A 121,896-nucleotide genomic window follows, 5' to 3' on the forward strand; every position below is an offset into this window, starting at 1 on the left:
TATTTCTGGTTACAATGTTTCATTCATTATAATTTGTACTTACTAATTGTATCTTTGTATAAATAATCTAGCATAATATTAGAACATTGCAGTTTAAGTTGCAGAATGTGGAAGAGAAACCCAAGTCTACATTCACAATTGTATGCTGAACGACGCCCATAATATTGTTAATTGTATATTTAAATATACATAAAAAAAACTAGTGTTGTGTTTCTTGGGCATCCTTTTGACATGCTTATGAGGATACCATTCCGATGGATGAACATACTAGCTGGGACTATGCATGAAAATAGGAGATGCAACATTGAGAATTTTCAAGTGTAACAGTATCCAATCTTTAGAAAGCACTAGTGCTTATCCCAACTATGCTAATATCGCTTGCATTTAGCGACCTTTTATATGTTAAATAACACCCAGAGTGAATTACTAATGTATTCATTGAAACATTACCTAAAACCAAAGGAGTATAAAAGTACACTTTGTCTGGAACATTAAGTGGTTCTTAGGTATACATACAGTGTATAAGCCTACAGCAACCAACCAGATGTTTATGTCATAAAATGGGAAGATGTTAATATCATTAAATATTGGCAGGCCATGTGGAAGCTAAAGATAGACAGGCTTTCCCTAAGCTTCGGTGAAAAATAACTATGGCTCCCAAGGTGTAGGTGCATGCTGGCCTGGAGGGTTGGGAAAGGTTTGTGAAAGGCCACATTTTTGTACACTTTTTAAGTGGCACACTGCACCTATACTACACATTAACTTGGGTGATAGAGAGCACCTACGTGGCCAAATAAAAAAAATAAAAAAATGACTTGTTTCTAATAGCTTCATAAGCTATTTGTTCTTGGTCTAACCTACTATATTACGGTCCATGGTATGTGTAGGTGAACTATATTTATAAACTGGAATTTTTGCTTCGTATTGATCCACCTATGAGGCCATGTTTACATTAGATTCTTGTATTGAAACGGATGTGGTTGTTCAGCTTTTACATGGTTAATACTGAAAACCTATGTTGAAGAGTTATAGGCTTCTATCTATGTATGTATAAATTGTACAATATTTAACTACAATATTTAATTACTATTACTATTTAATTACTTTCACACGTACAACCCCCAGCAAATGGTATGGAATCACACATAGATGTTCATTCAGTTTTATTTACTTCATAGAACATACAAAAATCCCATTTATGACACAAAACTATGTTTATTAGCTTAACATTTTGGCTTCATGTAAGATACCTTAAAGAGTAGCTCCCATCATCTGTTCTTTTTTCTGTCCCTACCTATTGCTAATCTATCCCTAACCCCCTCCCTGCCTTTTAAAAAAAAATTCTACCTTACAAATGGCTAATCTTGTGCTCCTCTGTATACCTCTGTCGGAAGCCAACTTCCCCAGCAGGAGCGACGCCACTGACACCTGCTGGGCGCCAACTTCCCCCCTCACCTCCCCTCCTTGATAAAATGTTTTTTTATTATTTTATAGTTTCCAAAAGACCTCAGATCAGACTTACTCCATAAAAGGCATTTACAGTACTAATGGAGGGAGTATCAGCGTGGCACTGATATAGTGTGCGTTCGCTGTCTCCACTCCACTGTACATGCCGGGGGCGGGGATGGGCTGCGCGCGAATCCAGGCAGCCAATGCACGCAGCCCCGGCATTAACTGCTCTCGCTCCCGCCTGTCTGATTGACAGGCAAGGAGTGAGCGCAGGCTGACTAAGTTAGGACTGATTGCCCGGCCGGCATCGGTCCTAATTCAGTCGTGACATCACGGCAGGCTGCAGCCGGCCACTAGGAGGGAGACCCCCTAGTGGCCGGTTCTCAAAACCGAAAAAAATAAATAAATCTATATTAGAGATATGTTGTAGTACATAAGTACTACAACATATTAAAAAAAAGTTGGTGACAGTGCCCATTTAAACACCAGGAAGAAAATGATTTCCATTAATAGCATATGTTTTTCCGGCTCAAGTAAATGAATATATTATGTATTCACTCAATGCTTTAATGCTGAGGGAAGAATTGTGGAATGACACTGTATTTTACATTTCTAAAACAAATCCAGGCACAACTCTAAAAATTCTAATTATTCTGTAGTTAAAAGGCAAAATGCTTACAGACCCACTGAGCTGTTAAATGTGGCTAACTGAAAGACAACATGGCCCAACAACAGATACCAATAAAAATTTAAGTATTATAAAATGTCTTTGAAATTCAAAACAGAATGTGGCAAAAGATGTTGGTGGTTCCCAGTCAGCTGTGTGTAATATTTGGTGCAAATATTAACTAAATGGGAAAGTTATAAAAGTAAAATATACTGGTAAACCAAGGAAGATGTCAAGACATTGGGAAGAAAACTCAAAACTAGTTGCTTTGAAAATAAAAAATGCACTTCAGAATAAATAAAATAAAAGGGTAGATTCTAAAGTCAATGTTTGTGGCAGAATTATAAGAAAAAATAAGAATAATGCATAGGAAAGTCAATTGAAAACCAGCCCTAACACCTAAATAGAAGATAAAAATGTTAAAGTACGCTAATGTGGAGAATTGGATGAAAGTAATATTTTATGATGGATCACCAATCTACATTAGTCAAGGAGATCATTCTGAACTTTTGTCTGAGGTCATTCTAATGAGACATAGAAAGATAATACCTGAAGGAAACAATCATGTCACCACTCACTTAAAGGGGTACTCCGGTGCTCCAGTGTTCTAAACATTTTGTTCAGAATGCTTGGAGCCAGAGGCCGTGATCGTGACATCACAGTCACGCCCCCCTCATGACGTCACACGACACCCCGTCCATTCTTGTCTATGGGAGGGAGCATGTCAGCACAGGTCAACACGCTCCTACCATAGAGATGAATGGAGGGGTCACGACCACTGCCGCATGAACCCGACGTTTGTTCAGAATGACAGGTGCTGCGGGAGATCGCGAGGCCCCAGCAGCGGAACTCCCGTGATCAGACATCTTATAAAATGTCTAGCAGCGGAATACCCCTTTAATGTATGGGGTGGAATATCAGGTAAAGGACTAGAGAAATGGCAATCATTACATCAGTCAAAGCTATTATGAATACCAGAGAAGGAACAACAAAGCATTGTGATTTTCTTTGTGATCACTGATGTTGAGTAGTCCAACATTTTTCATCAACATTGATCGAATTCATCAGCTTCCTTTTATGTTGTTAAGGTATGTTTATAAAGCCAGTAGGTGTAGCTATTATACATTTTGCTCTTTTGTGTCATATCTGTGATTTGCGTATTTGCTATAGGGTATAAAAAGATGTGTGAACATCCATTGTGTGTGATAATTCCATATTTTTTTCCAGTGGTTGTAGAGTGGTTGTATATTCCAACTAATGCAACATTTTTATGAGTTCCCTGAGATCGTATTTTTAGCCTAATTTTTTTCTTTATTTCATGGAAAAATATAATCAATAGAGGAGTTTCCTAAGAGATTTGAAGGAAGATAATTTTTTTTTAGAAGTATGCCCATAGTGTAGTATATAAAAAATAAACTCTACTAACCTCTTGTGGTGTCTCCAGTATCCTGTACTGGTCTCGGGTGCGGTCTTCTTCTCGCTTCTGGGGGTCAACACATCACTGGCTGCTGCGATGTCTTGCCTCAGTCGCTGACTGGCTGAGTAGTAGTGTGATGTGTGATTGCGCACCGGCCCCGGTCATCTTCCTGGTTCCTGGGCCTAATACATTATACTGCTCAGCCAGCGATTAGCTGAGCTGCATTGAAACGTGTCCACCCTTTAGATAGAAGACTGCACTGGGGCCTGGAGCAGGGCACAAAAGGCACCATGGGAGTGCTGGAGGTAGGTAGAGGTTTATTTTTTATATATACTACACTATGGGCATGCTTAAAAAAAAAAAAAATATATCTTCTTTTTGTGCCTGATCCCGTATAGATAGATATCCTGCTTTGCTAAATATATAAGTTGTGTAACAATGTGTTCTGTGTTTTCCAGTGTCCTCTTGTACAGACAGAAGTTTATCTCCAGATCTTCAAGATCCAATACAGGATGAAAGTAAAGAGACAGATCATTCCACTTCTTCTGATAAGGAGACTGCCAACAATGAGAACGAGGAGCAGAATTCTGGTACCAAAAGAAGAGGACCTAGGACCACCATTAAAGCAAAGCAACTAGAGACCCTCAAGGCAGCATTTGCAGCAACTCCAAAACCGACAAGGCACATTCGAGAACAGTTAGCACAGGAAACAGGACTTAACATGCGGGTGATTCAGGTAAATAACTAGTGAGTCATTTCATATTTCCTTTAGCCTTTAATAGTGTTTATTATTCTCCATAGTTCGTGATCATGACCTATTATTATTATTTCTTTCCTTTTATTTGCTGTTAGGGTTTGGTTGACCACACAGAAACTTCTTATAATTATGAAGCTTGGAAATGTTTTCTACTGTTATAGAAAAGTTTTAGTGAAAACCAAATATAAATCATTGTTGTAGAAGGAAAGAATTTCTTTTTTAACATGATCGGTAATCTTTACCAATTTACTAACTTCATGAACCATTTGGCAATTTCTCAATCTGTGTACTTTGGTTTTACCTAGAATATATTTGCAAGAATAGTTTAATATTCATCATTATTGCATACTGTAGAGATTATACGAAGCTGCCATCTTGTATCATCATGTTACTTTTAGTTCTAACATTCTGTGCTGTTTAATGTCAATTTAATTTATTAATGCATCTTTATAGAAGTTGGAGCTCAAATTAGCTGACACAGAACTGTAAATGCCCCGTGTATATTTAGGTTCAAATGCTAAAAATCTGGTAGCCTGCAGCTACCACTAGAGGGAGCTTAGGAGTGTATTGCATATATTGCTGTATTGTCTGTACTGTTGGGGGGGTTTAAAGTTTTGTATGACAAAATAACCACTATCTAGATATATAAAATCAATCAGTACAGAATTCTGGATAGACATTCACTTTAAACATGCATTAATCCACCCCAATAATGAGGTCCTATGACATCTGGAAGGATGTTGTGATAAGTGTATGTCCATGTCAAGGTCTGTCCAGTTTGGGCTCAAACTCAATATGTAGTACAGAGTACACAGACAGATGACCATGTGGAAGCTCTGATATCCAGTACGTGTGGATCATTACTTAAAGGGGTTTTCTGCCCATAGGCATCTTATCCCCTATCCAAAGGACAGGGGATAAGATATCTGACTGTGGGAGGCCCGCCGCTGCATTTGCATTGTCCGTTTGGAATCATAATGTTGGGAACCACAATTTAGACTATTACTAATGGAATATGACATAGATATTTAACACCCATTTGCACAGATAGGCCACTGAAGACATAGACATTGGGTACTATGAGTGGTCCTAGGGCAAAAATTCAGTTGATGCAAAAGAAGGGTGTTTTACATTATCTTATGTTCTCATTGTACGAATCACTGTAACTCTTCCATTACATCTAACATTATGATGTATTTTATATATAAAGCTATGTCATTATCTAAGCTACAGGGTCGAGCCAGATAGCTAGGCTCTTGTCCTTAAGGGTCCGTGTCAAATGTTCATTTATGAAAATGTCTCTGGACAGGTTAATTGAATTCCATTCATGATAGACGAGCATTACCTTTTCCTTTAGGACATTACAAACATAGGTTTAAGTGCACACTATCAGCAATATATTTTTGTTCCTTTCAGCTGAACCTGAGTTAACCCAAGAACACTCTGGTGATTTACAACCACCTAGAATAGGGTACAATATTAGTCCCTCCTCCAATGATTGGCCATTAACAGTCAGAAGTGATAATGAGTCTTTTGTAGTGCCCATTCATGACTTACCGCTGCTTTATTATTGGCGATATCACACAGAGCCAATATAATATGCTGCTAATATTCCCACTGGTAATGAATTTTCTGCAATATAGATATATATAACACCTGCTTGTGTAAGTCTTAAAAAATATATTGCCTCAAGGAAATGGTGAACCATGGCCGGTCCCTGCTCCAAGAGAAGGGAGAAATGATAATTACACACAATAACTGAAAATGTCAGGAAAACAAAGTCTTTTCATTATTTTCTAACACTTTTGCAGGACATGATATAGTGGAATAAGGTAGATATTAAATATCAAAGAGAATATACAATTTTGTGTTTCCTACTTTATTTCGGTAGATGTTATTTATTCATTAAACCTATCTGATAAACTATAAATGTAAAATATAGTTTAATTTCTTTAGGCAGGCAACCACTGGACCTGACAGATGTTGGAAAATAGAACAAAAACTACTGATTTAAAGCGGTATTCTGGGCAAAAAAAAGTAGTGGGCACTTTGAAAATAAAACAAGGCCTACTCATCTGCCCCGATCCCCCACCGCTGTTATTCCGATGTCTCCCAGTCCCCGTTGCTTCTTCCTATTTCTAATGACATTTTGTGTAGAAAATGCCTGCTCACCATAGTGATTCGCTCCTGCCTAAGCAATATGTTATTGGACGCAGGAAGAAGCATATAGCAGCAATGACCGGGAAATGTGAGAACGGTAACTGTGAAAGATTAGGGTAGGGGAGTAGGCCTTTCATTTACAGTGCCTGCCCTCCACCGCATTATAAAATATTTTTTACTCCATAAAACCCCTTTAATACTTTCAAATGAAAGTTTTGTTTCCATTTCTTCAACTCATGTTTAATTTTTATTTATTTATTCAATAAAAAAATAGAAAAAAAGGAAAAAAACAAGGCAAATTCCATATATGCACATTCATAGGCTCTGTTATATTTATTATGCTAAGAGAATGTAAAAGTGAAAATAGAGCTTTATAAAGTATTGGTCTATGTAAGATGCCTAATAGATTAATTATTTTCACTTATTAAATAGTATTTCATTTGATATACATTTTTTAAATATTTTTTGGGAAAACTGCTGACGAAATATATTTTAGGAACCTTCCAATAGGGTCTTAGATTTGTCTTTATGCTTACTTACATCCTAGAAGTATTTTTAGAGTATAAGGGAATAATCTTGGAAGACTGAATACATCAGATTTCCATCTGGTTGGTTGGGATTCCTAAACTGCATGAAAACTGATGCAAAGCGATATTATGCATGAACCTGTTGTTGTTTAATCATTTTCAATCAGTTGCTAATGGAATATGAAAGGAGATTAAAATACATAAAAATAAATGCTAGTGTGAACACAGCCCAAAGTGCTACCATGGAATAAAATGCCTAATACATTACAGAATCTGCAATTAAAATGCTAAATTAAGAAAACTAAGCAAATAAGGTCCACAACCTAATGTTATCTTGTCTTACTCCTAAAACCAGGTGTATATCTATATAAAAATAGTGGAGCATGATCTTTCTTAGCAACATTTTTTTCTGTGGGGCTTTTTTTTCTGTAGCTTTTTTTTTTTCTAAAGCTCAATACTTTTTTTTTCAAGTCCCTGCCTATTATTTAGTTTAAAAAAAAGATTGGTGGGTTTTAATCCTCATTTCACCGGCAAAAGAGTGAGGTCCTTCCCTTGTGCCTCAGACGGGGGTCCCCATTCATCGCCCTGAAAGAGTTGTAATCCGGATCCTATAAGCCCTTTAGAGGGGCTTGTACAGGATATGATGCTTTTGATAAAGTGGTTTTCATGTTTGATGGTTTTCATGTTCCTTCTCTTGCGGCTTATCCCAGTAAGAATTCCTCCAAAGTTCTCAGTAATCCCTCATCTTAGGGGTGGGACGCCATGACAGAACCAAACTCAAGGGATGAGCTGTAGACCTGCGGTTTTAAAATGCCATCACCATTTTACTACACTAAGACTATCACTTAGGTTGTAATTACCTTATCCTCTTCAACAACATGTAACTACATTTCATACTGTCTTTTCTACAAGTGCTTAAGTAAATTGCATACTAAACAATCATAGTCCCTTTTTTTATACAGATTCCTGGTACAGTAAGTTTATCATCTAGAATATACATAGCTGATCTGAAGAAGGGGGTAGCTCCCCGAAACGCGTAATCCTTGTTTTTACACAGGGGTCAAGTCTTGGGGGAAAAAAAGTGTGAGAACTCACCCATGCTTTCTACTCAAGGGCTGGTCCTGCTAATGGGAACAGTTTTCCTGCTGTCGAAAAAGTGCAGGACTTCAGTTCCCATGCGTTCCTCCAGGACTTGAGCCCTGTTTTTATATTAATTTTACTTTAATAAACCCTCCAGTGTTTTTGCTCAACTCTGCTCCTCTTGCTCGGGTTTATTTTACTCCTCCTCGAAACAGGAGCGCCTCTTCTTGGTCAGTTTTCCTCTACTTGTATTATAGAATATACATAGTGTCATTAGTCACAAAGTAAAATAAAGTGGCTTCCCATTGACATTAGATCATGTTCATGGTTGGCACACAGTCCATTAGTTGAGCTGTACTGATAATTTAATACTCAGACCTTAAGGTATAGAGTGAACTGGGAATGTAAGTAAGACTGGAGATGTAGCTGGCTGTACAAAATGAATTATGCTTTATTTAGATAAAATATGACTGCCTATTATCTGAGCAGGGCCCTTGCTACAGATATAGTACATACACTATATCATAAAATGTGGTAAAATATAGTTGCATAAAATTATTTGGTACATATTGAATAAATTGGCACAAAACTAGGTGGCATTATTTGTGTATGTACCATATCTTAATTTTATGCAACTGCTTAGTCATATTTTATCTAAATAAAGCATAATTCATTTTGTACAACCAGCTACATCTCCAGTCTTACTTACATTCCCAGTTCACCCTATACCTTGAGGTCTAAATCCTAATAATGTTTTTATCCTTAGATTTTTAGCACTACAGGTATAGTGCAACGCAGTACCTCGGTATAAGGCATACCATCAATTATAGTGTGTAGCCACCCAAACTCTCAGCTTTTTTTATTTTGTTTATACTCATTCTTAATATTCTATAGATTTTTAAATGTTTTTATGTTAAATAAATTAAAACATAGTGATTTTTTGTGCGAAATATATACACTATAAAGATAGTAGATTTACTACATTTATTAATCTTTGTTAGCACAGCCCAAACATGGTAAGAAAGGATGCACATATAGGATTTATGTATTCATGTCAGGGTTTCTGTCCCAATGGAGCTTACTATCTAATTTTCATAGCACAGGCAAATAAACACACAGGGGTCAATTTCATAGGAAGCCAATTAACCTGTCACTGTGGTTTTTGGATTGTGGGAGGTAACCAGAGTGTCTAGAGATGACCCATGCAAATGCGAGGTCGTTCATTCAACCTGCATGCAGATGGTGCCTGATTCAGAACAAATAAGAACGTCCCAGTAATGCAAGGCGGCAAAGCTAGGCAGTCTGCCAATGATGCTGTAGATGGGTAGATGAAAAATAGTTACGTTTTAGCAGAGGCCATCGTTACTTCTCTGTAAAGATAATAAACTTTGTTTGAGAGTCTTTTCTGAAAAACAGTTACGAAGTCGCATTTTCCTTATTACGTTCTGTTAGACTTTATTAATATGGCTACATATAAAGGTATCACACACGTTTTCTTTGTTTCATAAATTTCTGAAACTTAACTGAATTATCATGACACAAAAGATATATTCATACATTGTAAGTGTTCTTATTTGGGGGTACAATCAATATCTCCTGTCTCTAAAGGCTCCTGTAGTATAACTGATCACTAAAATAGGTGGTCCTTTTTGCCCAGCCAATGTGTAAACCCCTTTTTTTTTTATTCATTATTAAGTTATTGACACTTTATTTTTTTCATGTTGGTTTGTTCTCTGAAAGAAAATTAAGCAACTTTCTAAATTGTCCTTATTAAGAATTTCTTACCATTTTGCTGCTACTCAGAGAGGGATAAGGTCTATCTGACTCTGCTCTTAGTGTTAGAGATAGCAACTGGGAGGAGAAGTGCTTTACAGACCAGCTTAAAGATTGGACACAGGAGAGAGAAACCTTGTAGGACAACTGACACAGACGAAAATAGGACTCACACAGAAAATTTTATAGCAAAAGTAAGCAACATTTTTAATAAAGACCAATGGAAAAATGGGGGCAGGGGGGGGGGGCTAAACAAAAGTTCTAGTACTTACACTACCCAGACTTTAATTGGCTTAGGCTATTTGAAAATCAGGCACATCTGTCTACTTTAAGTTGTAAACTGCTTTTCAGTTGCCTTACTTTTAAAGCGTACCCGTCAGATCGAACAAAAAAACATTTTTTAAATATATCACTCAGTACCTAATCCTGACCATGTACATCAAATTTTTATGTGTCTAGCACCTTTATTTATTTATTTTATTACACTTTTAATTTAGCTCCCTAGTCTGAATTCCACTCAAACGGAGGGGGTGAGGCCTTACTGTGCAGGTCTCCGCCCCCTCCCTCAGTATGCTGTCTGCTCACATCTCCCTCTAGCATTAGCAAAACTACAACTCCCAGCTTATCCTCACTGATAGTAGCGGGACACAAGCTGACAGTGGGAGGATTTTTCCTCCAGCAGTGAGCCCTGCGCTCACAGCTGTCAATCAAGGAAGAGTGTCCATGACATAGGTGATGATGCATGGACACAGCAGGACTAGTATGTGTCCAAGCAGGCAGGGGGGCAGTTGTTTGGCTTTTTCAGAATTAAATACACAAAATTTTCTAATGAAAGCAATTGCAAAACCTATTGGTTTACAACATATCAAAAGTTTTTGTATCTGACAGTGCCCATTTAAGCCAAAAAAAAGCTATCCATAAAAAGGCACTTTTTGAAGTTTGTAAGCCACACATTTTTTTTAACCATGTCTGTGTTTCTAAGCCCCGCCTCTTTATCAAGCATAAAATCTTATAACATGAGCACCATTATTTATTTATATTTGTTGCAAACTGCAATAAAATTCTGGTGTACACACCTTTTTATTATTTCATCCAGTGTTCTTTGCACCACAGCAAGAATTAAAAAATAGCTTTTCTAGGGTGTCCATGGCCTTTAAACAATGACTGCTTTATGAACATTTTCAGTGCATGTCTGCATAAAATAGGACATCGGAAGACCCATTAAACATTAATTGTATAATTATAATATATAACCTTCACTTATCTCCAGTACAAGCTGCTTTCATTAGCATTTCCCACCACCTATTCAGATCAGATGGGATGTGCCCAAGTACTTTTATTAGATTGGGTAGATTTTCACCCATACAATTCTAGATTTATTTATAATTTTTTTTATGTGATCACTTGTCACATGGCAGAGCTGGTTTGACCACGTACAAGGAATATTTTCTTTTCTTGTTGTAAGGCTATATGATGTATTTAGTGTAGTGGTCACTGCAATGCCATAAGTATAGCTCAGTACTTGCATGCTGCTATAATGTTCACACTGTGGAACTTCCAAGCGGAATTCCAGCTCAGAAATTCTGCATGATTTCAAAGGGATTCTGTTGCACTGTGCATGCGGCAAAATTTCCGCAGTAGATGTTTCTGCTTCAGAGATCACAATTCCGCCGTCCACAGAAAGAATACACATGTCTATTCTTTTTACGGATTCCGATAGGAAATACTTGCCGTCTATGATATGGCACATTTCTGAGCGGTCCTATTGCCTGCTGGTACATTCAAATGTGCGGAATGTCCCCCAGTGTTTATTGGGCAGGCATTCCACACATTTTAAGTCATGTGGATATGGTCTTATAAAGAATTCTTGCCTCCTAACACTATTTTCCCATTTATCAGCAATTTAGTAAAGCACATAATAGACAAATATAAGTCAGTGATGATTATTTATTTAATCTTAATTCAACTGACCATTGCTTACCAAACTGTGGGGTGGAACTCACTGGTGAGGCATCAACCACTTTTTGGTGAGGTGTAGCTGGGAAGGCAGTTTTAAAAGAAGTGATCATATGCTACACATTTCTATAGTTGCACCAATCTCTGGTTTAGCAACATAAATGATTCTTTTTGTAGACAAATTTTAAGATAACATGAGCTAAATTGGCACTACATTCAATGGCAAGGCCCCAGTAGATAGAGCCATGTTACAGAGAAATTAAGATAAAGGTAATGAAACCCAGTCAGGCCAGTGTTGTAATTACCCCCCCCCCCCCCTCCCCCCCCAAAAAAATAGAATATTAATAGCTGGATTTGGAGTGCTTACATAAAGTTCTATATATTGCACTGACGTAAATACTAATTAAAACTTAATTTTTATTAGAATTTGATTAAAAAACTAAAGTGTACAACAAAAATTGGTAATCTTACTATATTACGGCCGCCATCCACTAGCTAATATCCACCTGTAGTGTGGCGTATATTTATAGTTGACTTTAAGGAATGTCACCGTGCAAGGATAGCATTGATAGCTGCCAATCTTGTGTTGGTATATACCTATACACACACCTAATATGGTTGAGGAATAATAGTCCCACAATTTCTCAAGACTCCTCCATCATATTGCACTGTGCCCAAGTATCGCCCCTAGAGGTGCATTGTTCTACAGTAGATGATTGTTTTCTTGGGCATAAGTGCACATCAAGAACATAGAGAAATAATGGCAGTGTACAGTCCAGTTATTTGCATGCAGACGCTATAGATGTCCACTATGTGATGTCTGATTGGGACTATTCACATTTTTTCCACAGAGTCCTACCTTATAGAAGGTACATCAGCATACAAAGTGACTAAGTGCGTGTCCACATAGTGCATATGCATAACAGCCACACTCTCCATGCAAAATATTCAAAGTGCTTATGCCAGTTATTGCACTTAGTCACATGAAATAAGTCTTGATGTGTGCTATGGTGTGTTAAGAAAAACCTGTCCTCCACGGTGCTTGCTTCCAGTCACTGTGGCCGTTCGATGATTGCCATCTTACATAAAGTTCTGTTCTCCTTTATGAGGTGGTTTGTAGTTATAAGTAGAAACCACAATGCAGTGTTGGAACTGTTGTACTATAGTTAGGGACTGGTATTTGTTGGGTACCGCTCCTGTGCATATTGTTTTGATGAGAAAAGTGGTACTGCATGGGATATCTGTTCCCTGATGCAGATGTGAACATAGACTTGGCACTTACCCATAGCGAATAAACATGTGGCAAACCAACACTACCCTGTGAAAAGTGATGGCCTCAAATTAAGGATGGGTATCCTTGGTCATCATACTGAGACATAATCTTCATGGCCAGTAGTTTCTTTATTAAAGATGCCGAACGGATTGGAAAGCGATTCCTTGTGAACAACACATTGATATAGGTGATAAAACACTTTGCCTTAGATGTCCTATTTTTATGTACTTGATGTTATGCTAAACATCTTATAGTGTTCCTTATGTTAGGTCCATAAATTTCGAGGGTTTTGTTATGAGGATATACTGTACACCATCCATTTTCATGCCACTATTGCTCTGCTCTGTTAGTCAGTGACCTTGTATGGACCAGTGGAGTGTGATGTCACCTAGTCCTTAATCATATTGACAAGATGACAAGAAGCTGTATGTTAGGGGTTTTGCAGTACTCGAACACGAAATTCACTGCAGAGGCTAATGCAAAGTTTAAATATAACTATAAGAAAAAACTTAAAATATTCTTTACAAAGACTTGTACATACTCCATTTTATATGTAGCCTTTTATAGTCTTCTTTGTACTTGAATAATTAAATATATAGTTCTATATTTAAAGCAAAAGACTGAAGGGTTAACTGTAGCATAATTGTAATTATTTTCTTAAAATAATGGCTTACCCTGAATCTTATACTCATTTTCTTGGCAATAATGTCTTGGGTTAAACTCGTTGTACAGCAGCTTAAAATAAAAATAACTATTGCTCACATTTTATATCCCTTCTTGCTTCTCCAATAGAAGTCTGTTAGTCTCTGCCAGATTTTGTTTACTTTGCTGCAGCAATGACATCACGTCCATCCACATGACCACTGCAACCTACCATTGACCTCACGGTTATCATGCTGTATATGCAAGCATCGCCATTCTGGTCAGTGATTGGCTATAGCAGTCACTTGGATGTACATGATGTCATCACTGCAGCTATGTAACCAAAGACCAGCAGGGACTACTGGAGTGACAGCATGGGAGATTTAATGGGTAATGGCTAGTTTTTTTAAGTTTTTTTTTTATTTATCAAATGTCCTGCTGTTAGACGAATTGTTTAAACTCTTAAACAACCTCTTTAATGCTACAGAAGATATACCATTTATTCTTACCACTAGTAGCAAGTTAAAGATAAGCTTGCAGAGTCAGATCCTGCTCTGTATGAAGCATTTTTGTATCACCAAATTTAAAAAATATAGCCAGTTGAACAATTCAGAATGTTTTTTTACACAATGAGGCCATGTTCATACAGCGGAATTTCTGTGCATAATGCTGCCGGAAATTCATCCAAAAGTTACTGCCCATTTACTTCAATGGGATCCCTCTTCCACAGTGGCAATTCAGCCACCAAAATTCCGCATTTCGCAAAATTTAAAGACCTGTCTTGTGGGTGGAATCCCATTGAACTAAACTGGGCTCGAATTTTGGCAGAATTCTGTGTTTAGAGAATTTGTGGGGAATTGATGATTTCCGCCATCTCTTGTGATTGGTCAACATTTATGTTTTCAATATAAACACTAATTCACTTTATTAGCCTTCTCCAGAAACTAGGATTATAATAGTCTTATAAATTGAGTATAAGTAAAGCCAGAAAGACATTGCATCATTGCCTAGCAGACTAAAGCTGCTGTTGGTATGATTGTATGTTAGTCTTCAATCTTAGGTGTGGAGGGAAAATACTTATTTGTAGAATTTCCACTGTCCGTAGCTACTAAAGAGTAATACCTTCTTCCTTTTTGGTGACAAGGCATCTTTGAAACTACATAGAAATATAGATAATTGTTTGACAGAAAAAGACGACCACCTGGTTGATCTAAAGATAGGGCTTTATTACAACATTAACACCTTTTCTTGTTGGTTAAATTAATTACTAACTACCATATGGCTAATTTTGTAATTTCCTTTTGTCTTACTTTACTACAGGTTTGGTTTCAAAATAGGAGATCCAAGGAGAGGAGAATGAAACAACTCAGTGCTTTAGGTGCTAGAAGACATGCTTTTTTCAGAAGCCCAAGACGAATGAGGCCATTGGGCGGAAGGCTTGATGAGTCGGACATTCTTGCATCTGGCCCTTACAGCTACTATGGAGGTAACCTACAGACTGAGTGTGATGTACCTTTAGACAGATTCTCAGCTGACTGGGACACCACCTGTGAGATGGAAGGCAGTATTGATCCTTACTGGTGAAAATCAAAGTTGGAAAATGGATATGAAGTTGTGTCAGACCGGACAATATATTATTTTACTCAACAGATCCGCAGTGTTGAAGTTTCTGTAATTAATTTGTTCTTATTTGTTTTTGTTTATTTTTTTTTGTTTTTTTTATAAATAAAGTATATATATAGCAAATATAGTAAATATATAGCATTTTTTTTATTCATGGAAGATGAGTATTTGTTCAAGGACCCTTCGGGAAGTTGGGTTTATACCTCACATTCATCCATTACATAAACAGTTTAGAATGTGTAGCTTTGGTTAACTTCATTTACCAATATATTTAACATACTCCAAAGTACATTCACTCACCCCTCCCTCAGAAAAAAGATAAACATGCATTGTGCCTTATCTAGTGGCATCTAAAAATAAAATATTAGAGGCAAGCTATGTTGACTTGACAAGCAGCAATGTGCTATTTGTCTCTCCTGATGCCAATTGCTCATTGCCTTTTGACCTTAGAATCCCAGATGAAATATTTTAATATAAGAATCTGCAGTCAACAAAGGGGGCATGGATCCTACTGTATTATAAGAATAAGAATAAAAAACGTACCAGAAATATAGGATGCACCAATGTTATGTTTTCTCAGGCAGTGTGATTTTCTTTTCATTAGAATCCCTTATTACATTTAAGTCAAAACTCCATTAATAAGAACTTTCATTAGAATGTTTTTTTTATCAAAATAGCAAACTGATATTATGTTCAGTGTTTTCCATCTCAGAGAAAAATTAGCTACCCCTGACAATGGTGCTAGCACTATGTTCTCCTTATGCGTGACCAAAGGCGTACAAAACTGTTTAATCTGTTTTATGCTTATGGCACCACTGGACTCATACACAATGTGTGTTCCATGCCAAGCTTTACACAGATTAAAGTTATGCAGCCTCTTTAACTCCCCTTTTTTAACCAAAAGGTCAATAAGAAAACTCATATTTTATTTAAGATGTATGACATTCCTTGTGTTGACCCCTATCAGTGCCTATTTAAGGAATAGTAAAGGATTTTAGTTTTCTTTATCCCTAAAATACCTTTGCCCTACCCAGAAACCTCATTTTCAAAGATTATACGATTGCAAAGCCTCCAAGAGAAGGATTTTCGCAAGGTTTCTTCCTGAGGTCTCTTTAATCTCCTTTTCCTCTCAATCCTCTAACCACCATCACCACCTCCGCCTCTTACTGCAGTCATCACCTCTTAAAGGTCTCCTTCCTTCTTCCTCTAAACTTTTCCTTGTGCGGCAAGTAGAAAGTTAAAGAGACATGTCATTGTAGAGGTTACATGCCCCCTCTGGGTTTTCCCCACTATGTGCTCCCTACTTTTCTGCTCTCCCCTCTCTACCTCCCCCTTCTTACTCTCTCCATCTCTCCCTCTCTCTGTAGTGTTGTAGGGGACAATAGCACAGCTGTTTTCTTTGTACCTTATTCAGACAACAGTTGTTCCAATTACCTTCACATTCTTTGAACATATGGAGGGTGATTGGAAGAGAGCAGGGTACCCTGCCTTTCTCTGTTTGTTTTCTCCTTCCTCCGATTCACAATTTACCCACTGCAATTATTATATGTGTGATGTGCCCTTGAGACATAAATAATAATCTGAGAGTAAGAAGATGCTGCCGCAGATTATATCAGTGTTTTCTCTTTTCATGTATTTCCCTTACCATTTCTATGTCTTCTCGCATCCTCCTGGTTTCTCTTACAACATTACATCCACTTGCTTTATGACCAAACACAAAGATTCAACAAAGGCCTTAAGCCATACTGCGTCTGCTCATCTGGCTTGGATTCATACATGATTGGGTCCCTATAATATCAATCAAATCTAGTTAACATATATATCTATATTTATCTCACTCTATATATATCTTCATATTTATTTCAGTTGATTATACGTACAACACAAAGTACTATACACCAGTATATGCACCATTTCTTCCTGACCATATTTGTTCAAAATATTTTTTTCCTTTACAAAAATGAATATAAGTAATGTAATATATCCAACCTGTCTCAGTAGTTTATGCTGTTTACAGCAATATCCTATAGCTCGGCCTTCCCATTCCCTTGCATCCTCTATTACCCCTTCCTTCCCTAGTTCATCCCGTCCATCTTTGTACCACATATATTCATCCTTCAATCCTTTCCACATCTGTGTCTCCCTCTGCCGAATCTTAGATTTTCCTCTCTCTTCTATACATCACCCCCCCCTTTACCATGTCTTTGTGATCTGTTACAAGTTAGATGTGTCTTGTTTCTTTGAGCTGTATGAATGGGGATGTCTGTTTACCAAGAGCTGTGCATTCTGTGCCCTGAATAGATTTGTATGTCAAGAGATTACAGAATGGGTTCTTTCATTCTGAGCAAAGAGCAAAACAAAAGAATCCAAATACATGGCTTTATTCCTTCTCCTTTAGGTGATTTAGTCGCAAATTCAATTAAAAGGATACTAAATCTGACCCGTGGATCTTTTACATAGGATCTTATTTTTGCATTTATATTTAGAACCCCAAAATAAAGAAATTTAGTTAAGGTTTTTTTTTTTCTGATTTATTCATAAATTTATTCAGAACCCCAAAATAAAGAAAAGTAGTAAAGGTTTTTTTTTTCTGATTTATTCATAAATGTATTCAAGTAAAGCATTTTTACCAAGGATCTTTATACATTTTTATAAAATAATTCTGTGTTCCTCAGTCTCTTGCTTTCACATCTATAGTTTATATGATATCATTTTTATTCAATCTTGGTACATTTTTTCATTGTGTAATAAGTAGCCTAAAAAGTAATTATTTCCCCATCTGCTCCCTCCCTGTATCTTTGTATTCTCCTGCTCCTCCCGATGCAGCCCAGCATACCCTGAACACTTAATGCCTTGCCACACTTACAAATGGGCTTCATTCTGCTAGCTGTGTGATTTATTTCTACTAAGTGTTTGGCTTATTATTTACCATTAATTAGGGTATGAGAGCGCTGACCCCAGACAGGCTAGTATTGTGGGAGGTGTTCATCTCATTGCATCAAAGAATGCCGCCGCCGGTGGAAGAAATGATGCTGAACTTTGTCAACATCACATGAAGACACTTGGCCTTTTAAATGATAGATAGTAAACAAAAAAGGTTTTGTATCTGCATCCATAAAAGGGGCTTCTCTGCTATGCAGCACCAGCATAAACCATAGATTTTTATAGGTATACCCCTACCTTTTATTGATTCAAAGTAAAGATTACATATTTATATAGCTCAGTCTTGGGCCTTTTTATATATACACACACATAAGTGAATACATTTGTTTATGGATGAAGCAGACTAAATTGTGTTGGATGATGTAATTCTACCCCCAAGCAGTTTCCTCTCTTTCTCTGAAATTGTTATTTTTTATATTTTAATTGTTATTTTTTTACATTTATATAAAACCGTTTTTTCCACCTAAGTTAAAAGTTGTGAGGGAAAAAAAAATGAATTTCTCACCTTTCCTGTCTTGGTCTTAATTAATGCAAAGCAAGTTCTTTTTTTCACAGTGGCTTCTCTCTCCTTTCATTCTTTTTGTCTCTTCTTCCACTTGTAGTTTTCATATGCTTGTCATCTGCTTTTTAATCCTATGGCGGGTTTTATCTGCAGCACTCTCTCGCATTGACAGAATAAATTATATATTCACAAGAAAACACACAAAAGAGCTTCTTTCTGGTGCTATCTCATGTACCACAGCCACCAAGACGAGCTTACGATTCTTCACGCTAGGCACTGCACTGTACTAACATGCATAAAGGGCCAAATGTAGACCTTCAGGAAACAAAATAGGTTAAAAAGCGATGTGGGCTAGGCCTACACATCACGGACAAGTCTATGTCCTTCTCACCGAATGTTGCCTTTCTTGCTGACAAAGCCATAGTCATTTAGGAATGAGGATTAGGAATAATTGAAAACAGAAAGATATGTTTTGCCATACTGTCCTTATGCATGGTATCTTATTTTTCTCTATTCTCAATCTATTTTCCTGTCTCTTCTTCACAGATTACCAAGGAGATTATTACGGAAGTGGAAACTATGATTTTTTCCCTCACGGTCCTCCATCCTCCCAGACACAATCCCCAGCAGATTCCAGCTACTTACAGAATTCAGGGCCAGGTTCTACCCCTCTTGGTCCTTTAGAACCACCACTAGCTGGCCACCACCCTTCAGAAAACCAAAGATATGCGGACATGATATCTCATCCTGATACACCCAGTCCAGAGCCTGGCATGCCAGGCTCACTCCATCCAATATCTGGGGAAGTCTTCGGCAGTGGTCCAAGTCCGCCATTTTCTATGTCTAGCAATAGTGGCTTTAATGGTCCTATACCCCATCAAAACCCTGACATTAATGAGGCCACAGTGTGGTAATACTCAGAAGCTTGGGGGATAAACTTACTCTCGTCATTGACCACTCATCAAGCATTTGTTTTTTATTTCATCCTTTCAAAGTGATAGGACAAAGACTCAATCCTGAATAGAGTATAAGCTGTCCTGGAGTACCTCCTGCTCTACAACACAACGCCCCATGCTGAGCTCGAAAGGAACACTCCTCTGACAAAAGGGACAAAGTAAAAACCAAAACAAAAAAGTACAGACACAACCAAAAGCCAATTCCCTGACAGTAGACCACCAGCCTGTCTCCTTGTATCTCATCCTGAAATACTGGACCATTATATCGGGATAAGATTCTTCATTGGGACCAAGATGGCACTGAAACCAAATTCACCTCCATGGCTGTTGAATAGACTGCCTCCTCCCTCTTATTGGAAAGCCAGTGAAACTACTAGTTTACCACATGGATTGGGACCAATACTCCTACTATAACTTTCTATTACTAGTGTCTTCTGAGCCACTTCCAAAAGATGCTAAGAAGAGGAAATAATTTAGCATTCGGATCATCAGCAAAAAGCTTCTATTCCAAATAATTTATTTCATTTGTGTTTTGCAGTTCTTTATAGAATTTTCTATTGAAACTATACGGAAGAAAATATTCAATCAGACGCCAAACCTCACCGTCACTAATGGGATAGAAAAAATAAAGTTCACTTTTATTTCTCCTGCATCAGCTGTGATGCTGGGCAGTACTTGCAGCAATAAGTAATGTTAGCAGACCTGTACATGCTAATGTGATGGATTGGATTTAGATATTGCTCCCACCTCAAGTTTTTGCATTGATTAAATTCTTAGCTGGTATTAACCCAGTGTGCTTAAGAAATGGGTGTCACATATATAACCCTTATGTTCTTACAATCGGATGATAAAAAGCAATGAAGAAAGAAAAACCCTTTAAAATAGTTCATGAGGCTTAAATTGATCTGTTTGATGTATATCAACAATGTGGTGTTAGGATGTCCTCTAGTGGCAAGTTTGTAGGATTTGTCTCTCACTGATACTAGGCAAAAAGTCACCTTTATTACTCATGCACCTCCAAGAAATTGTGCGCAAATATGTTTTATTTTTTATTTTTTTTTATATAACCTCCCAACCCTCAACAAAATAATTTATAGGAGACGAGAGGAGGGGGCAGTATGGAAGCCCCTTTTGCTGTACTATAATTTGAGAAGCTTCTAAGCTTCACCTTTACTTATTTTGTATAAAGAAATGAAAAAATAAAGTACGTTTTGTGTTTCATTATTTATTGCACAATGTTCACCAGCCTTTTCCTTTCTGACATCTTTGTATTCAGCTACAGCTGTGTATGTTCATGTTGCACACAATATGCATCCATTCATTTTCTTGTCTTAAATGTTAAATACTGAAATTTTATAGCAGGAAACATTTGCTTGTTGCCAAATAGATCAATTTGTATTGTTAATATATTATAACATTCAAGCATATTATTTAACCTTTTAGTTTCTATTGAAATTACATGGAAAAGTTAGAATTGGTATACAACCATCAAATCGTACCAATGAACCGCCACTACCCTCAAACCTATACTTTCCTGAGGTTTTAAAGGGGTACTCCCCTGGAATACATTTTGTTTTAAAGGGTACCTCTCGTCAAAAAAACTTTTGATATATTATAGATTAATGTATGCAGAATAACTTTGCATGTTATTAAAAAATATGCTTCTTTCTATTTAATTTTCCACTTTGAGGAAATGACCACTAGGGGTCTCCCTACCAGTCCTGGCAGCAAGCATTTCAGACTCATGCTGGAGTCCTAAACTCTACGAGCTGCCAGTCTGCTTTGTTCACAAAGGAGAACACTCAGAGCTGCCAGCCTGCTTTGTTCACAGCCTGTTTGGCTGTGAACAAAGCAGGCTGGCAGCTCTGAGTGTTTAGGACTCCAGCATGAGTCAGAAATGCTTGCTGACAGGACTGATTGGGAAAAATACAATAGAAAGAAGCATATTTTTAATTAACATGCTATTGGAAAGTTATGCAACATTCATTAATCTAAAATATATCAAAAGTTTATTTGATGAGAGGTATCCTTTAAATCAACTTGTGCCAGAAAGTTAAACAGATTTGTAAATTACTTTTGTTTAAAAATCTTAATCCTTCCAGTACTTATCAGCTGCTATATGCTCCACAGGAAGTTCTTTTCTTTTAGAATTTCCTTTCTGTCTGACCACAGTGCTCTCTGCTGACACCTCTGTCCATTTTAGGAATTGTCCTGAGCAAGATAGGTTTGCTATGGGGATTTGCTCCTACTCTGGATAGTTCTTAAAATGGACAGAGGTGTCAGCAGAGAGCACTGTGGTCAGACTGAAAGGAAATTCACAAAGAAAAGAACTTCACCTGGAACGTACAGAAGCTGATAATTTTTGGAAGGATTAAGATTTTTAAATAGAAGTAATTTACAAATCCGTTTAACTTTTTGGCACCAGTTGATTTAAAAAAAAATGTTTTCCAGTGGAGAACCCCTTTAAGCTATATGGACACCTAACTAAACTGATCAGCCATAGTATTAAAGCCAGCCCCCCCTAATGTTGTATGGGTTGCACCCATGCCCCCAAGACCCATCAAGGAATGGGCTCCACAACACCTCTAAGGTGACATGATGGTAGCAGCAGATTCTTTAAAGGGATCCTGTCAATGGATTTATGCTGGCCCATTTGAGAGCAGGATATGATGAAGAAGTGAAGCAGAGATCTGTCATATAGAGATTTATATGAGTAGGATTCAGAGTAGGATTTTTTTTTAATAAAAAGCAGAGTAAATGTTGACAGGACCCCTTGGAGAGACAATAAGAGTACTAAATAGTGATTGACAGCTTTTCCTGTATCCATGTGTATACAGAGTAAACTGTCAATAATACTGTATGGGCTGGGTGGTGCATTCACACCACGTTTTGTACATACGGGTGCCGGATCCGGCGGGGGGAGGGGCAAACCGGGAGCTCCCGTACCCCGGCCGGATCAGCCCGTGACTCCATTTACTTTAATGATCCGACCGGAGTCAAACGGCGACTCCGGTTGGCTCAGTTTTGACTGAGTCACCGTTTGACTCCGGTTTGCACCCGGATCCGGCACCCGTATGTACAAAACGTGGTGTGAATGCACCCTTACTGTCTTGGAGAGGAGCCCTGTTGGCAATTATGAAGCGTTATATATCACAGAGCTTCTCTCCCTCTATCATATCCTCCTGTAAGATGGAGCAACATAAATCCCCTGTCAGGTTTTCTTTAATTCCTGTAAATTGTAAGGTGGGGCTACTATTCATTGGATTTGCTCAACCCCATCAATCAGAGTTTTGGGGCATTTGGAGGCCAAGTCAACACCTAAAAAGATGTTTTTTTTCAGGCTGGCATTTTACTGCTCTGAGCCCATTGCCTTTAAGGAATGTTGTAGACATGCATAGATAAACAATGTTGGGTTAAAGAAACCTCCACATCAATGTCAGGACCCAAGCTTTTCATCGTTAAATACTTACATAGTTTGTAAGGGTGAGAAAAGACATATGTCCATCTAGTTCGGCCTATTACCCTATAATGTTGTTCCAGAGGAGGGCAAAAAAATCTCATAAGGTAGAAGCCAATTTTCCTTATAGTAAAATAAAATCTCCTTCTATGATGGTGCAGAAACTTTTTTTCTCCAGGCGTAGAGGATTTCCCATTGTTATAGATACAGTCCTGGGCATATATATAATGGGAGAGATCTCTGTACTTCCCCTTGATATATTTATAAATAATTATTAGGTTGCCCCAAAGCCATCTTTTTTCTATACTAAATAACCCTCATTTTATTGCCCATCTTTGAACCCTCTCCAGCTCCACTATATCTTTCTTGTACACTGGTGCCCAGTACTGTACACAGTATTCTATGTGTGGTCTGACTAGTGATTTGTACAGCGGTAGAATTATTTCCTTGTCGTGTCATGTTTATTCGCCTGACACTGGTTACAGTTAAATTTACTGTTAGCTAAGACTCCTAAATCCTTTTCCATGTCAGTTGTCCCTAGTGTTTTCCCATTTAGTACATAATCCCAGCCCGGATTTTTCCTCCCCATATGTATACCCTTCTCAGCCCAAGCCTCCAACTTTTTTTTCCAACTTTTCTAGCAAAGTATTACCAAGTATCCTTTTCCTATAGTATATTCCAGGGCCATCTATTTGCCAAGTAAGCAATGCACAGGCCCCCAGCTAGAAAACATGATTACCAGACCATCTTATTTCATTATTCCCAGGCCCAGGTTTCATTCTCACATGTCCATTGAATAGACAGGGATCTAAATAGATACTCTGAGCAGTCTGTGGCTATGCAGACCCAGGGGTAGCAAGCTGCAATGTACTGCATGGTATAAAACCTGTCTTTTACATGCAGCATTATGCTTTTACATTTTGTTCTACAGTATTTCTTCTCTGAGAGAATATTTGTTAGCCATCACAAAAAGGTTAATTGTTTGTCATTTCTTGAATGTTTCTTGGTAGGTACTAACCACTGCATGCAAGAAATACACCACAACAACCGCTGTTTTGTAGACGCTCTGGTCACTTCTTGTTACCTTTATTGCACCTTTTTTGGCCCTTGTTAAAGTCACTCAGATACTTACACTTGCCATTTATTTTTTTTACTAAACCCAACACATTCAATTCAAGAACTGACTGTTCACTTCCTGCCTACTATATCCCATCTTGACGGGGGCCAATGTCACATGGTAGTTAAAGGGGTACTCTGCCCCTAGACATCTTATCCCCTATCCAAAGGATAGGGGATAATATGTCTGATCGTGGGGTCCCACTGATAGGGACCCCCGTGATCTCGGATGCGGCACCCCAGACATCCGGTGTACGGAGCAAACTTTGCTCCCTGCCGGATGACTGTCGATGCGGGGCGCAGGCTTGTGACGTCACGGTCACGCCCAACTCGTGACGTCACGGCTATGCCCCCTCAATGCAAGTCTATGGGAGGGGGCATGACAGCCATCATGCCCCTCCCATAGACTTGCATTGAGGGGGCAGGGCCGTGATTTCACAAGCGGAGCATGGCCGTGATGTCACAAGCTTCCAACGCTGAACCCGATGCTTTAAACGAACGCTGGGTGCTGCACGGAGATCCATTGGATAGGGGATAAGATGTCTAGGGCGGAGTACCCCTTTATGGTATTCACCTCACCACGATACTGGTAAAACCATGTATTTATGGACCTTGCTTCGTGCACTGTTGCTACAAAGTTGGAAGTATAAAATTGTCAAAAATGTCTCTGCATGCAGCATTTGTAGTATTAACATTAATAAGCAGCCTAGCCCACACCCTGAAAAACAGTCCAATACTAATACCTCTCCTTTACCATATATTAAAGTAGACACTATGGGGCAGATTTATTAAAACCTGTGCAAAGGAAAAATTGACCAGTTGCCTATAGCAACCAATCAGCTTGCTTCTTTCATTTATAAAGAGGCCTTTGAAAAATGAAAGAAGTGATCTGATTGGTTGCTATGGGCAACTGGGCAACTTTTCCTCGGCACAGGTTTTGATAAATCTCCCCCTATGTTTTTTTGGTAGGTAATGTATGTGCAATTGTATCCAGTCTAGGGAATCCTCTATTCAGGTTGATATATTTTAGGGTATGTTCACATTTGGCCATTTTCCTTGTCAAAGCTCCATTCCAAGCCTATGTTGCCAGTGTTGTCCCATTTGACAAGCATGCAGGACTCTTACGCTTAATGATGGAACTTTTAATGAAAAAAACGGGTCCACTGAGCACAGTTAGGATCCTTTGCATGACAGATCTGTAACAGTGTGTTGTGCCTACCTACTGAAAGCCATGGCGCAGATGTGAACAAAGCCTAACTTTCACTGATTCACTGTGGCATATAAGAGTACATTTGTATAAGTGAGGCACACGTGGTCAGACTTAAATATATATTGAAGGCCTAACAGTTTGCGAACCTCACAAATCTTTTATGGCAGTATTGAGCAGACATTGTAAAGCACCATTATTAGATTACCTATGTATGGTATTGTTATTTGGTATGTTACTAGCACTGTAAGGTGACATCAGCTTAAGCATTGTGTATCACTTCTTTTTATACACTCTACAGTGTGTTATTTTTAAAGCATATGGTCGTGAGCGCTTATGTCCCCCGCTGCCGGCGGGGCTTGGATTCGCATCACGGGACGCGCCTGCATGTCAATTCCAGTCCATCACTCACCTCCCTCATCTTCCGCCTCTCTGTGTTCTCGCAGCCCCGGCTGATATTTAAGGACAGGGGACAGGTGAAGACACTTGATTAATTGAGCACTGCCCCTTTAAGTGAAAGAGCTCCGGGGCACGCGCACCTCCCCACCCCTTAAATATCAGCTCCTCCCTTGGTTCCCGGCCGGATATTTGGTTACCTTGTGCCATAGTGAAAGTCCTGTGTCCCTGTTCCTTGCTTCCTTACCTCCCCTGCACCTGTGTTACCTGCCCTGACCCACTGCTATCTTTCCACGTCCTGACATTCTCCTTCTGTGTCATGTCACCTCCCAGCTACCTGTGTGGATGAGTCGTGCCAGGGGTAGCGACCTTTGTGCCACCTGTCGCAGCAAGACCATCCCACTTTGCGGCGGGCTCTGGTGAAAACCAACGGTACCTTAGACTCCGCTCCCTGGCACGGCTCACGTCATCATCCACACAGGCCCAGAGGATTCATCACCTGCTTTGTCCTATTACACTAAGGCAAATAGATCTATAAGCATTACATGCTCCCCTTCAACGTTCACTGTCCTATTCCTATACTTAAATAACCTGTTGGAGGTAAAGTTGCTTCTTGCATCCCTTGTACCCAGCCTTCAAGGCACTTCCCCAGCCACCACTCTTTGCTTAGATAACATAAATGATTAAAGGGTACCTTTCATCAAAAAAAAACTTTTGATATATTGTAGATTAATGTATGCAGAATAACTTTACAATTGCATGTTATTAAAAAATATGCTTCTTTCTATTTAATTTTCCACTTTGAAGAAATGACCACTAGGGGTCTCCCTACCAGTCCTGGCAGCAAGCATTTCAGACTCATGCTGGAGTCCTAAACACTACGAGCTGCCAGTCTGCTTTGTTCACAAAGGAGAACACTCAGAGCTGCCAGCCTGCTTTGTTCACAGCCTGTTTGGCTGTGAACAAAGCAGGCTGGCAGCTCTGAGTGTTTAGGACTCCAGCATGAGTCAGAAATGTTTGCTGACAGGACTGATCGGGAAAAATACAATAGAAAGAAGCATATTTTTCATGCTATCAACATGCTATTGGAAAGTTATTCAACATTCATTAATCTAAAATATATCAAAAGTTTATTTGATGAGAGGTACCCTTTAAAGAGTACCTGTCATCAAACCATATTTTCTAAAACGAACTCAGATTATATTTCCTAACTACTCCCAACACTCCTCCTGCCCTAAAAAAAAAATTCTGAGCTTTAAAAAGATCTGTATCATACCTTTTCCCTTGCTCACATTGTGTGAGCTCCCAGCAGGAGAAAGTGGGGGTTCCCCAGCAGCCGCAACGTCACTGAAGAGCTGTGACTCACCATGCCCAAACTAAGAGCCACCTAAGGGCCGTTTTTTCAATCATATTAGAAACATATAAAGATTGAGAATTTTAACAGGAAGTAAATAGCAAATTATCTTATAATAACATAAGTAACAATATATTCAAAGTTTAATTTGGTGACAGGTACTCTTTAAACTTGATGGATGCAAGTTACTATGTAATTATAACTGGTTGGTGTTCTGATGTTCTTGGCTAATAGGGGCCCAAAAACATCTAGGTCTTTAAATGGGCACTGTCAGATATAAAACCTTTTTGATATGTTGTAAAGCATGCAAAATCAATATCAAAATCCCTCCTGGGATACATCATACGTCATGGGCCCACTTCATGATTGACAGGTCTGCAGATCTAAAGCTGCAGTGATCGGCTCCCTCACTGTCTGTGTTTACTTCATAGTCTCCTCATGTGGAGAGAAGGGGGGAGGGGCGGGAGTACACTGCTGCCTGTGAGCAGATGATGAAAGAAGCTGGTGAATGAAGACTGAGTACAGGATTTTTTGTTTAAAAAGTAAGTGTCCCTGCATGTACATATGTGTGTGTGAATATATATGTATGTAAATCTGTGTTGTCTGAATAATGTGCATGTGTATGAATAAATTATGTCAATGTGTGTGTGTGTGTATCTAATACAGGGGGACTACAATCATATGCCTCCAGCTGTTGCAAAACTACAACTCCCAGCATGCCTGCACAGCCATATGATGTGTGGGCATGCTGGGAGTTGTAGTTTTGCAACAGTAGGAGGAACAAAGCCTGCAGCAACACTGATGTAAATCTGAGTTTTACCAATCATATGCCTCCAGCTGTTGCAAAACTACATCTCAAAGGATGTGAGGGCATGCTGGGAGCTGTAGTTTTGCAAAAGCTGTAAGCACACAGTGTGTGTGCATAGCATAAAACCAGAAAGGAAAGGGTTACAGATGTTCACTCCCGAGACCAGTGACTGAGGAGAGTGAGGGAGGGGGAGCAGGGAGAGTGGTTATCACCTGAGGAGAAGAAAGGGACCTGCCCCCTGCTTGTGGTCCACAACATTAAGGTAATTCAGAAATAAAGCCAATTCTGAGAGAAATATAGGTCATAGACACAATGATATGTACATGATCAGGATGAGATACTGAGCAACATATAACAGTTTTTTTTGGGGGTGATCTGACAGGTACACTTTAAGCAGTAAATGTATACAGGATCTAGCACATTATAACAAACCCTCTCCCGCTTATTTGTAGCATTTAAACATCAGGTTTTTTGATGAAAGAAAATGCAATCTTAAACTAGGCTGCTTGCGGTGGTTTTCCTAGATAACACCACAATGTTAGATGTACACATAATTCTATCGTAGTGATCAGTTAGCCAATGACAATCATAATGTAAATTCTTGTCACCAGCTTGCTGTGGAGTATCTGTTATAAGAAGATAGTCAGCTCTGCCAAGTCAAAAACAGCTGCATAATAAGACGTGTGTTAAGTAATGTCAGCCAGGGATCCCCTTGATACAAGCAGCAGCCACTTTATCTGATTTTCCTCCTGCCTCCTCAATGAAGTATCCTGTAATGTGACTTCTTTTTGTCCATTGATTTTCTTCATTTTTTTTAAACGGCAAAGCTTGTCAAAACAGTACTCTCCTGTCACCCGTAACTTCCCCTCGGGAATGTCTATCAACATGTTTTCTCCTTTACTTTTCACACCCACAGTAAAGAAAAGTTCTGATAACTGCCAAGTAGATTTCACTGTGTAGTCAAGTTCAGATTATATTTAGAATTATGGAGAAAAATCCCTTTAACTGATAGTCCAGAAATCTGATCATTCAGCCCTTGTTTCCAGCACAGAACCAGAAGACAGGAGGGTTATGTGGGTTCTGTTTCCATAATCATTCTAGAAACAAGACTGTTTGATAATCCACCTCCTATTGGGTGCCATAAACATTGAAAAATACACAGAATCCATTCTTAGAGAGTAGGGAAGCTGGACATTTCTGCTTTACAATGTCCATTATCCTTAAAGGGGTTCTCCCGTGGAAAACTTTTTTTGTTAAATCAACTGGTGCCAGAAAGTTAAAGATTTGTAAATTTCTTCTATTAAAAAATCTAAATCCTTCCAGTATTTTTTAGGGGCTATATACTACAGAGGGAATTCTTTTATTTTGGATTTCTCTGCTGTCACGACCACAGTGCTCTCTTCTGACCTCTGCTGTCCATTTTTGGAACTGCCCAGAGCAGGAGAAAATCCCCACAGCAAACCTATGCTGCTCTGGATAGTTCCTAAAATGGACAGCAGAGAGCACTGTGGGCGTGACATCAGAGAAATCCAAAAAGAAAAGCATTTTCGTGCTAGCAAGCGTGATGACGTGGGCCTGTTGAAGCGCAATTATCGCGAGAAACGTACCGTAGCCCCGAAATACACCCCTGTTTAGCGTCTAACCGCACTGATGTAATTAGATCTACTGAATAAAGAACACTAAAGCATCAAATGGTGAGTGCCCTGCACTTCTTTTCTCGTTGTGGATGAAATTGTATATATGCCGGTGACTATATTGCAGTGAGCACAACCAGGGAAACTTTATTAAGATCTGCTATAAGGTGAGCATCTGAAGAGCATAGGTGCTTGAGCCGGGCAGTGCCTTGTGCGCTTTTTTGATTGAATTTAATTTACAAATCTGTTTAACTTTCTGGCACCAGTTGATTTAAAAAAAAAAAGTTTTCCATGGGAGTACCCCTTTAGTCTCCTTTGAATGTACTGGGCTGTAAAACAGTATTTGTCTGCCTCCAGATGGTCACTATTGTAGCCTATTTGTCACACTGAAAGTTGTATCATCCCTAAACAAGATGCAACATAAGGTGTAGAAAACCTGAATAACTACATAGCAAAGGCTGTAGCACTATTGCAATGTATATAAGAAACAAAGTTACCCAACGCAAAGTGGAAATGGAAGTGCCCCCTTTCAACTAATAGCTGTTAGCAATACTGTTCCACAACACTATTACTTATTTTAGATCTTTAGAAAGACTTTGTTTTCGGAGAGCACAAGTGCAATTCTGTTTGGATTACAGCAAATCCAGCAACAAGACCAGTGAAATGTGATGGCATGGAAAAGCAAGACCTTCAAAATATTCCCCCCCTACACCTATCTTCTACATTCATGGATTTTTGAAATTTTAAATGTCCCTGTAACTTTTGTGGGTGCAAATTATTTACTCACTATAAGGTAGGAACAGTATGAATGTAGGTTTTCTAATAAAAATATTAGTATTAGTAAGAACCATTAATCAAGGGATATACCCATCTCAGAAGTTTTAAGGGGTACTCCGCCCCTAGACATCTTATTCCCTATCCAAAGGACAGGCGATAAGATGTCTGATCGCGGGGGCCCGCTGCTGGGAACCCCGCGATCTCGGCTGCAGCACCCCAGACATCTGGTGCACGGAGCGAACTTCGCTCCATGCCGGATGACTGGCGATGCGGGGCGAAGGCTTGCGATGTCACGGCCATGCCCCCTCAATGCAAGGCTATGGGAGGAGGCGTGACTGCCGTCACGCCCCCTACCATAGCCTTGCATTGAGGGGGTGTGGCCGCGATGTCACGAGCAGGGCACGGCCATGACATCACGAGGCTCCGACGCTGCATCCAACAATCCAAATGAACGCGGACCCCTGCAATCAGATATCTAATCCACTATCTTTTGGATAGGGAATAAGATGTCTAGGGGCGGATTACCTCTTTAAGCGTAACCACAGGACCTGCATCTATCAAACATTCATGGCATGTCCATTTACATACTGGTATCCATGTATTTATCAAACACACTACACAGATCACAGAAGTTTGATGTAATCGTATTTATCGATCTTCTTTCTTTGAGATGCTCCATAAGTGAAGTGGATACCAAAGATAAAAAACTAAGGAAATAAATAGTTGCCTGGGCTAATACAGAAAATGGCAGTAGAACTTTATTTGTATATACTCGTAAATGGTTATGTCTTGAGAAATTCACCGCCATTGTTTTGTCAATCAGACAGTGTTTTTAGTAATATTTAAGAAATTAACTGTAAATTTGGCTGTGAAAGTAGTGTTAGCACCAAATTACCCACTACATGGACCCAGTAGGTAAGGAGGGCTCTGCCATTCTAAAGCAACTGTCAGCTTCTTACTGTGTGTCAATTTACATCTAAGGGACGGAGCTAATTTAACTTCTACATAGTAACATGTGGCTTGTTCTAAAGGGGGGGGGGGGTCTATGATGAGCTTTTGAGAGCAAAGGCCCTACAGACAGTTCTTTCACAGAATGTAGTCACAAACCAATTGGGGGGTGAAGATCAGAAGCAAGATAAGAAAATATTATTTTACTGAAAGAGTATTAAATGCTTGGAGCAAACCTACTGCAGATGTGGTTGGTAAATCCACAGTCACAGAATTTAAATGTGCACAACAAAAACCTACTTGGGGAAATATATCCCCTCAGGGAGAACCCTGACTAAAGACCCCCAAAATTCTTAGTTAAAACTTAACCTTTATTTTTATACATTAAAGAATAATGATTATGTATAAAAATAAAGGTTAAGTTTCAACTAATAATTTGGGGGTATTTAGTCAGGGTTCTCCCTGGGGGGATACCTTATCTTTAGGTTTTTATTGTCCACATACATAGGGCCAAGGATCCCCTGGGGACCCTGTTGTGGTTTTTTGATTACAGAATATAAATAGGCACTGTCAGATACAAAAACTATTGATATGTTGTAAACCATGTATAACCAATAGGTTTTGCAATTGCTTTTATTTAAAAAATTTCAGTATTTCATTCTGAAAAAGTCAAACAACTGCCCCCCCCCTGCCTGCTTGGGCACATACTAGTCCTGCTGTGTCCATGCATCATCACCTATGTCATGGACACACTTCCTTGATTGACAGCGCAGGGCTCACTGCTGGGGGAAAAATCCTCCCACTGTCAGCTTGTGTCCCACTACTGACAGTGAGGACAAGCTGGGAGTTGTAGTTTTGCTAATGCTAGGGGAGATGTGAGCAGACAGCATACTGAGGGAGGGGGCGGAGACCTGTTCAGTGAGGCCACTCCCCCTGCCTTTGAGAGGAATTCAGACTAGTGAGCTAAATTAAATAAATAAAGGTGCCTGACACATAAAAATTAGATGTACATGGTCAGGATAAGGTACTGAGTATATATTAAAAAATGTTTTTTTGTTGGATCAGACGGGTACGCTTTAAAGTGTAAGTGCAGAGTTGCTCTCCCCCCTGTTCTGCACAGATTGATGTGGAGAGACACAGCTTATGCTGGGCAGTATAGTTCTTAAGGCAACCATATGAAGCCCAGAAAGTGCCATGCACGTGTATTAACGTGTACAGTATCCTGCACATATTTAATATGCAGGATTTGAAGATGCAGATTTTATGCTGCAGTTTAATGTAAACTAAATGACTGAAAATCCTGAAAATCAAATATGTGCAGGAGACTGTAAGTATGAATAGACCCTAAAAGCTTGTGTACTGAACCCACTGGACATCATATGGTTGCCTCTGCAGAACAGCTTGGAGAAAAAAGTTAGACTAACACTTTAAATATGCCTGGGATAAACAGATCTATCCTATGATAAATAAAATAAAAAGGAATAACTATAAGATCAGACTACATGGACCACGTGGCCTTTTTTTTTATTGTTGCTGTCAGTCTTCTATGGGGGAGATTTATCACACCTTGTGCAAAGGAGCTGCGAGGAAGTTACCCAGAGCAACCAATCAGATTGCTTCTTTCATTTTCAAAAGGCCTCCAAAAAATGAAAGTTTGAATCCGGTTGGTTGCTATAGGCAACTGCTTCACTGTTCCTTTGCACAAGCTTTGATACATGTACCCCTTAATGCGATTAGGTTTGTTCTATACTTCTACATAGTAGTTACCAGCAGTGTAACTATAGGGGTTAAAGGAGTTCTCCGCTGGAAAACATTTTCTTTTAAATCAACTGGTGGCAGAAAGTTAAACAAATTTTTTAATTATTTCTATTAAAAAATCTTAATCCTTCCAGTACTTATGAGCTGCTGTACACTACAGAGGAAATTGTTTTCTTTTTACATTTATTTTCTATCTGACTACAAGTGCTCTCTGCTGACACCTCTGTCCACGTCGGGAACTGTCCAGAGCAGGATAGGTTTGCTATGGGGATTTGCTCCTACTCTGGACAGCTCCTGACGTGGAATAAGGTGTCAACAGAGAGCACTGTGGTCAGACAGAAAGGAAATTCAAAAAGAAAAGAACATCCTGTGGAGCATATAGCAGCTGATAAGTACTGGAAGGATTAAGATTTTTACATAGAAGTAATTTACAAATCTGTTTAACTTTCTGACACCAGTTGATTTAAAAAAATGTTTTAAAAAATTCCTGCGGAGTACCCCTTTGAAGTTGCGACTTGCCCCAAAGTCCACATTAAGCCCTTTAGGTTTTTGGCTCTTTTGGTGAAGAAAGGGGGCACACCATACTGTCACTGCTGATAAGTGCTTGTCTAATTGTGAGGTGCCCCCAGTTTTTGGTGAGGCACAGTTAAGGAAACAGTTTTCACAAAATTAACTATAAGCTGCACAATCCTTTCCCAGGGTACAACAATCTCTGGTTAAGCAACATTATTGACTTCTTTTGTACTAGTCTTAGTGTTATACAGAGTTAAAAAGAAAAATTTAAGATAGATAGGGAGGCTCAGGCATCACTTTGGTCTGCTGGGTGAGGCTTCAGTAAAAAAAAAAAGTCTGAGAAGTCCTTGTATAATACACTCAAAAAAATAAAGGGAACACTTAAACAACACAATGTAACAAGTCAATCACACTTCTGTGAAATCACACTGTCCACTCAGGAAGCAACACTGATTGACAATCAATTTCACATGCTGTTGTGCAAATGGAACAGACAACAGATGGAAATTATAAGCAATTAGCAAGACACCCCCAATAAAGGAGTGGTTCTTCAGGTGGTGACCACAGACCACTTCTCAGTTCCTATGCTTCCTGGCTGATGTTTTGGTCACTTTTTAATGCTGGCGGTGCTTTCACTCTAGTGGTAGCATGAGACGGAGTCTAAAACCCACACAAGTGGCTCCTAGGACTGTATCCACCTTTTCCAGCCAACCAGAGCATCTGAAAGCTGAACTAATTTATGCAGGCTAAAGTCAGTAACTGCCGAGCCGAGAAGTTGGTGACGAATCGAATCACTGTAAGTTTGCTAATCTCTAGCTGAAATGATAATAATATGCAGTGCTTATATCATCTATAGGGAATTCATTTCTGATCTGTGTTATTCTGTGTCTTACGCTTCAGCTTTGGGGACACACAGGGTTAAAAATGTACTAAACCAATTGTATTTGTGTTATCAGGTGGAGCGGGCACTGGATGGTTTGTGATTGGTGGCAGTCAGCTGAATGCAGGGACTGTACAAGTTATTTTCTCCCAGTCAACATTACACAAAATGAGTCTCTAAGAAATTGCTTCTTAAATATACACCAGCCAGGAAAATAACATGGAGAGAGAGGAGAGGAGGCAGCAGCAAGGTAGACCCAGAAAATCCACAGAGACAATAGAGGCAGCAAGACACAGGACATTGTGAGCCAGAGGGTCAGCGAATGAAGCCAAAAATGTATTTATAGACGGATAATACACAGAATAAGCTTATGAAATGAAAAATGTATGACAACTAATGTAATGCACCGTTCTAGCATGTACATCACATATGATTATTATTATTATTTATTTGTCTATTTTATTTATTTATTTATTTTTTATAGCGCCCACTTTACATTATAGACAACATTGAACCTTAAGGTCACTGTTTTCCAACCAGTTTGCCACCAGCTGTTGCCAAACTACAACACCCAGCATGCCCGGACAGCCAAAGGCTGTCCGGGCATGCTGGGAGTTGTAGTTTGGCAAGAGCTAGAAGCACACTGGTTGGGAGACACTGTGGTGTCTCAGCACCAATAGCTGTCCTGTGGCTTCGGACTGCTTTGGGCAGCATTGGAGCATCGGTGTTGGGCCCACTAGAAGACTTCTGGTTATATTAAATATGTTTGCACTCTTTTGAGAAATTAATATATTTTTCTAATTATTTTATGGTTGTCACTCAGTTTTATGTTAAATGTGTTACTGTACCCTTAAAGGGGTACTCCGCCCCTAGACATCTTATCCCCTATCCAAAGGATAGGGGATAAGATGTCAGATCGCCGCTCTGCATGTAATGACGGGCAATACAGGGGCCGGAGCATCGTTACGTCACGGCTCCGCCCCTCGTGATGTCATGGTCCGCCCCCGTCAATACAAGTCTATGGGAGGGGGCGTGGCGGTCATCACGCCCCCTGCCATAGACTTGTATTAAGGGGACGGGCCGTGATGTCATGAGGGGCGGAGCCATGACGTCACGCTGCTCCGGACCCTGTATCGCCCGTCATTACGCACAGAGCGAACTCACTCTGTGCAGTAATAATGGCGGGGTGCCGCAGCGGCGATCCCCGGGGTCCCAAGCAGCGGGACCGCGGCGATCTAACATCTTATCTCCTATCCTTTGGATAGGGGATAAGATGCCAGGGGCGGAGTACCCCTTTAAGAGAGAGCAGTGTAAACCCTAATGATAGTACATTGAATAGTGTAAAATAGTGCATATGGACAGGAGTTGTCTTCATAAGACAACCAACAGCACTGTGGTACTGTCCACTAACTAGAACAATGGGGCATCCACTACATTTAGAGTACATCAGCATAAAAGGGGATTCTTTACTGTAAAAGCAGCGGGACTATAGAATATTCTGCTAGAGGAAGTGATCATGGTGAAGCCACTGAAAGAGTTTAAAAGGCCTGGAGATATTAGAAAATTGTCTTCTCACTCTTTTTGCCTTTTATTGGACAAAAAGTGTAGAACAGTGATGGCGAACCTTTTTGAGCCCGAGTGCCCAAACCGTAACGCACGCCAACTTTTTTCCCCTGAAAGTGCCAGCACAGCAATTAAATCAGAATACTGAGGTCTAAGTTTAGAAAATACAACTCATACAGTTACCATAACTAATTAACAGCTGTGTGTTTGTCTGTGGGGTTCTGTGTGTGTGTGTTTGTGTGTGTGTGTGGAGGGTGCTGTGTGTGTGTGTTTGTGTGTGTGTGTGGAGGGTGCTGTGTGTGTGTGTGTCCGGGGGGGGTGCTGTGCGTGTGTGTGGGGGGGGGGGGGGTGCTGTGTGTGGGGGGTGCTGTGTGTGTGGGGTGCTGTGTGTGTGTGTGTGGGGTGCTGTGTGTGTGGGGTGCTGTGTGTGTGGGGTGCTGTGTGTGTGGGGTGCTGTGTGTGTGGGGGGTGCTGTGTGTGTGGGGTGCTGTGTGTGTGTGGTGCTGTGTGTGTGTGGTGCTGTGTGTGTGAGGTGCTGTGTGTGTGAGGTGCTGTGTGTGTGAGGTGCTGTGTGTGTGAGGTGCTGTGTGTGTGGGGTGCTGTGTGTGTGGGGTGCTGTGTGTGTGGGGGGTGCTGTGTGTGGGGGGTGCTGTGTGTGTGGGGTGCTGTGTGTGTGTGGTGCTGTGTGTGTGAGGTGCTGTGTGTGTGTGGTGCTGTGTGTGTGAGGTGCTGTGTGTGTGAGGTGCTGTGTGTGTGAGGTGCTGTGTGTGTGAGGTGCTGTGTGTGTGAGGTGCTGTGTGTGGGGGGGTGCTGTGTGTGTGTGTGTGTGTGTTTGAGGGGTGCTGTGTGTGTGTTTGAGGGGTGCTGTGTGAGAGCTGCTGTGTGTTTGAGAAGTGCTGTGTGTGTTTGAGGGGTGCTGTGTGAGAGCTGCTGTGTGTTTGAGGGGTGCTGTGTGTGTCTAAGGGGTGCTGTGTGTGAGGTGATGTGTGTTTGAGGGGTGCTGTGTGTGGGGTGATGTGTGTTTGAGGGGTGCTGTGTGTGGGGTGATGTGTGTTTGAGGGGTGCTGTGTGTGGGGTGATGTGTGTTTGTGGGCTGCTGTGTGTGTGTCTGTGAGGTGCTGTGCATGTTTGAGGTGCTGTGTGTTTGAGGGGTGCTGTGTGCCTGAGGTGCTTTGTGTGGGGTGATGTATCTGTGGGGTGCTGTGTGCGTGAGCTGCTGTGTGTCTGAGGGGTGCTGTGTGTGTCTGAGGGGTGCTGTGTGTGGGGGTGCTGTGTGTTTGTGGGGTGCGGTGGTTGTGTGTGTTTGAGGGGTGCTTTGTGTGTTTGAGGGGTGCTGTGTTTGTCTGTGGGGTGCTATGTGTGGGGGTGCTGTGTGTTTGTGGGGTGTGGTGTGTGTGTGTGTGTGTTTGAGGGGTGCTGTGTGTGTTTGAGGGGTGCAGTGTTTGTCTGTGGGGTGCTGTGTGTGGGCGTGCTGTGTGTTTGTGGGGTGCGGTGTGTGTGTGTTTGAGGGGTGCTGTGTGTGTTTGAGGGGTGCTGTGTGTGTCTGAGGGGTGCTGTGTGTGGGGGTGCTGTGTGTTTGTGGGGTGCGGTGTTTGTGTGTGTTTGAGGGGTGCTGTGTGTGTTTGAGGGGTGCTGTGTTTGTCTGTGGGGTGCTATGTGTGGGGGTGCTGTGTGTTTGTGGGGTGTGGTGTGTGTGTGTTTGAGGGGTGCTGTGTGTGTTTGAGGGGTGCAGTGTTTGTCTGTGGGGTGCTGTGTGTGGGCGTGCTGTGTGTTTGTGGGGTGCGGTGTGTGTGTTTGAGGGGTGCTATGTGTTTGAGGGGTGCTGTGTTTGTCTGTGGGGTGCTATGTGTGGGGGTGCTGTGTGTTTGTGGGGTGTGGTGTGTGTGTGTGTTTGAGGGGTGCTGTGTGTGTTTGAGGGGTGCAGTGTTTGTCTGTGGGGTGCTGTGTGTGGGCATGCTGTGTGTTTGTGGGGTGCGGTGTGTGTGTGTTTGAGGGGTGCTGTGTGTGTTTGAGGGGTGCTGTGTTTGTCTGTGGGGTGCTGTGTGTGTGAGGTGCTGTGTTTGTGGGGTGCTGTGTGTGTTTGTCCGTGAGGTGCTGTGTTTGAGGGGCGCTGTGTGTGGGGGGTGCTATGGGTGCTGTGTGGGGAGCCTGGGGACTGCACTGTCACATCCATCTGCACATGGACTTTAAAAACTGTAAATGCCCAAGATGAGTCTCCACCTGACAGTACAAGTAAAGCCTGGGCAATAATATACATGTCACACAGCTGAGGCGGGCCCCGCACACACAGGGGGGGGATAGGGGGCACTGCACATAGAAGCACACAGTATCGACACAAGCCAACAAACAGCTCCAGCACAGGATTCACTCTGAGAACTGTTACTGCCCCAGCACTTACTGCTCACAGCTCGGTCAGCCGGTGCCTCATGCCCGTACGTGCCGCTCACCCCCTGAGCCCGGGACTCTGTTTACCGGTGTCAGTCCGGAGGGTGACCGCCTACTTCCCTCTGTCCGGTACCACAGCAACCACCACTGTTGGGAGCAGCGAGAGGGGAGAGGGGGGGGGGGGTGATGTTGGAGCGCTGTGTAGCGCTAGAGAGCTGGTGTGAGGTGGAAAGTTGCGACCCGTGCAGACTTGCGAAGGCAGAGAACGCAGGTCTGCACGGGAGAAAGAAGCCACGCACCCCTCTTTTCCCCCTCCCGGAGGACGCGGATCTGCATGGTAGAAAGAAGGCAGGGCAGGGGAGGGCAGGCAGGACGGCTTCTCATCTCCCCTGCTCAGCCTTCGGAGGACGCATCATCCCCAGTTTGCGTCCATGGCGAACTATGGCCGCGTGCCCACAGAGGGGGCTCGACGTGCCACCTGTGGCACGCGTGCCATAGGCTCGCCATCACTTGTATAGAAGAATAGGCTCTCCCATAGAAACATATGGAAAGGGGGCGATTTGGCCACTGCTTAAACAGATTTGTACTTAATCTTTCCAGCACTTATCAACTGCTGTACTCTCCACAGGAAGTTGTATAGTTCCTTCCAGTTTGACCACAGTGCTCTCTGAACAGTTGCTGACATAGACAGAGGTGTCAGCAGAGTAGAAGCAAATATCTACTGCTCTGGACAGTTCCTGACATGGACAGAGGTGTCAGCAGAGAGCACTGTGGTCAGACTGGAAAGAGCTATACAGCTTCCTCTGTAGTATACAGCAGCTGATAAGTAGTGGAAGGATTAAGATTTTTAAACAGAAGTAATTTACAAATCTGTTTAACTTTCTGGCACCAACTGATTTGAAAACATTTTTTTCTTCCACTGAAGTACCCCTTTAAATCACTGATTAATATGACAATTATAATGTATAGGTGTAATACATATAAAATACAACATTTAGATTGAATTAGTTTCCTTTGTGTCCTATAGCGGCTTTTGACATACACCCTTACACCAGTATGCAGCTTCTGTGTATAAGCTTTTGCCAATCCCTTGCATCATTGTTTTTGAGTTTTAGAAGTTCAAGCTCCGATTAGATCAAGACTTTTGGACCAGACATTTGGTTTCCATTCATTCACCAAGGATTATGATGTAATCTTATTCACAACACCTGACCACAGTGGCCAGGGTGACCTATACAGCATTAAAGAGGTACTCCATTGCCCCTGCCTTCAGAACATTTTGTTCTGAACGCTGGGTGGGGGCTGCGGGGCTCGTGATGATACGACCACGCCCCTCATGACATCACGCCACATCTCCTCAATGCAAGTCTATGGGAGGGGGAATGGCAGCCACTATGCCCCTCCTATAGACTTACATTGAGGAGGGTGAGAGTGTTCAGACCCCAACTGATAACAAGAAAGAGCAAAAACCATGACATATGGAAAATTTCCGATAACGAACTCCAGAGAAAAAACAGATGTCCATTCTTTCTGCGAACTTCAGAATCGGGATTTCTGCAGCAGAAACATATCCCATGGAAATTCCGCCATGTGCACAGCGCAGCAGAATCCCACTGAAATCAATGGGACTCTGCTGCAGTGGAATTTCTGTGTGGAATTCTTCTGCAGAATTTCACACGGAAATTACCCTTAGATGGAAGCTATGAGTCCACAAAGCCTGCACTTCTCCTGGCTTGTTCTCGTGATCGGTCGGGGTCTAAACTCCAAACTTCTGATATGTCTCTACGACATATCAATTTAAAAAAATGAATGCCTTAAGTAACCAGACTGCAGTAAATATTTTCTTCATGATTTTAGATTTCTTTTTAATTTTGCTCAAAATATGGTTACCTAATATCACACCAGCTCCAAGTGTTCTAATAATGGAATATTTACAGCCGATAGATAGATAGACAGACAGATAGACAGACTGAATATTTGTGGCTTATATATTGATTTTTTTCCAAACATTTTCTGCATCCCCTCCAGCCATTTCAATGGGAAAGGCCACTCTCTGGGCTAAAGGGGCTGTAGATAACATATTACAGCTGGAGGGAAAGCTGACTTGCAATAATTAATGGTGCTTCTGGTAATAGGATTTCCCAGCCCCGAGGTACCTTTTTACATAAGATATTGGCTGGAGAGTTATGATTTATAGAGGTCTGATCCCAAAGAGAATCTGTAAGAGGACTCATGCTAGAAGGAAATTCATCAGAAGAGGCGAGAGTAGACAGAAGCGGAGGGCTACGAAACTGGCAAGTCAGGGAGGAGAAAAATGAAAAGACCAGAAGGTATTGAGAAAATGCAAGAATTTTGTATTGATCAATAGCTAGAACTGAGGTCAAAGGTTAATAGTAATCTTGCAACGATTCTGTTCTCATCAATGTGAATGGTAATTGTTAGTCTCCAGACTCCCTCCAGTGGAAAGACCATGCATTTTCAGTTAGCTGAATCACTGCAGGTGTTACTCTTCTACGCCTCTTTATTCAGGTAGATTAAACCATTCCCAGCTGGGATTTGAAGTTTTGCAGTTCAGACAGACTTATTGAGCTTCCGCCACAAACTATCATTATCAATGGTCCCGCTAACTTTTCCAACTTGCCCTCCTTTTGCAAGCGCTGGATGTGTCCTGAATATACCGCAGCAAGGGCAGCGCCACATGCAGCTTCTACCAACATCAGTTCATCCTCTGTAAGAAATACAAAAGAAACGGAATGAGAGGAAATAGAAATATGAATAGTTAAAGGGGTACTCCAGTGAAAACCTTTTTTTTTTTTTTTAAATCAACTGGTGCCAGAAAGTTAAACAGATTTGTAAATTACTTCTATTAAAAAATCTTAATCCTTCCTGTACTTATTAGCTGCTGAATACTACAGCGGAAATTCTTTTCTTTTTGAAACACAGAGCTCTCTGCTGAATCACAAGCACAGTGCTCTCTGCTGACATCTCTGTCCATTTTAGGAACTGTCAAGAACAGCATATGTTTGCGATAGGGATTTCCTTTTACTCTGGACAGTTCCTAAAATGGACAGAGATGTCAGCAGAGAGCACTGTGCTCATAATGTCAGCAGAGAGCTCTGTGTTTCAAACGGAAAGGAATTTCCACTGTAGTATTCAGCAGCTAATAAGTACAGGAAGAATTAAGATTTTTTAATAGAAGTCATTTACAAATCTGTCTAACTTTCTGGCACCAGTTGATAAAAAAAAAAAAAAATTTTTCACTGGAGTACCCCTTTAACATAGCAGAGGGGATACAAAAACATGTGTCTTCATATGTAAGGAAAAAAGGAAGATACAGGAGGGAAGAAACAGTGGATTCAATAGAGGAGAGAGACTGGTGGTTTGAGACTAGTCTAATTGTGAAGGGGAATTAGGATGGAAATGAAGATGGATAAGCAATTTCAAAGAAGTGGAATCTGAAAAATGATTTAAAGGAAATCTGTCATCAGAATCACCCGCACTAAACCTGTTACACAGGCTTGTAGTGCGGATGATCCTGATTAAAACGCTTCTTACCTGGTTAAAAATGGTTCAGCGGTTCCTCAGATATCTTTATTTTTAGTTTTCTGTTATTCCCTGGCTTGGGACTCAGTGGGAGGTGTTATCATCTCTGACTCGGCTATACGTCATTCTAACTGGGCGGAGCTGCCGCCCGGCTCATGAATATTCATGAACTTATCCTTGCAGTCTAACTCCTTTTTCTAGGTCTGGTGCATGAGGATAAGTTCATGAATATTCATGAGCCGGGCGGCAGCTCCGCCCACCTAGAATGACGTGTGGCTGAGTCCCAGATGATAACACCTCCCACTGAGTCCCAAGCCAGGGAATAACAGAAAACTAAAAATATAGATATCTTAAGAACCACTGAACCATTTTTAACCAGGTAAGGAGCGTTTTAATCAGGATCACCCGCACTACAAGCCTGTGTAACAGGTTTAGTGCGGGTGATTCTGATGACAGATTTCCTTTAAAGGCAGGGGCGAGTCTAAAGGAATGAAGAATAGCAGGCCAGAGGATAGGAGCAGCTGGAAAGAAGTACGGTACTTTAGTTGTGAATGGAAGGAAGTTATGAGGGAAAATGACAAATTAGCTTATTTTTATATTAATTATTATATTTATGGAAATATCATTTCTCACAAACAAATGTGCATGTTGAGTTTTAGTGGTTGTCCCAAGAAGATAGCCACTGTCTGTATACATTGTTAAAGGGGTACTCCGCTGCCCTGCTTCCGGAGCTCCGCTCCCCAGCGTCCGGAAGTTTATTGTTCCGAACGCTGTGTGTGGGCTTCCGTGTTCAGGGCCGCCCCTCGTGACGTCACGCCCGCCCCCCTCAACGAAAGTCTATGGGAAGGGGGCGCGACGGACGTCACGAGGGGGCGGGCGTGAACACGGAAGCCCGCACACAGCGTTCGGAACAATAAACTTCCGGACGCTGGGGAGCGGAGCTCCGGAAGCAGGGCAGCGGAGTACCCCTTTAAGGCATATAGAGGTCATAAACAGAGATTTTCTACTAAGGATCTGCTCAGTTTTACAGAAAAGAAAGTTAATGGTTGCAGATTCATTTACTGTATTTTTTGTCATATAAGACGCTCCGGCATATAAGACACACCTAATTTTATAGGAGAAAAATCTAGAATATAAAGATTCTGAACCAAATACAATGTAAAGTATAGGACAGTGATCTTCAACCTGTGGACCTTCAGATGTTGCAAAACTACAACTCCCAGCATGCCCGGACAGCCGTTGGCTGTCCGGGTATGCTGGGAGTTGTAGTTTTGCAACATCTGGAGGTCCGCAGGTTGAAGACCTCTGGTCTAGGAGGTAATACTCACCTGTCCCCGCCTCTCCGGACCCGTCACCGCTGCCCTGGATGTCACCCTCCATCGCTGTCGCCGCGTCCCCGGGGTGTCCCCATCGCTCTGGAACGTCTCTGCTGCCTGGTATCCTCGCTCTCCGTCGCCGCCATGACGCCGCTATGCACGCCGCTCCTATTGGATGACGGGAGGGCGCGCGTGACGACGTGATGACGACGAAAGAGAGCGCCGGCCATGCAGGGGATTCCGACACTGAGCAGACACCGAGGAGGCAGGTAAGGTCCCTCCCGGTGTCCTGTAAGCTGTTCTGGACGCCGCGATTTCACCATGGCGGTCCCGAACAGCCCGACTGAACAGCCGGGTTAGTGTCATTTTAGCTTCAGACGCGGCGGTCAGCTTTGATCGCCGTGTCTGAAGGGTTAATACAGGGCATCACCGCGATCGGTGATGTCCTGTATTAGCCGCGGGTCCCGGCCGCCGCAGGTGTGTATTCGCCTTTTATGATGCACCAACTTTTCCCCTTCTTGGGGAAGAAAAAGTGCGTCTTATACGGTGAAAAATACTTTGTCTATGTTTGGTCTGCTGCAATTCTCCTGACAATAGAAGTATTTTACCAGGGTGTCCAAACACCAGATTTATGACATCCTTTAGGATCCATTTCAAATTTTAGTTTCAAAACACATAAACACTGCACCTAACTGTCCTATATGAACCTGGTCTAAAAGCCTTATTATATAGGGTGGTTTTCAGTCGCACAGGCCCATATTGCCCTGTGTACTAGGCCCAATGACCAGCCAACAAATGAGCAAATGTTTGTTTGCTGCTTTTTCCGTTTTTCAGCAGGTTTAAATAATCCTTGTTCGATGGCCACACATTTCTTCAAGTAGTTGGGGACGGGCAGCCAGCAACCCAGCGATCATTCATCCTACCTTGCTTGTACAGTTATCAAGTCATGTAAAGACTTCGTAAAATGAGTGCTGATCTACATTGGTGCTCGGAACATGGCAGAAGTCTGCGCGTCCAAAAGGGCCGTAAAGGGGTACTCCGGTGAAAACTTTTTTTTCTTTTAAATCAACTGGTGGCAGAAAATTAAACATATTTGAAAATGACTTCTATTAAAAAATCTTAATCCTTCCAGTACTTATTAGCTGCTGAATGCTACAGAGGAAATTCCTTTCTTTTTGGAACACTGATGACATCACGAGCACAGTGCTCTCTGCTAACATCTCTGTCCATTTTAGTAACCATGCATAGCAGATGTATGTTAAGGGCAGCATGGTGGCTCAGTGGTTAGCACTGCTGCCTTGCAGTGCTGGGGACTTTGGTTCAAATTCCACTAAGGACAACAATAAATAAAGCGTTATTATTATTATAATAATGTCAGCAGAGAGACTTGTGGTCGTGATGTCATTCCAAAAAGAAAATAATTTCCTCTGTAGTATTCAGCAGCTAATAAGTACAGGAAGGATTAAGATTTTTTTATAGAAGTAATTTACAAATATGTTTAACTTTCTGCCACCAGTTGATTTAAAAGAAAAAAGGTTTTCACCGGAGTACCCCTTCTCTGTTTACTACTACAAAATAACCTGATTTTGTTTGGCATGTCTGGTACAAAAACACCCTGGTAAAAATAAAAAGTAGCACATATTCTGGAGATTATCAATAATTTTAACTAACAATATAAATATTGGATAACATTGGGTAAAGGCAGGACAAGGGCCTAGATATAGGAGTGCAGAGGAAGCAGTTGAGTCTGGGCCCTGGTACATGAGGGGCATAAGGAGGCACCACTATTAGAAATAGGGAAATGGCACATGGTAGGTGGGGCTACTTTTGCACATTTTAGGGACCCAATACAGAACATAAGGATAAATATGAGTAGAGAGTTGAACTACAACAGTATAGTAAAAGACATGTCGTTGAAAAGATTGCAATGCTCCTTCCACCTACCTAAGAACATCTCCACTGCTTGCAATGCTTCTCTGTCATCCACCGTCACAGAGATGACTTTGTATTTTTTTGCACACTCCAGTGCTCTGTCACATACTGTTTTTGCACCTAGACACTTTGCAATGCTGTAAGAGACGGACATGTTAAACATTATTATAAGGGGAATAATAGGGACCACTACACAAACCTATGGACAAGAGAGCGCAGCCGTCTGCCTCTAACCTGCTCATGTGTGAGTGTCTGGGATAAAGGGACAGTTCTCACTTCAGAAGTGTCAGACTGTCACCGTTAATTGGACAGTCCGGTCTGGTATTGAGCAAAGAGCTGTCAGCCACAACCTGGGTCTTAATAACCCTAGTAAATAGCAGCCTGCAGAGGGGCTGTAATTACAGGTACTTTTCTTCTCATTGAGCGACAGGTAAGCTTGCCTAGTTTCCATTTGGTCAGTGGAATGAGAATTTAACTAAAATACTCAAAAATACAATTATTTGCATGTATTACCCATCAGTATGAATGCATTTCCAGTACAAGCCCCTCTGGCTATTCTTATCCTTTTGCTTTGGGGTTTTAATATTATTCCTTATTAGGAAAAATGATGGCCACAGGTTTCTCTAAATATAGCATTCTCTGTAGCACAAGTTTAAACATTATGTTCTGCAATAGCCTCTTGGGGATTATAGTACACAGAGGCCCTGTTCACCTTTACTCATGATCTATTTTTAAAAGGGTTTTCCGGTCAATGATTACTGATAGTCTATCCCCAGGATAGGTCATCAATAACAGATTGGTGGAGTGCTGACACCCGGCTCCCCTGTTGATCGCCTGTTTGTTGAGTTCCAGCGCCTGCATACACAGTGAACAACATCTGCATGTATTGTGTAGAGGCTGTGTTGGGTGACTGTAGCTCTGCTCCAATTAAAGAGAATGGGAGCTGAGCCACACTAGGGGCCCTATGAGACAGGCCGAAAGTACAGTGAACGAGCACCGATCTTGCAGATTGGCACTTGTCTACAGAGACTATTGCAAGGCTCGACTATCACATGGGAGGATGTATGGCTGATGATTTTTTAGCATGTCAGAATGAGGCAATCAGCCAAAACATGAGTGTTTCCTGGTCGGCTGACCACTGTCCCTATTACATAGGGCAATATCAACCGACCTGGATGATAAATGCCTGCTGTAATAGGACCCTTAGGCTGGGTTCATACTATGATTTAAACAATATGGGACCGTATACGGCTGGAGGGAGCAAAAACCGGGCGCTCCCGTATCCCAGCCGTATCTGGCCTGTATGTAATGCATTTCAATGGGCCGACCGGAGTCAAATGTTGACTCCGGTTGGCTCATTTTTGCCCCGTATACGGTTCTCTAACCCGACCTAAAACCGTGATAGACCATGGTTTTTAAGTCCGGTGGGAAAAGCGTATACGGGGCAAAAATGAGCCGACCGGAGTCAGCGTTTGACTCCGGTCGGCCCATTGAAATGCATTACATACAGGCCAGATACAGTCCCGTATTGCTTAAAACACAGTGTGAACCCAGCCTAACCCAGCATGCACAGTGCACAGAGAACAAAGCAGTCTGCTTCTGGCCCTATTTCTCTGTATATGCCAGAGCTACAGCTGATCAGTGTGAAAGCCATGTGTATTCATTTAAGATATCACAGGAAAAATAGAAAAATTCAGCTCACCGTTATAATTCTCAGACCCAGATCATGTATGTGGTAACACACCTCTCCAGTTGGAAGACTCGGAGTGAAGCAAGCGCCGTGTTCCCAGGTGCAGCAATTAGGCAGAGGAGAAAGTAGCATCCGGCTCCCAAACTGGATAAAACACTGGCTTTATTGGAAAATATTAAAAACCAAACTGGAACATAATGTGGATAAGAACAAACGAAACGCAACCAACGTGTTTCGACCTGTTAACAAGTCTTAATCATGGTAAGTATAATGGACAAGAAATGCATCTTAAATACTGTGGTAACCGGTGACATCACATAAAGATTTCTAGAAAATGCGGAGCTGGGAGAATGGGTAAAACCCGTAATGGAGTGAACATATAAATAAATAGTAAAGAACGCCTATCTACTAGAGGGTATCAACCACACATCATAAATAGAGCAGAAAATATTGTTAATTCAAAACCAGCTAACTACTATCTTTGTGACAGGCAACATATTCAGTCTAATACTAAATCGCTTCCCACCTTTACCACACCATTTTCTAGACAATTTCAAGATATTAAACATATTATATTTAAACATTTACCTGTATTACATCTTGATAAAACTATGTCTGAAATTGTGCGACAAGTTGTTCGGGTAGTACCCCACAAAGCACGTTCAACTTTCTCCCAGCGATTTCAGTACAGCTCCCCACACTGATACATGGCTAACATGTAAAGGCAGCTACAAATGTAGCCACCCTAGATGTACAGTCTGCCAATATATGCCCAATACTGACAAATTTCATTCATGCACTACAGGACAAGAATTTCAAGCAAAAAGTTTCATCAATTGTCAAACACACCATGTTGTTTATACCATCATTTGCATACCATGTAACCTTCAATACATAGGATGTACGAGCAGAAAACTTAAAGTTAGGATCAAAGAACATCTACACATACCCGACAGTAATAAAATCGGCAGTAGGTCTGTGTCAGGCTTCACCAAACATATTATCGACCATCATGCAGGTATCGTTCCGAATATTTCAGTGACAGGTATAGAAAGAGTACGCCCGCCCAGGAGAGGTGGAGATTGGAGTAAAGCAGTGTTCAGACGAGAAGCCTTTTGGATATTGTGTTTAGACACGCGCTTCCCGTCTGGACTAAATTACAGACATGACTTAAGTTACATATATTAATCACTTGAATAAGATATAGTTTATGTCCAATTTACTATTTATTTATATGTTCACTCCATTACGGGTTTTACCCATTCTCCCAGCTCCGCATTTTCTAGAAATCTTTATGTGATGTCACCGGTTACCACAGTATTTAAGATGCATTTCTTGTCCATTATACTTACCATGATTAAGACTTGTTAACAGGTCGAAACGCGTTGGTTGCGTTTCGTTTGTTCTTATCCACATTATTTTCCAGTTTGGTTTTTAATATTTTCCAATAAAGCCAGTATTTTATCCAGTTTGGGAGCCGGATGCTACTTTCTCCTCTGTATTCATTTAAGCTTTCTGTTTATACATTTTTTCTCATGGAGATGTTTATGTAAGCGATTGAAAAAATTCACACTAATATCTTACCTAGTAATGTCAGGTAATGACACGGACTTCCCAGCCTGAAGAGCTGCATTTAAGCAATGAGCACCCAATGTCTCCATGGCAATAATGGGTACATCCGACCAACCCACCTTGACCATTCCTTCAACCAATCCAGCCAGGAGGCCTCCTCCACCAACTGCAACCACAAGAGCTCCTGGTTTTTGATTGCCAAGAGATGTTTTTAGTTCAAGTATAAGACTGGAGTGACCTTCCCTGGAAAAAGAAGGATGAAATATAAAATCCCTTCCCCAATATCGCGCCACCCCCCTACCCTTCAATTCCCTGGTTGAACTTGATGGACGTATGTCTTTTTTCAACCGTACTAACTATGCAACTATGTAACATGAGACACAGAAACAAATGTTTATTTCTTTAAAGGGGTACTCCACTCGCCAGCATTTAGAACATTTAGTTTTGAACTCTGTGTGCATGCTACGGGGTCGGCCATGCCACGCCCCCTCAATGCAAGTCTATGGGAGAGGGCGTGACTCCCATAGACTTGCATTGAGGGGGGAGTGTCATGATATCACGAGGGGCGTAGCCCACCCCCGCAGTGTGCACACAAGGCTCAAAACTAAATGTTCCAAGCGCTGGCCAGAGGAGTACCCCTTTAAAGTCTACAGAACATCTTCAGGCATGGTATAGACCTCAGTATGTGGTGTTCACAGAAGGATTTATCAAGATGCAATTATTTTACAATGTATACAGACCAACTTCCAAGATCCCTGGAATATTAGGACTACTCTTTTTTTCAGTACTCACCAAAGCAGAGGGTGATTAAATGGAGAGATATATACAGAGCCTGGTGCGTCAGTCAAGCGATGGGCGTATGCATCAGCATCATCCCAAACCTGTTGGAGAATCATTTACCATATAAAGTATATAAGCCTTGCATATGTTTATGTATATTCTTTATACTATATGCCTACATGTCCAAATTACAAATTATTTTGGGGAAATATAAAGGGGCAGATTTGTCCTATGGTGACTGCAGTTTAACTTTTGGGTACATTTCTACATGAGAGCATTGCAATCACACTGAAGAAATAAAAAAGGATTAACAAGGTCAAATTAACCCACCAAAGGACCAGAGGCATACAAGTAGGGATGTAAGAATAAATCGATTCGCGCGATTATCGCGATTTTTCATTTGGCGATACTGAATCGATTCAAAATATTTTTAAATTGATCCTTTTAGGGATGTGGAGTTTGTATCTCCTGACGCCGGGACATGCTGTTCCGGGCACCGGGCAGGTGAATTTTTCCGGATCGTGCAAGCAGGGCCGGACCTGACAAGCGCGGCGGCGCTCTGGGTGTATGTAGCGGGCTCCCGACTCCTGCCCGCTCCCTACTCTGCGGCCCCCGGCTGATTTCAGTAGCTGGGGGCTGCTAATGCATCGCCACCGCTAATATCCAGCATGCGGCGCTCAGCAGTCTGTATGGAGCGGGCTCCGGACTTCTGCCCGCTCCATACTCTGCAGCCACCCAGCTGTTTTCAGTAGCCGGGGCCGCCGCTAATAGCCAGAATGCTGCGGCTGGCTATTAACCCTTTAGATCGCCGATGTCAGAGCTGACAGCAGCGTCTAAAGGGATCTGTGAATGCTCCCTGGTGGGCTAGTGCGGTGGATTGTGCCGCCCCCCACCCGCAGCGCGGGTGGGCGATCCACTGTGGAGGTAGCCAGAGGGCTTACCTCTACTTCCTGCTGTCCCATGGCTCTGTCATTGATAGATCCTGGCTGGACCAGGCTCTATCAATGGATCGCAGATCAATGGAGTTCAATAGAACTCTATTCATCTGTCTGAGGAATCTAATGATTCCTCCTAAAAGTCTAATGTCCCGTGAACAGAATCGGGATATATCGCGATATATCGTATCGTCATTCGTGTATCGCGATACGTATTGTATCGTCAAATTCTTGCCGATTCACACCCCTATATACAAGGATCAGCCACAACCGAGTCCATGTGTCCATAAGGACAAATCAATCACAATCACTTTACACATTTAGGATATAAACTTTACCTGTGATACCTAGGCTGTTTTTTATAAGAAGATACTAAAACATATTTACATTTTTAGAACATTATTGAAGGAAAAAGCCATCTTGTCTGTGCATTCAGAGATATGTTTTACAGAAAGCCGTGGACATACGGACAGACCCTATTCACTATTATGGATGGTTTTTAAGGCTCTGTGAACTATGTAGAGGTCATTGTGCTGGGAGATGAAGGCTGAGCTCTTGTGATCCTGTCTTTTCTATACATTGGTATCACATTTTACTGTAATCCCGTCTGTGGTAATAAGGATGAGACTAATGTAAGTCATCTGAACAGAAGTTGTGAACAGGATAGGCTTAATGGCCAGTTAGAAAACTGCAAGACTTCATGTTTATTTTATAATATAGATAGTAACATGGAAGTTTAAAAAAAACACCTTAATTTTATTCATAAAAAAATGATCTAAACAATAGATCATTTTAAAAGGAGATTTTCCAGTTGGAATAGCTGGAGAAGGCCCAGAAATGATCTCATCTGAAAGGTATAAGAATGGAAGTTATAAAAAGTCTACTGTATGTCATGGACATATAATAAATCCTCCTCTACTAGTCATGGAAAAAAATAGAATGGCTCCACATCTGGTAGACTCATTGTGACACAATCGGGTGTCATGTACTTTTCTGCTGCGGCTGTGACTTCAGCAGCTTCCCACCATTACCAGTCACCAGGGCTTAATGGAGAAGGACCCATTGTGATCAGATGACCAAGAGAGTATCCTCATCCTAGGAAGGGTTTGTACAATTGTGACAAATACAATGGCCCTGACCTACTAAGAGTGGAGTGTCGGTTTCTTTGTACCGGTTTTTCCTCTGTATTTACTGAGCTTTCCCTACATTTTCCACTTTTCCCTACATTTTTCTTTTTTTTTACACATGCTCCGATCTGTAGGGTTTTTCTCAGCTCAAATCCACCACATTTTCTGTGGAAACCATAGTAAATATGTTGGGTTTTTGTGAAAATGTTGGGAACACGCCCCTTTTCTGTGACCATACCCCTTTTTCGGGTTTTCTCAGTAAAATGGAGAGTTGGTCGCAATGCGACAGAATCTGGCGCACGACCTGACAAAACATGTTGGGTTTACAATAGTAAATCGGGGCCAATATTTGTACACTGTTGTCTTCTTGTTGGTAGAACTTTTTGTTTGCCAGCTATCATTGTTATGTGTTTTCACTTGATATATTTTCCACTCATTTATATACCTTTCCAGTTACCACCACATCTGTTCCCAGTTCTTTCAGTTTATGTATGATTTTTATAGGGGTACATTCTGGGACAACAATAGTGGATGGCAGTCCCAGTTTACTACAGGCGTAGGCTGCTGCTAATCCAGCATTACCACCTAGGATAAAGGAGAAATAAAAAGAAACATTGACCCTACTCAGATATTTATGAAATGCTTGAGAACAATAAATATAATAAGAGGTCATTGGGTACAATAGGTGAAGGCTTTTAGAGAACGTTTTACAGTATTATTATTCATTTTATTATATAAGGTACCTGAAGAGCAGACAAATTTCTTACATCCTTGCTTTGCCAACTGTGGAAGAAAAAAATGTAAATGAAATAACATTGTTTCCTGGTGAATGAAGCAGCATATACAAATAGTGTGCTACTGACTATTGCAAGTACTGGTACATGTGTGCAGTATTTCCTTATATCTAAAGTAATTATAGAAGATCTCAGGTATCTTAGTAATTATCACAATATGTTTTTGTCTATCTTATGTACCTATACAGTGGTCCCTCAAGTTGTAATATTAATTGGTTCTAGGATGACCATTGTATGTTGAAACCATTGTATGTTGAGACCAGAACTCTATGGAAACCTGGTAATTGGTTCTAAAGGCACCAAAATGTCAGCCAAAAATAGGAAAAAGTGAGGATTAAAGAAAAATAAGTAGAAAACTAATAGAGATAAAGCAAATCCTTACATATAAAAGTAAGAAAGATCTGCTGGGAGCTGTAAATCACTGTCTATGTCAGTGTTTCCCAAGCAGGGAGCCTCCAGCTGTTGCAAAACTACAACTCCCAGCATGCCCGGACAGCCAACGGCTGTCCGGGCATGCTGGGAGTTGTAGTTTTGCAACAGCTGGGGCCACCCTGCTTGGGAAACACTGGTCTATGTAGAGGACAGGAGCCTCTTCAGGGTCCTGTACAGTACACACAGTGTCCTAAAAAGTAATGGAGTCACCCTCACCTGGTGTCCAAAGGAGCAGCTAACCCTGGTACAGGTAAAGTGTACAGAACATGTAATACCTCCCTGTACTGTAGGGGGACGCTACTAGACACTCTCAGTGCATACGCTTCAGTAATACAGGGGTTTTACCAGTGAATGCCCATTCTGATTGGTCGGTTCTTCCGGCCATTGACAGGTATCACAGATCTGGACTGTCTGTACATTGTATGTTGAGTCTGGTTTCAACTTACAATGGTCCAGAAAAGACCATTGTATGTTGAAACTATTGTATGTTGAGACCATTGTAAGTTGAGGGATCACTGTATAGGTATTCTGCAAATAAATAAAAAGTTATACAGTTTCCTAATATAAAAAATAAGAAAAGCACTGGTGCTGTTGGACAATGTGACCGTGTATAGCTGCTAAGGTACTAAAAAACAGGTCCCCGTCACACCACGAATAAATAAAACTTCTATAGATAAAATGATTTAGTACCAGCTATCCATTTGTTCAAAAACAGTCATGAATTGAACATTAAAGACAGGCAAATCAGTGTTTCTATGTATCACTTTCATATTGTGAGTTATTCTGTTAATGATAATGAAGTTTCTTTTTACCTTGTGGATACTATGTAGCTGTTCCGTGTAACAAGCGTTCCCAAAGATTTATTTACCGTATATACTCGAGTATAAGCCGAGTTTTTCAGCATGATTTTTCGTGCTGAAAACGCCCCTCGGCTTGTACTCGAGTGAACTCTCGCCTGTCAATCCCTTCTCAGTGGTCTTCAACCTGCGGACCTCCAGATGTTGCAAAACTACAACTCCCAGCATGCCCGGACTGCCATCGGCTGTCCGGGCATGCTGGGAGTTGTAGTTTTGAAACATCTGGAGGTCCGCTGGTTGAAGACCACTGCGGCCTTCATCATCATCCAGATCCCCCCCCCCCCCCTTTAGTTTTCTATTCACCTCCCCTCGGTGGGAAGGAAGGGTGAGCTGGTCTGGGCCATCTATGCAGCAGGGACCGTCCGGTGGGGAGGGTTAGTCATTCCGGGCTGTCCATCTTCACCGGGAGGCCCTCTTCTCCGCTCCAGGCAGGCTCCGGACTAGCGACGTTGCCTTGACGACAACGCACAGGGACGTCCGTTCACATGAACGTCCCTGTGTGTCGTCGTCAAGGCAACGTCACTAGTCAGGAGCCGGCCCGGAGTGGAGAAGAGGGCCTCCCGGTGAAGATGGACAGCCCGGAACGACTATCCCTCCCCACCGGACTGTCCCTGCAGCATAGATGGCCCGGACCAGACGATGGCTGTCCGGGCATGCTGGAAGTTGTAGTTTTGCAACATCTGAAGGTCCGCAGGTTGAAGACCACTGATGAAGGGATTGACAGGCGGTGATGATGAAGGGGGGGGGGGATGATGACGAGGGGGATAACGACAGGGTGATGATGACAGGGTGATGATGACGGGGGTGTTAATGACGGGGGTCTGGATGATGACAGGGGGGATGATTTATTTCCCACCCTAGGCTTATAGTCGAGTCAATAACTTTTCCTGGGTTTTTGGGGTGAAATTAGGGGCCTCGGCTTATATTCAGGTCAGCTTATACTCGAGTATATACGGTATGTAAGAACGTTTCACTCACAGTTTCACACAATCGTCCAATTTTTCATTCATTTCTTAATTCTTTTTCAAAGCATACATTCCCAGCCCAGTACGCTTGATTAAGGGGTCGTTCCCCCGAAACATTGCGACCAAACTGTGCCTGTTACACCCCCCAGCATGTATTACTAAAAAAGAATGTATGCTTTGTAAAAGAATGAAGAAATAAATGAAAAATTGGACGAACATTTGAAACTATACTTCATAAACTGCACTTGTCTGAATAGGCAAATCTCTGCTATTTGTTTCCTCTTGATTAAACTATAAGATCACCTTTAGGATAGCAGGATTTATTTTTGTTTTAGCATTTGCATTGCTGATTTCATGACTTTTTCATTTTTCCTTTGATGTTACTTTGGCTTGGTTTTTGCAACATTTTTGTATATTTCAGTGGAACAATTTCTGGCCATGTGTACAGTATTTCCCATAAGTTGGTAAGACCCTCACATTTTTTGCAAATATTTTATAACATCTCTTCAGGTGGCAACACTGTAGAAATGACACTCAGCTACAATGTAAAGTAGTGTGAGCACAGTCTGTATAACCGCAAATGAACACACACCTATTTATGTCTAAACTTGGCAACAAAAGTGAATACACCCCTAGGTGACTGTATGCAAGGCACACTTGTCTTTGTACTCTTTACCTGGTTGGTGACCTCACAAGCTTGACACATTCTGAACCAAATAAGTCTATCTTGGTGTCCTCGGACCACATAACATAGTTTGAAGGCTTCTTGTGCATTATTGTTAGAAAAGGCTTCCTTCTGGGACACCATGCAGACCAATTTAATGCAGTGTGCAACGTATGGTCTGAGCACTGACAGGCTGGCAGCATTCATTTCTTTATTTTTTATAGACAACCTCTGGTATGAGAACATGCACTAAACTTTTCGTTGACCATGACAAGGCCTGTTCTAAGTGGGACCTGTGGGACTGCTGAATGGTCTTCCCCACTGTTCAGCAGCTCAGTTTCAGGGTCCCGGCAATCTTTCTTATGTTGAGTAACAATTCTTTTTCAGATCCTGAGAGAGTTCTTTGCTATGATGTTAATGGTTATTTCAGTTATACAGGTTGTGCACTTACTATTTTACATTTAGTAGAATGTAATTTCTGCAGTATTGTTACATGAAAATATATGATATTGAAGGGGTTGGCCACCTTTAACCCCTTAAAGACGCAACCCATTTGGGCCTTAAGGACTCGATTGAATTTTTAGGTTTTCGTTTTTTCCTCCTCGCCTTCAAAAAATCATAACTCTTTTATATTTTCATCCACAGACTAGTATGAGGGCTTGTTTTTTGCGCGACCAGTTGTCAGTTGTAATGCCATCACTCACTTTACCATAAAATGTATGGCGCAACCAAAAAAATACTATTTGTATGATGAAATTAAAAAGAAAACCGCAAATTTTCTAATTTTGGAAGGTTTCATTTTCACGCCGTACAATTTACGGTAAAAATTACATGTGTTCTTTATTTTTTGGGTCAATACCATTAAAATGATACCCATGATAACATACTTTTCTATTATTGTTGCGCTTAAAAAAAATCACAAACTTTTTAACAAAATTAGTACGTTTAAAATCCCCCTATTTTGAAGACCTATAACTTTTTCATTTTTCCATATAAGCGGCGGTATGAGGGCTAATTTTTTGCACCGTGATCTGTACCTTTTATTGATACCATATTTGCTTATATAGAACTTTAATCAATTTTTATTAATTTTTTGGGGAATAAAATGTTATAAAAAAGCATCTATTTTGGACTTTTTTTTATTTTTACGATCACGCCGTTCACCGTACAGTATCATTAACATTTTATTTCAATAGTTCAGATATTTATGCACACGGCGATACCAAATATGTATATAAAATATTTTTTTAACACTTTTTGGGGGTGAATTAGGGAAAATGCGACAATTTACGTTTTTATTGGGGGAGGAGGTTTTTCACATTTTTTAACTTCATTTTTTTACTTTTATTTTTACACTTTAATAGTCCCCATAGGGGATTATTTATAGCAATCACTCGATTGCTAATACTGTTCAGTGCTATGTATAGGACATGAGATAGACCGTAGAGATAGGAGATGTTGCATTGCATCTAATAAACCCACCTTGATTTTATGCTACAACATCTCCTGGCTCCTTCATCCAGCGCCGACATCTCCTATCTCTACGGTCTATTTCCTAACCTATTCGTTCCAAGGAGGGCTGCGGATGAGGACATATATTACTTCAAGCGCTTCACGTTGTTGTGTGTGTCCACACAACCACCTCTGGTAAGCGGCGTGGGATAGAAATCTCCCCCCCCCCCCCATGGGCCTGACCTGCTGATTCCGCACATGGAACGCCTTCTGCTTTCTTTCTAGATTACATGTATAGGACATAGCACTGATCAGGGTTATCGCTCATCTTCTGCTCTGGTCTGCGGGAAGGGAGATCAGAGCAGAAGACGCCGGGAAGGCAGCGGAGCAAGGTGAGGGGACCTCCGGCTGCCGCGCTGGATGATCGGATCGCTGCGGCAGCGCGATCCGATCATCCATTTTAGTGACCACAATGCTGCAGATGCCGTGATCTGTATTAATCACAGCATCTGAGGGGTTAATGGTGGACATCTGCGGGATCGCGGATGTCCGCCATTGCAGGCAGGTCCCTGGCTGCGATCAGCAGCCGGGACCTGCAGCTCATGATCCGGGCATGGCTCCGATGCTCGCGGTTATGCTTAGGATGTAAATGTACGTCCTGGTGCGTTAAGTATCACCTCACCAGGACGTACATTTACGTCCTCCGTCGTTAAGGGGGTTAAAGGGGTACTCCTGTGGAAAACTTTATTTATTTATTTATTTTTTAATCAACTGGTGCCAGAAAGTAAAACAGATTTGTAAATCACTTCCATTAAAAAATCTTAATCCTTCCAGTACTTTTTAGGGGCTGTATACTAAAGAGAAATCCAAAAAATAAACGCACTTCCTCTGATGTCATGACCACAGTGCTCTCTGCTGACCTCTGCTGTCCATTTTACGAACTGTCCAGAGCAGGAGAAATACCCCATAGCAAACATATGCTGCTCTGGACAGTTCCTAAAATGGACAGCAGAGGTCAGCAGAGACACTGTGGTCATGACATCAGAGGAAATGCATTTCTTTTTTGGATTTCTCTTTAGTATAAAGCCCCTAAAAAGTACTGGAAGGATTAAGATTTTTTAATAGAAGTGATTTACAAATCTGTTTAACTTTCTGGCACCAGTTGATTTAAAAAAAAAGTTTTCCACGGGAGTACCCCTTTAAGAAGTTTTTTTTTTTTTAAATAAGCATTGCACTGAACATGACTTCTCTGTGGCCTGTTCTCTCTAATGATACAGCTTTACCCCCTGCCAGTCCCTCATCCCCAAATTTAGCCAGGCAGGCTGTATAAGCAGATAACACTATAACACTATACAGTATAATAAAATAGTGAATAAAAACATTTAAAAAAAAGGGTAATAAATGTGAATAAGCCTCTTCAATAATAACATTTCAAATAAACCCCATTTCCTAAAACAAACAAAAAATAATAATAATAATAAAAATGGAAAAAATCATTGCATGCTGAAATGTCCATTTTTTTATGTTAAAGGAATACTGTAGTGGAAAATAACTTATCCCCTATCCGAAGGTCAGACCCCCAGCAATCTATAACTTATCCCCCATCCTTCAGATAGAGGATAAGTTATTTTCCACTACAGTATTCCTTCCTTTAATGAAACCACAAGATGAATGGCATAAACTGCTATAAAAATACCAAACACCAGAACTGCCGTTTTTGCCAATTTATACACTGCAAAAAATAAAAATAAAATACAAAGTAATCAAAAAGTCCCATCTAAACAAAAATGGTACAGATAAAAACTTCAGATCATGGTGCAAAAAATAAGCCCTATATACAAAAAAAAAGTTATAGTGGGCAGAATTGAACAATTTTAAGTATACTCATTTTCTTACAAAATTTTTACATTTTTTGAAACGTAGCAAAATAAAACAAACTGGACATAATTGTAATCTTATGGACTTAAAATATTAAGAAAACATTTAATTTTAACTGCATAGAAACGACCTTGCCCTTCTCAAAAAAAATATAAAAAAATTTGCTACGTTTTTTAATTTTTTTATTTCCCACAAACAATTTTTCTTTTTCACTTTGTCTTAGATTATGTGGTAAAATGAGAATAGTGAAAGTACAATTGGTCCCACATAAAACAAACCCTCAAATGGCCCTTCAGTGCGTTTCTGGTTTTGAAGCTCAGCCAAGTAAATGCAATACTAGACAGACAACCTCTTAAAATAAAACAATACAACACCACATCAGAACCAGCATGAGGCTTTTGTAAACCATTTTACCTCCTGACAGAAGTGTCCTATACCACGTATCTTGAAGGACCCCAAGGGTTGAATGTTTTCCAGTTTCATCAGGACCGTGGTACCAGCATGCTTGGAGAGAGCTAAACTTTCCTTTAGTGGGCTAACAATGTGAAGAGGGATTACTTCTCGGGAATCCATTACTTCTGAGAATAATATCTGTTATTAAAGGTGATACAAGAAATGAAAGATTAACTAGAAACTTAATAATTACAACCAATAAAATACATTTACCCCCACAGAATGGTGTAACACTGATTGTCATCCTTCCAAGACTTTACTTACTTTGTCTTATTACCATCTACAATGGATTCTCAAAGTCTTCAGATCCTTTCACTTTTTTCCCATTTAGTTATGTTATGGCCTTGTGCTAAAATAAGAAAAAAAAAATGTTTTCCTCAATCATTCTGCACTCAATACTCCATAAGTGAAAAAAGAATTTTGCAAATAATTGCTAATTTATGGGGAAATAAATGGAGTGCTGCAGTGATGGTTGACCTCCTCCCATCAGTACACAGCATCTTTGGAGCTCAGCCAGAGTGACCATTGGGTTCTTGGAGACCTTACATAGACAGGAGTGAGACTGTCCCATCAACTGAATTTACCATAGGTGCCTCTTTTAGTTCTTCCTTTTTCATAAATGTGCAAACATTTTAAAATTCAGTTTTTACATTATCATTATGGGGTCTTCAGTGCAAATTGATTGGAAAAACCTTGAGCGCAATGTCTCAAAAACAATATGCATTGTCTATGAGTATTATGTAGGTAGGAAACCTTCTACTTTACTTTGCTTCCCTATTAGCTGTGTAAGAATTTCAAAAATAAAACATTTCTGAGGTGCCTCAGATTGTATACAGCACCACAAAATGGCCTTCATTTAAATAAAAAATAAAGACCATTTTCTGTGTGATGCCAAATAGATTTCCAGTTTATCTGTGTGTGTATATAAATATATATATATATATATATATATATCATAAAAAAAAAAGTGTGTACCCCTTCTGCAAGCCACTCCCCCAATCTCTTCATCACAGCTCTGCCCCACATGAGGACAGTATGTGAGGTCGGGATAAGAGGACGTGATATGAGGTTGGAATATAAGCATGGGATATGAGAGCATCTTCATATGTTGCTTTTCCTCTTCCATAAAGTTTGGATAGGAAGACCAGGCAATGCAAGGTACTCTGCTAGTGTTATACTCTGTTACGCCTTTGCGTCCTGGTACTTAAGGACCAAGGGCGTACCTGTATGCCCTGAATCCTTAAGCAGCTTTGAAGCGAACCCAGGAGCTGCGCTCACTTCAGAACAGTGAGTGTCGGCTACTATTAGTAGCCAGACACTTACTGCTAATGATAGGCAGCAGCAATGATTTCCCTAGTAGAATCCCATAGTCATGTTTAAAGTTTAAAGGGGTACTCCACCCCTAGAGATCTTATCCCCTATCCAAAGGATAGGGGATAAGATGTCAGATCGCCGGGGTCCCGCTGCTGGGGACCCCCGGGATCGCTGCTGCGGCACCGTGCTTTTATTACTACACAGAGCGAGTTCGCGCTGTGCGTAATGACAGGCGATACAGGGGATGGAGCAGCGTGATGTCATGGCTCCGCCCCTCATGACATCATGGCCCGCCCCCTTAATGCAAGTCTATGGCAGGGGGTGTGCCGACCGCCACGCCCCCTTTCAGACTTGTATTGAGGGGGCGGGTTGTGACATCACGAGGGGCGGGGCCGTGACGTAACAATGCTCCAGCCCCTGTATCGCCCGTCATTATGCACAGAGCAAACTCGCTCTGTGCAGTACTGATAGCGCGGTGCCACAGCGGCAATCCCAGGGGTCCCCAGCAGCGGGACACCCGGCGATCTGACATCTTATCCCCTATCCTTTGGATAGGGGATAAGATGTCTAGGGGCGGAGTATCCCTTTATGCTTACAATCAAGTTTTTATACCCTTAGCTGAATGGCAGCAGTTTTTCCAATGGTTTACAGCTTCAGTCTTGAACTATTGACCCTCCATACCCTTCCCTTATACAAGTGTCTCTAGTCCTGCAAAAAACATATTTCCTTAATCCCTTATCAGTGAGCGGCTAGGTTACCCATGGGTTCCCTGTAACAGCAGAACACAACACTATGGAAAGTATAAGTATTGCCGCTCCTAATTGTGCGTTGTGTGCCATATAGTAGAGCACATGAAAAGCATGCTTCTTCACGGTCACTTAACGTGTTCGTTTTGCGGTTACATGAGGCACTGCATGCAGTGGTCTTTATTCTTACAGTAGAGAAGTCATTAATTATAATTTTTTGTGAATTGGGACATTTAAACTTTTATTTGTTATTTTATTTTTATTTTATTCCAATCTAAATTTAGTAGGAGTCGGTGCATTGTTTGCCGACTCCGACCCCAGGTACCCAAAATTTCGTCCGACACCTCGACTCTGACTCCACAGCCCTTGTTATAGGCATAGCATTATGCAGTAAATGCAATCTAATGATTGCATATAAAAGTCCCACACGGTAAACGGCGTAAATGTAAAAAAATATCAAATGCAAAAAAAACTAATTTTTAATCACATCATATGTCAGAAAAAAAATTATAAAACGCGATAAAAAAAAGTCACATCAAAGCAAAAATGGTACAGCTGAAAATGAAAGATCACGATGCAAAAAAAATGAGCCCTCATCGATCCCTGTATACGGAAAAATAAAAAAGTTATAGGGGTCAGAAAAGGGCAATTATATGTATATGAATTTTGTTAAAAAAGTAGTACCATAATAAAAAAAACTATATCAATTGGGTATCATTTTAATCATATTGACCTACAGAATAAAGATAATGTATTATTTTTAACATAAGGTGCACTGCATAAAAACTAAACCCCCTAAAAGTAGCAAAATTGCAGTTTTCTTATCAATTTCCACCTGCATATAAACATTTTTTGGTTTCATGGTACATCTTATGGTAAAATAAAAGTTGTCATTACAAAGTACAATTGGTCGGGCAAAAAAACAGCCCTCATATGGGCCCTGTAGGTGAATAAATAAAAGAGTTAGGGATTTTAAAATGAGAGGAGGAAAAAACAAAAATGCAGAAATGAAAATTGGTCAAAACGGGCCATGTCCTTAAAAGGGTACTCCGGTGGAAAACTTTTTCTTTTTTAAATCAACTGATGCCAGAAAGATAAACACATTTGTAAATTATCTAAACTTCCCGATCCAAGGATATTGAAGAAAAACCGTCACTCACCCTTCTTCTCTTAAATTTTCTTTCTTTATTGCAAAATACTCACAGGTAAAAACGTAGATGGGGGAGAGGGATCGACAAGGTGGGGTACACAAACAGGCGACAGATTCTGTTTCACTCGGCTGGCGAGCTTCCTCTGGCCATGCAGGTCTGGAGACTGAACTGGTTCTTATACAGGTGAGAGGTGGACCTAGACTGATCCAACCTGCCCACCTTTGTATTTTACTTCTACCAAATTTGTAAATTACTTCTATTAAAAAACTCTAAATCCTTCCAGTATTTATTAGCTGCTAAATACTGCTTTCTTTTTGGAACACAGTGCTTTCTGCTGACATCACGAGCACAGTGCTCTCTGCTGACATCTCTGTCCATTTTAGGAACTGTCCAGAGCAGCATATGTTTGCTATGGGGATTTTATCCTACTCTGGACAGTTCTAAAAATGGACAGAGATATCAGCAGAGAGCACTGTGCTTGTGATTTCAGCAGAGAGCTCTGTGTTCCAAAAAGAAAATAATTTCCTCTGTCGTATTCAGCAGCTAATAAGTACTGGGAGGATTAAGATTTTTTTTTAATAGAGGTAATTTACTAATCTGTTTAACTTTCTGGCACCAGTTGATTTAAACATTTTTTAATAAATTTCCACCGGAGTATCCCTTTAAGGGGATACAAAATATCAAATATCACTGAAAAGATAACCTGATAGAGCAGTGTTTCCTAATCAGTGTGCCTCCAGCTGTTGCACAATTACAACTACCACCAAGCCTTGGACTGTACAGCTGGAGGCACACTGGTTGGGAAACACGGCGATGTACAGCATAGTTCACATTGTGGGTATTTTTATGCTACTTATTTGAAATACATGGTGTGATATGTCACTTCTTTGATGTGTGCTCTGTATGTACTATATAAAAAAAATCCTTCAAAGAAAACATTAAAATATCCTTCAAATGTGCATTAAAAAGGTCCATTAAAAAAAAGTAAAAAATACATGTGTATTTTGACACTGTTTTTAATGGAAATACACATCAAAATACAAATATATTTTTTCAGCCTCCGTATATATGCCATGTGAAAACACGCCTAAAGAACAGATATTCAATTGTATATACTATTTCATTGTCATATGTTTATATATCTGTATGAAACTGGAGACATATAGAGGGTACAGTAAGAGCCCATACACTTGTGCATTAGGCCTGACACTGAGAATTTAGTATTAATAATTTATTTTAGGGTACATTCACATGGGCGTATTTCCTTTCAAACACTCAGCGTGTTTCTGCTGCTAGTTTGAAAGGGGCGGGCTCACCGCAGGCTGTCCGTGGCAGATTTTTTGGCAGCGGAATCTCTGCTGCGGACAATCTGCTGCAGACCCCGTTGAAGTCAATAGGGTCTGCGGCAGATTTTCAACAGCAGAGATTCCGCTGCTGAAAATCTGCTGTGGAAAGCCTATAGAGGGCCCATCCCTTTAACACTCGCAGTGCGAAATACGCTGCGATTTTGAAAGGAAATACGCCCGTGTGAATGAGCCCTTAGGCCAGGTTCACACTTTGGAATTTTCCAGCTGGACAAAATTTTGCCAGAGATTCTGAGTGTGGCCAGTGACAACTGAATCAGTCGGCTCTAGAACTGCGCAGACATTGCCGTCTCCATAGACGGCAATATCTGTGGAGTGTAAATCCGCCAGGACATTGAACAAGTTCTAGCAGAATTCTTCAAGCGGATGTTACAGGCGGAAAGTCTGCCTCGAAAACTCTGCAGTGTGTACTGTGTAGCGGAATCCCATTGCCAGCAATTGGACTGTGATGCACCGGAATTTCTGAGTGAAATTTCAAAAGGAAATTCCGCGTGGAAATTCCCTAGTGTGAACTCAGTCTTAGGTAGTCTATCACAAGCCTCTCTACCCTATGACTTTTCTATGACTGTGCAGTAGTCCACAACACTTGATAAATCTCCTACCATTAGGTATGCCAGATTATAAGAATTCTATTGGACTATTAACACAAGAATATATCAGAATGTCACATCAGCGTCAATATTTTCCCTTTTCATTTTCAGACATATAAGCCTAACAACAGATATACCTACATTATTTGGTACATTCAAAAAATTTAAGATAATAAGCAAATACCTGCTACAAACTCATGATGCAAATTAAGGTGCATTCACATCATGATTTTGCTATACAGTACTGCATAGGAAAACCGTATACAACTGTATGGAAAGCCATATACATAGACTTCCCCAGCAAAAATGTATGCAACAAGATGCAAGTTTTTTGGTCTTGTACGGTTTTGTGTTTTTTTTTTTTTTTACCGTACACAAAACTGCAGTCTACAGGGGCATTCACATCACGATTTTGTCATAATGTTTTGCATCTTTCTTTCTCTTTTTTTTTTTTGCAGAATGTATCCCCTAAACACTAACAAAACTGTATGCAAACGTATGCTCTGAAATGAAACTACGGTTTGGGTTTAGATGTCAGGTTGCATCAGTTTTTGCAATAGCAAATGTATACTTTTTTTTTATTTTTTTTATTAAAGGGGTATTCCAGGAATTTTTTTTATGTGACTATGCTACAGGGGCTGTAAAATTAGTGTAGTTCATAATAGTGTCTGTACCTGTGTGTGACAGTTTTCTCACAATTCTTATGTGATTTTCACCCCAATATTTATTTTTACCAACATACAAAATGACTGTTGTCTCAGATTTTTCCCAGGTTGCAATGCGGCCGAGACCTGACTCACTAGTCAGCTGATGACAGGGAGCCTGTCTGCTTCAATGGGTGGAGCGATCGCTTGGTGGGAGAGAGATCAATCTGCAACTAATGCAACAGCTGTAGGCACCCTGATTGAAAACCACAGGTCTTTTGAATGGATGCAGCTCATTTATGTTTCAATGGGTGGGGTGGCTGATGTGTGGTTGGGGGGGAAATGGAATAGTGAGATTTGTAGTAAAAAAAAGAAAAGTCAAACAGGAAATACGAGTTCACAAAAAGCTAGCCCCAGTGTTACGGTAATCTCACAACATAGCCATTTAGCCCCATAGACAAGCGCAGATCCCTCCTAAGCATGTCCATTACTGCCTGCCAGGTACGTACTAAAATCACCTTATGGTGGATAACCCCTTTAACACTTGAGTGCAATAAAGTTCCAATTGTTTTATTGAAATTACAAGGAAAGTAGGTGTGGTTTGCCATGTACAAAAAAAAAACGTATCCCAAAAACCATATGGCACTGTAGACACATCCGTTTTTCATTGACTTCAATGTTTAAAAAAAAGTATACTGTTCGTATACAGGTTTTAAACAGGACGCATAGTAGACTGCAGTTTTGTGTACGGTAAAAAAAACTAAACACAAAACCGTACACAACAAAAAGTGTACATAGCCGGATGTATCTTGCTGCATATGTTTTTGCATGGGAGGTCTATGTATGTGGTTTTCCATACGGTTGTATACGGTTTTCCTATACAAAACAGTATACGGGAACTGTATAGCAAAACCGTGATGTGAATGCACTATTTCCCCCTCAGATACCATGTGCATGCATTAGAAAGCTAAATTGTATCCACATAGACTTCCCATGCAAAAATGTATGCAACAAGATGCAAGTTTTTGGTTGTGTACGGTTTTGCGTGTGTTTTTTTTTACCGTACACAAAACTGCAGTCTACGGGGGCATTCACATCACGATTTTGCCATATTGTTTTGCATCAGTTTTTTTTTTTTTTTGCAGAACGTATCCCCTAAACACTGCAAAACTGTATGCAAACGTATGCTCTGAAATGAAACTACGTTACCACGTGCATGCATTACAAAGCTAAATTGGATCAAAAGTGTTCACCTGTTATCTATTCAATCAAACAATATTATACAACTAGAATTCTTGTCTTGGCTGACACATTACAACTCTCTATTCCGGTTATATCTGTGGATAATATAGTGTTATGTACCATTTATTCTCTGGTCTCACAAGAGTGGAGCTTAGGGTTAAATGAAAAGTTACCTCACACATTATGTGAAGACCAGCCAGAAGATGTTAGGATTAGTATGTGTAGTGCGTCACAGTGTAGTGTCATATATGTGAGTATTTTTACTTTACTACGGACATTGCAGAATGTTTACAACTATTTTCTCTGCTTTGTTCGTATAAAGAAGTATACAGAATCTATACACAGGCAGTTACTAGTCCCCAGTTCTCATTTACCATACCTTAGCTATACGCCACCATCTGTAGGATTAACTTCTTGCTTCTAACCCCGGTCAAGGTCCTGTAGGGTGTGCCAGCTTAAGGAGGGAGGGAGCTTCAAGTTTACTGGAATGGCTTTGTTACTGAAAGAACAGAGGGTTTGTTTACAGATCTACCTAATAGATACATGTGAAATCTCTATAGAAAACAGCTCGACATTTTATTTCATAGGAATTTAAGAAATCTGCATATTACAGCACAAGTTCTGCTACAATACAACACACTGAGCAATACTGGATATTTTAGTTTTTGCAGGTTGAGAAGATTGTTGATCTTGTTGGGTCCTCTGATTCCCTAAAAAAGCTGCATTGGCATTATGTCCTATAGTATGTGTTGATGCAGCATGTGTGTCATTATGGTTGTGTCATTCAGCCCTCGCATGGACTTTTGTGCTCATTTCAGCCAGGAGCTGAGTACTTATCTCTATTCTGCAGAGTCAGGACCTTATGATTAACAGAAGATTGTGTAACATACTGACCTGAAAGTAATCTTCCTGCATGTACAGTACATTCTGGTAAGGATTAACTAGAATATATGTCCTATATAAAATCCATGTTATATTTACAGTTTACTAGTCTTAGATTTCAGGTATATTTTAGGATATTATTTATATGATCCAGCCAAACTACCATATACAGTAAAATACATTAGATTCTGGGATATGGCTTCATTTAGTTATGCAATTAACTTCCTTATAAAATGCTAACAGCACCATAGTAAGATTGCTATTAGGTTTCTTAAATATGAATTAAAGGGTTAATTCTAAGCCAGTGTATTGATTTCATTTACCATAAATCTAATCTGAAAAGTGGAGACAACATACAATGTGCCCATAAACTAATTGTCATAAACGGAACTAAAGGAAATGAGAGAAAAAAGCTATGCACTTACAAAGCAATAAGCTGCATAAGGAGCGCCGCGTCTTGCACAAAAAACATGTACAATGTTGAAGGACAACACTGAAATGCAACTACGAGCAAATAATACATCCAGACAGCATTACACATCCTCTGCTTAGGACTGTTGTTGTTCTGCCCTGTCTTCATTTCATTTTAACAAATTGCTGTTTCCTGATAGATGTCATGGCACAGACATAGGCGTGCGCAGCCTATTGCATTAGGGTGTGCACCCTAAAGCACAAAATCACGCCACGTGCGTGCGTATATATACAGTGACCCCCCGACCTACGATGGCCCCGACATATGATCATTTCAACATGAGAGACCATCGCATGTTGAAGGCAGCATCAACATACGATGCTTTTGTATGTCGGGGCCATCGCATAAACGGCAATCCGGCAGCGCAGACTGCTGGGTGTTGTAGTTTTGCAACATCTGGAGGTCCGCAGGTTGTAGACCACTGTTCTATACTTTCCATTGCACGGATCCCTCAACATACGATGGTTTCAACAAACGATGGTTCATTTGGAACAGATTACTATCGTATGTTGAGGGACCACTGTATATATGTATATATATATATATATATATATATATATATATATATATATCACACACACTCTTGCTTGCATGCCCACATACATAAACAGACCTGCACAATTTGCTTATGCTCTCTATGTGAATTGCACTCAGTAAACCAGCCCAGGTAAGGTGCTCTGTGTGAACAATATGTAGTATTGGTAAGTTTAAAACAATAAATTAGAACAATCTGTATTTGAATCTAAACTATCAGTAGGTAGCCATTTGCCCCTTGAATATGTGACACAGATGAGGTTGAACGAATGAGTAAATGAAATAAAAATGCAGCAATAAGGAAGAAGAAATAAACTCTTAGGGGGGAATTTATCATTGTATATAGAGCTGTTTTGTGTCTAATTTGCGCAAGTGTTTTTTTTTGCGCAAATTTGGATAGAATCTTTCATCCCCTTGTCTACGGTTAAGTTTACCATAGAGCACTTTCTACTGTAGAATGGAATTTACTGATTGCGGGGGAGGGGGGGGGGGTTTGCGCCAAAGAAATGCGCTAAAGGCATTTTCTTGTGCAAATATACACCACCTCGGAGGACACGATAAAAAGTACAAACCACAGTGCAAAATACAGAAAAATAAAAGAATTATAGGGATCAGAATAGTACAATTTTATATTTTTGCATAGTTCCCCCACATTAGGTTGGCAGCATAGTTCCCCCACATTAGGTTGTAGTTCCCCCACATTAGGTTGGCAGTATAGTTCCCCCACATTAGGTTGTATTTCCCTCACATTAGATTGGCAGCACAGTTCCCCCACATTAGGCTGGCAATATAAGTCCCCCCACTTTAGGTTGTAGTTCCCCCACATTCGTTTGGCTGTGTAGTTCCCCCACATTAGGTTGTCAGTATAGTTCCCCCACATTAGGCTGGCAGTATAAGTTCCCCCACATTAGGCTGGCAGTATAGTTACCTCACATTTGGTTGGCAGTATAGTTCCCCCACATTAGGTTAGCAGTATAGTTCCCCCACATTAGATGCAGTATAGTTCCCCTACATTAGGTGCAGTATAGTTCACCACATTAGGTGCAGTATAGTTCCCCCACATTAGGTTGGCAGTATAGTTCCCCCACATTAAGTTGGCAGTATAATTCCCCCACATTAGGTTGGCAGCATAGTTCTCCCACATTAGGTGCAGTATAGTTCTCCCCACATTAGGTGCAGTATAGTTCCCCCACATTAGGTGCAGTATAGTTCCACCACATTAGATGCAGTATAGTTCCCCACATTAGGTGCAGTATAGTTCCCCCACATTAGGTGCAGTATAGCTCCCCCACAGACATACAGCCTTCAGCCATATACAGTGTATGGCTGGAGGCTGTATGACTGTGTACGGCCCCACTTCAGTGTTCCATCCACCGCTTCTCCAGTCCGGGGTCACAATCTACTGCTATGGCCATAGCTATATGCTATAGGCCATAGCAGTAGGTCCAGGGACCGGAGGAGCGGTGGTCGGAGCACTGAAGATGACATGCAGGTAACTTACCATGCCTGCGCATCCTCCTCTTCGATGCTCTGATACTCCACTCCTCCGTTCCTATGGGCGTACGCACGGAACGTCAGTGATGTCCCTGCGTGCGCTACCTCCCGGCGGTCCCTGCGTTTTGTAAAGTTAAAGCGGGGCCGCAGAAAGGTAACCGGGACATCCTTGTGTCCCAAAAAGACGGGGCCCCCTCTGGGCTGCTCAGTGGCGGTTCCCCCCCTGGATCCGCCACTGAGCAGCCCGCACAGCTGCAGCATGGAGGTGATAGAGCCTCAAGTTTGAGGCTTGATTAGGGTGTGCCCAGGCACACCCGGCACACCCCGTGCACACGCCTATGGGCACAGATGAAGCTTTGTATGGGAGCATAGATGGAACAACTAAATAAAGAAAGTACAATAATAGATCTTAACAACATTGCTTCGTTTGATTCCTAACATATTTGTAATTCACCTCATTAACCTAAAAGAAGTCCTTACCTCAGAAAAACAACTCTTTCCTCTTGGACAGCCAGTGTCTTCCCTCCCTGCATTCTGCTATCCACTGCCTGTTGTCAGGGTATTTCTGTCTCTAGTAACTGAGAGACCCAGGACAAAACACAGAAAGTGGAAACAGGACATAGAATCTACTACTGTATTTGCAGGAGTGGGAGAGAGCCTTAGAAAGCCTGGACTGTGTACCTACAAGTTGAGCTAGTCTGCCTGCTGAAGATGATTTACACTGTTCCTAGAAGGAGATCACTTATCTCTCAGAACCCACAAAGCTCAGGGCAGGTGTCCCTTGTGTAGTGTAATCCCTTAATTGCTGCTACTGTTTCTGCTCACATAACACCTTGCAAACCCTGTGCATCAGCAGTCCCCTTCTCTATCTACAAGCTATTTTGTACTGTACAGTGTAATTCATCAGCCCAGCAGAGTGCCAACCTGTTCAGTGCACTCACCAGCATTAATTCATGGCATAGCAGTAAGGACTCAGTGATGTGCTATACTGTACTTTAATTACCTAGAGAAGTAAGAGAGAAAAACTCTTGTGTGTGCTACTGACAAACTTTGGTCCCACCACCTGGAACAGCTAGAATAAGAAATACCTGTGCACATTAGGAAGATCACCTTGTAACCACTCTGAGGGTTGATCGAACAAACCCCGGCAGGTTTTTTAAAATCTTTTGAAATACCAAGTATGCTTTAAATAACCACTATACTTTAAACAAACTTTGAATAAATCAATAGTACAAGAAAAATTGTTACATATCTTATCAGAGAAAAACAAATGCCTCTTTATTCTCTTATCAGACTGCATTCCTGCTCCTCCCTTTTGCCTAAACTCATCATTCACTCTAAATAACAGCTCAAGATGGATGAGCTCACTGAGGAATTATGATACATGCTGCCTATATCTGGGGCAAAAATTCAATCTGCTGCCCCCAACAATCTGAAAAAGAAAACCTCACTATAGTGTAAAAACAATTTTTCAATGCAATAGAGGCATGTTGAAAACTTTGATCGGTGAAGGTATGTGTGCAACACGCTGCTCTCTCTGCTCATTCTTATGATCAGTTGAGTCTGAACCCCAAGACCCTGAAACTTTGGACATGTTTCTGTGATATGTTAAAAGGTTTTTTTTTCATGACAGATACACTCCAACCTTGCATTTTAGTCCCACTAAAACCAGTAAATGTTCATAAATATGAAAAACGTAGTTCCTTTTAGAATGTCGTTAAACCCAGCCTTTTTTAGGCAAAAACACCAGAATTTGCAAACAAGCCATTTTTTGGCTTGATTTTTTTTCAATCAATACATTTTAACAATTTTCAACACACAGAGATAGAAACACAACCCCCCATACCTCAGAACTGCCCCCCCATCACCACCAGTCAAACTGTCCAAAGTCTACCAAGAGTCTAAGTCCATATGTGTCAATCTCCAGAATGGTCAGAAGCCTGGCAGATAATATTAACACCCCAATTATAAAATAAACAAGAATTCAAATGTACAAATAAGTTAGCACATATAACATCATATCAGAAACTCAGGGCAGGAATAACCCCTAGATATAATAAAACATCATTCAATGCTGAACACTAGATTACTCATAAGTGCTTGGGGAATGCTCACTTTTAGATGTAAATGTGGTGGACCACGGATGTATGGCGGCACCATGGGTGTAGCGGTGTAGGTAGTGGGTCAGATGGTATTAACCCCGGGGGGCAAGATGTTATTAACCCCTAGTGTTCGTGACGCCAGAGTGGTTTTTGTACCGGAACCACAAGAACGGTATCTCCGCTATTCCAATGGCTAGTTAAGGAAAGGAGAGTCCAAAACCAATTATGGTTTAACAGAGGCTTTACTGAGTTAAGACAGATGGAATTATCTTCACAGATAGGCCAGATTCCATGAGAGGTGGCCAGGAACTCAGAAGAGCTCGCAGCTTTCTGGGACCAATTATACTTGTAATAGTCTTGAGACAATTATCTTGATACTTGACTATATGCAGGACTTGACTACTTGTAGTGACAGCAGACATAGACTTTTGACTTACTGGAATGACTGTAGCTTTGTGGCCTTCCAGGTAGCTGATCATTTGCACTGAGATCACTGGTGTTAACTGTTCCTCAGCAAAGATCATAAGAGAAGAGCATGAATTGTAATGGCTGCCCCTTTATGGACTAAGGCCCATTGGTCAAACTGTGGGTCATAGGTTAAGCTGGTGCTCTCTGGGAGAACAAGTGACAACAAATCATGTGACTGCATAACATAACATGTGACAGACTTACAGGTCCTTGAGACAACCTCTCACATGTCCTCTGCTCTATCTATACATTAGGATCCTGTCTATACATTAAAGCATGATACACAACATTCTGGAAACAATAGGGGGAGACCCTGCAGGGGAGCCCCAGGTCATTGAGGGTCTCAACCTGACAGGGCCTAAAGGTAGTACAGGACCATGTCCTGTACTGGGACATTACATAAATATGTATGTAATATACTTCCACTGTACAGTGGTACACAGGGTGCCTTATATGGTGTCTTTTTGTTATTATTATATTAACTATGTAATAGAATATAGGTTGCTCTGACATAGGAAAAAAATTTCGCACACGCATACATATGGATTTCCACTGATAAGTACTAAAGCAAACAATGGGACAGTCCAATGAAATTCCGTTATAGCTTCAAGCAGAGAGAGTGATTCTTTGTCAACATCATGGGTTAGTTAATTGGTTTACCAATGAGAACTCTAGCCAAAATTAACTTATCCACAGGATAGGGATAAGTATCTGGGAATAAGTGGCTGGAAACACTGCTGTAAAAAAAGAGTTATCCAAACACTGTACCTCCAACTATTCCAAAACTACTTGTCTCAACATTACAGGACTGCCTAAGGATGACACACATGAATGACAGAGAAACATACAGAACAGATAGAAAATGTATGCATAAAAAACTACTGTACTTTTAGGAAGATCTAAGTTACACTCACCATATTGTCTTGTCTCCAATAATCATTTCTCCTCTCTGTATAACATGTACACCATAAAACCAGAGAGGAAATGGTTACAGAGCAGGGCTGCCAGACTCGCTCAGAGAGCAGTGAGTCCGCAGAGTAAGGGAGGGGGTGGGGTCATGTACAGTGCAGGCAAGAAAGGGACACGCCCCCTCCACAAGAGAGCATGAAAAAGACAATGAGCAGGTCTATGTTATATTTTTTAGTGAAATGTGGGTGTAAGAGGCATTAAAATTATATGTACATGATCAGGATGATGTACTGAGTAACACATTTTTTATTTTTTTTTTGTGGGATCTGACACAAAATAGTGTAGCCTGTTTTGGCCTTAATGACCAGGCCAACTTTTATTTTTACGTTAATTTTTTTCCTTGGACATAACGATTTTTCCTTCTACAGAGCCATATAGGGGGGCTTGATTTTTACGTTACCAATTAAACATTGTAATATCACCTTTCATTTTACTATAAAATGTACAGTGCAAAAAATATATATATATATTTGTGAGGGGAAATTGAAAAATAACAGCAATTTTGCAACTTTTGGGAAGTTTATTTCTATACAGTGCCTTTAAAGTACATTACAATTACAACAATACCCAATTCATATAGGTTTTGTTTGACCTCAAATTCAGACTCAGCTCCTGCAGAATATTGAGGAAGAAGAAGACTTGGAATATTTGTTAAGGAGGTAACTGGAGTTTGTAGGAAACTGGATTAATTCTCTTCAGGAACTTGAACAGCCCAAGGAACTATGAAGCAAATTTATAACTGGGATGTTTATACCAATTTTCTTGGAGGATAGTCAAACTCTCTCTTTAGAAGAGAGCATTCGCTTGATGTTGGCATTCTTTTACATATGTTTAACAGCCTGTAAGAAAGATGACTTAATCTTCTGCCATATGTGTATAAAGTCTGTATATGAAAAATTAGCCGCAGGTACCTCCAAGGATACAGGAAGAGGCATGCAAGGGTGTTGTCCATAGATTATGTGAAATGGTGAGATTTCATTGGATTCCCATGGAAGAAGATTCACCCAGTCATTTAACCTCTTGAGCCTTGACAAAGCCGGTATACCGGCAAAAACATAATCTATGTGCACTTTTAAATAGTGTCTGTTACTTAATGTGCAGGGAAAAAGTCTCTATGTGGTGTATGCATTAATATAGTCTAATTTATGGTCACTATACCGACAGTAGCAGTTGCAAAGATAGCATACATATAGTGGCTCAAGCATGTTCTAAGTGGCCAATAAGTCCAAATGTCCATATTAAAGTTTCCATAAATAGGCAGAATCTGGAAATGTACTATAAAGTCATAAAAATCTGCACATAAGTGACAAGCTGTGTTTTTAAAGTTACCCTGACAATGCTGACATCTAGTGGTTTGTCCTTATAATTCATTTATTTTTAACACTAAGACAAGTAAAAAGGTTTTAGGTGGGTCTCTAGTTTAGGGTTTCCCCACAGGGGGTTATCACTATAAGGTTGTTTGTGTTTGCCCCAAGACTTCTCAGGTAATTGTGTTGTAGATTCCCCCAATCATCATTTTGGGCAGAAATGAAGTGATACAGATACTGAAGTCCTCTAGGACCCTATTTACATGTTCCATTGGTCTGTGGGTGATACCTGGAAAAGTAATCCATCTTGATTTCAAGTAGATTGCTGCATGCCCTCCAAAACATGGATGTACACTATATACAATGATGAGAGACTATGTGACAGGGTAGGCTCAACTTTGTTAACCCTTTTGCTGCCAAGGACTAAAATACAATATATGAAAACACTACAGCTTGAGGGTGTATTCACATGTTCAGTATCATGCGCATATTTGGTGCGCAGGATTTGAAGCTGCAGATTTTATGTAGCAGATTTCGATGTATACTAAATGACTGAACACGGCTTCAAATCTGCAGCTTCAAATATTCACTGCATACTGTATGCAGATCTACAATAATTGTCAGATCTGATGACTGTGGGGGCCATTGGGGTCAGTGAACTCATTGTCATGTTCAAGAAACCAGTTTGGGATGGTGTGAGGTTTGTGACATGGTGTATTATTCTGCTGGAAGTAGCCATCAAATGATGGGTCCACTGTGGTCATAAAGAGATGGACATGGTCAGTAACAATATGCAGGTAGCCTGTTGCATTTAAAATATGCTCAATTAGTACTATGGGGCCCAAAGAAAATACCCCCACACCTTTATACAACCAGCCTGAACCCAGGGCCGGCCTTAGGTGTTCAGGTGCCCTGTGCAAGCTAACCTTGTGGCGCCCTCCTCCCCCCCTATTACCCCATAAACATACACAAAGAGGAAAAAAATCTTTGTAACAAATATTTTCACCAGTCCCCCTTAAGCAGACTCAGACCCCCCCCCCCATTCAACAGTCCCATGTTCTTATTACTCAATCCTCTGTCACTCATAATCAGACCATCTCCCCCCCCCCCTTCACCCCTTAATCAGACCCTACCCCCTCCACCAGTCCCCCTTAATCAGACTTAGGTTGGCAGTATACGTCCCCGCACATTAGGTTGGCAGTATAAGTCCCCCACATTAGGTTGGCAGTATAAGTCCCCGCACATTAGGTTGGCAGTATAAGTCCCCGCACATTAGGTTGGCAGTATAAGTCCCCGCACATTAGGTTGGCAGTATAAGTCCCCCCACATTAGGTTGGCAGTACAATTCCCCCACATTAGGTGCGGTACAGTTCCCCTATAGACATACAGCCTTCAGCCATATAGTGTATGGCTGGAGGCTATATGCCTGTTTATTGCCCCACTTCAGTGTTCCGACCACCGCTCCTCCGGGCCGGGGACCAGGGTCACGATCTTCTGCTAAGGCCTATGGGCCATAGCAGTAGGTCCTGGGACCGGGGAGCGGAGGTCGGAACACTGAAGATGACGTGCCGCTGGTGACTTACCATGCGCGCACGTCCTCCTCGATGCTCTGCTTTTCTCCTATGGGCACACACACGGGACGTCAGTGACGTCCTTGCGTGCGCTACCTCCCGGCGGCCCCTGCATTTTTAAAGTTAACCTGGGGGGCGCCGCAGAGAGGTAACCGCCGGGACATCCTTGTGTCCTGAAAAGATTTTTCGGGACACAGGGATGTCCAGAATGTGACGGGGGCTGCGAGCTGTGTCGGCCGCCCGGCGCCCCTGTTGCTATGGTGCCCTGTGCGGCCGCACAGCTCGCACACACCAAAGGCCGGCCCTGCCTGAACCTTACACAACAGGATGGATCTGTGCTTTCATGTTTATGCCAAATTCTGAACCCGCAATCTGAATGTTGCAGCTGGAATAGAGACTCATCAGACCAGGCAACATTCTTCCAGTCTTCTACTGTGCAATTTTGTTAAGCTTGTGCAAATTGTAACCTCAGTTTTCTCCTCTTAGCGAGCGGCATTTTGGTCTTCTGCAAAACTCTGTAAACCCTAAAGATGGTTGTGCATGAATATCGCAGTAGATCAGCAGATTCTGAAATACTCAGACCAGCCATCTGGCACCAACAACTATGCCACTTTCAAAGTCACTAAAATCCCACTGCTTTGGAATTTTGACATTTCCTTGACAACATCCACAAGTTTCCTTGACACCATCTACATACCTAAATATATTGAGTAGATGCCATGTGATTGGTTGATTGTGTAAACAAGCAATTGAACAGGTGTACCTAAAAACTGTCCAGTGAGTGTAGATGTCAACTGGAAATAAGACACCTTCCAGAAGATACCTCCATTCTTCGAGAGCCAACTTGATAGGGAGCAACTCTCTGTAACCAATAGTGTAGTTTTTCTCGGCTTATGAGAAGAGTAGAGAAACAACCACAAATGATAAACTTTACTTTGGCTCCTTTTTATTGTCTCCTGCTCCAATAGTGGAGGCACCTCTATGAAGAATTGTTTCACAACATCAGTCCTGCATCATCCAGGAGCTGCATCAAAAGAATTCTTCAACTGAACAAAGGCTGTATCCGCTTGTGGGGTCCACTTCTTGGCATCTCCCCCTTTTTTTGTATTAAAGTTAATTTACTAGGACCAAAGAAGTCCTTGATCTGTTTAACCTCTTAGGGTACGTTCACACATGCATATTTTTGCTGCACATCTGCTGTGGCAGATTTTGCAGTCTATTGACTTCAATGGGCAGCAAAATCTGCTGAAGCAGATCTGGAGCAGAAAATATGCACTTGTGAATGCATCCTTAGAGTATGTTCACACGGGCAGATCCACTTTTTACGTTGCGGATCCGACACTGAAGGACCACTACAAGATGTGCCTGCTTGGAACCGCAATACGCCGCTACGAGCAGATACATTGAAGCGATGTGCGAGATGCTCCCCCTGCTCCATGAGCTAGGCCGAAAGCTGCCGCAATGTGCGAGTATATTGGGCATGCGCGAGGCAACTCGCACTTCGCAGTGTGTCTGCTCGTAGCAGCATATAGACGCTCCGAACAGGCACATCTAAAGGCACGCTGTGGATCCTCCCATGTGAACGTACCATTAAAGATGAAGGGCATACAGGTATGCCCTTGCGTCCTGGTACTGAAGGACTAAGGGTGAACCTATAAGCCCTTCAAGTGGCTTTGAAGTGAGAGCAGGAGCTGCGCTCACTTCAGAACAGTGAGTGTCGGCTACTATCAGTAGCCAGACACCCACTGCTAATGACAGACAGCGATGATCCAGCCGCTGCCTGTCATTAACTCTTTAGACGCCATGATGAATGCAGATCACAGCGTCTAAAGTGAAAGTAAAACATCTGCAGTAACTTAGAGGGGCTCACGAAAACCCCGCGGTCAAGTGAGCTAAAATGGCGGAGGTGGGTCCCCTTACCTGCCTCCTGCTGCCAATTGCCGATTCACTGATGTATCCTGGCTTAGTCAGACTATATCAGTAGATTACCGATCACACTGTATAATGCTAAGCCATGGGCATAGCACTATACAGTAAATGCAATCTAATGATTACATTAAAAAGTCCCCTATGCGGACTAGTGTAAAAAAATAAAAAAAATTATAAAATAAAGTTTCTAAATTGATATAAAACCCCCTTCCCTAATAAAAAATGTAACTACCCTAATTTTTCCATTGTACAAAAAAAGAAAAAAAAATTACATATTTGGTATTGTCACGTGCATAAATGTTCAAAATATAAAAATATAATGTTTATGATCCCACATAGTAAACGGTATAAACGTTAAAAAAAATCTAACATCAAAAAAAACAGATTTTTAATCACATCATATATCAGAAAAATAAACATTATAAAAAGCTATCAAAAAGTCTCATTAAAACAAAGATGGTACCGATAAAAACTGCAGATCTTGGCGTATAAAATGAGCCCTCATACATCCCAGTATACAGAAAAATAAAATATATATTTAAGTTTGCATTCTTTAAAGTAGTACAATGATAGAAAAACTATATCAATTGGGTATTGTTTTAATCACATTGATCTACAGAATAAAGATAATGTATCATTTTTACCATAAAGTACACCGCATAAAAACCAAACCCCCCAAAAGTTGTCAGATATAGGAGCAGTCAGGGAAGAGAAATTGGGGATAAACTGACTGTAGAGGTTAGAGAACCCCAAGAATCTTTGGATGGCACAGAGCATTGTCAGCTTTTCTGAGTCTACTGCAGCTCAGTGTTTTTATAAGCACTCTTCTCCAATTTTACATACAGTCTATTCTCCGGCAGCCGCTATAAAAAACAAATCTGATGGCTGATTTACCTGAACTAAACCCAATACACAAAATTATAGTGCAGGTGAGCTGGATTAAAATTAAATGGGCACTGTCATGAAAACAAAAAATTGATATGTTGTAGTACTTAAGTACTACAACATATCTCTAATATAGTTTAATAAAAAAAAGTGATTTTAAAACAGTTTAAAATCACTTTTAAATTCGGCCACTAGGGGTCGCCCTCCTAGTGGCCGAATGCATTCTGCAGTGACGTCACTACAGAATTTCGACTCCTTTCAGCCGGGCAAATGAGTCGAAATTCATTCACTGCGCGCTGGCTTCCTGTCTGTCAATCAAACAGGCAGGAAGCCAGCGCAGTAAAGTCCAGGAGCAGCCGCCCTGGCCGCACCATGCACGCAGCCTGTACCTCAGCCCAGATGGAGTCTGCACTCTCTCTGCAGACTCCGGTAACTGAATTGGATTCCCCGGCACGTCCTGCATCTGGATTCCCCGTTTCTCCGCAGCTCGCCGCGCAGCGCAGAGTTCGCGGTCCCGGCTTCTTCTATCCATCTGAGCGACCGGAGGTGAGGGGAGGGGGGTGGGGGTGGAAGGTTGGTACAAATGGGTGCCTTCAGTTGTTTCCCCACTACAACTGCCAGCATGCCCTGTAAGCCAGTAGATGTCAGGGCATGCTGGGAGTTGTAGTTGTGAAACAGCTGGAGGCACCCTGTTAGAACTAAGGGCGGAAGTCCCCCCCAGCAGGCATCAGTGACGTGGTGCCTGCTGGGGAAGTCTGCCTGGTAGTGAGCACACTACCAGGCAGACAAAATGGCAATTATTAGTCAATAAATATGAAAATAAAGGCAGGGAGGGGGTTAGGGATAGAAGGGCAATAGGCAGGGACAGAAAAAAAAAAAAAAGAGGGTTGGTGGGAGCTACCCTTTAAGTATTCTAATACTGATCCAGGGTCTGGTGTAATGAAAAAAACTGTGTCCCTGCAGCCGAATGTGACTCATGCAGGGATTGGCTAAGGCGCGCGCACACCCTTCACACACCCTAAGCTACAGGGACACAGTTTTCATCATCTTCGCTTCCCTCTCTTACAGGGACACTGTTTCTTCACACGGCGGGAGCCAGTATATAGAGCTTCCCTGCCTCTGTCCCTTCTGCTCCTAAATGCCCTGACACAGAGGGCTCACGTGGGAGACATGTCTATGCATTTTTATGAGGTGGAAGGCCTTATAGGGACAGAGGCAGGGATAGTCAGATTACAGACTCCTTTCTACACTGCTCAGAGGAAAAAAACTAACATATTAGCAGTGGAGTATAATACTGTGTATGTCTCCGGAGCTGGACCACAGATCTGTCATCTAGATATCATCACTCATACATATAACAGGTCAGGCCCCTTTCACACTACAAAATTCTCCATTTTTAAACATCCGTGTGAAGTTCCGCCTGAAAACCAGCTGAAAACGGCAGTAACAAAATCCTATACGTCCGTTAGAAAATCCCATTATAGTCTATGGGATTTTCTAATATCCGTTTTATTCCGTTATAGTCCGTTATTGATAACGGACGCTATTTTGTGACGGAACTTAGTAACGGAAGAAATAGTTCATGCACTATTTCTCCTGTTACTATCTTCCGTCATAAAATAACATCGGTTATCAATAACGGACTATAACGGATTAAAACGGATATTAGAAAATCCCTCAGACTATAATGGGATTTTCTAACGGACGTATAGGATTTTGTTACTGCCGTTTTCAGCTGGTTTTCAGACGGAACTTCATACGGATGGTTAAAAACGGAGAATTTTGTAGTGTGAAAGGGGCCTCAGAGAAAATATAACTTACAAATTCTTGAAACACAACAGGAGCATTACAAAGCAGAGGGGCCTGACTAGGTATTTGTAAATCCCATCATGGGTGTTAAATACGGCTTTCTATATCAAAAAGTAAAAAAATCTGAGGCAAGGTCCATTCGCTTTTTATGTCAATTTATTATGCCTTTAAAGGAGAACTCCAGAACATAAAAATTGTCGCCCATAGTGCCGGCAGTAAAAAAATAAAGATGTACATAACTTCCTCCGCTCCCCGGGGGCCTCCGGTAACCGACTCCGGTCTCTGCCACAATCCACTTCCTGGTTGCCGGTGGTCGGATGAATCAGCCAATCACCAGCCGAAGCGCAGTCCGACTCGGCCGGCGATAGGCTGAGCAGCAGTGTGACGTTTTCGGCCCCGGCCACAGGTGCCGGTGTAGTGAAGAATTTTGTGTCCTAAAGCGTTTTCACACTGCCGCTCAACCTATCGACGGCCGAGTCGGACTGTGCTGCGGCTGGTGATTGGCTGATTCATCCGACCACCGGCAACCAGGAAGTGGATTGCGGTGGAGACCGGAGCCAGTTACCGGAGGCCCCGGGGGAGCGGAGGAAGGTATGTACATCTTTATTTTTTTACTGCCGGCACTATGTGGGACAATTTTTATGGTCTGGAGTTCTCCTTTAATAGTCAGGAATGCAGAGATCCATCCTTTCTTGCACAAAAGAGAACCTGCTCCAGCTGACAAAGTAGACTTCTGGATAATATCTCTTTCTAGGTTTTCCTTGAAGTACTCAATAATTGCTAGTGATAAGAGATAGAAATAACAGATAAACTCTTCTATGAGAACTCAAAGTCCCAGGCAAACACTTAGCATAAGGAACATCCAGTATGAGAACAGATATACAGTGGGAATCAAAAGTTTGGGCAGCCCAGGTAAAAATTTGTATTGATGTGCACAAAGGCATCAAATTACAGATTAGACATTCTTATAATAGGTCAACAAAAGTTAGATTTTATTTCCATCATTTACACTTTCAAAATAACAGAATTTATAGCATGCACTGCCCCCTTCAAAGGTGAGACCTGCAAGTGTCATGGATTGTTCTCAATCATCATCTGGGAAGACCAGGTACGCCCCCTGAGGAAGCAATCATACAGCGAAACGGTCGTCTGGGTAACATAGGTATGGTTTGGCACTTCTTCCATGATGCTTAGTCCTATCTTGTTCTCTCCAGGGGGGAGATTTATCAAAACCTGTCCAGACGAAAAGTTGCCCAGTTGCCCATAGCAACCAATCAGATTCTTTCATTTTTAACAAGGCATCTGCAAAATGAAAGAAGCGATCTGATTGGTTGCTATGGGCAACTGAGAAACTTTTCCTTTGCACAGGTTTTGATAAATCTCCCCCCAGGTCTTTCATTATTCTGCATCCCTGTGGTATTTTACCACACTTTACTTACTTGATTTTTGTGTTAAATACACCTTGACCTGTGATATAGTCCTCTTTTCTATATGGAAGTCTGTGCCCTCCTATCTATATGTGTATGTATCTGGTGCTATTTCCTGATTGTGTATATGTATTTTTATCTGTCTTTTATATTTCTGTGATCATAATAAAGATATATTTTTTACATTGCTAATATTGCTTTTTGTGGTGCACTTTTTCTTATCTTTCGTGTGAAGGTGATGTCAATCTCAAAGGTTTTAAATGCCCAGACTCATCTGACCTTTCCCCAACAAGAAATGGGAGTCATCAGGAACAGTGGAAGTTAAACCAAGATCTGGAAGACCAAGAAAAATATCAGACAGAACAGCTCACAGGATTGTGAGAAAAACAATTCAAAACCCACGTTTGACTGCACAATCCCTCCAGAAAGATCTGGCAGACACTGGAGTTGTGGTACACTATTCCACTATAAAGAGATACTTGTACAAATATGGTCTTCATGGAAGAGTCATCAGAAGAAAACCTCTTCTATGTCCTCACCACAAAAATCAGCGTTTGAACTTTGCAAATGAACATATAGACAAGCCTGATGCATTTTGGAAACAAGTTCTGTGGACCGATGAGGTTAAAATGTAACTTTTTGGCTGGAATGAGCAAAGGTATGTTTGGAGAAGAATGGGAACAGAATTTAATGAAAAGAACCTCTGTCCAACTGTTAAGCATGGGGGTGGATCAATCATGCTTTGAGGTTGTATTGCAGCCAGTGGCACAGAGAACATCTCACGAGTAGAAGGAAAAATGGATTCAATAAAATTTCAGCAAATTTTGGATGCTAACTTGATGCATCTGTGAAAAAGCTGAAGTTAAAGAGAGGATGGCTTCTACAAATGGATAATGATCCTAAAAACACCTCGAAATCCACAGGGGATTACATCAAGAGGCGTAAACTGAAGGTTTTACTATGGCCTTCACAATCTCCTGACCTCAACATAATTGATAAGAGCAGTGTGTGACAGACAGCCCAGAAATATCAAAGAACTGGAAGACTTTTTGTAAGGAAGAATGGGCAAAGATACCTCAAACAAGAATTGAAAGACTCTTGGCTGGCTACAAAAAGCGTTTACAAGCTGTGATACTTGCCAAAGGGGGCAGTACAAAATATTAACTCTGCAGGGTGCCCAAACTTTTGCAGAAGTCATGTTTTTTATTTTCTATTATTTTGAAAGTGTAAATGATAGAAATAAAATCTAACTTTTGTTGACATATTATAAGAATGTCTAATCTGTAATTTGACGCCTTTTGAAGATTTTTCCATCTTTCCTTGGCTTCTTTATGCACATTAATACAAATTTTTACCTGGGGTGCCCAAACTTTTGATCCCCACTGTATGAAACAGTAGGAGCAACCTGGCAGTGGCCAGGGATAAAGCAGAGCATGGACAGAGACCATGGTGAGTGCCAGGATTAACAGTCAACAATTGCCAACTATCAACATTACATTAAAATAATGCAAAATGAAGTAAGCAGAAGGTCCTTACATATAAGGCCTGCCTAAATCGCTTTCTTTGTTTGAGCAGAAGGATATTCAGGGTCCTGAATTGTACTTACAGTGTACCAGAAAAATAACATGGACAACTCTAATGTGGTTGCCACAGAAGCAGCTCATCCTGGCACAAGTAAAGAGCAGTACTATAAATGTAGTACTGCATTGCACTGTAGAGAGGTGCTACAAGACAATCAGCACATGTATTTAAAGTGGTAGTACGGTAATCACCCTCTTTTTAAAAACTAGTCAGGAAGGGGTTAATTAAAAATATATACTTTATTACCTTCCTCGTTCCCATACAGTCACTACTATAATGGAGCTCTGCTCCCAATGATTTAATGCAGGGTCAGCGGCAGCAGCCTTAGGGCACCGGAGGTAGTGGGTGGAAAAATCCAAATCCCCAGCATATAAGGGATTTGGATCAAAGGCCTGCCTACCTACCTACCTAAAATATCTACCTACCAAATGCACTACCTACATTATCTACCTACTGGGGGGATTACCTACTTACCTACCTGCACTACCTACAGTCATGGCCATAAATGTTGCCACCCCCGAAATTTTTCAAGAAAATGAAGTATTTCTCACAGAAAAGGATTGCAATAACACATGTTTTGCTATACACGTTTGTTCCCTTTTTTGTGAACAAACGTGCGCGCCGGAGCTGAGACACAGAGGCAGCGGAGCGGGGTGAGTGACGGGCTGGGATTCGCATGCGGGTGCGCCCCGCATGCGAATCCCAGCCCCGCCGGCAGACGTGCACCCCGGGACACTGCGCTCACGGACGGAATGCAGAGTGTGACAGTGTGTATTGGAACTAAACCAAACAATGGAGGAAAAAAAGCTAATTGGACATAATGTCACACCAAACTCCAAAAGTGGGCTGGACAAAATTATTGGCACCCTTAACTTAATATTTGGTTGCACACCCTTTGGAAAAAAAATTACTGAAATCAGTCACTTCCTATAACCATCAATAAGCTTCTTACACCTCTCAGCCAGAATGTTGGACCACCCTTCCTTTGCAAACTGCTCCAGGTCTCTCTTATTGGAAGGGCGGCTTTTCCCAACAGCAATATTCAGATTTCTCCACGGGTGTTCAGTGGGATTTAGATCTGGACTCATTGATGGCCACTTCAGAACTCTCCAACGCTTTGTTGTCATCCATTTCTGGGTGCTTTCTGGGTGATGTTTGAGGTCATTGTCCTGGAAGACCCAAAATCTTGCACACAAACCCAGCTTTCTGACACTGGGCTGTACAGTGTGACCCAAAATCCATTGGTAATCCTCAGATATCATGATGCCTTGCACACATTCAAGACACCCAGTGCCAGAGGCAGCAAAACAACCCCAAAACATCATTGAACCTCCACCCTATATCACTGTAGGTACTGTGTTTATCCTGCGTTGACACCTTTCATCAATTTTTCTCTTCCATCCACAGGTGTTCAAAGGGATTTAGATCTGGACTAATTGCTGGCCACTTCAGAACTCTCCAGTGCCTTGTTGCATACCCTTTGGAAAAAAAATAACTGAAATCAATCGCTTCCTATACCATCAATAGGCTTCTTACACCTCTCAGCCGGAATGTTGGACCACTCTTCCGTTGCAAACTGCTCCAGGTCTCTCTTATGGAAGGGCGCCTTTTCCCAACAGCAATATTCAGATTTCTCCAGGTGTTCAATGGGATTTAGATCTGGACTCATTGCTGGACTCTTCAGAACTCTCCAGCGCTTTGTTGTCATCCATTTCTGGGTGCTTTTTGACGTATGTTTGGGGTCATTGTCCTGTTGGAAGACCAAAGATCTTGGACACAAACCCAGCTTTCTGACACTGGGCTGTACAGTGCAACCCAAAATCTGTTGGTAAACCTCAGATTTCATGATGCTTTGCACACATTCAACGCATCCAGTGCCAGAGGCAGCAAAACAACCCCAAAACATCAATGAACCTCCACCCTATATCACTGTAGGTACTGTGTTTATCCTGCGTTGACACCTTTCATAAATTTTTCTTTTCTGTCCACCCCCAGGGAGATTAGCTACAGTGTCATGGGTTGCAAACTTCTTGATAATGTTGCACACTGTAGACAAAGGCAAATCTAGATCTCTGGAGATGGACTTGTAACCTTGAGATTGTTGATATTTTTCCACAATTTTGGGTCTAAAGTCCTCAGGCAGTTCTCTTCTTCTCTTTCTGTTGTCCATGCTTAGTGTGGCACACACAGACACACAATGCAAAGACTAAGTGAACTTCTCTCCTTTTTATCTGCTTTCAGGTGTGATTTCTATATTGCCCACACCTGTGACTTGCCACAGGTGACTTTAAAGGAGCATCCCATGCTTGAAACAATCTTATTTTCCACAATTTTGAAAGGGTGCCAATAATTTGCTTGCAATTAGCTTTTTTTTCCCTCCTTTTTTGGTTTAGTTCCAATACACACAAAGGGAATAAACATGTGTATAGAAAAACATGTGTTACTGCAATCCTTTTCTGTGAGAAATACTTCATTTTCCTGAAAAACTTCAGGGGTGCCAATATTTATGGCCATGACTATATCTACCTAATGGGGGGAAATTACTTTCCCACCATCACCCAATCCCCTTACCCTAACCCCAACATGCTTACCTACTCACTCATATTATGTAGGGCACCAAGGGAGGCAATATTTAAGGGTAGGGAAATGTAATGGAAAAGTGCTGAGTCTAACATGGTTTCTGGCAGATGCTGTGTTGAAAAGTCATGAGTTGAAAAGTCTGCGTAATGGTCTGAGCAAGACAGAAAAGAGAACAACTTCACAGAGACAAAGACATCCACTGTAAGCCACTACATGTAACTGCACTGTAATCTGTTATAAGGTCAGTAGAGCTGGTGTCACGACTATATGGTCACTGGATGGGAGATATTGGTCTGTGTGCTGTTTTATTTTTTTAGTATTAAAGGGGTACTCCACTGGAAAACATTTTCTCATAAATCAACTGGTGCCAGAAAGTTAAACAGATTTGTAAATGACTTCTATTAAAAAAATCTTAATCCATCCAGTATTTATCAGCTGCTTTATGCTCCAGAGGAAGTTATTTTCTTTTTGAATTTCCTTTCTGCCTGACCACAAGTGCTCCCTGCTGACACCTCTGTCCATGTCAGGAACTGTCCAGAACAAGAGAGGTTTGCTATGGGAATTGCTCCTACTCTGGACAGTTACTAAAATGGACAGAGGTGTCAGCAGAGAGCACTGTGGTCAGACAGAAAGGAAATTCAAAAAGAAAAGAACTTCCTCTGTAGTATTCAGAAGCTGATAAGTACTGGAAGGATTAAGATTTTTAAATAGAAGTAATTTACACATCTGTTTAACTTTCTTGCACCAATTGATTTAAAAAAAAATGTTTTCCAGTGGAGTACTCCTTTAATATTGTGGTATTATTCAGACACCATATAGTGGTAATGGTAGTGGTCATGGTATGGGGCAATTATTTGTCCCTTGTATAGTGTTGATATTATTCTCTGTATAGTGTATTTTTTTTTTTATATCATAACAGTATGATGATATTAGTCACTGCAGTAGCAATATGTCCTCCTGGGGTGAAGGTATTATTTTTTGTTTCTAAACCATAACCTGTGACAAAATCCTGCATGCATCCCTGGTCAGCATTAAAGGGGAAAGTACTTTTATTTAAAAATCTTAATCCTTCCAGTACTTAACAGCTGCTGTATGCTCCACAGGAAGTTGCATTTCTTTCTGGAATTCTTTTCAGTCTATCCACAGTGCTCTCTGCTGACACCTCTGTCCATGTCAGGAACTGTCCAGAGTACAAGCAAATCCCCATAGCAAACCTATCTGGACAGTTCCTTATATGGACAGAGGTGTCAGCAGAGAGCACTGTGGTCAGACAGAAAAGAAATTCAAAAAGAAAAGAACTTCCTTTGGAGCATACAGCAGCTGATGAGTACTGGAAGGATTTAGATTTTTAAATAGAAGTAATTTACAAATCTGTTTAACTTACTTGCACCAGTTTATTTTGCCCGGGTGCGTCCAACCCACACACCAAAATGAACTTTCGAAAAATTGTAAACTGAGGTCATGTAACTTGAGGAAGCGTTGTGTCTCGTTTTACTCACTACAGAAGCCTGTTCAGGCTGTGACCACTAGATGGTAGCACTGTAAGCTCTATATTCAGAATGACAAAACTCAAATCTTCAAATTCTGTTTGATAAAAATACTGCTGAAATATAACAATAACTACTAATAGTTAAACAGTATAGCTAGATTTGCATAATACATTCAAAAGCATTGCAACTGAGCACAAATCAGAAAGGAAATCTGTTATATAAAAAGAATAATACTTTTATATATTCAGAGTACTAGAACCTACAAAATAATGCTAAGAGATAAAGCAAACTAATGTTCACTTGTTTCTATATCAACTATCAAACATAGTGGATCATTTTAAATAAATGGATAAACGAGAAAAAAAGACACAGCACCCCTAGTGCGGTACTTAAAAGTTTCTTTGGCAAAATGTAAAGATTTACACTTACCACAAGATGTTGCGCTCAGGGCACAACACCATATCACGTGTATGTGCACATAGCCTGAGGAAGTGCCCTTTGCGGGCAAGAAACGTGTTGCTTTTTGTGCCCTGAATAAACTTTATGAAGCAATATCTAAGGACATCATCATCCTTCTTCTACTGTAGCTGCGCCTGAGATAGATCCATTTTCTTTTGGAACCTTTTCTGTTTAAATAAATGGAGGCTAGGGAGAAATACAGGATACAACAAAAGAAGCATATATGGGGGAAAGTGGATGAGGAAGGATGGACAATTTGTTAACTTTTTCTATTCTTTCTTCTCATCCTTCATGCACACTGAAGAAAAAAAGAAGGAGGGGGTCCAGGGGTCTGTAAAATACTTCAAAAAATAAAGTTCTGGGATAAAAAATAATATTAAACTCAACTTGGATCTATAATACTGTTGGGCTGTTTAGTAGCCTGTGGTACTTTAAAAAAAAAAAAAAAAAAAAAGTAAAGAAGAAATGCGGCAGAAATCTTTTAAGTTCCCTGTGCTTGGGCTGCAAAAACTAAAAAAAAACTAACTTTAACTCACCTTCCTACATTCCCCCGTTGCTCAGGTATTGGCATCCCGTTCCTTTGGCGCTGCTCAGCTCCCTGCTTCTTAGGCTCAAAAACATCACACTGCAGTAAGCGTATCGCCGGCCGCAGCGATGTCTTGCCTCGGCCAGTGATAGGCTGAGTGCAGTGTGATGTAAGGAGCCTGGGCCCCTCCTTCTCCCTTCTGCCTGGACTCCTTACATGGCAATACACTGACCGTAGTGTGAAGTTCAGAGGATAAGAAGTAGGGAGGCGAGCAGCGCCGGAGGAACGGGACACCGATACCGGAGCAATGGGGGGACGTAGAAAGGTGAGTTAAAGTTAGTTTTTTTTTTGCTTTTGCAGCCCGGGCACAGGGGAACTTAAAGATTTCTGCCCCATTTCTCCTTTAATAAAGTAGAATGGAGTGTTTTCAATATCAACAAATCATAGAAGATCATATCCCACAGTTAAGATGGGAGTTCACAATACTCCATTCCAAGGGATATTGTTTCTTTATTTAGATAGGCACATCTAAGCCAAGCAGTGAAGAACATGGCTAAAAAAATTACTTCTAAAGTTTATAAATATATGGGGGGACATTTATTAATGTTTGCTTATGTCCTTTTTTTAGTTCTTTTTTCTTACTATTTTTTTTGCTTATGTGCAACCTATTTATCAACTGGTTTCAGCCTGTTGATAAATTTCTTTCAGGTAAGCAATTTCTTTTTTTTGCTTTGGTAGTGGCTTTTTCTGCTCCATGTCTGAGCTGGAGTAAATGTAGTAGTTTTTATGTGATGCGACTTTTTTGCGACTTTCGCACGTGATAAATCTCTGACCACTGCAAGTCAAAAATCACTTTTTGCTTTGGTAAGCAAGTTTTTCTTTTTTTTTTCTTTAAGGCACTGCACAATCAAAAAGTTGCACAAAAAATTGGGTAGTCGCACATGTGACTTTTTTGCAACAATTTTAAGAAAAAAAAACTACTAAATGCTTTGATAAATGTCCCCATGATGTCACAAAAAATGTGCAGTTCAACAAAAAATAGACTATTAACCAGGGAGCCGAAGTTAACTGAAGGGCACTATATACCCAAGGTGCCTAAATGTGTAATCTACACAGGTATAAAGTGAAATGAATCAGTCTTCAAATGCTCACTGTTGGGATATCAGGGAGGGGGAGTGGGCATACGGATAGTCACTTTTGGGATATCAGGGAGGGGGAGTGGGCATACGGATAGTCACTGTTGGGATATCAGGGAGGGGGAGTGGGCATACGGATAATCACTGTTGGGATATCAGGGAGGGGGAGTGGGCATACGGATAGTCACTGTTGGGATATCAGGGAGGGGGAGTGGGCATACGGATAGTCACTGTTGGGATATCAGGGAGGGGGAGTGGGCATACGGATAGTCACTGTTGGGATATCAGGGAGGGGGAGTGGGCATACGGATAGTCTCTGTTGGGATATCAGGGAGGGGGAGTGGGCATACGGATAGTCACTGTTGGGATATCAGGGAGGGGGAGGGGGCATACGGATAGTCACTGTTGGGATATCAGGGAGGGGGAGTGGGCATACGGATAGTCACTGTTGGGATATCTGGGAGGGAGGGAAGGAGAATAGGCAAAGAAGATAAAAAGTGAGAAAAAAAACTGAGAAAAAAAAGATTAAAAACAAAAAAAGATTAAAAAGAAAATAATAGAAGAAATAGCTAATAAGCGAGGAAAAAAAGGAAATAATAGAAAAGACCATGTACTAAGCAAGGCTATTATTTATTTATTAATTAATAAATAGCTTTGCTTAGAACAAGGTCTATTCTATTATTTCCTTTTTTTTTTTCCTTATAAGCTCTTTCTTTCTATTATTATTTTTTTTTCCCCGCCTCTCACTTATTACCTATATCTCTGCCTATTCTCCTTCCTTCCCTCCCAGATATCAGAATGCCCACTCCCCCTCCCCCTATATCCCAACAGTGAGCATTTAAAGGGGTACTCTGGTGGAAAACTTTTGGTACAAGGCCATTGAATGTATTGACAGACAGCTCAACGTGAAGGAAATGGGGGATCCATTAATATGGCTGTTGGATGGGGGAATGAAAAAATGATGGATATAGTTTTATTGGGTAAGCTGTTTTTGGAATCAGATTGCTTATAGCGAGAACATGGATGTCGCTGTTGGTGAAAGAAAGTTGTGGGTTGGTGTGCAAGATGATTCATTTTAAGTTCGGTTTTTCTATTAAGGTTGTTAGTGTACACAAGTTCCACCCAATTTGGGATAAGTGGTTGGATAGTGTGCCAACTAAAGAAAGAAGATGTTTAAATGAAAATCTTAGGTATTTAGAAATATCTAAATGGATTCAATATATCTTCTCTCGCTCTTTGCTAGTTGGGGAGAGAAGAAAGGTAAAAATAGAATGTGGTGTAGGTCTCGGTTAAAGAGAACGCGCTCTAATAGATGGAGGATGACAGGTTGAAGTTGAACTAAAGGGGTTATCCAGGAAAAAACTTTTTTTTATATATCAACTGGCTCCATAAAGTGAAACAGATTTGTAAATTACTTCTATTAAAAAATCTTAATCCTTTCAGTACTTATGAGCTTCTGAAGTTAAGGTTGTCCTTTTCTGTCTAAGTGCTCTCTGATGACACGTGTCTAGGGAACCGCCCAGTTTAGAAGAGGTTTGCTATGGGGATTAGCTTCTAAACTGGGCGATTCCCGAGACACTTGTCATCAGAGAGCACTTAGACAGAAAAGAACAACCTTAACTTCAGAAGCTCATAAGTACTGAAAGGATTAAGATTTTTAATAGAAGTAATTAACAAATCTGTTTAACTTTTTGGAGCCAGATGATATATAAAAAAAAAGTTTTTTCCTGGATAACCCCTTTAAAGATAAATTTCATAATTAAAATTGAAGATTTTAAATAGATTAACAAACATTTTTATGTAATGTGCCAGCAGCATGAGGAGACCATAGGGCCTCACAATTTAAAAGACTAAAGATATATTTTAAAATTTTAATTGAAAATTTTAAATAGAATAACATAACATTTTTTATGTAATGTGCCAGCACCATGAGGAGACCACATGGCGGCAACTTTCCACCAGTTGATATATATATATAAAAAAAAAGTTTTTTTCCTGGATAACCCCTTTAAAATGGTGGTCTTAAAGGTAGGAATAAAGGAAAGAGATAGAAGAGCTAGAGAATATGTCTAATGTACCCCTCCTTGGGTTTCACTACTCTGTTATGGTGGGTGCGGTTTGGCAGTCTTCATGCTGGTTATTTTTCAGAATATATTGTTATAATTATTGTATGATGATAAGTGAATCTTGAAGCCGAACCAAGAGACAAGAAAAGTTGGGTTGATGGTAATAAATATATTTGGTAGTTGTACGCATTCATTGATTCACAGGGTAGGTGATCTAGACATCCTAAGATGATGGTGAGGTTGGTGGAGAGACTGATGCTGGTAAAAGGTATCCGTTCTCTCAAGCAAGACAGGGAATTCCAGAGAAGGACTGAGAGGATGGTAAAGATGGAAAATTATAGGGCAAGTGGTGAGTTTGCCAGAAGGAAATATCTGCTGGGCCAGATAGAAGCCCAATGCTGGATATGGAGGGAAGGAAAGAGAATAGGTGTTTTGTGTTGTCTTTTCTTTCTTTAAATTCTTTATTTTTTTTCGGGTAAGGAATCTGGCTTCGATAATGTACAACTTTAGTATATAGATCCGTGTTTATAGATGTTAAAGGAGTATTCCGGCACGCACTTTTTTCCTTTTATCCCGTCTGGGCTGCAAAATAAAAGAAAACACACTTTCTCTTACCTGCCAACGACCCCCCGGAGCTCCGGTACACTCCGGTACAGGTGTTCGGTCGCCGGGCTGTTTGCTTCTTACTTCCCGTTAGCCCGGCACGTCACACGGAGCTTCAGCCTATCACCGGCCGAAGCGGGACATTGCTGCGGCTGGTGATAGGCTGAAGCTCTGTGTGACGTGCCGGGCTAACAGGAAGTAAGAAGAATACAGCCCGGGGACCGAACACCTGTACGGGAGTGTACCGGAGCTCCGGGGGCTCGTTGGCAGGTAAGAGAAAGTGTGTTTTCTTTTAGTTTGCAGCCCGGACGGGATAAAAGGAAAAAAGTGCGCACCGGAGTACTCCTTTAAGATCCAAGCCAAAGTTACAGTTGTGAAGGGGGAATAAGGAAGATAGGATTAATGTAATATGGTAATTTTCTTGTTTTTTTGGATTGGATTACTTATCAGAGTCAAGAAAATGTAAAAATTAGATTTTTAAAATGTTTAAGAAATTGCTCAACTGCATTTAAAATAAAAAAAACGTAAACACATTTTTAAATTAGTCTCATTTAAAAATATTCTTTTGTTCTGTTTTGCAAAAGTCTCCCTATGCTTTAGAACAGTGGTCTTCAACCTGCGGACCTCCAGATGTTTCAAAACTACAACTCCCAGCAAGCTTGGACAGCCGATGGCTGTCCAGGCATACTGGGAGTTGTAGTTTTGCAACATCTGGGGGTCCGCAGGTTGAAGACCACTGCTTTAGAGGTTTGTAATGGCTCTTGTAGTCCCAGACAATAGACCAGAGAGTAGCAGTGAGTGTACTGGAGGTGGAAGTCATTGATTTTGGACCTGACAGTCCATGGCAGTCTAGGGTTCTTCCCTGGAGAAAACTGCTACCAGTGCTAGGGCAGCTTGTGGGTAGAGTAAGCCTGGGAAATAAAGGACAGGGGGTGTACCTGAGATTGTAAAGCACAAGGGGCTTGTGAGCACCTCCAGAACATCACACCAAGCATGTGCACAACACCTACTGGTAAAATCAAGCATTCTACAGTGCCATGTGAAGTATGTTCCCACAGCATTCGGTCTGGTCTTTGTCTAATCTGTTACCCATGAACTATGTCTGCCATTAAAGATCATTTCCATTGATGTGAATAAGAATGAAATGCAATTAAGCCACAATAGCAGAAACATAGCATAGATCAGAGCTGTCTGAACTCCTTTGTGCTTGTCATTCATCTATGTATATGCTCATTTAGAGCCTGGAATATTTATATGAATACATTAGCAGCTTTCACTGTGAACCATAAAATAATAACAATTACAATCAAAGTAATTTTCACATGCTCATCCAGCTTAAGGGTGTGTTCACACATAGTGTATATGCTGCAGATTTCACACAATAAAAGAGTGCAAGGATGGAGCGGTGCAGAAAAGCCCAAGTGGAGCTGCCATGAGACAAGTGGTCCTGCACATTGTGATGTTGTGTAAGTAGGAGTAGTGCTAGCTCAGAGTCAGAGTAACCAGCAGGTAGAGAAGGATATGGAAAGAGATTTATCAAGGGATTTAGAGTGTTTTTTTTTGCTTACATAAGTCGCACAAAAAGTCGCATGTGCGCGTGAGCAACTTTTTGTGCAACTTATGTGGATCATTTTTGTGCAACTTTTGTGGGAATTTATGAAGTGCAAAAGTTTCACGTAAGCAAAAAAAAAACCTCCAAAAAGTCGCGAGTGTAAGCCAGGTCAGACCTGACTTACAAACTTGCTTTTGACAGCACTTTTTTGCTGCGACTTTCTGCGTAGCGCCACTCCCCAGCCATCCGCCCGCATCTATCACCCACCCGCTAGCTGTTGCAGAACTACGACTCCCTGCATGCCCTTACAGTGAGGACATGCTGGGAGTTATAGTTACAACAGCTAGTGGCCAGCTGATAGATCCGGTTGGGTGGCTGGGAGCACTATAATTTCATATTTCCCGGGCAGACCTGTGATTGGTCCAGACCTCCTGGCCAATCAAAGCTGCCAGAGGGAAATATTAAGTTACAGTGCCGTAATTTTATTTTCCGCTCTAGGAAGCCAGGGAACGGAGCACAAGCCACCTGCTTCCCTGGCTTCCTTGCCACCCGAGCCGCACGACTACAACTTCCAGCATGTCCTTACTGCAAAGGCATGCTGGTAATTGTAATCGTGCGGCGCTGGGGCGGCAGGAGATATGCGAGCCGGTGACACTAAATCTACTAACCTATTTTTTTCTTCTCATTTCAGATGTACAGGGTGGGCCATTTATATGGATACACCTTAATAAAATGGGAATGGTTGGTGATATTAACTTCCTGTTTGTGGCACATTAGTATATGTGAGGGGGGAAACTTTTCAAGATGGGTGGTGACCATGGCGGCCATTTTGAAGTCGGCCATTTTGAATCCAACTTTTGTTTTTTCAATAGGAAGAGGGTCATGTGACACATCAAACTTATTGGGAATTTCACAAGAAAAACAATGATGTGCTTGGTTTCATGAGTTATTTACAAGTTTCTGACCACTTATAAAATGTGTTCAATGTGCTGCCCATTGTGTTGGATTGTCAATGCAACCCTCTTCTCCCACTCTTCACACACTGATAGCAACACCGCAGGAGAAATTCTGGCACAGGCTTCCAGTATCCGTAGTTTCAGGTGCTGCAGAATGGGCAAAACTAAATTTGGAACAGGACCCTCAGTTTACGCAGAAGATTTTGTTCAGTGATGAGGCAAACTTTTATGTGAATGGTGAAGTTAACAAACCAAACCACCGCTATTGGTCTGAAACTAATCCACATTGGATAGATCCCTCCAAGACTGTTGGAACACAAAAATTTATGGTATTGTGTGGTATATGGGATACAAAGATAGTGGGGCCATTCTTCATCAATGGAAACCTCAATGCCACAGGATATGTGAAATTGCTACATGATGATGTGTTTCCCTCTTTATGCACTGAAGCTGGCACGTTCCCTGAGTTTTTCCAGCAGGATGGTGCACCACCACATTATGGGTGTCAGGTCCGAGCATTCCTAGATGAACAGTTTCCTGGAAAGTGGATTGGTCGTCGTGGGTCAGTTGAATGGCCCCCAAGGTCTCTCGATCTGACCCCCTTAGACTTTTATCTTTGGGGTCATCTGAAGGCAATTGTCTATGCTGTGAAGATACGAGATGTGCAGCACCTGAAACTACGGATATTGGAAGCCTGTGCTAGCATTTCTCCTGTGGTGTTGCTATGAGTGTGTGAAGAGTGGGAGAAGAGGGTTGCATTGACAATCCAACACAATGGTCAGCACATTGAACACATTTTATAAGTGGTCAGAAACTTGTAAATAATTCATGAAAGAATAAAGTTACCTTAAAACCAAGCACATCATTGTTTTTCTTGTGAAATTCCCAATAAGTTAGATGTATCACCTGACCCTCTTCTTATTGAAAAAAACAAAGTTGGATGCCAAATGGCCGACTTCAAAATGGCCACCATCCATCTTGAAAAGTTTCCCCCCTCACATATACTAATGTGCCACAAACAGGAAGTTAATATCACCAACCATTTCCATTTTATTAAGGTGTATCCATATAAATGGCCCACCCTGTACTTCGGATTCAATGGACTACTACGATGACAAGCGTATTTTTTTTTAAATGTTAATAAAATGGTTATCAAGGGCTTGTGGAGGAGTGTTTTAAAAAAAAAATATATATATATATATTTTTTTTTTAAACGTGTTTTTTTTTTAAATTTACTTTACAGTCTTAGTAGTGGAAGCTGTCTTATAGACCAAGTCCATTACGAAGCTGGGCTTAGCGTTAGCCCCAATCACAGCAAGCGCTAACCTCCAATTATTACCCCGGGAACCCACCGCCACAAAGGTGTCGGGAAAGAGCCAGTACCAACAGGCCCAGGGCATCAAAAATGGTGCTCCTGGGCCTCTGCGGTAACAGGCTGGCATCATTTAGGCTGGGGAGGGCCAGTAACAATGGTCCTCGCCCACCTTTGTAACGTCAGGCTGTTGTTGCTTGGTGGGTATCTGGCTGAGAATAAAAATAGGGGGAACCCTATGCATTTTTTATTTATTTAATTATTTATACCCAAATGTGTGGGTTTTCCCCTATTTTCATTATCAGCCAGATACCAACCAAACAGCAACAGCCTGATGTTACCAGGGTGGGCGAGGACCATTGTTACTGGCCCTTCCTAGCCTAAATAATGCCAGCCTGTTACCGCCTAGGCCCAGAAGCACCATTTTTGATGCTCCAGGCCTGTTGGTACCGGCTCTTCCCAGCACCCCTGTGGTGGTGGGTACCGGGGTAATAATGGGGGTTAGTGCTCGCTGTTTTTGGGGCTAACGCTAAGCCCTGGATTAGTAATGGACTCCGTCTATAAGATGGTTTCCACTACTAAACCTGTAAAGTAAATAAATAAAAAAACACAACACATTTATAAAACTTTTATTTTAAAAAACATTTCCCCACAAGCCCTCGGTAACCATTTTATTAATATTAAGCAAAAAATAATAGTCATAGTAGTTCACCAAATCTGAAGCAGTCCACAGGATACACAGATCTGAAATGAGAATAGAAAAAACAAACAAACAAAAAAAGGGTTTGTACATTTAGGGGGAAAAGTGGTAAAAAAAAAATTAACAAACACACATAAATATATATAAATATGTATATATGTATATATGTATATAGATGCAAATCCAAATTTTTTTTGATTTGCATCTGTATCACTGGACTAATACGGCTACTCAAATTTACTATATATGTGTATATGTGGGTGTTTATTACACATTTTTTCCACAACTGCGTGTTCTGAAGTAATTTATTGGTTTTTGCTTATGTGTGCTAAATTTGTAAAAAATTTATTCTAAAGTGATTTTATTGGTTTTTACTTATGTCAGCCAAATTTATCAACCCCCTGTGTTAGTATGATAAATATGTCACACATAAGCAAAACCAAAGCAAGAAAAAAATTACTAAAGAATTCGCTTACCAAAGCAACGATGATAAATGTCCTTCATGGTGTCTTGAATATGCACCACTGGTGGTATAAAGGTGGGGCGGGCTGCTGAAGGGCATTTCTTCGCAGAAACCCTCCCTTTGGGACTGTGGCACCCGGGCCCAGGTACAGCTCCTATCTCTGCACCCACTATGGCTACTCACTATATAATGAATTGACTCCAAACTGGGCCTTTACTTTAACATGCTGTTTAACAAGTAACAGCATGCTGCAGGCATGACAACAACTATGCAACTTGGCCTGTACAGAGTTATTTATACCAGCTAGTCAGGACAGATTGTTCATTTCACCTGCAAGCGAATCAATGCGCTGAATAGAAAATTCATGGTCAGTTTTTAACCTGATAAAACAATAATGTTTTGCTCTATAGAAAAGCAAGAATAATATAACCATCAACAAAGCACCTACTACAATGGACAATCATCAAATAAATAAAACCACCTCAGAGACAAACAATAGACAGTCTCTCGACTGTTGTTTCACACTTAAGTAACCTGCGTTCATTTCATGCAGTGCCCATTTGTCTGATACAAAGAAAGAAGATCAAAGAATTGGAGTGCAAGATGATGTTTTTTTTTCCTGTAAACTATTAACCCCATAAGGACACAACCCATTTTGGCCTTGAGGACACAGCTTTTCTTTTGAAGAGATTGTGTTTTTTTCCATACACAATGTGAGGGCTTGTTTTTTGCGTGACCAATTGTACATGACATATTTCATTTTAGCATGAAATGTACAGTGAAGCAAAAAATATTCAAATTTCCAGGGGAAATTGAAAAAAAAAACAAAAAACGCAAGCGTAAAAAAAATAGTTAATAAATAAATAAATTAGGCTGCAACTCACAGACTTCCGTACTTGACAGACAGGAGGCCATCAGCTGGCCAACTGCTGCCATATCAACCATCGGGACACTGCGATGGCATTGCGGGGTCGCCGATGGGGACAGTGGGAGCCTCCTCCCCCTGTCAATCCTATATGTACGTACGCAAATAGTTACATTTCTTCACTTCTTTTTTTTTTGCTAAATAAACCCACAAAAACAATGCAGCATTGAAGTGTTTTTCATGAAAGTGTTTTATATAAGAAACCACCTATAGGAATAGGATGTCTACATGTTATAGATTACTGTAGAAATATTCCACAGAAAATCTGCAGAAATCCACAGCAGCAAAGACACACCAAAACGTGAATTTGGGTACATTCACCTGTACTTAAAGTCATTGCAGGTTTAACGCTGAGGATTTTTATTCTGCAGATTTCAGCTATTTAATTATTAGTTGAATCCACAACATCAAAACTAAAGCAAATCTGCAGAAAAAAACTGCGTAAACAAATTCTTTTTGTGCAGATTTGTCAGTAATCTGATGCTGCAGATTTGTTTATAATCTTTTGTTAGGGATTTTTCAGGGTTTTTTTTTTTTTTAAAACAAGAAAAAAAAAAATCAACAAGTTTAAAATCCACAATTGCAAATTTGGCTGTGAATCTAATTTCTTTTTGAATTTCGATTGAGGACATTGGGGGGAGATTTATCAAAACTTGTCCAGAGGAAAAGTTGCTGAGTTGCCCATAGCAACCAATCAGATCGCTTCTTTCATTTTCAAAAGGGCCTCTGAAAAATGAAAGAAGCGATCTGATTGGTTGCTTTGGACAACTCAGCAACTTTTCCTCTGGACAGGTTTTGATAAATCTCCCTCATTGCCCCTGATTTACTAAGAGTGAAGTATTGTTTTCTTTGTGGGTATTAATTCCCTACAAGGTATTTACTAATGTTTCCCTAAATTTTTAGTTATTTATTTAGTATTTTTTTTTAGTTCAAATCACCACATTTTCTGTGGAAACCTTAGTAAATATGTTGGGATTTTTTTAGCGTCCATTTCTAGTGGCCATGCCCCTTTCCCGGCGGTAACACCCCTTTTCAGGCTTGCCTACGTAAAATGGAGAGTTGGTCGGGTTGTTACATTTTTGGCGCAATTTCTGGCTCAGACACAATTTGTGGCGCAATGTGCCAAATTCTGGTGCACAGTCCGACGAAAGAGGTCAGATTTACAATAGTAAATCAGGGCCATTAGAAAAATCCACTACATATATGGAACATAAATTGTCATGTAGTGGATCTAAAAATCTGCCCCACAGGTCAGTTAACACTTTACAGTTTTTCTACAGCATGTGGAATAGATCTGTTACAATAGCATCATCTTCTCTGCTACTGTATTCTGCTCTGGACTTTGGGTCCAAGAATCGGAAATGTTACCATTATGAGAGTAACATTTACCGTGTTTCTCCAAAAATAGGACCGGGTCTTATATTACTTTTAGCCACAAAAAAACACACTAGGGCCTATTTTCAGGATAGGGCTTACTTATTTACAGTACGGTATGCACATTAAACAACATGGCGGTTCCACAGTATTTACACCCCCCCCCCCATTATTATCATGTGATTGGCGCAGCTCTGAAGCCCAAAGTTTTCCTTGTAATTCCCTGTTCTTTCACCCCGTTCACCATTTTCAGCTGATTTTCTGATAAGTGGGCATGAAGTTGTGGACCCTGTTTTTGGACGATAAATACATTAAAACCACCAAAGTTTCACAAAATATTCAAACACATTCATGCATATGAGGGTAAAAAGGAATAAATAAAATCACTCTGAATAGGAAAAAAATATCACTTCAGAAAACCACTTTGTATTATTCCTCCTTTGCTACTTTTAATCCTGTTGCAAAAAAAAAAAAAAAAAAAATGCAGTTTACAGCCAGTTGCACCTTTTTTTTTTGCTGATAAATCAGCAACCACTGCAAAGTGAAAAAGTGTGTACCAAAATAAATTTTGTCAAAATCACTTTAGCAAAAAGTTGCATACATTTTGGTCAACAGAGACATTTCTGCAACTTTCTCCCCCCCCCCCCCCCATAGTACTTGAGGTCCAGTCAGTTTTACTAAACACAAAATCTTAATTTTTTTTTCTAAAAGTCTGTCCTCAAGCCAAGATTTCAGGGACAAGCACTGTATGGGCAGCTAATGTTTCGATATAGATTATAAAGACTCAGCAATACATTTTTACTTAAGCTTTATGTACAAAGCTAAACAAAATGGCCAATCCAGTAGGTTGTAGTGCGAGTGTCATTGTGTGGCGCCTCATTCATCTGTATCTATACAGTTCTACGTCAAGTCTGTGTAAGCACTTACCATAATCTCTCGTATAGACTAGATAATGATTAGTCCATGAAATGGAAGAACGGAAAAAAATCCTGACATCCAGGAAGAAAAAGAAGCAGGAAAAGTCCACTGGTTCTTTAAGCGTAAACCTGTTGTGTGGGTTAATCTATAACTTCTTGACACAAGTGGAAGCAAGTTCGGAGTAACAAGTTTAATGTTTACTCACAAGTTGTCAAAGAGCTTAACCCCGGAGTAACTGGCTATACATCTTTATTACGGTGGTCACTAAGGGGCTTTATTCCAATCGTCATTTTCTAGTGAGACTTTGGAATAAAATGGCACCCTCAGAAAGAAAAAAACGCTCCCTGCTTCATGCTCTCTTGCAACCCACCTATAGCCGCTGTTGGCACACAGCAACGGTCAGGTCCCATTCTCATTGGTCCCTGATCAAATAATCACTTAATAGAAATATTGATCTATGTCCCTTTATTCAAAAAACACAGAATAAGTGTTTTTTTCTCATTTCACATTAGTTGCTTTTGATAAAAGGAGAGAAACTGTATCAATGTCAGAAACAATACAAATACTCCTTTCTGTGCCCCCTGATCACCCCAATCCCAGTGTGAACCACACTCCTTGCGCTTTGTACATCTAGTCTGAATTTCTTTTTTTATTAGAACACCGTTAGGCAGAGTTAGGTCCTTGAAGTCATGAATCCTGGATAAAAACCTAATATGTGTCATGAATTTCAGCAATAACTCATAAGTACCCCCATGAAGTAAACCACGAATTGTGGCTACTACTAAAGAGCCTTTACATGGGGTGATTACTGGGTGAACATGACGATTATTGCCCCATGTATAAGAACTAGAAATCAATTGATGAATGGGAAAGACATCTTGCTCAATATCTGACTATTGGGATTCTGCACACTTTCCTTTCCAATGGAGCCAGATATCGGGTAAAATAAAAATGTGCAGTTTTGACATTTTATGCAGTAACCACCAAAATAGTCCCCTAGACTGTAAGCACTTTCCTTTTTCTATATCATTCCATACTGCAAATACAGGAGTTTGAGGGGCAGTCCATAAAACAGAGTGCGGTTTCCACAACAACTGGTGACCAAGTCAATTGCCGTAAAGGGGCATGACAGAATATATATACCAAAACAATCACCAATATCCATGCAAATACCATGGTAGAGAAGGGGCAGGGGGTTCCTACCATGAATCTTGTGACTGTTTTGCATGAAGTTGTTTAAGCCAAGTCAGAAGTGGATTCAAAAAGAACTGGAAATATAAAGAACTTTACTTTTCCTTCAGGGGGGATCCACTTCTAGCTTTGACTCAAGAAACTGTCACAAATTTGTGAGTATGAAACCACCCAAAGCGATACTTAAAAAAAAGTGCCAGCTTAAGTTATGTACAATTCTACCTGTGCAAGGACCCTCGGAGCACCACTTTCTACATCCCATCCCACTGGCACCCAAAAATATTACCCCTAAAAAAATGAACAGGTTTGTAAAATGTATAGGAAAAGGCATACTTGCTTTTACTGCCCTGGGCCTCCACCAAAACTAGGCCTCTCCTATTACCCATTTTCCCAATTGTACCACACAGTTACTAATAATTCATTTTTTTCAGTCTATTTCTTGGACAGGCCATAAACATTCACCAATTTATCTTTATGACTAACAAGGTTGTGCCACTTATCCTCTATACCAGCAGACCCCTATGATCTGGACAATGGGATTGCCAAAGCTCTGAATGGTGGTCGAGCTCTGCTTATAGTTTAGTATAGTCTATATTAAACTTTCTTCCACAGTCCCAGACACAATGACATTTTGGAGGCTCCCCCAACCATAATACACCTACCCCCTATTAGATTACTATATCCAAACTAAAGTTTATAAAGATATATAAAAAATATCTGTCTATACTTATTATTACACATTTTGTTTATACAGTCATGGCCGTAAATGTTGGCACCCCTGAATTTTTTCTAGAAAAAAGGAAGGAAAAAAAGCAAATTGGACATAATGTCACACCAAGCTCCAAAAATGGTCTGGACAAAATTATTGGCAGCCTTAATTTAATATTTGGTTTCACACCCTTTGGAAAAAATAATTGAAATCAGTCACTTCCTATAACCATCAATAAGCTTCTTACACCTCTCAACCGGAATGTTGGACCACTTTTCTTTTGCAAACTGCTCCAGGTCTCTCTTATCGGAAGGACGCCTTTTCCCAACAGCAATTTTAAGATCTATCCACAGGTGTTCAATGGGATTTAGATCTGGACTCATTGCTGGCCACTTCAGAACTCTCCAGCGCTTTGTTACCATCCATTTCTGGGTGCTTTTTGACGTATGTTTGGGGTCATTGTCCTGCTGGAAGACCCAAGATCTCGGACGCAAACCCAGCTTTCTGACACTGGGCTGTACAGTGCGACCCGAAATCTGTTGGTAATCCTCAGATTTCATAATGCCTTGCACACATTCAAGGCACCCAGGGCCAGAGGCAGCAAAACAACTCCAGAACATCATTGAACCTCCACCATATTTCACTGTAGGTACTGTGTTCTTTTCTTTGTAGGCCTCATCCCGTTTTTGGTAAACAGTACAATTATGTGCTTTACCAAAAAGCTCTATCTTGGTCTCATCTGTCCACAAGACGTTTTCCCAGAAGGATTTTGGCTTACTCAAGTTCATTTGGGCAAAATGTCGTTTTGCTTTTTTATGTATCTGTGTCAGCAGTGGGGTCCTCCTGGGTCTCCTGCCATAGTGTTTCATTTCATTTAAATGTCAACGGATAGTTTGCGCTGACACTGATGCTCCCTGAGCCTACAGGACAGCTTGAATATCTTTGGAACTTGTTTGGGGCTGCTTATCTACCATCCGGACTATCCTGCATTGACACCTTGGGTTGCTAACTTCTTGATGATGTTGCGCACTGTGGACAAAGGCAAATCTAGATCTCTGGAGAAGGACTTGTAACCTTGAGATTATTGATATTTTTCCACAATTTTGGTTCTCAAGTCCTCAGACAGTTCTCTTCTCCTCTTTCTGTTGTCCATGCTTAGTGTGGCACATAGACACACAATGCAAAGACTAAGTGAACTTCTCTCCTTTTTATCTGCTTTCAGGTGTGATTTTTATGTTGTCCACACCTGTTACCCCAGGTGAGTTTAAAGGAGCATCACATGCTTCAAACAATCTTATGTATCCACAATTTTGAAAGGGTGCAAATAATTTTGTCCAGCCCATTTTCTAGGAGTTGGTGTGACATTATGTCTAATTTGCACTTTTTTCCTCCCTTTTTTGGTTTAGTTCCAATACACATAAAGGGAATAAACATGTGTATAGCAAAACATGTGTTACTGCAATCCCTTTCTGTGAGAAATACTTAATTTTCTTGAAAAATTTCAGGGGTGCCAACATTTACGGCCATGACTGCATATATGCATTGCTCTACAGTGCATAATCAGTAAACAATGACTCGTCTATTATAGAGAATTATCTGTCTCCTTTCTTTTGTCCAAATGCTAATAAGTCTCTTTGTTCTGGGAAAGATAATCACCAGTGTAATGTAGTGAACATTTCTGAGCAAATACATTTATCTGCTAGGAGTAGATTACCCTTTTTGTAAAGGTTTACACTGAAACAGATTAGATCTATGTCTACAGCCAAGTATCTTTCAGATGTCTAAACACATCAAAAGGTTTAATAGAATGGTAGTTAAAGGGGTTATACAGTACAGTATAAGAAAATTAGAGCTAATATCTTCAAAAAACAGAACCACACCACTCCCCTGGTTGTGAGTTGTATTACAACTTGGCTCCATTCACTTCGATGGAACCAAGTTGTAATATATACAACCTGAGGGCAGGTGTGGTGCTGTTCTTGAAAGAAAACTGCTCTGTTTTCGTAATCCTGGATAACCCCTTTTAGCTATTTTACTTACCCCCAATCAGTTATAATGCCCCTTATTGCCACTGAATCATTAATGTAGGCCTCTTAGTGTTACAAACACACTAACAAAGTGCCACCCACACACAGAAAGGGAGTCCACTTCGTGCCAATACACCCTTTCAGTAATCTAGGCCTTTAAAAAAAAAGGGTACTCTGGTGGAAAACTTTTTTTTTTTAAATCAACTGGTGCCAGAATGTTAATAAGATTTGTAAATTCCTTCTATTAAAAAAATCTTAATCCTTCTAGTACTAATCAGCTGCTGTGTAATACAGTGAAAGTTCTTTACTTTTTGAATTTCTTTTCTGTCTGTCCACGATGCTCTCTGCTGACACCTCTGTTCATGTCAGGAACTGTCCAAAGCAGGATTGGTTTTCTATGGGGAATTGTTCATGCCAACAGTTCCTGACATGGACAGAGGAGTCAGTAGAGAGCACTGTGGTCAGACAGAAAATAAATAAAAGAGAAATTTCTCTGTATTATACAGCAGCTGATAAGTACTGGAAAGATTAAGATTTTTTAATAGAAGTAATTTACAAATCTGTTTAACTTTCTGGCACCAGTTGATTTAAAAAAAAGTTTTCCACAGGAGAACCCCTTTAATGGCATCCACTCAGTATTGGCATTTCAGTGACATTCACTTTGTAAAACAGCCTCCTTAGGCTATGTGCACACAGGCAAAAACCAGTCCTGTATGCAGTGCTGTTCTATAGGTCTCTCAGAGCCCTGGACAGTGTAGTACAGACCTCTCATGCAGTTCCCATTGAGTTTAATGAGAGCTTTACAGCAAATTCACAAAGAGAAAAAAAAACTGTTACCTCTTTTTCTGTACAGTACCACGACGAGGAGATATATATATATTTTTAGATGAAATTATATGTGACAAACGAGCATACACAAAAAGTACTATCCTCGAGTAACTGACAACGTCAAGGAGAAATGATGGTTTATATTTTCGATAAAAAAACATTATGGGAGTAAATTCCAACTCCCAATAATTAACCCCCCCCCCATAGTGTTAATTAAAAAAAATATTTAGTTTTAATAATCATTGTCAATTTCATAAAGCCATCTTGCGTGGCACTTGGATGTTCATCAAGCTATAAAAGACATGATCCATCTATTAGTAGCAATGCATTTCCCAGTCAGCCCAAGAGAATAAACCTTAATGGCAAATACAGAATAAACAATATGGAGAAAACCTGGAGCAATTGGCCGAAAAAGTAGTTTGTATGACAAAGCAGGTACTAGTCAGATGGGTGTGCGTTTAATTTTAACAACGGGAGTAATGGTCAGAATTATATACCGTATTTTTCGCAGTATAAGGCGCACTTTTTCTTCCCCAAAAGTGGGGGAGAAAAGTTGGTGCGTCTTATACGGCAAATACACATTAAAACCCTGTCATATCTCGGCGGTCCCTGCAGCCATCAACGGCCGGGACCCGCAGCTAATACAGGACATCACCGATCACAGCCAACGGCTGTCCGGGCATGCTGGGAGTTGTAGTTTTGCAACATCTGGAGGTCCGCAGGTTGAAGATCACTGTCCTATACTTTACACTGTATTTGGTTAAGAATCTTTTTTTTCTAGATTTTCCTCCTTTAAAATTGGGTGCGTCTTATACGGCGAAAAATACGGTAGTTAGTTGGTATGTATTAGGCTAGGTTTTCACGTGTTTTTTTTTTTTTTTGAAAACTGCAACTGCAGTTTTTGAGCCAAAGCCAGAAGTGTATTCAAAAGGAATAGGACATATAAAGGAAGGACTTACACTTCTCCTTCCTACTGGATCCACGTCTGACTTTGGCTCAAAAACTGCAGTGGCAGTTTTCTTAAAAAAAAAAAAAAAAAAAAAAAAAGACTAGCCTTAGGCATACATGCCCCTCAAGGTAAGACATTCACAACCTCTGTATAATATTCACTATTCACTTCTGTATAATATACATTATTAAATTAAGTCCACGCCCATCTGACCATTCCCTTAGTTGTCTGAACAAATATAAACCCACATATTTCAAGAACAGAAGGATGTATCAAGAAACTGGAAAAATGTGTGTGACCAGGGCGTCCTAAGCTATTTAAAGGACATGTCCGGTGCTCACTTTTCTTATTGTATCCGTTCCGGGCTGCAAAAAAAAAAAAAGAAAATAAGCTTTCTCTTGCCTGCCTACGCTCCCCCAGTGCTGTTAGCCCGGCACGTCACACGGAGCTTCAGCCTATCACTGGCCGAGGTGGGACATCGCTGGGGCCGGTGATAGGTTGAAGCTCCGTGTGACGTGTCGGGCTAACAGGAAGTAAGAAGAATACAGCCCGGGGACCGAACACCTGTACTGAAGCACCAGGGGAGCCTAGGCAGGTAAGAAAAAGTGTGTTTTCTTTTATTTTTCAGCCCGGAACGGATAAAATAAGAAAAGTGAGCACCGGACATCTCCTTTAATGATACTAACATCTCATTTTTTCACAAGCCACAACACCGCCCTCAAGGGCTGGTCCTGCAGAACTCCTGCTAATGGGAATGGTGTTCCTGCTGTGAAAAAAAAGTGCAGGAACTCAGTTCCCACATGTTCCTGCAGGACTTGAGCCCTGCTTAGAACCTTTACACCATGATTGATTTACTACCAATTTATGTCTGTAATTGTTTCAGCCTTAACAGTTTTACCTCCATTATTAGAAAGGGACGCTCCATTAGCTAAGTATATAGAGAGCTTTCTCACCATGTTCCTAGACTCACCGGAGATACTGACTATATTTGTGGAACTTTACTCAATAAACATTCGCTTGCTGTGCAAATGGAATCAAACTGTTTTAAGACAACAAACTCTAAAAGAAAAACTCAAACATACTTACCATAAAAAAACACTGCACTTATGTGTAAATCATCAAGTAGGCCAACAAATCAATGGGACCTAGAGAAAACACTTCTGTCTGACTGCCCGGAAGATATGGAGGAACGTTTTCTCATTTACTGTGATGAGGAGACAGAGAGTGAATTCTAACATAAGGATTTATTTTATTAATGTTAAAGTTATACATGGGAAGGAAAGTTTTAGATTTTCCATTGCTTTTTGGGAATGCTATTCGCACTAGTGCCATTAGAGTCACAATCCAATTGTGCAAGGAAACAAGTGGCTATTACAAGATATTGTGGTAGTATGATCACTGTACATGTCACATGTCAGAATGGACCACCAAAAAGCTTTGGGCCTTCAACCAATAGGAATATCCTAATTTCTACTGTGGTGCTTTTAAGTGGGTCAAGTTCCTTAAAAGGGTTACTCCGGCCCCAAGACACCTTATCCCCTATCCAAAGGATAGGGGATAAGATGTCTGATCGCGGGGGTCTCGCCGCTGGGGACACCCACAATCTAGCATGCAGCACCCACCTGAAAGCACTGCAGGAAGCGCCGGAGGCTCTCAGTGTTATTTCTCCTGACCACGGGGACAGAGTATCATGATGTCACAACTCCGCCCCCGTGTGACATCACGGACGCCACGCCCCCTCCCAAAGACTTGCATTGAGGAGCGGAGCATGATGTCACACGGGGCGGAGTAGTGAGGTTGCGATACTTCGTCCCCGTGGTCGGGAGGCATAAAACTGAGAGCCTCCAGCGCTTCCTGCAGTGCTTACAGGTGGGTGCTGCATGCTAGATTGCGGGTCGCCAGCGGCAGGACCCCCGCAATCAGACAAATTATCCCCTATACTTTGGATAGGGGATAAGATGTCTTGTGGCCGGAGTACCCCTTTAAAGTGTACCTGTCAGATCCCTCTAAAAATGAATATGTTACTTAGTACCTAATCCAGACCATGTACATCTAATGTTTATCACCAATGTTTATTATAAAAATACTTATTTTCATTATCTCACGGTGTTAGAAATCCTCTCAGGAGAAGGGGGCTTGTCCCTCCTTGTGGTGGTGGGAGGTGATTGGTGGGTCTGATCATGCAGCCTTGTCCATGACTCATCTCTTGTCCATGACTCATGGACAAGCCTGATGCTGCTGCAGGACTAGTTAGTGTCCCAGTAGGTATGGGAACCCCTTGTGGTGGGATTTTCAGGGACTGTTTTCTTTATTAAATATTCAAAACTTCTTTAACAACCATATTACAAAAGGTCTTTAAATTTTCATCAGTAACACCATGTATAAAGTTTTTGGATCTGAGAGTGCCCATTTCAGGACCAATATTTTCTCAACATTTTAATAATGGGTTTCATTGGGAAGTCTACCAACTACAAAATTCAAAAAAAAGAATGACTTTTTCCCACTGTAGGTAGGCTGCCATTGAAACAAGACTTTTTTTCAGCATGAAGTAGAAAATGAGTGGAACAAAAAATAAATGTTATATTGTTCCAAATTTTTAAGAGAAATTGATGAACATTATTATAATTTTGTTATGAATTTATATTAATGTTTATATTTCATTTATATTTATTGTCATATTGTGGATATTTTTAATAACAGTTATACCTTGTACACACTAAATGTTTTAACATAGATTCTGACTCTGATTTTGCTAAAGAATCCACCTGAAAACCCTGTTGATGCTACCTCCTAGTTTTTCAATGAGATCTGTGTCATTGTTCACACTAAGTTGTGGATTTTTTCAGTGTAGACTTGAAATCCACATAACAGAAAAGAAGTGACATGACTTTGATACACAGTCCATGCAGATTCCTAGCTGCAGTTTAGCTTTAAAGGGATACTCTGCTGCTAGCCATGTTCACTGGGGTCCGGCCGCTTGGGACCCCAGCAATCTCTGCCACGGCACCCCAGTCATCCGATGTACGGAGCGATCTTCGTGCAGTGACTGATGACTGGCGAACACAGCCGCCACACCCCCTCCATTCATGTCTATGGGAGGAGGCGTGACGGATGTACTAGCCACCACACCCCCTCCCCTAGACATAAATGGAGGGGGCGTGGTGTGACGTTGCGATCATGGAAGCCATGTGCTTCCATGACCGTAATGCCCCAGCGCCGGCCCAGAGATCGCGGGAGGTCCTTTGGATAGGGGATAACATGTAAAGGGGCGGAGTACACCTTTAATGAATGGGGTTAACCCAAATTCAAAACCTTAGGTGAAACTGCAGTAAACACATCACACATCTGCTGCTGAAATCCAAGGGAATACCTCAGATTTCTGTCATGGACAAATCAAAAAATCCTTAGGGTGAACATAACCTAAAGGTATCCACAACACAAGCACCAGTCAAGAGCAAATGATTTGATATAAAGAGTTATTGTTGCTAAACTTCAAAAAACTTCTGACATGTCAGGAGTTTCGATCGGTGGGGGTCTGATGATCAGTGGGACCCCTGAGTGACACAGCACTCAGCTGGGTGCTTCTACCCCTTTGTTTTAGCATTCAGAGAGGGTATCAGTACACTTTAATATGTGAATTGCCTTAACTGGGTCATTGTTTGCCAATTAGTGAACAATATGGCTGCAGGGAGGAAGGGCAACAAGAAGTATTTATGATAGAGACACTTCATAATCAATGAAATTTCATTTGGGTGGAACAGAATAGGACACATGTATCAATGTATTTACTCCAGTTTTCTACCATATATATATAATGAAATATGGCGTTCAGGCTCAGTCTCATTTATATTAAGGATCCTGCACAAGGGTACATATGTAATATGCCAGAAAATGTGGTTGGGGCTTCAGGGTTACACTGAGGGTCGCTCATCCAAATTTTCTAACATGTAAGTCACTGGGGTTTGTCATGCTTATGGATCCAGATCAGCCTTGTGGTTTCCATTATAAATGGAAGTCATGCAGTGTGTAACCTCAATAATAAAAACGGATCAAATGGATGCACTCTGGCACATGTCCCAAAGCTAGCTAGATTCTGTCAAGAGATCTATACATTCTTCTAGAAGAAAGCACAGTCCCTTCCATTTGTTCCACCATGCAGTGGTAATAATAGCTGTGGACACTAAGTCCGTAAACATGTTGTTACAGTATGAGCTCATGCTGACGCCTTGTTTTTAGAACATATATATGTCTCTCTAGGCACGGCATTCCTAAGTGTTTATCTGCTAGGCCTATTCTACAAAAGAGAACATACCTGAGTGTTTTTTTACCCAGACCTTAAACCTTTCACACAGCCTCCAGCCCTTCACCTCCTCCCCCCTGCCTGGGAATCCCAGAGCTGTCTATTAACTTGCATTTGACTGGGAGGCTCCTTCTCCCCCTGTTCATATTTACTGCGTTCAGTAACCAGTCTGACCAGCTTGAGCCGGTCTATGATGAAACAGAAGTGCAATCAAAGGGGGGGGGGGGTCTCTTAGGGCCTGCAAAGGGGTCTTTGACCTCCTTTTGGTAAATGACCCTTGAAATAGCTAGCATTTACTTTAGCTACTTGTTACCTCCCACCCGTGGACCCTTTTGGTATTGTTAAGACTAACATCTCCTTTAGCTGTAAAATCTGTCAGCTGTGCATACAGACAGGAGGGAGGGGTGTGGGGGTGTGCTGGGGGTGTGTTTTTAGCAGGGCTCTGATTGGTGCCAGGGAAAGGTCCTGGGCCTATAAGTGTATCAGTGGGAAGCATCCTTCACTGAGCAGCAAGCAAATCACATTCAAGCTACAGGAACTATCCTACACATCCTACAAGGTGAGCAATACTGCACCTTCATAAGACATTAGGTGAGCTATACTGCACCTTCATAAGACATTAGGTGAGCTATACTGCACCTTCATAAGACATTAGGTGAGCTATACTACACTTTCATCACACACTAGGTGAGCTATACTGCACCTTCATAAGACATTAGGTGAGCTATACTACACTTTCATCACACACTAGGTGAGCTATACTACACTTTCATCACACACTAGGTGAGCTATACTGCACCTTCATAAGACATTAGGTGAGCTATACTGCACCTTCATAAGACATTAGGTGAGCTATACTACACTTTCATCACACACTAGGTGAGCTATACTGCACCTTCATAAGACATTAGGTGAGCTATACTGCACTTTCATCACACACTAGGTGAGCTATACTGCACCTTCATAAGACATTAGGTGAGCTATACTGCACCTTCATAAGACATTAGGTGAGCTATACTGCACCTTCATCAGTCAATAAGTGAGCTATACTGCACCTTCATAAGACATTAGGTGAGCTATACTGCACCTTCATAAGACATTAGGTGAGCTATACTGCACCTTCATAAGACATTAGGTGAGCTATACTGCACCTTCATAAGACATTAGGTGAGCTATACTGCACCTTCATCAGGCAAATAAGTGAGCTATACTGCACCTTCATAAGACATTAGGTGAGCTATACTGCACCTTCATAAGACATTAGGTGAGCTATACTGCACCTTCATAAGACATTAGGTGAGCTATACTGCACCTTCATAAGACATTAGGTGAGCTATACTGCACCTTCATAAGACATTAGGTGAGCTATACTGCACCTTCATAAGACATTAGGTGAGCTATACTGCACCTTCATAAGACACTAGGTGAGCTATACTGCACCTTCATAAGACATTAGGTGAGCTATACTGCACCTTCATAAGACATTAGGTGAGCTATACTACACTTTCATCACACACTAGGTGAGCTATACTGCACCTTCATAAGACATTAGGTGAGCTATACTGCACCTTCATAAGACATTAGGTGAGCTATACTGCACCTTCATCAGTCAATAAGTGAGCTATACTGCACCTTCATAAGACATTAGGTGAGCTATACTGCACCTTCATAAGACATTAGGTGAGCTATACTGCACCTTCATAAGACATTAGGTGAGCTATACTGCACCTTCATAAGACATTAGGTGAGCTATACTGCACCTTCATAAGACATTAGGTGAGCTATACTGCACCTTCATAAGACATTAGGTGAGCTATACTGCACCTTCATAAGACATTAGGTGAGCTATACTGCACCTTCATAAGACATTAGGTGAGCTATACTGCACCTTCATAAGACATTAGGTGAGCTATACTGCACCTTCATCAGGCAAATAAGTGAGCTATACTGCACCTTCATAAGACATTAGGTGAGCTATACTGCACCTTCATAAGACATTAGGTGAGCTATACTGCACCTTCATAAGACATTAGGTGAGCTATACTGCACCTTCATAAGACATTAGGTGAGCTATACTGCACCTTCATAAGACATTAGGTGAGCTATACTGCACCTTCATCAGGCAAATAAGTGAGCTATACTGCACCTTCATAAGACATTAGGTGAGCTATACTGCACCTTCATAAGACATTAGGTGAGCTATACTGCACCTTCATAAGACATTAGGTGAGCTATACTGCACCTTCATAAGACATTAGGTGAGCTATACTGCACCTTCATAAGACATTAGGTGTGCTATACTACACTTTCATCACACACTAGGTGAACTATACTGCACCTTCATTAGGCACAAAGTGAACTATACTATACTTTCATCAGGCATTACGTAAGCTATACTGCACCTCTATCAAGCACTAGGGGAGCTATACCGCACCTTTATCAGGCAATATGATGAGATATACTTCACCTCTATCAGGCACTAGGGGGAGCTATACTGCACGTCTATCAGGCACTAGGTGAGCTATACTGCACCTCTATCAGGCACTAGGGGGAGCTATACTGCACGTCTATCAGGCACTAGGTGAGCTATACTGCACCTCTATCAGGCACTAGGGGGAGCTATACTGCACGTCTATCAGGCACTAGGTGAGCTATACTGCACCTCTATCAGGCACTAGGGGAGCTATAACGCACCTTTATCAGGCAATATGATGAGATAGTCCTTAAAATGGACTTTAATTATTACATTACACCTTTCTGCTTCCCATCTGAAACTATTACTTTCATGCTAATTTACTGATTTGAAATAGTTTGTTTACAATGTATTGAACAAATATTTAAATATTCTATGAAATTACAGCATTTACTCTATTTTCCCAAAGCTCTGAGCTGGGAATCTGTCTTCTTATCCAGTGAGACAGGTGAACTGAATGATGCATCACTGTATAACTAGAAAGATGTAAGTGTCAGGAACCTTGGGGAGCTAGCTTTGACATATCTTTGACAACAGCTGCAATAGCAGCTAAACTTTACTGTCACCCATCTTCTCAGAAAAAGTAACATTTTAGAGGGGTTTTTAATTAATATAGATTCTATACAAAATATATACTACTATTACTACTACTTATATTTTTCACAATAATATAGTAATAGTTAGAATTATTATTTTGTCCCTTCATGCATCTTTTTCTACACGAGTTAAATAGATTTGTGATAGTATTTCAGGCTATAAAAGTATTCTTTGAATACAGCTTTTTCTCTTTTTTTTATCAGTATCTTTTCTATGCATATATTTTTGCATTTTTTGTGTGTTTCTGGCTTTATAGTATGCTACTTCCAAGGTTAAGTTATAGGGAAGAAGCAATGTTTAAAAATATTATTTTACTGATAGAGTAGTAGGTGCATGGAATAGTTTCAGCAGATGTGGTTAATAAATGTGAGCATGTGTGGAATACACATAAACGTCCCCAAATTACTCAATTTTCCATTTTAATACATTAAAGGGATTATCCAGGATTAGAAAAACAGAGCTGATTTCTTCCAAAAACAGCACCACGTCTGTCCTCAGGTTGTGTATGGAATTGCAGCTCAGTACCACTGAAGTGAATGGAGCCAAGTTGTAATACCATACAGAACCTGGGGACAGACATGGTGCCGTTTTTGGAAGAAATTAGCTCTGTTTTTCTTTTCCTGAATAACCCATTTAACATAACAGGTTGCCTCCCAGGAGTTTGCAGGAACTTCCAGCTAAATGATTTCTTTCTATACTTACAGCTGCTAAATCTCTCATCCCCAGGGGTGACATTCACTTTACTAAGTGTTGTTGCTTCTTATACTTTAACTAATATCGTGCTGTCCTAACCAGGTTTGCTCTCCTATCACTGGTGGATGGCATTATTCCTTGACATGAAACGAATATCCCGTTTACACTTATATCCTTCTCCTTGTTTCTCTATACATATTATATTGAAAAATGTTATCAAAATTAATAATACACAGTACAAATATGTTTTTCTAATAAAAGTAAACCTGGAATTCATTGCACTTACTTGCCCGGCTGTGAGAAGTTTTGAGGGTGAAGATCTTTGAATACTGATGATGCTTCTTGCTGTTAGCACATGCACCAGTGCATCATGGGAACTCTTTTCTGGCAAGAATGCTGGCTCCTAGGAAACTTGAAATACAAAGAAGAAAGGGGAGCAACTCGAATTTTCTAGTCCCATGTATAAAACGTTTTCACAGGGATTCATTGGCATAGCCGAATCACATACCAGTGTAATGTAATGAGATTGTAAACCGTTTGGGATTTCAGTTGCTCGGTGTAGAATAGCTTAGCTTTACATAGTGCTATAGAATATATAACACTGCAAAGTCAGATTTGCTTACTAAGAGGAACATAATCCAAAATTGTGTAGTTTATTTTCATTTTAGAACGTAGTCTCTTTGCCATAAGATGGGGAACTTGTATACTGGGTTGTTTGTGTGAAAAGAAAATTATGGAAATGTGTGGGTATTGTTTTTAGGTAAATGTAGAGAAAATAAGGTGTTAAAATGGTAGCATCTGATTTATTGTGCAATTACTTTCTCTCAACTTAAAGGGGTACTCCTCTTCTGGACATCTTATCCCCTATCCAATGGATAGGGGATAAGATGTCTGATCGCGGGGGTCTGACCGCTGGGACCTCCACGATCTCAAAGCTGTCACCCCGGCGTTCTGGACATTTATGTTCAGAAAGCTGGGTTCAGGCGGCTGTGGTCATGACGTTACACCATGCCCTCTTCATTCATGTCTATGGGAGGAGGCGTGATGAGCGACCAGAGATATCACACCCCCATCCCATAGAAATGAATGGAGGGTGCATGTCGTGATATCACGCCCACGGCCGCCCGAACCCAGCGTTCTAAACATAAATGTTCAGAATGCCAGGGTGCCAACCTGGAGATCGTGGGGTCCCAGCTGCCGGACCACCGCGATCAGACATCTTTTCCTGTATCCTTTAGATAGGGGATAAGATGTCCAGGGGTGGAGTACCCCTTTAACATTGTAGCACAATCCGAAAGGCTATTTTAATAATTTAGATAAAGAACTATAAAAGATATGACCTGTTGTATTTCCTTACCACTCTGTAGATCATCATGCCAAAATTTAGCAGTCTCCATCTGAACACTCCATTAAGAGACAGCGTACCCATGTCCAAACTATCTGGCACCAAAGTGTATCTGAAACTGGATAATGCACAGCCAACGGGGTCCTTCAAAATCCGTGGGATTGGTCATCTTTGTAAAACCGTAAGTAAAAAAAACATTCACATAAAATTGTAAAGATTAAAATATAGGAATTACTATACTAGGTATTCTATGCCTACAAAATAATGCTTTTAAATGGATCTAATAAGTTGTTCTGCATGGTTTGTAAATAGGCTTATCCACCCAGAAGTTATCTACTCTGACATGTCAAAGTAATGGATCAGTAGATAGTACCAGTAGAGTTCAGTGGCCTTGAGACTTGCAAAATAAAGGATGATTTAAACCAATGGTGCCTTGTATAGAAAAATGTGTCCAGGGTGGAGATATCTGTACTGTACCCAAAAGAGTTTGGTGCTCTATAGAGGACAACAACCCTTTCATTCTGCAGTCCTAAAAATTTATGTTGGCCCTAAGGGGATAGAAATATATGAACTAGACAAATACAAAAATCGTGATGTGACTGAAGCCTTACATAAAAGTGGCATAAATGATTTGGGATTGTTCTTAGTAAACGTGATAAGGCTATGCTACTAAAAATCAGCCGATCAGAGCGAGATGGGAGAAGTCTGTAGAACAGGTCAAAAGTTTTTCATAATGACAGTGGCAATTTAAGATTTTACTAATATTTTGTAGGGGGATTGCAATCTACACTAAAGTGCAACATGGCCTTCCTTATGAGCCATTATGCCTTTATGTTTCTGACTAATGACACAATTATATGTGCATGACTATATATGACTTAAGTTAGCTGTATTTGTAAGCATTTTGGGGTAACCATTCAACTTCTTAGCAGCAATCTGCCCAAATGATCACAGTGCTGACTGTAACAACAAGAATCATGCTTGTTATCAATAAAGTCAATTTAATTAAGAAACAATCAGAATTAATGGCATGTGCTTTTATCCTACAGTGGGCAGAACGTGGCTGTAAACATTTTGTGTGTTCTTCAGGTGAGCTTCTCTGTGAATTTTTTTTTTTTTACTGCAATTCCTTATGGTAATAATTCCACCCCCTTATTAAGCTTCTACCAAAATACACGTAGCTTGCTTAGACAGACGGTATAGCTGCAGAACATTGTACCATTCCCAGTACAGCACAGTGATAGGGTTATTTATTTATTTATTCTTTTAAAGGAGGTAATGCTGGCCTGGCAGCAGCTTACAGTGCCCGCATGTTATCCATCCCTGCCACTATTCTTGTGCCAGTTACTACTCCAAGTTTTACCATACAGAGAGTCAAAGATGAAGGCGCTACAGTCTGCGTAGTGGGAGAAGTGAGTATATTCTTTCTCTGCAAGAAATATTGATAAGTTACAAATTCAAAGCAAACTAAAACTCTAAAACAGTAACTACTAAAATGGAGCTAATATGTGTAAGATAAATCATGCAGAAGGACTATACAATATTTACCATTAGAAGTACAAAATTGACGGAGGGGAGTTTTACTAAGCAAAATGTGCAGGAATGCTGACATAAATTGCACCAATAAAGTGGATTACAGTGTATGTAAATCTCCCCACTCCATGTTTTTGATCTACTGGTCATTAAAATATCCAGAACATTTTCTGCTTAGACCACTTAGATCTAAGTCTGACCACACTAATAAGGAGCAATGATGTAGAGAATGACCTGCCAGAGTTCAGGATAATACAATACTTGGACAAATCAGATGCTATGTTAAAGCGCATCGGTCATCTAAACTGACCCCTGTAATGGAGCCCCATAAGCACATTCACCTCAGTCACCTCATGTCCAAATATGCCTTTATTTTATACTGTGGTTGCCGAAAAGAAACATGGGAAAAAATAAAATAAAAAAGGCTTTAAAATAACCTACCAGTGTCATGGAGGCAAGGCTAGTGGGTCCGAAGATGTGCCCATCACACACAGCTCTCTTCCAGACTACAATGGTCTTTTATTGACACACAGTGCTACCCAGCCAGCAGCAACCCTGTGTGTGAAGTCTACGCCACTACTGTGGTTTCCCCTGTCAGCTGGTCCGCTAGTCACAGTCACTAGAGGTAGAGAGCTAGTGAATGACAGCCTGAAAACCCAACCAACAGGGGTCAAAGCTTCACTGCATGTGTGCCAGAAACCACAGCATTGGCGCATGCACAGACTGCAAACACAGGGCTGCTGCCAGCCAAGTAGCCCTGTGTGTCAAAGGCCGATAACATCTGGGAAAGAGGCGTGTCGGATCAGCATAGTTTCAGACCTGCTGGTTCCGCCGCCAGGACACTGGTAACAGACTTACAAACACCTTTTTTTTTTTTGCTTCTTTTCAGGCACGAGAATATAAAATAAAGGTATGTTAGGACATACCCGAGTAAGGAGAATGGGGGATATTCATCAAAACTTGTGCAGTGGAAAAGTTGACCAGCTGCCCATAGCAACCAATCAGATCGCTTCTTTAATTCGCCTCTGAAAAATAAAAGAAGAAATCTGATTTGTTTCCATGGACAACTGGTCAACTTTTCCTCCGTACAGGTCTTGATGAATCTCCCCCATGTGCTTATGGGCCTACATATCAGGGGTCAGTTTATCTGACAGTTGTGCTTTAACTAATCCCTTTTTGTACCAATGTTTCTCTATTGACCCTTATTGAAACATATTGCAGATATTTACAATTCTACAAGTAAATTACAGTAGTTGGTGTAATATGCATATAGCATAATACAGAATTTAGTCCTTTCTTTGTCCTCACAAAACCTATTTCTCCCACAGATGCTTGATGATACCATTGAGCATGCAAAGGAGCTAGTGAAAAATAACCCTGGGTGGGTGTACATCCCTCCATTTGATGATCCCTTAATATGGTAAGATACATTTAAAATATTTTCTTGTTATTTTTAGAACTTAAATCAAAAATAGCCTACATTTTCTTTACATAAAACCTCTCAGGCATTGATGTCCATATACAAGATGACTTGCAGGAATTGTCAGAGTTGCAAATAACTTGGTTCTTATTTCTTATCCAAGTGTTTTGTTTCCAACACCTTCATATTTTATAGGGAAGGCCATACCTCATTGGTGATAGAAATGAAGGAAAGTCTCCCTTCAAAACCAGGAGCAATTGTCCTTTCAGTTGGTGGTGGTGGTATGCTTTGTGGAGTAGTCCAAGGTCTCCAGGAAGTGGGCTGGAATGACGTTCCCATAATTGCAATGGAGACGAAAGGTGCTCACAGTCTTAATGCTGCACTAGAGGAAGGAAAACTGGTAACCCTTCCTGAAATTACCAGGTAAATACATGTGCAAAGAGCTAGTAACATAAAACAAATTTAAGAAGTGAGAGTATAAGACATAAATATTTCCATCATACCATTTTAAGGATTTTAAAGATTTAGGGTAGGGTCACACAGAAAAGATCCGCAGCATATTTTCCACTGCAGATCCGCTGATGATGGACCCTACAGTGTGCCTTCTCGTAGAGGCAATCTGCCGCTACAAGCAGACACAGCGTTCAGCAAGTCACCACGCACATGAATATGCAGAATAAAGTAGGATCTTTCACTTTACTAAAAGAAAGAGGACAGACAGGATTGCATATGTATAAGGAAAATAAGTTAATTTGTCAACTGGTCTCTTAAAGAAAAGTGTATTTGGCATTATGTAGCTGTTTCTCCACCTTTTGGGTAAGATCAAGTGTAGTATCAGTCAACTGATTAAGAATGGATCTACACATAAGGGTGTATGGAAGCTGGGCCACAAATCAGATCAACCGCTGCCCTGAAGTGACCCTATCCCTCCTGGTCTAACCATTAGGTTCGGGTAGGGTAAGAGCCGAGATACATTGTGCCTCGGGGAGTAGTGACCTCGGGGTGCCAGAACTCACTGGGATAACTCACAGAGTAGAGGCACAGGCACTATTTTACTTTCACTCTTCTAGCACTCAGCCTTCTGGCTGTTGGACTGTTTATGCTTGATTTGTATGCTTGGGTTGTCTGGGATGTGGAGCCCTTCTGGGTGACCCTTCTGATGGTCTAGGGGAGATGTGTGTGGCCATTTCTCACCTCCCTGCAACAGAGTCCCTGCTTCAGCAAGATCCGTTTAGCTCTCCTGCTGAAACTTAGGAAGGCCCAGGTTGATGCTGGGAGCAAGTTGGTTCTCCCCATACTTTGGCAAAGAGTGAACATCGATCCCAGACCTTTGCAGGTGCCTTTTGGCCTGGAGGGGGAAGGGAATGGTTATGGTGGTCTCTCTACTTTCGCAAAAAGGCTTGCGATAGACTGCATCCTTGAGCAGTTTTTCTTGTGTGGCACATTTGCATTTTCTTTTGCACTTGGGTAATAGATTCATTGTCTCTGCATCTTAAAGTGTACCTGTCCTTAGCAAAAACTTCTTATATAATGTACATTTGTACTATATATAGTTTAAAAAATGTGTATATTTTTGGTTGAAAAGAAAAGCTGCCCCTACAGCAAATGGCTTGTCAATCATCCTGCTGTGTGAGCCAGGGGCTTGTCATAGAGCCTCTCTGCACAGAGCCCTGCTTGTCCTGCCCACACTTCCTGTATTCGGTCGCCTCACAGAGACACACAGACAATAGCTGCAGGGACAAAAATACACATTGTTCACAAAAATACATGTTATTTTCTACATTATATAAAAAGTTTTTGCTAATGACAGTTACACACAAAAAAAAAAAAAAAACACAATCACAAAAGCATTAGGTTAAAATCCTTTCCTCCCCTATCTTAGTGTGGCTAAGACACTGGGAGCCAAGACTGTGGGAGCACAAACACTGAAGGTAGCTAAAGAGCATCCCGTCTTTTCTGAAGTCATCACTGACCAAGATGCTGTAAAGGCAATTGAGAGGTTCCTAGGTAAGCCCGACAGAGAATGTAACGTATACTGCAGTAGGCATTTCAGGAATTTTAGTGTAAAAAAAAAAAAAAAAAAATTATATAACTAAGTATGAAAAAAATAAAATAAAAAGCTTATGCTCTTAAATAAAATTGCAATGCAACATACACAAATTAGCTACTAAATTGCCTAATGTTATACAAAAGAAAGTTACTTTTGTTAAATACACATTACAGCAAAACAACCCTTTCAGAAAGGGAAGGTGTTCATCTACACCTCAGAAGACTGTACATGCATTTCATTGACTTGCTTGTTGTCCATTTTTCTAGATGATGAGAAAATGCTTGTTGAACCAGCATGCGGCGCAGCTCTTGCGGCAGTTTACAGCGATGTTATCGGGAAGCTGCAGAAGGAGGGCAAGCTGAACCAAGAGCTCTCCTCTGTGGTCATTATCGTGTGTGGCGGGAACAATATCACACTCACTCAGCTCTTCAGACTTAAGGAGCAGTTAGGCATTGAGTCCATCACTGCTGCATAGGAAGACCTTGCTTTTTAGATATTTGGACTAAATCATGGTACCAGTTTCCTGGGAATTGCATCAACGCCGTATTACCAAAGGCATTGGAGGAACACAAAACAAAAAAACGTTAAAAAAAAAAAAATTCACGTTCAGGCATTATTTGCTATTTGATTCCCATTCCTAGGCTACTTGTCATCAAAAGGTTGTGTTGGTGACAGATGGTGATGGGTACCGAGTGCCAGTAACTTGTCACAGATGGGTGTTTAGTAACTCTGTGCTGCATTGCCAGTACTCATCTGACCTTCTCCTCTGGCATCCAGAGACACAGATAGCTTTTTTTTTTTTTACAGCTTATAGGTTTGGTAGAGTACAACATGGATTGTAGTGAGACAAATTGTGTATATATTACAAAAGCATAAAAGGCAGGTCCATATAAAAAGGTTAATACGTGCTATCTGAAAGTATTTCAATATAACCACTACCTCTATGTTCTGTGGAACGTCACTGTGAATACATTGTTTTCATTTTATGTTTATCTACTATGTGGCATTAAACAACTGTACATCTTCTAAGTTCACTGTGAACATCTTTTATTGCTGAACATCTAGAACAGTGTTTCCCAACCAGGTGCCTCTAGCCAACGGCTGTACGGGCATGCTGGGAGTTGTAGTTTTGCAATAGCTGGAGGCACCCTGGTTGGGAATCTGTATGATACACTATTAAAATAGCCCATAGAGGTGATGGATGAGTGAGAACATCAGGGATGACCTATAGATCTAAAAACTCATGGGTACAGCAAACAACGCAAAAGAGGAGTCAGAAAACGCAAAGTAAAATTACAGTTTTAATATAATTAAGCAAATTTATGGGGA

At 40.9% G+C, this 121,896-nt stretch overlaps 3 protein-coding genes across 9 annotated transcripts in view; 2 read left to right on the forward strand and 1 right to left on the reverse strand.

Annotated features, from left to right (window-relative positions):
• LHX5 (LIM homeobox 5) overlaps positions 1-20,947 on the forward strand; it is a 35,619-nt gene extending 14,672 nt beyond the window's left edge. Inside the window, exons 3-5 of the mRNA XM_056552279.1 lie at positions 3,992-4,269; positions 15,022-15,187; positions 19,316-20,947. Coding sequence (XP_056408254.1) covers positions 3,992-4,269; positions 15,022-15,187; positions 19,316-19,683 — 812 coding nt within the window. The 3' untranslated portion in view covers positions 19,684-20,947. The remainder of the gene's footprint in view (positions 1-3,991; positions 4,270-15,021; positions 15,188-19,315) is intronic.
• A 19,420-nt stretch (positions 20,948-40,367) lies between these two features.
• On the reverse strand, positions 40,368-114,545 carry SDSL (serine dehydratase like). 5 transcript variants are annotated; one of them, XM_056528771.1, is made up of 10 exons: positions 114,506-114,543; positions 66,342-66,461; positions 59,176-59,260; positions 58,873-59,049; positions 52,160-52,199; positions 51,862-52,001; positions 49,367-49,455; positions 48,587-48,817; positions 45,325-45,449; positions 40,369-41,249 (listed from the first exon to the last, which is right to left on the reverse strand). In XM_056528771.1, exons 4-10 carry the CDS (start codon positions 59,029-59,031, stop codon positions 41,056-41,058), a joined length of 978 nt encoding a protein of 325 aa, XP_056384746.1. In that variant the 5' UTR covers positions 59,032-59,049; positions 59,176-59,260; positions 66,342-66,461; positions 114,506-114,543; the 3' UTR covers positions 40,369-41,055. The 5 variants fall into 5 exon arrangements, with proteins under 5 accessions (XP_056384749.1, XP_056384748.1, XP_056384746.1 ...); XM_056528770.1 differs by lacking the exon at positions 114,506-114,543 and adding an exon at positions 107,243-107,360; XM_056528772.1 differs by lacking the exon at positions 114,506-114,543 and adding an exon at positions 100,462-100,583.
• On the forward strand, positions 110,927-121,578 carry SDS (serine dehydratase). Of its 3 annotated transcripts, none has more exons than XM_056528767.1 (8): positions 110,927-111,015; positions 115,587-115,745; positions 116,614-116,653; positions 116,837-116,976; positions 118,426-118,517; positions 118,713-118,940; positions 120,400-120,524; positions 120,834-121,578. In XM_056528767.1, the coding sequence occupies exons 2-8, from the start codon at positions 115,593-115,595 to the stop codon at positions 121,040-121,042; spliced, it is 987 nt and encodes a 328-aa protein (XP_056384742.1). In that variant the 5' UTR covers positions 110,927-111,015; positions 115,587-115,592; the 3' UTR covers positions 121,043-121,578. The 3 variants fall into 3 exon arrangements, with proteins under 3 accessions (XP_056384742.1, XP_056384743.1, XP_056384744.1); XM_056528768.1 differs by lacking the exon at positions 110,927-111,015 and adding an exon at positions 112,847-112,972; XM_056528769.1 differs by lacking the exon at positions 110,927-111,015 and adding an exon at positions 113,065-113,102.
• The last annotated feature ends 318 nt before the right edge of the window (positions 121,579-121,896 follow it).

The sequence above is a fragment of the Hyla sarda genome, chromosome 1 (genome assembly GCF_029499605.1).
Source record: "Hyla sarda isolate aHylSar1 chromosome 1, aHylSar1.hap1, whole genome shotgun sequence".
NCBI classification, from domain to species: Eukaryota; Metazoa; Chordata; class Amphibia; order Anura; family Hylidae; genus Hyla; species Hyla sarda.

Bases quoted from the DNA above. Each gene is read 5' to 3' on its own strand.
- SDSL (XM_056528774.1), bottom strand. From the start codon at position 59,031: ATGGATTCCCGAGAAGTAATCCCTCTTCACATTGTTAGCCCACTAAAG. The intron at 52,002-52,159 runs GTACCTTATATA...CCTTTATCCTAG, and splicing joins GAAATTTGTCTGCTCTTCAG to GTGGTAATGCTGGATTAGCA. The intron at 48,818-49,366 runs GTGAGTACTGAA...TTCTTTTTCCAG, and splicing joins TTTAATCACCCTCTGCTTTG to GGAAGGTCACTCCAGTCTTA.
- SDS (XM_056528767.1), top strand. From the start codon at position 115,593: ATGCCAAAATTTAGCAGTCTCCATCTGAACACTCCATTAAGAGACAGC. The intron at 116,977-118,425 runs GTGAGTATATTC...TTTCTCCCACAG, and splicing joins CAGTCTGCGTAGTGGGAGAA to ATGCTTGATGATACCATTGA. The intron at 120,525-120,833 runs GTAAGCCCGACA...CCATTTTTCTAG, and splicing joins GGCAATTGAGAGGTTCCTAG to ATGATGAGAAAATGCTTGTT.